The 144,179-nt window shown below is 41.8% G+C and overlaps 1 protein-coding gene across 1 annotated transcript; it reads right to left on the bottom strand.

The window, feature by feature from the left end:
- Nucleotides 1-35,280: 35,280 nt before the first annotated feature.
- Nucleotides 35,281-128,766, bottom strand: NTS (neurotensin). The gene is made up of 4 exons (XM_073650680.1): nt 128,534-128,766; nt 125,624-125,685; nt 40,383-40,607; nt 35,281-35,849 (listed from the first exon to the last, which is right to left on the bottom strand). Exons 1-4 carry the CDS (start codon nt 128,604-128,606, stop codon nt 35,700-35,702), a joined length of 510 nt encoding a protein of 169 aa, XP_073506781.1. The 5' UTR covers nt 128,607-128,766; the 3' UTR covers nt 35,281-35,699.
- Nucleotides 128,767-144,179: the final 15,413 nt, after the last annotated feature.

Here is a 144,179-nt window from a genome sequence, read left to right as displayed (position 1 = left end):
AAATACAGCCTCCAGGATAGGCAGACAAGAGAACACAGAACGGGACCTGGCACCTTCAGAGTGCAAGCACACACTGAATGAAACACTATGCTCAGGCAGGGATAGATGGGAGCAGCTGAGCTATATACCAGGTGACAGACAGCAATAGGCTGAGGACGCACAAGGGGTGTGACCCACAGCAGGTACAAAAAGCAGGAAGTGATCGGGCGCCGCCCTTAAGCAGCAGAAACAGACACAAACAGACAGCATGGAGGGAAGCCAGAGAGACATTCTGGACAGGAGATCAAGTGCGCGCTCTTGCACAGTGGGAGATGGACCACTATGCAAGGACGCTGCCAGGTATGTTACAGGAGGTCTAACTCTATTCCCATGCACCTCTGTCTTCACACCCAGACATGGGTATACACTTCTTGATTTTGTCTATTTGTTCTTGTCCTCATCCTTCTCCTCATCATCATCCTCCATCACCATATCACCACCATATCTACCATATCACCATATCTATGTCTCTTGCAAGGGACATTTGAGTTCCTCCAAATTATTGGCAGCCGTTGCATTCACTGCATAATCAAACAGTATGGGAGACATACTTCCTAATAATGGGAACATTCTTTTCAGGATGCCCTCCGACCTCTATGTCTCTTGCAAAGAGCATTGGAGTGCCTCCAAATTTTTGTCAGCCGTTGCATTCACTGCATAGGCAAATAGGATGGGAGACCCACTTTATAATGGGAGCATTTTTTTCACAAGGCCCTACAATCTCTATGTTTCTTTTAAAGGGCATTGGAGTGCCTCCAAATTTTTGGCAGCCATTTTAGTCACTGCATACGCAAGAACAGCATGGGACCCACTCCTTTTTAATGGGAACATGTCATTCTTGTTACTATGGCCCAGCTTTATGTGTCTTTAAATTGTTAGTGGGGTTTTTCCTAAATTTTGACAGCCGTTGAACTCACTGCATACTCTATAACTGTATTGCAGACCCTCTCCTTTCTAATGGGAACATGTCGTTAGTTAGTGGGGTTAGTGTTTTTTTTCCTAAATTTTGCCAGGCTTTGGACTCACTGCATACTCTATAACTGTATGGCAGACCCTCTCCTTTCTAATGGGAACATGTCTTACTCATTACTGTGGCCTTGCTCTATGTGTCTTTAAATTGTTAATGGGGTTTTTCCTAAATTTTGGCAGCCGTTGCACTCACTGCATACTCTATGATTGTATAGCAGATCTTCTCCTTTCTAATGAGAACATATCGTTACTGTGGCCCAGCGCTATGTGTCTGACCAACAGAATAAAGTTAATTATTTATTTTGAACCATGTGGATAGCATAAAATGTAAAGTATCAAAAATAGCGAAAGAGGGAGAGAAAAAGAGGGAGAGTCCCCATACATTTCAATGGGGTTTGGGTTCAAGTTCGGGTACCAGAACCGAACTTTGGGAACAAAGTTTGGTTGGGTACCAGAACCCGAAGTTCCATGGGTCCACTCATTCCTAAATAAAAGCATACACAGAACTCAATTTATTTCATGCTGTGCAATACATTGATCAAATAAAAACAAATGAATTGAAATACCAACAAACGGCCACTAGATGGAGCACAAAACTTGTTACTTGCAGAAAACACATTATATAGAACCAGAACAATCATACAACGAGCTATCAATATTGTTTGGTAAAATTTGTTACTGAAAATAATTAAAAGAGAAAGTTTATAGGCAAAACGCATAGATGGCTAGAAAAAAGACAACATGCAAAACAAGGTAACCGGTGATCCAGCACATGAGTAGATAAAATCAATGTTTATTCCAAAAGAGTTAAAATATCTTCAGCAGTGTATATTCCATGGCAAGATAACACGAAAAGTCTATAAGACATTGGAGTTAATATGTGTTTCTAATAATTGAACTCAATGGTTCTTAATCAAAACAGATGATGGCAGAACCCGAACGGCAAAGTTTGGGGTCCATACCGTATACCTAGTGTCTATGCATGGACCCCGAACATGGACATCTCCCAGAAGTCTGTGTTACTGTTTAGGTTAAGCAAATAAATAATTTAAAATAATGGCATAGGGCCCCCCCATTTTTGATAACCAGCCAAGCTAAAGCAAAGAGCTGGGGGCTGGTATTCTCCAGCTGGGAAGGCCCATGGATATTTGGCCCTCTCCAGGCTAAAAGTAGTAGCCCGCAGCCGCCCCAGAAAAGGCGCATCCATTAGATGCACCAATTGTGGCGCTTTGCCTGGCTCTTCCAGCATGCCTTGGTGCATTGTCAAGTGGGGTAATATTTGGGAGTTGATGTTGGTTTTTTAATGGCAGCTGACATCAAGCCCAGACGTTAGTAATGGTGAGGTGTCTATCAGAAACCCCCATTACTAACCCAGCAAGTAAAAAGTAATAAAGACACACACAAAAAAAGTCCTTTAATTGAACAAAACACTCCCCAACAATTACCCTCTTTTCCCAATTATTGACAGAAAATCAAAATCAAAGTAATCCTCACCTGTCCTCCGTTAATCCATAATGATGATGCCCAATGACGAACACCAACTCTGCTACATCTGGTTGCATTGCTGAGCAGTGACATCAGTAATGTTACTGCTCAGCCCGGTAGCCAGATCACACTGAGCTGAGCGTAAGAGCGTGGCTGCTTGTAACCGGCGGTAACCTTAATGACATCACACACAGCAGCGTTTTCAAGTGCGGCACGGTAACATTACTGATGTATATTATAAAGTTCGGCTGAACCCGACAGACCCGAACATCCATAGGTCTGCCCATCCCTAGTCATAACTAGTCATTATAGGGAAAGATTATGGTTTTATATGGTTTTAGTATATGGATGTGGTTGATTAACACCATAATTTCCAGATTGAGACAAATTCCATTAGACTTGATAAAAAAACTAAATATTGTGATATTGTGAAATCTCTAAAAAAATTAAAAAAAAGAATTGTGTAAAATAAATGTAAATAGCCTTAAATGCATGCATTGGATTATCCTGTGACTGTACTCAGATCCTGTACTATGAAACATTGTACACATATATTGAGACATCTGTCAGTCAAGGGAATCAGGTCCAAGAGAAAAGCCACCGGGAACTTGCCTCATGTAGTCATCCGAGATCCATAGTCTGAGACCGGCTTTTCAAAGTATGTTTTCTCTGAATTGCATGATGCCCATGGTTCAAGCAACATTAATCAGATGACAAGTTCCCTGTAATATATTTATAAATAAATGTATAAAATAAATACAACTTTGGCGCAAGAAGTTTAGGAATTTTTTTTTTTTTATAAATAATTCCTATATAGTGGAATATTCACAGACACTTTGGATTGTCTGCACATTTTTGCAAACATTTTTTAATAGGAAAAAAAATTGAGGTTTATGTGGGTGGAAAAGTTGTCTCAAAAAGCCATAACCAGAGTATTCAATTATCATCAATAATGACTATTTTTTAAAAAAAAAAAATAAGATGAATAGTAAAAGAAATGAGCACAGTTTATATATTGGGTTTAATATTTTTTTGTATTAATTCTCAGCAAACACCTGAGAAGGAAAAATGTGTGGATTTTTTATTTTATTTTATTTCAAAGCTAAAATAAGAAGTAGCTTTAGAACACAGAAGTGGTGAAAATCTCTCCAGTTAAGTTTTCCTCTCCATAGAAATACATTTCTAATGTATTGATGAATATGGTGGGGAAAAATTGAAGTTTTTTTTTTCATAAATTCTGTAAACTTTAAATCTAAGCTTTCGAGTCAATTATAAAATGCATTACTAATAAAAAACCACTAGATGGTAGCATTTCACCATTGCAAATATGTAAAGTTGTTAAAGTCATGCAGATGACAGACCGTTCATATATTTTACTAACCATGTACAGATACAGATGTAATTATCATTATGTGTTTTAGTACTTGAATTTATTGATGGTAAGAGTGTGCAAAAATACTACCAAATGCCAATGTAGAATATTGTATATACTTCTGGTAGTCCATTTATTTGCTGATTACATTTAGACAGATAGTAGTCCCTCACTGCAGCAAGAATGTACAGTACAGGAATTGTGTTGGCTTTGAAGTTGTGCCCATTTCATAAGCAAATGGTGTCAACTCTAACATGGACCTAACACCATGCTATATGAGCCAGGATCACAGCTAACTCAGATTCTGTTAACCTCTTAAATACAATGGATAGATGTGGCTATGGCTTATGTTTTATAGCGTGACAGCAGATACTTGCTGCATGATCCGCGGGCACCATGTATCAGACCTGGCTGATATCATACTAGTGTTTGATACATGCTTCGCATGGATCAGGCAACATGTATTAGCTGTCAGGGTCCCTTTAAGTTCCCACAAAAAGTATTTTATGCAGTTTTTCTACTGTGTATAGAAATCTCATGCCCATTGTATTTTTTTTTTTTAATTACGCAACTTGTCAATTTCTCATGCAGTAAATATACATTTTATTTAGAAATGTTTACCATAGACTTGAATGAGATGAGGAGAACCGACACGTAAAATGCGTAAATGTGTTTTTGGTGCATTTCCACACTAAAAATGCATGTGATCCACACATTCCAATACATTTTTTTTCAAAGCTAAATAACAGGAGGCTTCCAAAACAAAGCAACTTATTTAAACATGACAGGGAGAAAAACGAGTACAAGAAAAAACATACTCAAAAATCAAAGTAAAAAACAAAACACAAATCTTTAATCTAGCGAAAGGGGCAGAAATGGTGCAGAAAATCTGCAACATCAAAACACACTAAATGCTCATAATATAGCAAGCATGAGGTGATTAGGTAATCTGGGTTTCGGCTGCATCAAGCCTTCATCACGTATGTCCAACTTGATATGAGATGAAGTCTGGATGCAGCTTAAACACGTTGTGTTTTAATTAATTTTTTTACATTCTAAAGCCGATAGTGGTTGCCAATAATTTGACATCAAAATGATCTTTACTCAAAGATCTATAGGTCATCTCTCAAATTAAAAAAAGCAGCACTATGAAGATCTGTAAGTTAGCTACATTGCACAGTGAATATGAAAAACACAAATCCCAAAAACAATCACTGGATTCAGTGTTTTTTTATTTATTTATTTGTGGTTTATTTATGTATTTATTTATTTTTTATTCTCTTCAAAAAAAAAGTTATATAATACATTACATGTATCCAGAATTGTTTCATTAGAAATACAACTTATTCATGACATGAAACCTAACAGGAAAGATAAAATGTGTGGCTCTCAAATTGCAATTGTGAAAAAAACAGACCAAAAAAATAATCATTGCTTTCTAGTAAAGAGTAGAAGATCCCCCGTCTCCGCCAGCACAGGCTTGATTGGCACCACCACTCTGGCATGTTGCCCCCTCCTGACGTAGCCAATATACTTTCACATATCAAAGATTGACGAGAATGAAAGCCACTGGTGGCTACTCCATTTTACTCCAGTGATCGTAGCCATAATCCTTGCGATTTACATTGATGACCTCTGAAAATAAAGAAGGTTTTGCTGAAGTGAGCGGCTGCAGGGGTGGAAATAGACCCAAAGGAAAGCGCTAAATTGCCTTAAACTATATATGGTGACCACTTGTTTGACCAGTGGTAAGGCAGCATAGGGGATGCAGGGATGATGTATAAGGGACGGAAGAAAGTTTTCAGTTTACTAGCTGAAATCTTTGCATACAGCTTCAGATTTGCGCTCCATAATGAAATTAGCATATAGTTTCCACGCAACTTTTTGAATATTATAAATAACATGGACAGCTAAGTCGGATGGAAAGGGTCACCATTAAATGCTTCATTGAAGATATTAGTGGAGAAGGATAGACTGAAAAGTAACATAATACAATGATGGCAGGTCATTTGGGCTTGAGCACTTGCTTTTATTTAGAGGCTTGATAAAGAGCTTGTAGCATTTCTTGCGCTTTGCACTTCAGGGACAGATGGGAGGTTTAAGGAAAAAGGAGTTTGTTGAATCTTTTTTCCATTCAATTGTTTCAGAATAGTCAGTTGAATTTAGGTTGTATACATTGGATTAAAAGTCAGAATAAAATGGATTTTATGTCAAAATAAACCTAACCCTCAGGTGAACATATAAGAGAAATAAAAGTTTGTGCTTTCCTCTGTTTCACTCCATTTGTGAATTTACTAGACTTGTCTCCATGGGTGTAATATTTAAACTGAGAATAGAAAGTTTACATTTTATATATTTTTGACCTCTGATATAAGGTCTAGCAGCTGCTTAGCATATAAGCAAGGAAGAGCTTTTTCCTGAGGCTTTGGAGCTTCCATATTTTGCCTATCTTCTATTTTCAAAATAAGATTTCAACGGGATGGCTGAATTCTACAAGCAAGAACACGTTATGCTTCACATTCATGCTGAGCCTCCTTCATCCACAGTAAGCAAAAAATACTTCTAGCATCTCATTGACCTATGTCAAATTACTAGGAGGTTTGAGCAAAGACTCAGTGAGTCCACATGTTAGAGTCCAGAGCAAATGATTCTCGAAGTTCATTAATGAGAGATTCTGTTGTACACATCATTATCTGTGTAATCTCTTTCTCCATCCAGCCACTCCCTGACAGAGAGGAAGATAACTTATTGCTGAAATTTGAGATTCACAGACAATTGACTGTAGACGTTTCCATAAGTAACAATTTGGAACCTTATTGAAATTCTGCAGCAACAATCTAAATCAGGAATTTGATTGGTTTGGTGACTTTCTGTTTCTGCCCCAAAAAACTAATTTGCAACGTTGTCATACCGTATGCATCACTTATTCTTTCCACAGAGCTATTCTGTGAATGATAATGTTAATGATTATTTTACAATTGTACACTTCATTCCTTTTTTAATGAGACTGTAATAATAATAATAATTTTTATTTACATAGCGCCAACATATTCCGCAGCACTTTACAATTAAGCGGGGACATGTACAGACAATAAATTCAATACAAGGTAAGACGGTTTAACCCCTTTACAGCCCATGATGTATTAATACATGTTTGTGCCCTGGGACTTAAGAGCCTGACACGTATTAGTACTTCATGGGGATCGCACGCGCACACAGGCTGTGCAGGCGCGATCGCCGCCGGGTGTCAGCTGATTGTCACAGCTGACACCCGTTACTATGTGCAGGGAGCGGTCCCTCACCGCTCCCGGCACATTAACCCCCGCAATGCTGCGATCGAAGTCGATCGCAGCATTGCGGTGGCTAAGGGGAGGTGACCGCAATACTCACCTCCTCTTCCGGCCTCCAGCGCTGTCTGCCGCGGCTTCCCGGGTGTTGCCATGACGACCCGATGTCGTCATGACAACATCCGGGTCACCAGACAGCAGGAAGATTGTTTGCTCATGCGCAGTACATGAGCAAACAAGCGTCTCGCTGTGCAGCACTGACTGCCTGCATAGCACAGGGATGGTGCTCCATCCCTATGCTATGCAGGCGATCAGAATAAAAAAAGTGAAAGTCCCAGAGTGGGAAAAAGTAAAAAAGTGTAAAAACTCTCAGAAAGTGAAAAAATAAATAAAAAAAATTGTAAAAATCTAAAAAAAAAATAAAAAAAATAATCCACCAAAAATAAAAATATAATGTACCTATCAATAAATATTATGAAAAAAAAAACAAAAACGTTAAAAGTACACATATTTGGTGTCGCCGCGTCCGGAGCGACCTGACCTATAAAACTGTCCCACTAGTTAACCCCTTCAGTGAACACGGTAAAAAAAAAAAAAAAAAACCGAAGCAAAAAACAATGCTTTATTATCATTCTGCCAAACAAAAAATGGAATAACACGTGACCAAAAAGACAAATGTAAATAAAAATGGTACCGCTGAAAACGTCATCTTGTCCCGCAAAAAACAAGCCATGATACAGCTCCATCATCCGAAAAATCAAAAAGTTATAGCTCTCAGAATAAAGCGATGCAAAAAAAATATTTTTTCTATAAAATGTCTTTTATTGTGTAAAAGCGCCAAAACATAGAAAAACTATATAAATGTGGTACCGCTGTAAACTTACTGACCCGAAGAATAAATCTACCTTATCAATTTTACCACACGCGGAGTAGAATAAAAAAAAATTAAAAAAAACAATTCCTGAATTGTTGGTTTTTGTTTATTCTGCCTCCCAATAGCTGGAATAGAAAGCGATCAAAAAATGTCACATGCCTGAAAATGGCACCAATAAAAATGTCAACTTGTCCCGCAAAAAACAATCCATCACATGACTCTGTCAGCCAAAATATGGAAAAATTATAGCTCTCAAAATATGGCGATGCAAAAACTAGATTTTACAAAATATGTGTCTTTTAGTGTGTGACAGCTGTCAGTCATAAAATCCCGATATGATTCTGGTATCTCTGTAGTTGCATCGACCCGAAGAATAAAGTAATCTCATCACTTATACCGCACGAGGAACGGCGTAAAAAATAAACGCTAGGGCTGGGGTTGGGGTTAGGGTTGTGCTAATGTTATGGTTGGGCAAGGGTAGGGTTAGGGTTGTTTTTTTTTTTATTAAAAAAAAAATGACAATATGGCAACTAGTGTTGAACGCAAGTGCTCGCTACTTGAGTTTGCATCGGGTGCTCGGGTATGCATTGAGTATCGCGGGTGTTCGAGTCTCATATGCTTCGCGGCCAAAAAAACTTTGCGGGGATTGCCTGCCATGCTCGAGCGATCCCCGCATGTTTTTTTGGGGGGTGTCTAATAACCATGAAACATGCGGGCGGGGACTCGAGCATTTCACTTGAGCACCCGTCACACATGGTGCATACCTGAGTACCCGATGCAAACTCAAGTAGCGAGCACTTGCGCTCAAGACTAATGACAACTTATTCAATATGATGACCTAATGTCATCAAATTCTGTGTCGTACCTCTGGGTTCAAAATGTTCACTATACCCCTTGATAAAATCCTTGAGGGGTGTAGTTTCCAAAATGGGGTCACTTGTGGGGGGTTTCAACTATTTAGGCACATTAGGGGCTCTTCAAATGCGACATGGCGTCCGCTCTCGAATCCAGCCAATTTTGCGTTCAAAAAGTCACACAGTGCTCCTTCCCTTCTGAACTCTGCCGTGCGCCCAAACACTGTTTTCCCCACATATGGGGTATTGGCGTACTCAGGAGAAATTGCACAAAAGTTTTTGGGGTCCATTTCCTCCTCTTACCCTTGTGAAAATAAAAAAAATGGGGCTAAAACTTCATTGTTGTGGAAAAAGTTAGATTTTTTTATTTTCACGGCTCCATGTTATAAACTTCTGTAAAGGACTTGGGGGTTCAGGGTGCTCACCACACACCTAGATAAGTTTCCTGAGGGGTCTAGTTTCCAAAATGGTGTCACTTGTGGTTGGTTTCCACTGTTTAGGCACATCAGGGGCACATCCGCTAATTATTCAAGCAAGTTTTACATTCAAAAAGTCAAATGGCGCTCCTTCCCTTCCAAACCCTGCCGTGCGCCCAAACAGTGGTTTTCCCCCACATATGGGGTATCTGCTTACTCAGGAGAAATTTCACAACAAACTGCATGGTGCAATTTCTCCTGTTACCCTTATGAAAATGCAAAAGTGGGGGCTGAAAAACATTTTTGTGGGAAAAATGTGAAAATTTTATTTTTACGGCTCAATGTTATAAACTTCTGTGAAGCACCTGGGGGTTCAGTGTGCTCACCACACATCTAGCTAAGTTCCCTGAGGGGTCTAGTTTCCAAAATGGTGTCACTTGTGGGGGTTTCCACTATTTAGGCACATCAGGGGATCCCCAAATGCAACATGGCGTCCGCTAATTATTCAAGCAAATTTTACATTCAAAAAGTCAAATGGCGCTCCTTCCCTTCCGAACCCTGCCATGCGCCCAAACAGTGGTATTCCCCCACATATGGGGTATCTGCTTACTCAGGAGAAATTGCACAACAAATTTTTTGTTCCATTATTTCCTGTTACCCCTGCGAAAATAAAAAAAATTGGGTCTAAAGTAACATTTTTGTGAAAAAAGTTAAATGTTCATTTTTTTCTTCCACATTCCAAAAATTCCTGTGAAGCACCTGAAGGGTTAATAAAGTCCTTGAATGTGGTTTTGAGCAGCTTGAGGGGTGCAGTTTTTAGAATGGTGTCACTTTTGGGTATTTTCTGTCATAAAGACCCCTCAAAGTGACTTTAAATATGATGTGGTCCCTAAAAAATGGTTTTGTAAATTTTTTTGGAAAAATTAGAAATCGCTGGTCAATTTTTAACCCTTATAGTTCCCCAATAAAAAAAAGTTTTGGTTCCAAAATTTTGCTGATGTAAAGTAGACATGTGGGAAATGTTATTTATTAACTATTTTGTGTAACATATCTCTCTGATTTAAGGGCATAAAAATTCAAATTTTGAAAATTGCAAAATTTTCTAAATTTTCACCAAATTTCCATTTTTTTCACAAATAAACGCATGTGATATCGAAGAAATTTTACCACAATCATGAAGTACAATATGTCGCGAAAAAACAGTCTCAGAATCAGGGGGATCCGTTGAAGCATTCCAGAGTAATTACCTCATAAAGTGACAGTGGTCAGAATTGTAAAAATTGGCCTGGTCATTAACGTGCAAACCACCTTCGGGGGTAAAGGGGTTAAACGGTTACATTAGGAGTGAGGTCCCTGCTCGCAAGCTTACAATCTACAAGGAAATGGGGGGGCACAATAGGTGAAAAGTGCTTGTTATTTCATGTCTAGCAATTATAATAAATAGGAATATTCATATAAGGCTGCATGATCCGGTCATCAGACCGTATGTTTAAGTGCAATAATCAAGTATCGAGTGCAGTTATCATATGCATGGAGGGTGTGGAGACAGATGAATAGTAGGGAACAGATTCTGAAAAATATTTTGAAGGAGGGAATAGGGGAAAGTTAGTTTACTGAGTTGAAGTGGTAGGCTTGTTTAAAGAGATAGGTTTTTAAAGCACGCTTGAAGACGTGGGGGTTAGACATTAGTCGGATCGGGCACATGTAGGTTTGTGGGTGAGAGCGATGAGTTTATATTGGACTCTGTAGCGAATGGAGAACCAGAGTAATTACTGGCGCAAGATGGAGGCATCGGTGAAACGGCTGGACAGAAATACGACCCTGGCTGCCGCATTCAGGACGTATTGGAGAGGAGAAAGTTTGGTAAGAGAGAGACCGATCAGAAGAGAGTTGCAGTAGTCCAGACGAGAGTGAATAAGAGCGACAGTAAGAGTTTTAGCAGTTTCAAAAGTGAGAAAAGGTCGGATTCTAGAGATGTTTTTAAGATGCAGGAGACAAGAGCGGGTGAGTGATCAGACATAGGGAGTAAAGGAAAGTTTAGTGTCGAATATGACCCCAAGGCAGTGGGCATGCTGTTTGGTAGTTATGGTAGAACCCTCCAAGGTAATTTCAATGTTAGGTAGAGTTAGGTTAGTATAGGGGAGAAATACAAGAAGTCTAGCTTTGGAGAGATTTAGTTTAAGATAGAGGAAGAACATGATGTTAGAGACAGCAGACAGATAATCCTTGATATTTTGTATTAGGGGTGATGCCAGGAGAAGAAGTGTATAATTGGGTGTCGTCAGCATAGAGATGATACTGGAACCCAAATCTGCTGATTGTTTGTCCAATAGGGGCAGTGTATAGACAGAAAAGGAGTGGGCCTAGGACTGAGCCCTGTGGAACCCCCATAGTAAGGAGACGAGGAGAGGAAGAGGAGCCAGCAAAAGATACTGTGAAGGAGCAGTCTGAGAGGTAGGAGGAGAACCAGGAGAGAATGGTTTCCTTAAGGCCTATAGAGCAGAGCATAGTGAGGAGTAGTGATCCACAGTGTCAAATGCAGCAGAGAGATGCAGAAGAATCAGCAGGGAGCAACGACCTTTGGATTTAGCTGTTAGTAGATCATTAGAGACTTTAGTGAGGGCAGTTTCAGTGGAGTGTAAAGAGAGGAAACCAGATTGTAGAGGGTCGAGAAAGAGTTATCTGAGAGATAGCGGATTAGATGGGAGTGGACCAAGCATTCCAGGAGTTTAGAGATGAATAGAAGATTAGAGGAAGGTCTGTAGTTAGCAGTGCAGTTCTGGTCCAGGGATGGCTTTTTAAGTAAAGGAGTTATGATGGCATGTTTAAATGAGGAGGGAAAGATACCAGAAGAAAGAGAGAGGTTAAATATTTTAGTCAGTTGAGTGGTGACCACCGGTGAGAAAGACTGCATTCTGTGTCGTCATGACAACATCCGGGTCACCAGACAAAGGAAGATTGTTTGCTCATGCGCAGTACATGAGCAAACAATCGTCTTGCTGTGCAGCACTGACTTCCTGCATAGCACAGGGATGGTGCTCCATCCCTATGCTATGCAGGCGATCAGAATAAAAAAAGTGAAAGTCCCAGAGTGGGACAAAGTAAAAAAGTGTAAAAACTCTCAGAAAGTGAAAAAAAAAATAAAAAAAAATTGTAAAAGTATTAAAAAAAAAATAAAAAAAATAATCCACCAAAAATAAAAATATAATGTACCTATCAATAAATATTATGAAAAAAAAAACAATAAAAGTACACATATTTGGTATTGCCGCGTCCGGAACGACCCGACCTATAAATCTGTCCCACTAGTTAACCCCTTCAGTGAACACGGTAAAAAAAAAAATAAAAAACTAAGCAAAAAACAATGCTTTATCATCATTCCGCCAAACAAAAAATAGAATAACACGCGATCAAAAAGTCGAATATAAATAAAAATGATACCGCTGAAAACGTCATCTTGTCCTGCAAAAAACAAGCTGCCATACAGCTCCATCATCTGAAAAATCAAAAAGTTATATCTCTCAGAATAAAGCGATGCAAAAAAAATATTTTTTCTATATAATGGCTTTTATTGTGTAAAAGCGCCAAAACATAGAAAAACGATATAAATGTGGTACCGCTGTAAACGTACTGACCCGAAGAATAAAGCTACCTTATCAATTTTACCACACGCGGAGTAGAATAAAAAAAAATAAAAATAAAAAATTCCTGAATTGTTGGTTTTTGTTTATTGTCAGTTGAGTGGTGACCACCGGTGAGAAAGACTGCAGTAGATGTGAGGGAATGGAGTCACTGTTGCAGGTTGTAGGCCAAAAAGAAGCGAGGAGCGATTTTCTCCACTGACGCTCAGCACACCTTGAGCAACGCTGAAGAAAACGTGTATAATTAGTAAGTCATATGTCAAGCACTGATGACATAGTGACATGTTGAATCAATATTTCCCCAACTACCAGTTCATTCATATTTCCTGGATTTGTTAGGTTGTCCATTTTGGGTATTTTTTTACAGTGATTGCTATGTCACCATGAGTTACCCAATGTGTTATGCTTAATTTTTGGCATTTAGTCCTTTCTTGAAGTGTCTCATTTAGACGGAATGGAGATCACAGTCAGTCATCCATTACTTGAATTACTTATTTTTTGTGAACATAGACCAATAAACATTCTGTAGTGTGCATCATCAATTTCCTTATCTACTGTATATTTCAATACCTTGGGGACCCACAGTTTGTGGCTATAATGGAAACGCTGGCTACAACCATATGTTTTTAAGAATCACGATAGATAAGCTGAATATGGAGTGTCATTTGCAAGAGAATAAATTGACTTGTGTAGTATAGTGCAAATTGATTATCCTGAAATCATCCTCCAGTTTCTGCAATCATGGCTAGGCAAATGTGATTTCCTTCTCAGGATTATGTATATGTCTATTGGGCAGATCTCCTACAGGCTTCTAGAATTAGATATGATGTGGCCAAAGGAAAGCACATATGCTGGGTGCACTTGCAGTTGCTTGCAATATCTTTCTTCTCTCTTTCTCCTGGTATCCTTCCCTCCTCATTTAAACATGCCATCATAACCTACCTACTAAAAAACCATCCCTGGATCAGAACTGTTCTGCCAAGTAAAGACCTGTCTTTAATCCCCCTTCATCTGTAAAAATCCTGGAATGTTTGGCCCACTCTCGGCCATGCTGCCATCTCTCAAATAACTCTCTTCTTGACCTTTTACAATCCAGTTTTCGCTCTTTACACTCTACGGAAATAGCCCTCACTAAAGTCTCTATCGATCTGTTAACAGCTAAATCGAATGGTCACTGCTCTCTGTTCATCCTCCAGGATCTTTTTGAAGCATTTGACACTGTGGACCACCAGAGTCTCCTCATTATGCTTCCCTTTATAGGCCTCAAAGAAATTGCTCTTTCTTGTTTCTCCTCCTACCTCTCTAACCACTTCTTTACTGTATCATTTGCTGGTTCCTATTCCTCTTCTCTTTCCCTTACTGTTGAGGTTCCTCAAGGCTCAGGCCTCTTCTCCCTATATACTGCCACTATTGGACAAACTATCAGCAGATTTGTTTTCCAACAACATCTATATGTTGATGACACCCAATTGTGCACCTCTTCTCCTGAGTGTGCAAAAAATGGCAAGTGCTGCAATATAGCAAAGAAAGCTTAAGTCATTTTTGCTTTAGGATTCCAGGATTCCGCCAATATCAAACATGCACATTTCTTTTATTTAAATAGTAAAAAAAAATCTGATATTTGTTTTAAAAAAAAATTCTTGTGTCATAAATTTTAGAGAGACACTTTTATTGATACCATTTGAGGATAGATCCGATATTTTGATCACCATTTCTTGCATTTTACAACTATGGTGGCACACCCTAACAGTGGGTATAGGAGTACTTCAGCAGATGATCCTGCTGTAATTGAAACAAATCTCTAAACAAAGACCAACACTAATATTACCGGACCGGGGCGAACTGGGGGCAATATGTGCGGGGGTGAAATGTGCGGGGGCAAAACATCCTGGGGGCCAAATGCTGGGGACGAAATGTGCAGGGGCGAAATGTACCCGGGGGCGAATTGCTGGGGGCGAACTGCTGGGGGCGAACTGCTTGGGGCGAAACATCCAATTCCCACAGAGATTACAACAAAGACACATTTGACTTTTCAGATTTCCTGCACAGTCCCCATCTATTCCCAACCTAAACAAACTCCTAATCCTACTGATACCCCAATACTGAGCTGCTGCTGCCATATGTGTCTGTATTAATGCACCTGCTGTGTGGTACAAAAACAATGCTCCACTGGTCCTCTTACTGCCACATATAGTAATGCCACCATTGTGCCCCTAACATAGTAAAATATCTCCTTTGTGCCCTCACATTAGTGTCCACATTTTTAATAGTCCCCACAGTAGCCCCTACCCTGTATAATGGACCCCGCACTTTATAAGAGCTCCCACAGTAGTCCTCAAACAGTATAATGGCCATCACATTAGCTCCCACACTGTATAATTGCCCCCAAACGAGTCTCCACAGTTTATGATGGCCCCCACGGTAGTTCTCACTCTATATAAAGGCCCCCACGGTAGTCCACACAATGACTAATGGCACACAGTTTATGACAACCCTCTATCACGAGTGTGTCTTGTCCTGATGTGACCCCTATGGGATCTAAGTTCAGAAGGTCACAATCTTGGAGCACTTTTGACTATTACTTTGAATTGAAGTGGACTTACTGTCATTCGGGGCTGATGGGGTTAATGACTTTTTCCTTTCTGACTGTGTACTTGTAGCTTTAGAACTCAGCTGCAGCACCTTGTGACCTCTCCCTTCCACTATATAAATCAACTCCTGGCTTCATCCATTGCCGGTTATAGACATTCTATAAATGAGGAGTTCGCTCCTGTTGCAGCAGCTAAGTTTCCCATTGGAAAAGCTGAGGAGTGTTATTTGTTGTGTCTTTTAAAACCTGTTTGTCTTAGCTTTCTCGTGTTGTCATATTGTAGTAGTGTGACTAGTGTCTCACTGGCCTACACACTATCAGGGTGAGTTCAGGGCCAGTGAGGGCCTAGGTATGTGTTTGCGCACGGATGGAAAGGACCCATCTAGGACAATAGCGAGTGCAGGGATCTGACTAAGGCGTATGTTAGGAGGTGACCACTTCTCCCTCTCCCTACCGCCATGGCCTTCCTAGTACATCTTCCCTGGTGTTCCCTTCATGTTGCACCACAGACTGGGCATCTTCTAACCACCGGCGTGACATTAGAACCAGCCCACATTTTTCTTTCTGCATCTTAATATGGATCCCGTCATGGCCCTGGCAAAACAGATGCAGTCTGTCTCTAGAACTGACAGACCTGTGATCTAGGGTCAACAACAACAGCAGACCATGGGTCATGCAGTCAACCATACTGAACCTGAACCCAAAATGGCCCTCCCAGATAGGTATTCTGGGGGAAGGGATAAGTTTGTAGTTTTTCGCGACTCTTGCAAGCTCTATTTTAAGCTTCGTCCACACTCGTCTGGGAGTGAGGAACAACGGGTAGGGATTGTTATCTCCCTCCTTTAAGGAGACCCTCAATCCTGGGCCTTTACACTTTCATCCAACTCACAGTCGCACTGGTGGGTGGATGGATTTTTTGTGGCTCTAGACCTTGTTTATGATGATCTGATCTGGACCATGTTTCCCTTGCTGAGTCTAAGCTAACTAAGCTACGAAAGGGAGACCGGTCGGCTGAGAAGTTTTGCTCAGAATTCCATAGATGGACCACTGACAAAATCACCAAATGTAACGACCCGACCCAGAGAAGCTATTTTTGTCAGGGTCTGTCTGAAAGGTTAAAAGGCACACTAATGTTATATGAAACTCCTGAGTCGTTAAAGGCCTCTATAGCTCTTGCAATGCAAATTGAGAGATGCCTCATAGATTGACCTGTGATGACTTCGCCTCCAGTTGTACTTCCTAAGGCAGAAAATGTTCCTGTGTGTTTTGATGAACCAATGCAGTTAGGATAGGCCTCTCCTCAGTATGGTTCTCTTGCGGTTCGCTGCAAGATGGTGTGGTGTTTCTACTTTGGTTAAAAAGGCTCATTTTATTGGGGTCTGTCCTTTTTTAACAAACCACAGGAAACCGTTGGAAACTTCTATATATCTCCTCAGCATGTACATCTCAGTTTATATTACCTGCAGTAGTGGATTTAGGTACGAAAGCTGAGATCATATTTGTGACGCGCCCAGTGGGCCGTGGGGATACCCGGAGCTGGGCCTTGTAGATGCTGGGGGTTGTAGTCACCGTGGCGGTGACACGGTCCGTGACCCAGGGCGGTCAAACCAGGGTAGTCTATGTGTAGAGCCAACTACGCCACCTGTGGAATGCAGTTATTGGGAACCGCTGCTGCGGAGCAGTCCACTGAAGCTGATAGTGTGTGCAGCAAGGTGATGTGACTCCCCACAGGGAGAGTGGAGCTTCAGGGCAGCGTGTATGGATGATGGTGGTAGTAGTGCAAGGTATCAGTAATGACAACACGGAGTCTTTGCAGTGCAGTCCCAGGGTCTTTACTGGTGGCAATTATATAGGCCCCAACGGGAGTACCGGCTAGTGATGAGGGCCTGGTCCGTCTGGGAGCAATCCTAGAATCCTCCTGGCCAGGTGGAGTTGTAGGCCTGCTGTTCTGACTGTACTCTTTGGCTATTCCGCTTATAGTCGTGTTGTAGCCCACGTCTCTGAGTGTAACGTGCTATGCTCACCCGTATGGCTGGCGACTCGTACCTTGTGGATTCCTCGCTCCTCTGTGGCGGTATTGGTCCTTTTGTGTGGCTGAGCCTCCGGGCTTCTGTGGGCCAGGAGACCTGCAATCTCCTGCCCTGCCGTATCTGCTGCTGGGCCTGAAGGGTCCCACAGCCTCGGACTCCGGTGTCCGGTCTTCTGTATATACTGTCCCGGACGAGCTAACTCCAGCTCCAGTCCCTGGCTCTTTTCTCCTTTTTGTCCTACTTGACTCCTGACACTCGACTTAGACTAACCCCGCTTCCAGACCCAGTTATAAAGGGCAGGATCCTCCCCTTTCTGGTCTGGAGCAGGAGGTGTTGCATGTAATCTGTTCCTGGCCAGGAAACCCCTGTTTTGCTCCCAGACATGGTATTACTACCACTGTGGCAACCAGACCCTCTGGGGTGCCACATTTGCCCTTTTGGATAGTGAGGTGGAAGCCAATATAGAGGATGCTCGGTTTGCAGAGACCCATGGTCTCTCCTGTAGCATGCTGGTGAGGTACATCACTATAATTGAGATCGAGTCTGGACCTTTCAGTCAAGGAAGATTTACTCAAGTTGTTCATAATGTGAACCTTCGTATAGGGGCTCTCCACAAGGAGCTCCTTTGTTGCTATGTCTTGGAAGGTCTCCCTAATCCAATCTTACTGGGCCTTCCGTGGTTCATGATGCATAATCCTGTAGTTGACAGGCAGTCCAGAGAAATAGTTAGGTAGCGTGATTTCTTCAAGAATAATTGCCTGAGTATTATTATCTCTACCGTCTCCACTAAAACTATACCCTCTTTTCTGTCTGATTTTATGGATGTATTCTCGGAAAAGGGGTGCCAAGAACTGCCTCCCCATTGTGCATATGATTGCCCCGTTTATTTGCTCACTGAAGTGAAACTACCCAAGACCAGGTTATATAATTCTTCAGGCCCCAAAAGGCAAGCAATGAAAGATTACAGCTCTGATAGTATTTCTAAGGGACCCATTAGACCCTCCTCTTCTCCCATGGTGGTGGGGTTCTTCTTTGCTAAGAAGAAAGATGGGGGTCTGCATCCCTGTTTGGATTTTTGTGAGTTGAATTGAATTATCATCTGAGACCCTTATCCTCTCTCATTCATTCCTGACTTATTTAAACAGGTTTTTCGGGCTAAGTGGTTCTCCAAGTTGGATCTCAGGGGACCTATAATCTGATTAGAATCAGAGAGGGGGATGAGTGAAAAACTGTCTTTAAGACTCCTGTAGGGCATTATGAAAACATGAAAACCTTGTCATGCCTAATTCCCCTGCCATTTTTCAGCAGTTAGTCAATCACATTTTTCGTCATTTGGTGGGTTGATTTGTGATGGTTTATTTTGATGATATTTTGATCTACTCGCCCGATCTCAAGTCACATCAGATACACGTCAGGTAGGTGTTACAGCCAATAAACTCTATGCCAAACTGGAAAAATGTATATTTGCCGTACAGGAGGTTCAATTTTTGGGCTTCCTGGTGTCATCTGTGGATGGACCCAGATAAGGTCCACACAGCTCTGAAATGGGATCCTCTGGAAAATCTGAAAGCCTTGCAACATTTTCTGGGGTTTGGCAACTGCTATTGGAAGTTTATTCAGATGGTCTTTTTTTACCAGGTTTAATTTTATTATCACTCATCCTCCTGGAATTAAGACTATCAAAGTTGATACTTTGTCCAAGAGTTTTCCTTGGGGAGGTAGTTCGAATGATTCTGTCCCTATTTTGCAAGAAGGGGTGGTCGTCTCCATTGTGTGTTCTGAGCTTGAGAGTGAGGTATTGAAAGCTCAGGAGGACGCACCTGCTTCCTGTTCTCCAGTGAGATTATTTGTGCCTTTACATTTGCGACCCAAAATTTTAGGGACGCATCATAACTCGGTTCTTGCTGGTCACCCATTTAGTAAAGCAACCTTGGACCTCATGTCTCGTAGTTTTTGGTGGCCAAGGTTGCATCAGGATGTGGTTGATTTTGTGTATACCTGTAATGTTTGTGCGCATTCTAAGACCCTGTATACTCATCCATCTGGGTCTTTCCTGCCATTCAAAATACCTGATAGATCATGGACATATTTATCCAAAAATTTTATCACTGACCTTCCTTCATCTGCTGGAAAAGCAGTAATCTTAATAGTCGTGGATAGGTTTAGTAAGAAGGCACATTTCATGGCCTTACCTACTCTTCCTAACACTAAGACTTTGGCTCAAATGTTTGTCACTGAGATCGTAAAGGTTCACGGGATTCCCTCCGATGTACTTAACCAAGTACCCTACATTGTTTCCATGCACTGTTGCGATTTATTTATTTACTGCAGTGTATTTGCTCATTTTGATTTTCTTTTGGGTTTTGTCTGTCTAGGGCCAGTGTGAATATGCACTTACATGCTCCAGGCACACCAACTTACATCCCAGTTCATTGCTTTTGCTTTCTGTTTGTCTCTGCACCCTGTGCAGATAGGGGCATGGCCTCCCTTTTCTTTGAGCTGGACATTATGTTTAAAAAGCTCGACACTGTTGATTGTCCATTAGTCGGGGCCTCAGTTCTTCTCAACCCTTATTCACACAAATGTCATTAGACACATGGTAAGGTTTTAATACTAGAGGTTTGGACCATCCCAAATAAAGTCACCATGATGTGGGATGATGGCTTTTACTTTTTTATAAAAAATAGTTAACCAAGTACCCTATATTATTTTCATGGACTGTTGCTATTTATTTATTTACTGCAGGGTATTTGCTCATTTTTTTTCTCTTGGGTTTGTCTGTTTAGTGGCCAGAGTGAACTTGCACTTACATACTGCATGCACACCAACTTACATCCCAGTTTGTTGCTTTTGCTTTCTGTTTGTCTCTGCATCCTGTGCAGATAGGGGTGTGGTCTTCTTTTTCTCTGAGATGGACATTATGTTTAAAAAGCTCCACACTGCTGGGTGTCCATTAATTGAGGCCTCAGTCCTTCTCAGCCCTTATTCACACAAATGTCATTAGACACATTGTAAGGTTTTAATACTAGAGGATAGGACCATCCCAAATAGACTATGATGTGGTGGGATGGTTTTACGTTTTTTTGATAAAAAATATGTTAACCAAGTACCCCATATTATTTTCATGGACTGTTGCTATTTATTTGTTTATTTACATCATGGTGTGAAACAACTGAAAATATGTCTTATATTCTAGGTTCTTCAAAGTAGCCACCTTTTGCTTTGATGACTGCTTTGCACACTCTTTGCATTCACTTGATGAGCTTCAAAAGGTAGTCAACGGAATTGGTTTTCACTTCACAGGTGTGCCCTGTCAGGTTTAATAAGTGGGATTTCTTGCCTTATAAATGGGGTTGGGACCATCAGTTGTGTTGTGCAGAAGTCTGGTGGATACACAGCTGATAGTCCTACTGAATAGACTGTTAGAATTTGTATTATGGCAAGAAAAAAGCAGCTAAGTAAAGAAAAACGAGTGGCCATCATTACTTTAAGAAATGAACGTCAGTCAGTCCGAAAAATTGGGCAAACTTTGAAAGTGTCCCCAAGTGCAGTTGCAAAAACCATCAAGCACTACAAAGAAACTGGCTCACATGAGGAAAACCCCAGGATAGGAAGACCAAGAGTCACCTCTGCTTCTGAGGATAAGTTTATCCGAGTCACCAGCCTCAGAAATCACAGGTTAACAGCAGCTCAGATTAGAGACCAGGTCAATGCCACACAGAGTTCTAGCAGCAGACACATGTCTACAACAACTGTTAAGAGGAGACTTTGTGCAGCAGGCCTTCATGGTAAAATAGCTGCTAGGAAACCACTGCTAAGGACAGACAACAAGCCGAAGAGACTTGTTTGGGCTAAAGAACACAAGGAATGGACACTAGACCAGTGAAAATCTGTGCTTTGGTCTGATGAGTCCAAATTTGAGATCTTTGGTTCCAGCCACCATGTCTTTGTGCGACGCAGAAAAGGTGAATGGATGGACTCTACATGCCTGGCTCCCACCGTGAAGCATGGAGGAGGAGGTGTGATGGTGTGGGGGTGCTTTGCTGGTGACACTGTTTATTCAAAATTGAAGGCATACTGAAACAGCTTGGCTGCCACAGCATCTTGCAGTGGCATGCTATTCCATCCGCTTTGCGTTTAGTTGGACCATCATCTATATTTCAACAGGACAATGACCCCAAACACACCTCCAGGCTGTGTAAGGGCTATTTGACCAAGAAGGAGAGTGATGTGGTGCTACAACAGATGACCTGGCATCCACAGTCACCAGACCTGAACCCAATCGAGATGGTTTGGGGTGAGCTGGACCGCAGAGTGAAGGCAAAAGGGTCAACAAGTGCTAAGCATCTCTGGGAACTCCTTCAAGATTGTTGGAAGACCATTTCCGGTGACTACCTCTTGAAGCTCATCAAGAGAATGCCAAGAGTGTGCAAAGCAGTCATCAAAGCAAAAGGTGGCTACTTTGAAGAACCTAGAATATAAGACATATTTTCAGTTGTTTCACACTTTTTTGTTAAGTATATAATTCCACATGTGTTAATTCATAGTTTTGATGCCTTCAGTGTGAATGTACAATTTTTATAGTCTTGAAAATACAGAAAAATCTTTAAATGAGAAAGTGTGGAGGACCTGATGACTCTGAAGACCATTCCCAAACATTTTAAGGTCTTCCACAATTCCGACCCCAGTGGGTTCAAAATAAGGGGGATTGATCGAATCCACTGTGGAATTAGGGGAGGTGATATTAAAAAGTCTTTGGCTCAGCTTGAGCTCAAGTGGATTATTAATCTGGGGACTATGTCTCCAACTAGATTAAATGAGAAACTCAGTTTTTCACCTTTCCTGTAATCTTTACGTTTTTTTTAATTTTGTTTTTATTTAATTTTGCTTTGTGTGGTTTTAATAATTTTTTTCTTTTTCATGCCTCTGTATTCTAGTAAGAATGACGTGCCATTTCCACCATTTTGTGAAAATCTGGACTCACTGATATATTGAAAATGTATAATCCATTTTGTGGTGGACTTGCCACTATCTGGGACCCCTACTCATCTAAGCCCTTCTAAAGCATAACGAGAATGGAAGTATTGCTCTTACACTAATGGACACTTTTCTTATCTGTGATATACCTATTTGTATAAATGACAGATGCTATATTTCTTTACTATATGCTTTGATATGTATTGTTTTAGATCTGCATATATATATATATATATATATATGCTTGTCTACTATTGGTGTTATTTCTGATACATTTAATAAGCATGCTCCCTTTCTCTCTTTTTCTATGTCATGTACATTTTGTACTGTATAATGATTTATTTTGGGAGACATTACGTGGGGACAATTTTTCCGCGGTATGCCCATTTGTGGACCTCTATCAAGGGATTGAACACCCTCCCCTCCTTTTGTATGTATGGGTGTTCATACCTCTGACTACATGTTGGTGGTTCCTAGGATGGATAGGTACTATAAAATTCCTTGTCTGCGATCATAAATACATATGGGATTCTTAGTAAATGGCGCCGGTAGGCGCATGCGCACTGATACAGTTTGTCCATTGTCAGGCTAAGGCTTCCATCACTTCCGGTACGCATCCTTGACGTCGGATGGGGATTTCCCCTAGTGCGTTCAGGAAAGGAGAGCCGGACCTTGTACTTCTGGATTTCCTGTAACAGCGCTGACATGCGGTACATCGATTGGCGGACATTAGATGGGACCGTGTATAAAAACGGCGAGGCATGTTCTCTCTTACTACACACTCCCCTTGAGAAAGCACTGTGTGTGCGAAACGCGCGTTGGGGCGTTACTTGTGGCACGGGACTGTACGCAGCAATATTCCTGATTAGAGATGAGCATTGTTCGACTCGAACTGTTCGCCAATCTCAAATTCGAGCTGTTTTGGACGGTGTTCGAATCGTTCAGCAAACACGAACGATTTGAAAAAAATTCGGCTGTTCGAGGTTATGTTCGATAACTGTTCGTGCACCAAAATCATAACTGGATTTTTTCTCAGTAATGATGAAAATTAATGTTAATACGCAGTTTGAGTGTACAGCGGGGCGGGGGGAGGGGCAGGGGATGGATCTCTGCAGGAATAATGAAGATCTCCATTTTATTTTCTCTTTCCCGCATTTACAGTGGGGAGGTGCAATCTGTCAGCCTATCAGCAGCGCACACACGGAGCGAAGTGCTTTTTTTCACACAAGCAAGGGCATGTGTCATTGGCAGCGTATGTCACATGTCCTTGCCCTATATGACCCAGCCATTTTCCCCGTCGCCACCATTTTCTCACTGCTGCAGCTGCGTGTTAGACGGCACCGCTGTTGCTGTGTGCGCTATACCTTGTTAATTTCAAGCCAATTTTCGCACAAATCTACAGATAGCTTGGGAGTAGGGAATAGTTGTGATTGCAGTCCTTTTAAGGACTAGGTTACAGCATTTCCTATGACTTTTATCAGCCAGGTCTGTGCTCTTAAATAGATAGGTTGGGAGTAAAGACTAATTGTAATTGCAGTCCTTTTCAGGACTAAGTTACATCAGTTCATATCAGTTTTTGCCAGGCAGGTCTGTGCCAGTGCTGTGCAAGTTTTTTTTCACAGCATTTGGCTAAATCTAGCAAAGCTAATCCTTTTTGGCCTATTGCAGAGTGTGTTAGTCAGTGGAGTAGCCTATCTGTGTTGCAAGCTACACCACCTGTGTATAGAATACCAATTTTTTTACTGCACCTAGTGAAGTAAAACCTTTTGGGCATAGCATCATTCTATTAGTCCATCTATACTGACCTCCATCAGGTTGCAAATTGAATATAATTTTTTTCTGCATGTAGCTCTGAAAAAATATTTGGGCTTCTAGCAGTGTGTGGGACTTGTTCTATTAGTCCATCTATACTGACCTCCACCAGGTTGCAAATTGAATATAATTTTTTTCTGCATCTAGCTCTGAAAAAATATTTGGGCTTCTAGCAGTGTGTGGGACTTGTTCTATTAGTCCATCTATACTGACCTCCATCAGGTTGCAAATTAAAAATAATTTTTATCTGCATCTAGCTCTGAAAAAATATTTGGGCTTCTAGCAGTGTGTGGGACTTTCTCTATTAGTCCATCTATACTGACCTCCATAAGGTTGCAAATTAAAAATAATTTTTATCTGCATCTAGCTCTGAAAAAATGTTTGGGCTTCTAGCAGTGTGTGGGACTTGTTCTATTAGTCCATCTATACTGACCTCCATCAGGTTGCAAATTGAATATAATTTTTTTCTGCATCTAGCTCTGAAAAAATATTTGGGCTTCTAGCAGTGTGTGGGACTTGGTCTATTAGTCCATCTATACTGACCTCCATCAGGTTGCAAATTGAATATAATTTTTTTCTGCATCTAACCCAGCCAATAGTTTTGGCCTAATACCACAGTTTGGCCACTCAGCTCTGCTCGCTTCCCATCCATTGTTTTTTTGTGCAAACAACTCCAGAGTTGTGAATTAGTTAACCACCAAAATGAGTGGAAAAAGCCCTGCTGCTGGTGGAAAGGGGAATAGGCGTTTTGGGAAGGGGAAAAAAGGTTGTGTCCGTGGGGTAGGTGTTAAAGCAACAGTAACATCTGCAGAAGAAAGACCTTCTTCCAGCCAAGCTAAAATGTCTACTTCTTTTAGCAGACAATGTGATAAGATCCCTTTCTTACGGCCACGCCAATCACTACAAATTCCAGATGAGGCACAAAAACAGCAGGTGCTTCAACGGATATCAAGTGCTCCTTTAAGTGGTCTCTCCTCCACATCAACTTCAACATCACAAATACTCCAGTCCTCAGAGGTGTCACCCCAATCGCACTTGCTTCCTCACAGCTCCCAAATCTCCAGCTGCCCGTCTGAGTATGAGGTAGAACAGATGGTTGAGTCTGCAGAGCTGTTTACTCATACTATAGCCTGGGAATCAGAGGTCGGCTCCAGCGCTTCTGTGAATCCAGACGAGGAAATGATCTGCACTGATGCCCAGAATCTTTATGAATCGGATCCAGGACCAGACGCAGAAGGTTCTGACCATAATGTAGACCCTCATTCCCAAACTGTAACTCCTGTTGGTGGAGACAATGAGGAAGACGATGATGAGACTCAAATACCTGATTGGAGCGACAACTTTAGTTTTTTGTCAGAGCAGGAACAGGTTGGCTCTGAGGACGACTGGTGTGATAACACACAGGGTGATGATGATGAGGTTGGAGATCCCACTTACTGTCAACCCACAGTCAGCCAAGAGATGAGGTCAGCAGAGGAGGTGGAGGAGAATGCTAGTGACGACGAGGTCAGGTTGCGCCTTCCTGGACAGAGACGTAGTACTGGAAGCACGTCAACAACTGCATCCTTAAACACAACTCTGCCTCTCACCATAAGTCGTGGTGGCTCTTCAGGTCGCATGGGTGCTAAGCCTTGCATAGCCTGGGCATTTTTTCAGATCGATAAAGATGACCCAACTCGTGTTATCTGTAACATTTGTCAGCAAAACTAAGTAGAGGCCAAAAAGTACATAGTTTGAGTACTACATGCATGAACCGGCACATGGACATGAAGCATAAGTTGCAGTGGGAAGCTCACTGTGCTACAATGCGGCCTAGCCGGCCGGGCCAACCACCGTCTGCCACATCTTGTGCATCCGCGGCCTCTTCATCCTCTGTGACTGGTGGGACAGCAGACCTCTTTTGGGACGCAGACCTGCCACCTCTTTACCCCCAACAGCCAGCGTGATTGGCAGGTCATCATTTTCTTTGGAGGTGGTAACACCAGCTGGTGTTGAGCGCTGTCCGACATCGATAGCACCACCTTTGGATCAAGGCAACCTAACATGTCCGCCTGCATCTTCCTCACAGACCGGCAGTTTGCCGGGGACACCCTTATCAACCCCGTCTAAGCACATTAGCCAGCCCTCTGTCCCTCAGATGTGGACAAGTAAAAGACCATTTCCTCCTAGCCATGAGAAAGCTAAGAGGTTGAATTTCACCATCTGCAAGCTCTTGGCTACAGAAATGCTGCCTTTCCGCCTGGTGGACACAGAGGATTTTTGAGACCTTATGTCCGTCGCAGTGCCCAAGTTCCGGATGCCCAGTCGGCACAACTTCTCAAAGAAAGGTCTGCTTGCGCTCCACCAGCATGTCGCACACAACATCACCGCTTCTTTGAGAAACTCTGTATGTGACAGGGTGGATTTCATCACAGACACTTGTACGAGTAGGCATGGACAGGGGCGTTACATGTCGCTGACTGGGCACTGGGTAACTATGGTGACAGCAGGACAAGGGGCTGCTGTCCAAGTCTTGCCGTCCCCACGAGTTGTGCGTCAATCCTCTTTATCTCAAAGTTCCTCCACTGATTCTGCCTCCTCAACCTCCTCTCGGTCCTCCACCTGCACCCAAAGCCTGTCTGGTTATGCCACAAGCTTTCTAACTGCGCAGAAGGGATCCTGCACACCTCCTTACTATTCTGGCAGTAGGGCTCAACGTCATCAGGTGGTTTTTACTTTGAAATGTCTGGGAAATGTGAGTCACACAGCTGAGGAGTTGTGGTCAGCTCTGGAGAACCAATTTCATGAATGGTTGTCTCCACTGGACCTGAAACCAGGGAAGGCCGTGTGCGACAATGCTGCAAACCTGGGTGCGGCCCTTCGCCGGGGCAATGTCACACACATGCCTTGTATGGCTCACGTGTTGAACCTGGTTGTCCAGCAATTTTTAGCCCACTATCCTGGACTAGATGGCCTTCTGCAGAGGGCACGGTCGCTGTGTGCTCACTTCCGCCGTTCGCATCCCGCAGCTCAGCGACTTACATCTCTACAGAAGTCGTTGGGCTTGCCACTTCACCGGCTAAAATGCGATGTGCCTACCCGGTGGAATTCAACTCTGCACATGTTGCAGCGACTGTGGCAGCACCGACAAGCCCTGGTGCAATACTTTGTGATGTATAGCCTGGGCCAATGAGAACCAGAGGTGGGGCAAATCACGCTGGAGGAGTGGTCTCAGATCAGGGACCTATGCACCCTTCTGCACAGTTTTGAAATGGCGACGAAGATGTTTAGTGCTGACGATGCCATTATCAGCATGACTATTCCGGTGATTTACATGCTGGAGCACATGTTAAACAGAATTCGGAGTCAGGTGGTGGCACAAGAGGAGGTGGAGGAAGTAGAGGAGGAGGAGTTGTATGCGGAAGGGCTAACATATGCAAGGTCCAGACGGTCGGCAGCACGAAGGCGGCAGGCATGTGAGGGTGGGGGAGATGGTTTTACCAGGGCGCATGGTAGCAGCCAAACTAGTGAGGAATGTGCAGGAGCTCAGGAAGAATTGGAGGACGAACTGATGGAAGACTCATTAGATGAGGGAGACCTTGATCACATTTCTGTTGTGCGAGGTTGGGGGGAGAGGACAGAGGAAGGAAGCATGATTATTACCTCGCCACCAACACAACAGGGACTTGGTGCTCCTGGATGCGCAAGACACATGAGTGCCTTCTTGCTGCACTACCTGCAACATGACCCTCGAATTGTGAGAATTAGAAATAATCCTGACTACTGGGTTGCCACACTGTTAGATCCCCGGCACAAAAGTAAATTTGCAGAAATTATTCCTGCCATAGAAAGGGATGCACGCATGCAGGAGTATCAGCAGAGACTGTTGCAGAATCTTACATGTGCTTTTCCAGAAAACACCAGTGGTGCACGTAGTGAATCTCTCAGTTCCAACTTGCCAACCGTGGGACCGTCGAGTGTTCAGCACTCAAACCGTTACAGAAACACAGTATCTGCTGGTAACATCAATTTTGCGGAATCATTTCACCACTTTTTTAGCCCATCCTTTGCAAGGCCACAGGAGACAAGAAGTCTGACACATAGTCAACGCCTAGAGATGATGGTACAGGAGTATCTCCAAGTAAACATTGAAGCCATGACTGTGTCACTGGACCCTTGCTCTGTTTGGGCTTCCAATCTGGATAAATGGCCGGAGCCAGCCACTTACGCCTTGGAGATCTTGTCATGCCCCACAGCCAGCGTTCTGTATGAACGTGTGTTCAGTGCTGCTGGTGGTGTGCTGACAGATAAGCGCACGTGGCTCTCCACTGATAATGTAGACAGACTCACGTTCATAAAGATGAACAAATCATGGATCCAAAACGACTTTTCTACCCCTGTGTCATCCTGGGGAGAGTAAAAGCTTGATGATTGGTTAAAATCACCTCACCAACCGTTTTAAGATTTCAAATTACTAATCATGTTTATCTGTATCTTGGTTGGAAAATAATTTGGGCTTTGTAGCAGTGTGCAGTACTGATTCTATTAGACCATCTATACTAAGCTCCACCAGATTTAAAATTCCTAATCATGTTTATCTGTATCTTGGCTGGAAAATAATTTGGGCTTTGTAGCAGTGTGCAGTACTGATTCTATTAGGCCAGCTATACTAAGCTCCACTAGATTTAAAATTACTAATCATGTTTATCTGTATCTTGGCTGGAAAATAATTTGGGCTTTGTAGCAGTGTGCAGCACTGATTCTATTAGGCCATCTATACTAAGCTCCACCAGATTTAAAATTACTAATCATGTTTATCTGTATCTTGGCTGAAAAATAATTTGGGCTTTGTAGCAGTGTGCAGTACTGATTCTTTTAGGCCATCTATACTAAGCTCCACCAGATTTAAAATTAATAATAATTTTTAGCTGCATCTAGCCCGGAAAATAATTTTGGGGCTCCGAGATGCGCAAGACACATAAGTGCCTTCTTGCTGCACTACGTGCAACATGACCCTCAGATTGTCAGAATTCGAAGTAATCCTGACTACTGGGTTGCCACACTCTTAGATCCCCCACACTCCTCGATCAACCGATTAATTTTAATAAAGACCAATAAAATGGTCATTTTTGAAATTATAAGCATTAGCAGATTATTAGAAACTGAAATCAAACAGTTTTCAGCTCAAAACTTTATTCTAGGTGTTGTTACATTTGCACATAGGACACCTTGTTCGAAAGGAGCTTCTGAACTCTCTCGTCCATTGAATTTGTCAGGATTTGGATGGTTTCTGCTTCAATTGTTTTGCATGAGGACAGAATACCCTCCCAGAGCTGTTGCTTAGATGTGAACTGCCTCCCGCCATCATAGACGCTCCTTTTGATGATGCTCCAGAGGTTCTGAATGGGGTAGAGGTCAGGGGAGCATGGGGGTCACACCATAAGTTTGTCCCCTTTTATGCCCATATCAGCCAGAGATGCAGATGTGTTATGTGCAGCATGAGACGGTGCACTATCATGCATGAAAATGATCTTGCTGTGGAATACACGGTTCTTCTTCTTGAACCATGGCAGGAAGTGCTGTTTGAGAAACTCCACATACATTATGGAGTTCATCTTTACCCCTTCAGGGATCCTAAAGGGGCCGACAATCTCTCTCTCCATGATTCCAGCCCAAAACATTACTCCACCTCCTCCTTGTTGGTGCTGTAGCCGTGTTTGCGTGGGGTGTCCATCAACCAGCCATCCTCCACTCCATCCATCTGGACCATCGAGCGTTGCACGGCACTCATCCGTGAGCAAAACAGTTTTGAAATCAGTCTTCATGTATTGTTTGGCCCACTGGAGCCGTTTCTGTTTGTGTGCAGTGGATAGAGGAGGTCGACAGGATGGCGTACGCACAGCTGCAAGCCTCTGAAGAACCCTGCATCTTGTTGTTCGGGGGACGTTGGAGGCACCAGCAGCTTCAAAAACTTGTCTGCTGCTATGACAAGGCTTTTTTGCCGCTGATCTTTTAACCTGACGTAATTGCCTGTAGGAAAGAGTCCTCAATTTGCACTTATCAGCACGCACACGTGTGTACTGTGAATCAGCTACATACTTCTTGATTGCCAAGACACTTCATCCTGATCATCGCACAATGTTGATTGTAGTCATGCCTTGACCTAAACACTCCACAATTTGTTACTTCTCAGCAGCCGACACATCCTTTTTCTTTCTCATTTTGGCAGAAAATGTAGGCTGCATAATAATGTGGGACAGCCTTCTTAAGTAGTCTTGCCTTTCATTGGACACACCTGCCAAACTAATTAGCACAGGTGTCTGCAATTGCTTACAGTGATATAAAGAGCCCTGACACACATCACCATCAATGAGTTTAACTGACAAACAAACAAATTCTTCCCTTATCACTCCTAAACACTTTTTGCATAATAATTTGGAACAGAGTGTACATGTGCTTCTCCGCAAAACACCAGTGGTTCACGTAGTGAATCTTACAGTTCTAACTTGCCAACCGTGGTCTGTATGGAGTTGTTCAATAAAGGGCCCAAAATTAAGATAACATAGACGGGAGAGGTCTCTATGAATAGGAATTCCTAAGTATTTGATACCCTTTGAGGGCCAGGCAAAGGGAAAGTTGGACTGGATGAAATCCTGTATGGATTTGAGGAGGGAGACATCGAGGGCCTCAGACTTCGCTGCATTGATTTTAAAATTGGACCATGTAACAAAGTGATCTATTTCAGCCATAACAGCAGGGATGGATATATGTGATTTAGTGATATATACTAGGACATCATCAGCAAATAGAGATCACTTGTACTCGGTGCCTCCCACCTCAATCCACCTAATATTGGGGTTATGGCAAATTGATGAGAGCAGGTGCTCCGTCAATAGGATGTATAAGAGAGGGGACAGAGGACATCCCTGCCTTGTCCCATTGGTGATTATGAAAGGTGATGAAAATGTTCTGACGTGCCCCCTGGGCATTGGGACACCCGGAGCCGGACCCTTTTTGGTGGATGCTGGTGGTTGTAGTCTCTGTGGCGGCGACCCGGTTCCGTGGCTCAGGGCGGTCAAACCAGTGGCGGAACTATTTATGTGGTTTTGATGTTTAAACGTCCGACTACGCCACCCGTGGATTGCGGTCAGAGTGAACCGCCGCAGTAGGGCAGACCGCTGAGGCTGGTGTTGTGGGTGCAGCAGAGCGTAGCATAACTCCCCAAGGGAGGAGTATAGCCTCAGGGCAGTGTATGCGGACGATGGGGGTGATGGTGCAGGGCAGCAGCAGTAACGACACGGAGTCAGTGATGCAGTCCAGGGCCTTTACTCACAGTTCTTATTATCCAGACCACTTCTGCAGGTAACGGCTGCCCACGTCTTACTGTGCTCACCAGGTGAGGGGCTCAGACAACTCCCAGATAATTTTGGAGCGCTTCAGAGGACCCCATTTGTGTGTCCTTTGTCTGGCCTTTCTTACCAACCCTTCTGTCCGGCTGCTCGGGCCTCCTCTTGGTAAACTTGGTGCCAGCTTCCCTGACCCTATGTGGTGCCTTCCTAGCAGGTGTTGCGAGGGGCTGCGCCACATAAAATGTCAGAGCCTCCGGTTTCTAGCTGAGGGTCGTTTCCCGCCTCCACTAGTTTCGGGGACCGGTCTCCCCCTTTGGCTTGACCCCTCCACGCAGGTGAATTCGGGTGTGCGGTGGCGACTCGCCCGTCCGCACCCCTGGGATCTCTTCGTTCCTCATTCCTGGAGCCTTCTCCGCTCCTCTTCCTTCCTTCTCCCTTTTCCAGGCCTGGGCCTCTGCTACTAGGCCCGCCTCCGGAGTAGAGCTCATGCAGAGCCCCTGCTCCCTGTCACTTCTGCTCAGTATTCTCTGCACTGAACTAAGATGGTGCCCACCTTTTATACTCCCTTCTCAATGCACCCAGGAACTGCTTCCTCCCTGCTCCTGCACTACAGGGTTGCTCTTCCTCAGTGTTCCCTCCCCAAACTCCAGCCAGGGACAGGGACTGTCGTGCCCATCTCAGGGGCATATTGGTCGCCCTGCCCCACGGCAATGTGGTGTAATGCATGCAGGTGTCGGGTCCTGATCCACACTCCATCCTTACCTGAGAGTGAGATATCACACCTCTGGGTAAGGTGCAATACCTCTGTAGCAACTGAGCCCTCAGGGTGTTACAGTTCCATTTATCTTCAGCCTAGGTGACGTATTGCGATACAGGGCCGTGATTTTGGCTATAAAATGGTCCCCTAGACCCCTACCCCAAGCTTTTTAAGAGAATAATATATGGCGTGCCAGGAGACTCTATGGAATGCTTTCTCAGCATCCAACGAGAGTATCTAATTACAAATTTTTAACTGCATCTAGCCCAGGAAATACTTTGTGCCTAGTAGCAGTGTCTGCTAGTCAGCGGATTATCCCACCTGTTAAGCAAGCTACACCACCTGTAGTTTGGACACTTAATTTTTTTTAAAGGAAATGCTTCGGGACCACGGGATACTCAGTGAAGAGCATCAGGAGGCACCCCAAGGCATAGGGGCTGGGACTGGCAGTAGGATGCCTTGCGGTGGACAGCCAAGCTCGATCCTTATAAAAGCTTTTTAACTCTAGCAGCTTTAGTGGACGCTACTGGAACTGGAATTACGCGGCTGCTGGCATGAGACTTGCCCTCCAATAGATCCTTGTAAAAGTATTTAAAGTGTATTCATTCAAATTAGAGAGACAATTTAAATTATAAAGCTTAGAGCTGCCTCCACCACAGGGGGGCTCGCTCGACCCACCAGCGGACAGGCACCAGTATTGGGAGAGGGGGGCTGGCCATCAGGGTCCACCGCAGCTCTGGCACAAACCCGGCGACACGGAGGTGGCATGGGCAGGAACGAACTGGCCGTGTCGGCTTCTCACTTTTTGGATTTTAGAAGGTCATGACATGCGTTTTCTATGTGTTTCTATGTGTTTTTGTTTGCCTGCCATTGGTTTTAATGGTGTTCTAAGGTGTTCGACGAACAGTTCGACGAACAGTTCGGCGAACACACGGGTGTTCGACGAACCGAACCAAACTCGAACACTTCGGGGGTGGCTCAACACTATTCCTGATGGGTAAGTTAAATGGCCTGGGTTGGTGCTCCCATTAGGGCAAGCTTCATTTTGTTACTGTCTCCATATAGATCCTTTTGGTGAGCTATACTATTCATTAATATGGCATATGACCTATGACTTCATTTGTATGGCCACATTTTCTAGTATATCATTAGCTGGTATGGGAGATGTCACTACTCTTACTCTACCTAGTCTTTTTTCTATGAATACTTACCCATAGGAATTAGAATCCACTGGGAAATTATTACTGTCTATATGTGCTTGATTTTTTTGCTTCATCCTTTTCCTCTTAAAAATCTTTTTAAACTTTGTGATCATCTAACAATGATTTTTTAATTATTATTTTGTCAATAAAGAATGTTATTATATATTTGCAAGTGGTATTTGGAATTATTCCAAGTTTAGGTGTTATAAATGAGAAAGTGTGTCCAACTTTTGTTCTGTACTGTATCTATTTGTTTTAAGAGCATAAAAATTCAAACTTTAAAAATCTCTAGTTTTTAATTTTTTGGTCAAATGTTAGATATTATCATAAATGAACTCAAATCATATTGACCTAAATTTACAACTAACATAGAGTATAATATGTCATAAAAAACAATCTCCAAATCACTGAGATATGTAGACGCATTCAAGAGTTACTACTATATAAAGCCACGTCAGGTTGTAAAAATTTGACCTAGTCAGGAGGTGAAAATTGGCTTTTGAGAAAAAGGGTAATGTCCAGACGAGATCAAATTTATTCCCGTTCTAGGCCATTGTAGCAGGAGTATGGATGTGTACTACAAAGACATTTTGCTTCATATAGATCCAAATCACCTCTGAGTCCACTACGTATACTCTCTGGCACCTTCCACTATAAATATATGGCAAATGGCGTCAAGGAGTTATATATTAACTATTTTAACATAAGTATTTATAATCATTAATAGGTGAGTTCTAGCCTTACTGATTAGTATTTTTAACTCCATTTCTTGATTTGATTGATTACTTTTTATACTCAGTCTATAGGACACATATTTGCATTCTGTGATAATTAACAATGATCATATTACTTGCCAGCATTTCTTCTTTTGATGAGTTTTGATGTTGTAGAATATCTGCACCATTTATTTCATTGCGTTTTTGTGTGCGTTTTTTTTTATATGTGTTTTTATAGCGTTTTTGACGCAGCGGTTTTTGTCTTTTGTTGGTGTGTCATGCTTTTAATAAAGCTGCTTGATTTTTGATACTTCCCAGTATTTGAGTTTGACAAACCTTTATTGACTTATTTGGGTGTGGATTACATGCGTTTTTGATGCGTTTCCACCTCCAAAAAGTACTATAACCGCATGTACATTTTTTTTATCTGCGGATTTTCCGGATCTAATGCAAATCTATGGGGAAATTATGCACAGAAAACTCAGCGTACCCGCAAGAGATGCATGCTGCGGATTGGAAACATGCACCGCAGGTGAGTTTATGCTATGTTAAAAAGAAGCAGAGTGGACATGAGATTTTTATAAATCCTACCCACTTTGCTGGAACTGTAAGATGCTCTGATTTTGATACAGGAAAAAATACATAGCGTCAACAAACTCATTGTGGGAACTTAGCCTTAGGATTAGAAACAGTGCCACTTCTATACTTAGTTTTTTGGATAATGTTGCTTTCACTTAGACCAATAGAAGCTGTAATACCAACTATGAATTGTACACATGGCACTGTTTCAATGCTTTGTTTTCTAATCCCAGTATCCTTGCTTATAATTCAAACTGCTTTTTTGAATCTTAAGAATATTTTGTTTTTGGGAAAGAAAGCACAGAAATAAGAAATCAGTAAAAAATAAAAAGGTTTAATATATGTCTATACCTTTATTGTCAATCTAGATGAGAAATAATTATTAAAACCGTTTAACTTTTTAACTGTTCATTTACCAGTGATACATCTGATTATCACGTCTGATTACTCTTAAATGTCTTTTTCTAAGAATAAGTCTCAGCAGTCGAATTTAGTGACCACCATTTAATGCCAATATTGCTTCTGATTCAATGTATTAACACGATGCAGATAAATGGTATTTATTTTTAAAATGTAAAAGTGCAAATAATATTATATTTATAAAAATCACATTTAACAAACTACGTGAATAAAAACACTGTTTTACTTATATTAATGACAATCATTTTTCAATTTATTTATGGCACAAATATAACTTTAATTGTAAGTAAAATAACCATAAATCACATTTACTTATAAATTAAACAAATCTTTGTGAATGATAATAAATTATTAGTAATAAGAGCCCCTTTTCAGTATGTAGGGTCTTCTAGCTTTGCCTACAATGGCTTGTCTTTTCAAAATATAAGGGGTTTTCCTCTTTACAATGTCTTCATTTTCACTGTTTGAACTGCTAGGTTCAAGATAATCCCTTTGAATCAGCTGAAAAAAAAACACAATTGTAGAGATCTCATTAAATTGACAAATCATAAATGTAGTTTGTTTGATACATTAAATTGCAAGTGATGTGGATGTCACTAAGTATGATATAGCGTACAAAGAATCTTATAATTGGAGCCAGTACTATGTGTATATTGAGTGTAGATTTCTTATATCGTCAATATATTCTTGAAATGGAAAATGACAATTTTTAGAAAGTATCTTAGCTAGTTTTATATTTTACCAGGGGCATAGTCTAAAACCTTACTGGCATCTTGCTGATTCTTTTAGGGAAGAGTCAACAGGTTATTCCCATGTCAACTAGTATAGCTAAATAGATTCAAGCTCTGTGTTTATGAGCTTCAACAAGTTGATTAAATGTCTTTGCATTGTCTGTATATCCTTAAAAGGGTGGTCAGGGCATATAATATTGATGAACTATCCTTAGAGCCATCAATATCAGCTCAATGGCAGTCCCACACCCGACAACCCCATTGATAACCTGTTATTAGTTCCTGGGGCATCCAGACATAAATATGCAAGAGATGAACAGCAGTTCCTTCAATGTGTACAATCCAATGATGAGAACTGAGAATGAGCTCCTATTTTCTCTATACATTGAACTAAGCTGTGCTATCCATCTCTATTCAATGTTTACATCCAGCCACCAATAGAGCTAATAACGTCAGATCAGTGGGGTGACAGGTGTCAGACCACCATTGATCTGATATTGATGACCTATCCTTCAGGAAGGATTATTTTTTGGTTTCATTTCTATCCTTAGGATAGGTCATCAATATTTGATGCCCAGACAATCAAACCACTGAAACCAATTATTATGTGTAATGTATAAATATAAAGTTATTTTCTTGTTGAAACAATGGGTAAAGTTTATTTAAAGGGGTTTCCCCACAAACAAAAGTACATTTTATTCACTAGATCTTGCAATAAAAATAACATCCACAATTGGATGTTATTAAATAAACTGTTCCTGTGCTGAGATAATCTTATAAATGTGCCCCTGCTGTGTACTGTGTAATGTGTACTGTGTAATGGTTGTGTCTGACCGTGCAGAGACATGATCTGATCATACCACATCTCCTGTGCAGGGGAGGAAACAAAAGAGTATACAGACATTACAGCAGGGGATTGCAGCTGATTCTTTCTGTGAGGTAAAACATTACTTAAAAACAGGCAGTGAAATGTTTTACCTCACAAAAATAATCAGCTGTCATCCTCTGCTGTAATGTGTGTATATTCTTTTGCTTCCCCCTTGCGCAGGAGATGTGGTATGATCAGACCATGTCCCTGCACGGTCAGACACAGCCATTACACAGTATACAGCAGGGGCACATTTATAAGATTATCTCAGCACAGGAACATTTTTTTTAATCAATAAGATTATCTCAGCACAGGTACATTTTTTTTCAATTAAATCCAGTTGAGGATCTTATATTTTATTCCAAGATCTAGTTAATACCATGAACTTTTGTCCGTGGGAAAACCCCTTTAATGTGTGATTATTCAAACACATTTATCATCTAGCAGCAGTTGCATAATGCTAATTTGTAATATGCTTTATTTTGGCATCACCATTGAAACCAGTTTATTATTATGTTTTCTTGTTATATCATAGCCAAATAGTAGGATTTGCTGATGAATGACATTTAAAACATCAATGAGCTTAATGTAACTTAGTGGGGAATTAGACAATATAGATGAAGGGGAATGTGAGAAGAATATTACAATTAAAGCGGGCACTTTTAGTTCAATGATGCTGTATGTAAAATTATAAAGTTTGGAGTTCTTACTAATTTGATAAAATACTTGCATGAACTCAAGGTCTTGTTATATAAGGCCATATTTCAAAAATTACAAAACCAAGTGTTTAAAAAAAAAAAAAAACTATAAGGCAATTCTTACTTACAGACCACATCAATGTGTAGACTCATTTGTGCTCCACACAGTTAATTGGTAGTATTCACAAATCACTTTTTTTTTATATAAAACACCAGTTTAATTGGCGCATATCACACATATACAATTTGTATTGTCATTTTGGATGCAGGAAAATTAGCATTACTCAACAAAAGTGTTCAGGCTATACAACTTCTCTAGTGCACTTATAGTAATGACAGTAACAAAATCCAGCCAAATACTTATGTCAGACAATTGTGAAAATGATTTTTAGAGATGAGAGGGTTGCTTGCCCTACTACTTGAGTCTCAGAGACATACTCTTTGCTGACTATATATTTTAAAAATAAGCAACTTATTTTTGGAAATAAGAAAAGACTATCTGTAATATAGTACTGCACTATAGAATGCAATATCTGCTCCAGATAAAGCATTTGCTATAGCACTCTCGCATAATGGTCTGTAATTTGTGTTCTCTTGAAACAAAGCCACTTACTATGCTTCCACTGTTCTTCTTCATGCTTTCCCCTTTCTCATCTTTCATATCTGCTGTTGACTAAACCACTTTTCTGAGTCGCTGCCTGCTATTTTAAACTGAGTGCCCTCTACTCTCCTAATGCCCAAGAGGCATATTTGCCAAGAAGAACTCTGCTGAAATTCATTATTTATAAATAGAAAACAAATACTGATGGATACTCACTCAGTAGACTCTTCCATCTGTTCATAACAATGATCACACTAGCTATCCTAATTTCCTTTGACATTTAAATGCTAATATAATAAAAATAGGATACTTCTGTTTTTTAAATTAAGAAGACGAGAGAAACTTGTAAAACTTTGCAACTGTAGGTCATAAGAGAAAAGTAGATGAGCAGTTCTGTAGCATAATTATGGTTTTCTCCTAAAGGCAAGGATTATTTATGGAGAAGTAAGACCATGCAAACCCCAAAAGATGTAATGGTACGTCTAGAAAACAGCTATATAAGTGTTTATGCTGCATTTTGTGAATTAATGAAAGCACTCATGTCGACCTTTCCCTTAAAGTCTGTGGTTCATTTGGCATGGGATACATGATTCATTCATTAAATATGTTAGTAGTTACCTAAAGGTAAACAAGTAGCACTAAGTTTCAGGCAGCAATTTTTATTCCTTCATCCTTTTTAACCCCCCTTGGTTTTGGGTTTGTATCTTGCACCTGTAACCCAGGAGTTTGGAGTCTTCACTTTTATGCCAACTTTTTCTCATCCTCCTCAGATCTCCTTTTCTGCACTTACTCAGTCTCCATTTTTCTTGGCTTCCATGTACCATCCTCAACAAACAGTCAAAGATTGGTGGAACAGGCATTTTTTGCTATATCCAGGATGTTAAAGGTAAAACCAGGAAGTACAGATCAGAGTGACTGGTTAAGCACCAAATCTTCAGAGATCGATTAAGGTGAGTATAGTTTTTCTTATTTTCTTTAATTGGTCTGAACCTTTTTACCTAATTTCATTATTTAAAAAAAAATTAGATAATGGACTCAATAAACATAGAAATTAAAACATAATGCACACATATGTTGATGGTTGCCTAGAGTTAGCAAAAAGCTGCAAGCTGCAATCTCCATTCCTTAATTTTTTTTCATACCCCAACAGTTTTCTCCTTTAACTCCAGAATATTACTGGGGCATTCTAATTCCTGGACTTATTTCCTCATTTACAGTTTCTGAGAAATCTCCTCTCTATTGTACAGACACTGATGTTGAGGAGTGTGCGATTCCAGTCCTACTGCCCTCATTGATAACTTAGATACTCCCCCCTGTACTCTCTGATTTGCTTTGTATATCCTCTTCCATATCCCTGTTGCTATCTCTAATTCATTAGAGCATCCTTTACATGTCCGTGTTTGCAGTATGTGTGACATCCTTTTTTTCACATGTAGCCATTATAACCTATGGTGCTATGCACATGTTGATGTTTTTACACGGACCATGTGTCTGTGCAAAACATACAGAGACATGTCTGTTTTTCTGGCAGCACGGATGACAAAAGCTAATACTAGTCTATGGGTCCGTGAAACATACGTACAGCACACGGATGGCATCAGTGTGCTGTGTGTGTTGAGCATTGCAAAGTGTAGGAGAACCTTTGTAATTTAATTATTTTTATAAACCTAATGGCAAACATGGACATACGGTTGACATACGGATGAAACACTGATGACACACTAATGGAAAACACTGATGACACTGTTACTGTTTTTTCATGTATGTGTTTTATACAGACATGTGACGGAGGCCTAGGATTGAGAGAAGGGAATGAGAGAGCACAGAGAGTTGACAGAGCCTGAAACAGTGCGTTTCCAATCTATGTCAGATTCAACATAACAATCAGCTATGTGAAGGAAGTACACATGCTCTACAGCAGCAAAATAGTATTTTTATACGATAATTTTGAAAAATGTGTAATTTTTCATTTCAGAAGAAAATAAACAATTAAAAAAATCAGCACAAAGCCATTAATTTATTTTTTCTAAGTTTCTCTTAGCTTAAGTGATATTATCCTAAACTTTTCTTTTAGGTTCCTTAGCACAATAGCCAGAAATACACACATTATAATTAAACAATTTATTTGCATCATACCTCTGAATGCTGAAAAACCATGCTTTGGCAGATTTTCTGCAGTTGAATTGCTGTTAACATGGCTTCCAAGTTAAAACCATCCAATGATGTTGGATTTTGTTTTCTGATCATGAGCTCTTCTTCTCCATTCTCCCCTGCTTCCTCTGTTTGGGTGTTGAAATTGTTTACAAGTTTGCATACATTGAGAAGAGTCATTTTCCAGTATGGAAGCCGTGCTTTATTCACCTAAAGTTAAATATTTGCTAATTATTTTGAACACAGGTAAACAGATTTTTTCTTATACTCTTATACATGTCACATAATTTATACCAAGTTACTTTATTATGGTACGAGCAATAAAGCATTTTTTAAAGAATTTGCATGATAATACTGTGCGTAGATACAGTCATATGAAAAAGTTTGGGCACCCCTATTAATCTTAAGCTTAATGTTCTATAAAAACTGGTGTTTTTGCAACAGCTATTTCAGTTTGATATATGTAATAACTGTTGGATACAGTAATGTTTCTGCCTTGAAATGAGGTTCATTGTACTAACAGAAAATGTGCAATCTGCATTCAAACAAAATTTGACAGGTGCATAAGTATGGGCACCTCACCAGAAAAGTGACATTAATGGTTAGTAGATCCTCCTTTTGCAAAAATAACAGCCTCTAGTCGCTTCCTGTAGCTTTTAATGAGTTCCTGGATCCTGGATGAAGGTATTTTTGACCATTCCTCTTTACAAAACAATTCCAGTTCAGTTAAGTTTGATGGTCGCCGAGCATGGACAGCCCTCTTCAAATGATCCCACAGATGTTCAATGATATTCAGGTCTGGGGACTGGGATGGCCATTCCAGAACATTGTAGTTTTTCCTCTGCATGAATGCCTGAGTAGATTTGAAGCGGTGTTTTGGATCATTGTCTTGCTGAAAGATCCATCCACTTTGTAACTTCATATTTATCACTGATTCTTGAACACTATTGTCAAGAATCTGCTGATACTGAGTGGAATCCATGCGTCCCTCAACTTTAACAAGATTCCCAGTGCCAGCATTGACCACACAGCCCCAAAGCATGATGGAACCTCCACCAAATTTTACTGTGGGTAGCAAGTGTTTTTCTTGGAATGCTGTGTTTTTTTGCCACCATGCATAACGCCTTTTTGTATGACCAAATAACTCAATCTTGATTTCATCAGTCCACAGGACCTTCTTCCAAAAAGAAATTGGCTTCTCCAAATGTGCTTTTGCATACCTCAGCCAACTCTGTTTGTGGTGTGCTTGCAGAAACGGCTTCTTTCGCATCACTCTCCCATACAGCTTCTCCTTGTGCAAAGTGCCTTGTATAGTTGACCGATGCACAGTGACACCATCTGCAGCAAGTTGATGCTGCAGCTCTCTGGAGGTGGTCTGAGGATTGTCCTTGACTGATCTCACCATTCTTCTTCTCTGCCTTTCTGATGTTTTTCTTGGCCTGCCACTTCTGGCCTTAACAAGAACTGTCCCTGTGTTCTTCCATTTCCTTACTATGTTCCTCACAGTGGAAACTGACAGGTTAAATCTCTGAGACAGCTTTTTGTATGCTTCCCCTGAACAACTATGTTGAATAATCTTTGTTTTCAGATCATTTGACAGTTGTTTTGAGGAGCACATGATGCCACTCTTCAGAGGAGATTCAAACAGGAGAACAACTTGCAAGTGGCCACTTTAAGTAGCTTTTCTCATGATTGCATACACCTGGCTATAAAGTTCAAAGCTCCATGAGGTTACAAAACCAAAAAAAGTGCTTTAGTAAGTCAGTAAAAAGTAGGTAGGAGTATTTAAAACAAGAAAATGATAAGGGTGCCCATACTTATGCACCTTTCAAATTTTATTTGAATGCAGATTGCACATTTTCTGTTAGTACAATAAACCTCATTTCAAGGCAGAAACATTACTGTGTCCAACAGTTATTACATATATCAAACTGAAATAGCTGTTGCAAAAACACCAATTTTTATAAAACATTAAGCTTAAGATTAATAGGGGTGCCCAAACTTTTTCATATGACTGTATATATATATATATATATATATATATATATATATATATATATAAAAATATACAGTACAGACCAAACGTTTGGACACACCTTCTCATTTAAAGATTTTTCTGTATTTTCATGACTATGAAAATTGTACATTCACACTGAAGGCATCAAAACTATGAATTAACACATGTGGAATTATATATTTAACAAAAATGTGTGAAATAGCTGAAAATATGTCTTATATTCTAGGTTCTTCAAAGTAGCCACCCTTTGCTTTGATGACTGCTTTGCACACTCTTGGCATTCTCTTGATGAGCTTCAAGAGGTAGTCACCGGGAATGGTTTTCACTTCACAGGTGTGCCCTGTCAGGCTTAATAAGTGGGATTTCTTGCCTTATACTGGGGTTGGGAACATCAGGTGTGTTGGGCAGAAGTCTGATGGATACACAGCTGATAGTCCTACTGAATAGACTGTTAGAATTTGTATTATGGCAAGAAAAAAGCAGCTAAGTAAAGAAAAACAAGTGGCCATCATTACTTTAAGAAATGAAGGTCAGTCAGTACGAAAAATTGGGAAAACTTTGAAAGTGTCACCAAGTGCAGTTGAAAAAACCATCAAGCGCTACAAAGAAACTGGCTCACATGAGGACCGCCCCAGGAAAGGAAGACCAAGAGTCACCTCTACTTCTGAGGATAAGTTTATCCAAGTCACCAGCCTCAAAAATCGCAGGTTAACAGCAGCTCAGATTAGAGACCAGGTCAATGCCACACAGAGTTCTAGCAGTAGACACATCTCTTCAACAACTGTTAAGAGGAGACTTTGTGCAGCAGTCCTTCATGGTAAAATAGCTGCTAGGAAACCACTGCTAAGGACAGGCAACAAGCAGAAGAGACTTGTTTGGGCTAAAGAACACAAGGAATGGACATTAGACCAGTGGAAATCTGTGCTTTGGTCTGATGAGTCCAAATCTGAGATCTTTGTTTCCAACCACCGTGTCTTTGTGCGACGCAGAAAAGGTGAACGGATGGACTCTACATGCCTGGTTCCCACCATGAAGCATGGAGGAGGAGGTGTGATAGTGTGGTGGTGCTTAGCTGGTGACACTCTTAGGGATTTATTCAAAGTTGAAGACATACTGAACCAGCATGGCTACCATAGCATCTTGCAGCGGCATGCTATTCCATCCGATTTGCGTTTAGTTGGACCATCATTTATTTTTCAACAGGACAATGACCCCAAACACACCTCCAGGCTGTGTAAGGGCTATTTGATCAAGAAGGAGAGTGATGGGGTGCTACGCCAGATGACCTGGCCTCCACAGTCACCAGACCTGAACCCAATCGAGATGGTTTGGGGTGAGCTGGACCGCAGAGTGAAGGCAAAAGGGCCAACAAGTGCTAAGCATCTCTGGGAACTCCTTCAAATTTGTTGGAAGACCATTTCCGGTGACTACCTCTTGAAGCTCATCAAGTGAATGCCAAGAGTGTGCAAAGCAGTCATCAAAGCAAAAGGTGGCTACTTTGAAGAACCTAGAATATAAGACATATTTTCAGTTGTTTCACACTTTTTTGTTAACTATATAATTCCACATGTGTTAATTCATAGTTTTGATGCCTTCAGTGTGAATGTACAATTTTTATAGTCATGAAAATACAGAAAAATCTTTAAATGAGAAGGTGTGTCCAAACGTTTGGTCTGTACTGTATATGTATGTATATATGTATATTTATATATATATATATATATATATATATATATATATATATATATACACGCAAATATATACAGTAATGCGCAGAAGGTTTAGGCCGGTGTGGAAAAATACTGCAAATTAAGAATGCTTTAACAAAATAGATATACAATTTTTATCAATGAACAAAAGAGAAATGGTAATCAAATCAATATTCGTTGTGACCACCTTAAAGGCATCAACTCTAGGAACATCTGCACACAGTTTTAAAAGGAACTCTGCAAGGGAGATTGTTGCAAAGATATTGGAGAAATAAATGTATATATTCTGTGGATGTAGGCTTACACAAATCCTTCTGTGTCTTCATGTAGTCACAGATAGACTCGATGATGATGAGATTAGCACTTTGAGGGGGCTATATCATCACATTTCTAAGCATTGAGGGCACCATTAATCCCGACCAAATACCCAACTCCTCCACAATTCCTCCATGAAGACCACTTTTGGTAAGACTCCTCTGAACTATAGATGGTTATAGCTGGGTCCTGTCCTAGTGTTTGCTGCTAGTTGTGAGGTGATGGCGCTGCAGGACATTTTCCAGTTTAGGTGGCAAACATCTGTTATCTGCTGCACTAAGTTTCCTTGGCCAACCACTGCACCTACTGTCCTCAACTTTGCCCATTTCTTGATGTTTTCTATGCTGAGAAATACTGGCAGATACTTATCCTTCATGGAATTCCATCTGGGAGGTTTCTGATTGGCTCCAGTTTACTCTGAATCAGGACATGGACTCCAAACATATAGCTAATGAATGTCATTAAAAGCTATCTTCAGAGTGAAGAATACCAAGAAGCCTTGAAAGTGGTGATATGGCCCCCACAAATCATCATTAAGTCTGTGCTGGATTCTAGATATGTGATTAGTAAATATAAATATATATATTATAAAATATATATTATGTATACCAACAAATATGCAAGAAAAAAAACATATCTTTATGTATATACAGTACATATAAAAAAATAGAATGGAAGCTGCATTCCAATAATGGAAATCCGTGAAAAAGGCGGACACAGATACATGCCTCTCATTTGAAGCCTTTCTCAAGCATAACACACGATCTTTGGTGGTAATTTTTATTGTGTATAATTATTTTTCACATGTGTTCACTTGATTGTATTACTTAACCTAGGATTATATATCATTCATTATCTTATTGTTAGATTATACACTTTTTATGTATTTTTGTATTTTTATAACTGTATTCACATACAGTAGAGGCACTTTTTTTTCAAAATTCTCCAGAGATCTCAATCTGCACATACACAGCCTCCAGCGGCCATTTTACCAAAGTCCACCGCAGTAAAAAGGATGGGAAGTGCAGGGAATCTCGAAATTTACTAAAAGAGCCTGTGCAGCCTTGCACTGCCGTACACCCCCTCCTTTCAGCCCGAGGCCCGTGGCATCGCCCCACTCCGGCCGATGGTCTGTTTCCTGCAGCATCACCCCTGCATCCTGGGACCCCGCTCCACTTCAGCCACCCCCCACAGTAAGCTACCATAAAAGCAGACTATAAGATGCACTACAATTTTATTTTAAAAAAAATTTCCTATTTTCCTCCCCAAAATTTGGGGTGCGTCTTATTGTCTGGTGCGTGTTAGAATATGGTATGTCTAAATGGATTCGATGTATAAATCTTTATATACAAATCACTATGAACTGCATCACTTATATTTACTTCTAATCAATTAAGCTCTAATTGCACTGACACATAAATATGTGCACTAGGTATCATTTATTATGCTTGAGAAAGGCTTTATATGAAAAGCTGATATGTTGCATATATCTGTGAATAAAGTCCACTTTTTTCACATATTTCCATGGAGCGCTGCTTACAATCTATTTTTCCTACATTTGGAAGCTTTTTGGCTGGTTGCTTGCGCAAGTATTGCACCCACAGCATTAGGACTGTGCTTATATTTTTCCTTGTTATTGTATATACAGTACATATAGATATTCATGTTTGTTTGCATTGCACTACATTTTTCAAATCGCTATTCAACAAGAAACTTTATCCTGGATAACCAAGTGTTTAAAACCTCAAAAAAGTGTTGTGGTTAAAATGTTTGACATAGAGAATGTCAAGGAATGCCACATCTTTCAATTTATATGGGTGTATTAGCAGATTTTGTTTTTTCATTAGGATCTGTCAAGGTGACAGACATTAAAATAAGCTCATCTTTTAGATAATCTAATGAAAACAAGACAGAAGATAAAGGATCACGGCTGGAAAAAATGGCACCTTTCTTGCTCATTTAAGCACAATCAGCAAAATGGATAATTTACATTCAGGGGATGTAATTTCACTCTCTGTATTACTTTGCTTATGACAATTTAATAGTCACTGTTATTTAAACCCTTCACACCGTGGCCAATTTCAGATTTGCTTTTCCATTTTCCCCTCCCCTTCTTCCCAGAGCCGTAACTTTTTTATTTTTCTGTCCACATAGAGATATGATGGCTTGTTTTTTGGAGGACAAGTTGACACCATTCATTTTACCACATAGTGTACTGGAAAATGGGAAAAAAAATCCAAGTGTGGTGAAATTCTGAAAAAACGCAATTCTGGCATTATTTATTGGGAATGTTTTTACTGTGTACATTTTGTACATTTTGTAGTAAAAGTGATCCCGCAATATGATTCTCCTCATCAATACGATTACAACATGTCAAGTTTTTTTTATTATTTTAGTCGTGAAAAAAAATCTGAAATTTGCAAGAACATTTCTTTTAAGTTGTGTCACCATATTCTGAGACCTGTAACATTTTTATTTTTCAGCTGATGGAGCTATGTGGTAGCTTATTTTTTGCAGGGCAAGACGATATTTTTATTAATACCGATTTGAGATAGATGTAGCTTTTTGATCGCTTGCAGTGACCAAAAAAGACTTCATTTTTTTGTTTATGGTGTTTACCAATCAGGTTAATTGTTTTCATGTTTTGATAGATTGCACTTTTCTGAAAGCAGTGATACCACATATGTGCATATTTTTTTAATATCTTTATTAACATAAAACTTTTTTCTACTTTTTACTGTTGTTTTTAGCCCCTTTGGGGACTTGAAGATGCGATTGTCCAATCGCTTGTGCTATATACACAAGGCGGGGTTTCAAAGAAGCTCCATAATGACAGGCAAAGGGGTCATCAGCTGACCCATTGACAACCTGCGATCACGTAATGGGTGTGCCGAAGTGTGGAGAAAATGACGGACACACACGCACGTCGATGCAACTTAAATACCGCTGTTAGAGAGCACAGCTCCTTCCACGATTTTTGCAGTGGGTCCTGGCTGTAATGCACAGCCATCACCTGTCAGGTAAAAGGCGGGCTCGCTGCGTGAACCCACTTCATACACCCGCTTCCGGCATGCGCCATACATGTACGGTGGATGTTGTGAAGGGGTTAATGAGAGTCAGTTAGATTATATATCAGATCCCTTTCACAGCAACAGATAAACCTAGTGGGGCAAAAAGCAGCAACAGCAAAGCTGGGGTGGAGGGACGCCTGACTGCCACCGTGCATGCTGCTATTGTCTATCAACCCCACACAGATAGTTATATGACAAGAAACTTGATTTCTTGTCTTACTCTGTAAAAGTTATTTGATATCAGTATTTTGTATATCAGTTAGCTGCTTCTATGCACAGCCACTTTACATACCGTACTTCTAATCACTGTAATTAGATGGTACCAATTAGTATATGTAGATTTGAAATATCTATCCATTTACTTTTATTCCGGCACCACTTTGCCTTACTAGCTGCTATAGCTGATAGTTTTTTCCCCGTAGGTCTTTATTACCATGGCTACCTAGGGTGTGGTGTATGAGATACCCATAGCTATATTATGCACTATATATTAGGAATCTCTGGTTATCCAGTGTAATCATAAATAATCTTTTGGTCAGGCTAGTCCCTCACATGAGAGGCACCTATTTTTAATGTATATTTATGTTTTATTTTTTTATCAATAAAATTTATATTTTATAAGTATCTCTGCTGTCACACGGCTCTTTCTACTTTCCTTCATTAGGATATATGGAAGGCTTTTTTGATTTTCAATTGTTTATTGTGGGTGACACTTTACCTTTGCTGGACCAAAACTGTTGCTTTACTTAAGCCCTAAATATAGATACTTATTGGGAAGAAAAATAGAGTACAGTGTCATCTGTGGTGCCAGACACTGTGTTCCTTCATGCTAACCTGCACCCTTGCTCAGGCTCAGTCACACTTGTTTAGTACATACCTTGCCATGCTCCCATTAACCATATTTATGGATTATGCACTTTGCTAGAGGGGTTGTATACCCACCTGGTTATCCTAATGTTAACCATTGCCATTCTATTATATGGCCTGGCTGATTCTGGAAGGAAAAAATAGGACCCATTCACGGTTGTACAATGGCTGTAGGTTAAATCTTCAAAATCATGCAGCCATTCGACGTGTGGTCGAGATTTTGTGCACAGTATAAGCTGGTGTTGAAATTGAAGCTGTCCCCATTACCTAGTGTTCTAGACAAATATGGCCTACTTGCCAGCAGTGGCATACAAACCAAAAGTTCCTGAGTAAGTGTAATAATAATAATATTTGCAAATATGTCCAATTAGAAATGTTCTTCTGATAAGCTATGTCACTTACCCAATGTGCAGGGCATTGCAGTAGCTTTGGTAACCATGGTTATCACCACTAACAACTAACCAACGATTACTATATAAGTGGCCGTAACCATGGATATCTAAGCTACTGCAATGCCCTGTGTCAAAGATGACATCGGAGAAATTACGTAGAATCCCCCTGCTGCCACCAATTTGTCAAAGTTCGCTGTCCGGGGGGTCGCCACTGAACCACCCACGCTATTATCTTTGGAGTGAACAACTCTCTGCTGCCGCCTATCATCCGGACAATTACATGATTGTCCGACGAATAATTGCGGAGGCAACAGGCTGTTTCCACTAACAGGCCACTTATTGGGAAACTAACAGCGAGCGTATGGTATATACACCTCCAATTCCAATGCATAGAATATGTGTATATACCCCCATATGGTCACTGCTAACTCCAAGAGAACCCAAGAAAGATTATTAGCTGCCACAACCAGCCGTTTTTTTATATTCAGGCTCATTGGACTCCTGATAGGTAGCGTATGGCTTCGAGGCGTGATTTACAGAACAAAAGGAACAATTTTATATTTAATCCAAAATGATAGGCAGTGTTTATAAAAAATATACAAAAAAATTTACATAATGGACAAAACAATACAGCATATACAGCTACATAAAATAAAAGGGATAAAACTAAAGAAACTTACTACACAGATCACAAAGATTATTCAGCTAGCGAATGAAAGCAATCCAACTGAAAAAGTCTGGTTAACTGGATCAAGCCTACACTGACATGTATCTTCCTCAGCATTGAACAAAGATCATAATTTGTCTTAACCTTTTATCAGCACCCGAGTTACACCTACACACACACCCTTGATGACCTCACGTGGGCCGGGTTGTGAGTTGTTCTCAACCCTTCAGGATTTTATGAAATTCACAACTTATCCGATATCTTCTCTCCGAATGATTACAGAAGTTCGAGATTTTTTATTGGGATTTTACCATTACCCAGAGACCAAATATGACGTGGCTGCTGTCAGCAATTAGCCCATTATCGATTTCTGGACCATAGGCAGCGGTTACAGTTAGGAAAAAATATGCATATTTTTCCACTATTCGCCCTGAAGCTGAAAATTTATGTCATCAGTATTGGATTTATATAAACTCCAATATTCATAATTTTTTTTCAGTGCCTCGATGTTTGCCAAAGATGTGTTGATGAAAGGAATGTGCATCCTGGATGAACAATAGCTATCTCTAACAGGTGTTAGATATTTGATTCATTCCTTCCAAAACTTAATAGGCCTTTCCTGCCTATTCTATACATCTCAGTCTTTCACACAAAAGACACCCTCATTGACACTTGGACTTTAAAAGGACTTCCCGCATTTTAATTTCCTTCTTCTTTATGTTCATTGTTCTAGCCTAGGAGATTGTGTGGCACCCTGCTATTACAGGTACCACAGAACCCAAAAGGGTGCATGGACGGACTTCTCCACCAGAGGCCCTCATTACATAACAGACACCTCCTCCCTTCCACCTCATACCACCAGAGGGAGCCCTGTTAGGGATATATATACTGGAGGGTGGAGTTAAGTAGTCAGTGTGTGCTGACACAGAGATCAGTAAAAAAGCAGCTTGTGAGCTGCTGTGCTGAGGGTCATCTGCTGAGAGGCAGAAGAGCATCTTAGGCTCACCCCAGGACACAAGCCAGACACCGGGTCCGCGCCTACAGGGTCCTCTCAGCCCAGTAGGCACAACCGGTATACCAGGAGGATTCTAAACCCCTGGTCAACCTGAAGCTACAATCATTTAAAGAACTAGGAACCATGAGGGCCCCAGCATCCAGGGATAGTGATAGCCAGAAGAAAGTTCTTACCACCAAGCATGCAGGTGAGGAGAGGGAAAGAGTACAGAAGCTAGGCCTAGTTCCAGGCTGGCCAGAAGCTTCAGAGAGAGAGGAAGAAACAGATCAGGAGGCCTTATACCCGCTCACTGGGGAGAGTCCAGAAGTGCACCCATCCTATCAAGTACCCTGGACTGTACCTGCCGTCTACACCAGTAAAGGTACTGAAGCGAACCGCACTGGGTGCGTGTCTGTTATTCTCCTCTGGCCCGGCTGGGCCACCTCTCACCTGCATCCCTTTCATCAACCCGGCCCCAGGGGCCCGCTCTGCCTGTGGGGAGCAGAAACATCCCAGCTGCCATCCCATCACCCCCGGAGGTCAGCAGCAGCGCTGGTACCCATTACCAGGAGCCACAGGTGGTATCACGAGTCAAAACTGTTAACAAAACCCCTTTTAAAGAGTGACCCCAGGGTACGGGCCCGGGAGCTGACTGCTGTGACATCCCAAGAAGGTAATGGCTCGGGTAACGAGTCTCCCCCATATCCCCCTGGGATTGTCAATCGCAAGCTCTTGTTCCCTTACTGGAAAAGAAAGAGGGGAGGGGGTGAATGTCCATTCATTACAGAGGCTTCAGAGACATTCATAATTTCTATGACACCCTGCACATGAGGTAAGCGACATAGCGAATCAGAAGAACTATACTACATTTCTAATTGGAAGTATTTGCTAATATTATTATTACACCTACTACATACAGTATAAGGGTAAGATCTTGGAAATGGGAATACCTTTTTAATGGTTATTCAGATATCAGTTTTTCTTCAAAAAGTTTAATTCCTGTTTTTCATGGATAGAACTCATACTTATTATAGGCTGTGGAGCAGATCACACATCCATGTGCGTTTGCAAGAAAATACAACTGCATTCTGAAATGCTATCATATGCAAACACTGAATATATGAATTTGGAGCTGCATTACTGCTGTAGAAAATATGGTAAAAAACGAAGGTATTTAGCGCACAAATTGGCTGATTCATGAAAGTCTATCAGCCGCGGCAAGGCGTATTGCTTGGATGGGACTCTAACCTTATATGCATCTCCCTGGCTGAAAGCCTACATATTTAAGCGCAGGCAGGTTCCATCTCTAATTAAAAATGCCTTAAGCTGATGGGAGGAGTACTCAGTCCGAAGGAGTATACTATATAAATCAATAAACTGACAATAGCACCACCAAACAGAATTAGGCAAGTGTGAACAGGTGCAAGTCGTCACAATTCTTTAACAGTTTTTTCTGCTTTGTGCCCCTTCATTTAAATGTTAAGCCTCAGGTATTAAATATGAATTTCTTTCTTTCAATCAACTGAACGTATACCATAGAACTTTTCCGAGAGTTTGCATTTTCTCCTTTATGACAGAAATTCTGGGGTATACGCCCAGTTGGTTAAAGGGAAAATACGCATCTTTATTGCAAGGGGACATAACTTTGGAATGGAAGGGCACAGAATAAAGTGATAAGCTGTTCCAGAATCAGCAAAACAGTGATAGTTGGAATATGTAATCAGTTTAAAGTAAAAAAATCAATTGAAAGGTCATCTTTCATTAAATTACTTACTAGGTATAAATATTTACTATAGTTTGACACTTGAAATGATGTGACAAATCTACAATCTCTCCAATCAATGTTTTTCTAGTAAATCAGTTTTTAATGTTTCTAAGAAACATGTTTCCAAGAAACATTTAATGGTTAAATATGAGTGGTAATTGAGATAGGCTGACATATGGTATATGTGATAACCTGAGATTTATAACACTTTATTCTATGATTTATTACCACTAATGAATTACAGAACGAGAGAATGGTGCCCATGTTGACCCTGAACATTGACACCGCTTTCAAAGGTCAATTGCATTAAAGTGCACAGTAGTAGTCTTTCAGCTCCCCCTGCGTAATCCACCATTATAGAGAGGCACAGGAGATGCAGAACTACAACTTCAACCCCCATCTTATCTACCTCCTTCTCCCCACCAGTGCAAGTACCGCATAGGAATCTTCCCTGCTCTGCACATGCCATATACCAACAAAATACTTATTTAGTGGTCACAAAGTAAGATAAATTACAGTCAGGCTTATATCAAAATCTCCATCAGTTTACACCTGAATACTATACAATATTACTTTTATAATTACACCACTGCCATCTGTTGTTCTATCTCCTGCTCCTTTCTCAAAAAATCTGTTGCTCAAGCTATGGAACCCTTACTGTAAGAACTCTCCAGCCTGAGATAGGATCTAAAACAAGTTGGACACAGAGTTGAATCCCTAGAGACTTTTCAGATGTACCTTTTGGACTTCTCAAACAAGAGAACAAGTGATCTATCACCAACATCAGCTTAACACTACCATTCTGGCTATGGAAAATCCAGAAAACAGAAGCAGACGTAAGAACATCAGACTTAAAGGAATTCCTGAATTCTTTGCTCAGGAATCCCTAGAAAAATTCACAAAAAATGTTGCCTCCATCTTAGGGCATGAAAAAGTTGAAAGAATAGTAATTGAGAGAGTTCATAGAGCCCTAAAATTTAAACCGAAGCCCTCTGACCCAACACGTTATCTGATATGTAGTCTACTAAATTTTGTTTAGCTTTCTTTGCTGGGGCAAGAGAATCATCATCTCTCTCCTATGAAGCTCATCAAGAGAATGCCAAGAGTGTGCAAAGCAGTCATCAAAGAAAAATGTGGCTACTTTGAAGAACCTAGAATATAAGACATATTTTCAGTTGTTTCACACGTTTTTGTTAAGTATATAATTCCACGTGTGTTAATTCATAGTTTTGATGCCTTCAGTGTGAATGTTCAATTTTCATAGTCATGAAAATACAGAAGAATCTTTAAATGAGAAGGTGTGTCCAAACTTTTGGTCTGTACTGTAGGTTCATCAAGTTCAAATATCCTCCACCAATTGTACATTTTTTCACTAATTTAACTATAACCAACAATGTTATATGTATTGAGTAAATCATCCACCTCCTTTTTAAAAGCTGTTATAGTGTCTGTCATTACTACCTCTTATGGTAGAGCATTCCATAGTCTGACTGCTCTAACTGTAAAAAACTGTAAAGAGTACAGGTCTTAAGTTGAATTTAATGAAATACACACCCCTCCACCTTTTTTGTCTTTTCTGTCCTTTCTAAATGTAGTGTAACTCTCTACGTTTGTCATGGCTTTCATACAGCCAGGTTTCTGTAATGCCCACCATATTGTAATATGTGGAAGGCATAATAGTCTCCAGTTCATTAATTTTGTTTTCTTCTTGCATTTGTCAGCAGACATTTAATACTATTAGTAGATTTATTACTCCTACTCAGCTCCCTACTTTCCTTGCATATCCCAACCCACTATAGAACCTCATTAACCCTTACTGTCTCACTTTTTCCGTCTGATCTATGTATCACCTTATTAGCACAACTATCCTCTGCCCCCCCAGATCCTTTTTTATGTATTAATAAAACATTAGATACTCTAACCCTTTTCAGTTAGGGACTCCTCATCATGGGTGGAGATCTTAATATCCCTTTGAATCCATTTTTAGATACTACTACAGGCCAGACTGCCCTTTCCCAGAAAGCTATAAATATCCACTTAACAGACCATTGGAGACTTCACGACCCAACAGTGAAGGATTTTACCTTATCCCATCCTCATAACTAGTGTTGAGCCACCCCCGTAGTATTCGAGTTTGGTTCGGTTCGTCGAACACCCGTGTGTTCGCCGAACTGTTCGTCGAACACCTTCGAACACCGTTAAAACCAATGGCAGGCAAACAAAAACACATAGAAACACATAGAAAACACCTTCAAAGGTGTCCAAAAGCTGACAAACTGCTCAGAAGACATAACTAACACATGGAAAAGTGACAAATACATATAGTCATGCAAAAAGAAAAGAGGTGGAGGAGTAAATGGAGGGGGAGACACAGATATAGGCATGTCATGCCCTTCTAAAATCCAAAAAGTGAGAAGCCGACACGGCCAGTCCATTGCTGCCCGTGCCACCTCCGTGTCATCGGGTTTGTGCCAGAGCCGCGGTGGACCCTGACAGCCAGCCCCCTCTCCCAATACTGGTGCCTGTCCGCTGGTGGGTCGAGCAAGCCCCCCTGTGGTGGAGGCAGCTCTAAGCTTTTTAATTTAAATTGTCTCTCTAATTTGAATGAATGCACCTTAAATCCTTTTACAAGGATCTATTGGAGGGCAAGTCTCATGCCAGCAGCCGCGTAATTCCAGCTCCAGTAGCATCCACTAAAGCTGCTGCAGTTAAAAAGCTTTTATAAGGATCGAGCACGGCTGTCCACCGCAAGGCATCCTACCGCCAGTAACCAGCCCCTATGCCTTGGGGTGCCTCCTGATGCTCTTCACTGAGTATTCCGTGGTCCTGAAGCATTTCCTTTGAAAAAATTAAGTGTCCAAACTACAGGTGATGTAGCTTGCTTAACAGCCGGGATAATCCGCTGACTAGCAGACACTGCTACTAGGCACAAAGTATTTCCTGAGCTAGATGCAGTTAAAAATTTGTAATTAGATACTCTCGTTGGATGCTGAGAAAGCATTCCATAGAGTCTCCTGGCACGCTATATATTATTCTCTTAAAAAGCATGGGGTAGGGGTCTAGGGGACCCTTTTATAGCCAAAATCATGGCCCTGTATCGTAATACGTCACCTAGGCTGAAGATAAATGGAATTGTAGCACCCTGAGGGCTCGGTTGCTACAGAGGTATTGCACCTCACCCAGAGGAGTGATATCTCAATCTCAGGTAAGGATGGAGTGTGGATCAGGACCCGACACCTGCATGCATTACACCACATTGCCGTTGGGCAGGGCGACCAATATGCCCCTGAGATGGGCACGACAGTCCCTGTCCCTGGCTGGAGTGGGGGGAGGGAACACTGAGGAAGGGGAACCCTGTAGTGCAGGAGCAGGAAGGAAGCAGTTCCTGGGTGCATTGAGAAGGAATATAAAAGGTGGGCACCATCTTAGTTCAGTGCAGAGAAGTCTGAGCAGAAGTGACAGGGAGCAGGGGCTCTGCATGAGCTCTGCTCCGGAGGCGGGCCTAGTAACAGAGGCCCAGGCCTGGAAGAGGGAGAAGGAAGTAAGAGGAGCGGAGAAGGCTCCAGGAACGAGGAACGAAGGGATTCCAGGGGTGCGGACGGGCGAGTCGCCACCGCACACCCGAATCCACCTGCGTGGAGGGGTCAGGCTAAAGGGGGAGACCGGTCCCGGAAACTAGTGGAGGCGGGAAACGACCCTCAGCTAGAAACCGGAGGCTGTGACATTTTACATGGCGCAGCCCCTCGCTACACCCGCTAGGAAGGCACCACATAGGGTCAGGGAAACTGGCGCCAAGTTTACCAAGAGGAGGCCCGAGGCAGCCGGACAGAAGGGTTGGTAAGAAAGGCCAGACAAAGGACACACAAAGGGGGTCCTGTGAAGCGCTCCAAAGTTATCAGGGAGTTGTCTGAGCCCCTCAACTGGTGAGCACAGTACGACGTGGGCAGCCATTACCTGCCGAAGTGGTCTGGATAATAAGAACTGTGAGTAAAGGCCCTGGACTGCATCACAGACTCCGTGTCGTTACTGCTGCTGCCCTGCACCATCACCCCCATCCTCCGCATACACTGCCCTGAGGCTATACTCCTCCCGTGGGGAATTATGCTATGCTCTGCTGCACCCACAACACCAGCCTCAGCGGTCTGCCCTGCAGCGGCGGTTCACTCTGACCGCAATCCACGGGTGGCGTTGTCGGACATTTAAACATCAAAACCACATAAATAGTTCCGCCACTGGTTTGACCGCCCTGAGCCACGGAACCGGGTCGCCGCCACGGAGACTGCAACCACCAGCATCCACTAAAAAGGGTCCGGCTCCGGGTGTCCCAAGGCCCAGGGGGCGCATCAGAACATTTTCATCACCTTTCATAATCACCAATGGGACAAGGCAGGGATGTCCTCTGTCCCCTCACTTATACATCCTAGTGATGGAGCACCTGCTCTCATCAATTCGCCATAACCCCAATATTAGGTGGATTGAGGTGGGAGGCACCGAGTACAAGTGCTCTCTATTTGCTGATGATGTCCTAGTATATATCACTCAATCACATATATCCATCCCTGCTGTTATGGCTGAAATAGATCACTTTGTTACATGGTCAAATTTTAAAATCAATGCAGCGAAGTCTGAGGCCCTCGATGTCTCCCTCCCCAAATCCATACAGGATTCCATCCAGTCCAACTTTCCCTTTGCCTGGCCCTCACAGGGTATCAAATACTTAGGAATTCCTATTCATAGAGACCTCTCCCGTCTATGTTATCTTAATTTTGGGCCCTTTATTGAACAACTCCATACAGACCACGGTTGGCAAGTTAGAACTGTAAGATTCACTACGTGAACCACTGGTGTTTTGTGGAAAAGCACATGTACACTGTGTTCCAAATTATTATGCAAAAAGTGTTTAGGAGTGATAAGGGAAGAATTTGTTTGTTTGTCAGTTAAACTCATTGATGGTGATGTGTGTCAGGGCTCTTTATATCACTGTAAGCAATTGCAGACACCTGTGCTAATTAGTTTGGCAAGTGTGTCCAATGAAAGGCAAGACTACTTAAGAAGGCTGTCCCACATTATTAAGCAGCCTACATTTTCTGCCAAAATGGGAAAGAAAAAGGATGTGTCGGCTGCTGAGAAGCAACAAATTGTGGAGTGTTTAGGTCAAGGCATGACTACAATCAACATTGTGCGATGATCAGGATGAAGTGTCTTGGCATTCAAGAAGTATGTAGCTGATTCACAGTACACACGTGTGCGTGCTGATAAGGGCAAATTGAGGACTCTTTCCTACAGGCAATTACGTCAGGTTAAAAGAGCAGCGGCAAAAAAGCCTTGTTATAGCAGCAGACAAGTTTTTGAAGCTGCTGGTGCCTCCAACGTCCCCCGAACAACAAGATGCAGGGTCCTTCTGAGGTTTGCAGCTGTGCGTATGCCATCCTGTCGCCCTCCTCTATCCACTGCACACAAGCAGAAACGGCTCCAGTGGGCCAAACATTACATGAAGAATGATTTCAAAACTGTTTTGTTCACGGATGAGTGCCGTGCAACGCTCGATGGTCCAGATGGATGGAGTGGAGGATGGCTGGTTGATGGACACCCTACGCAAACACGGCTACAGCGCCAACAAGGAGGAGGTGGAGCAATGTTTTGGGCTGGAATCATGGGGAGAGAGATTGTCGGCCCCTTTAGGATCCCTGAAGGGGTAAAGATGAGCTCCATAATGTATGTGGAGTTTCTCAAACATCTCTTCCTGCCATGGTTCAAGAAGAAGAACCATGTATTCCACAGCAAGATCATTTTCATGCATGACAATGCACCGTCTCATGCTGCACATAACACATCTGCATCTCTGGCTGATATGGGCATAAAAGGGGACAAACTTATGGTGTGACCCCCATGCTCCCCTTTCCTCTACCCCATTCACAACCTCTGGAGCATCAACAAAAGGAGTGTCTATGATGGCGGGAGGCAGTTCACATCTAAGCAACAGCTCTGGGAGGGTATTCTGTCCTCCTGCAAAACAATTGAAGCAGAAACCATCCAAAACCTGACAAATTCAATGGACGAGAGAGTTCAGAAGCTCCTTTCGAACAAGGGGTCCTATGTGCAAAAGTAACATCACCTAGAGTAAACTTTTGAGTTGAAAACTGTTTGATTTCAGTTTCTAATAATCTGCTAATGCTTATAATTTCAAAAATGACCATTTTTTTGGTCTTTATTAAAATGAAAAGGTTGATCGAAGAGTGTGGGGGATCTAAGATTGTGGCAACCCAGTAGTCAGGATTACTTCGAATTCTGACAATATGAGGGTCATGTTGCAGGTAGTGCAGCAAGAAGGCACTTATGTGTCTTGCGCATCTCGGAGCCCCAAAATTATTTTCCGGGCTAGATGCAGCTAAAAATTATTATTAATTTTAAATCTGGTGGAGCTTAGTATAGATGGCCTAATAGAATCAGTACTGCACACTTCTACAAAGCCCAAATTATTTTCCAGCCAAGATACAGATAAACATGATTAGTAATTTTAAATCTGGTGGAGCTTAGTATAGATGGCCTAATAGAATCAGTACTGCACATTGCTACAAAGCCCAAATTATTTTCCAGCCAAGATACAGATAAACATGATTAGTAATTTGAAAGCTTAAAACGGTTGGTGAGGTGGTTTTAACCAATCATCAAGCTTTTACTCTCCCCAGGATGACACAGGGGCAGAAAAGTTGGAACTGTGAGATTCACTACGTGCACCACTGGTGTTTTCTGGAAAAGCACATGTAAGATTCTGCAACAGTCTCTGCTGATACTCCTGCATGCGTGCATCCCTTTCTATGGCAGGAATAATTTCTGCAAATTTACTTTTGTACCGGGGATCAAACAGTGTGGCAACCCAGTAGTCAGGATTATTTCTAATTCTCACAATTCGAGGGTCATGTTGCAGGTAGTGCAGCAAGAAGGCACTTATGTGTCTTGCGCATCCAGCAGCACCAAGTCCCTGTTGTGTTGGTGGCGAGGTAACAATCATGCTTCCTTCCCCTGTCCTCTGCCCCCAACCTCGCACAACAGAAATGTGATCAAGGTCTCCCTCATCTGATGAGTCTTCCATCAGTTCGTCCTCCACTTCTTCCTGGGCTCCTGCACCTTCCTCACTAGTTTGGCTGCTACCATGCGCCCTGGTAAAACCATCTCCCCCACCCTCACATGCCTGCCGCCTTGGTGCTGCCGACCGTCTGGACCTTGCAGATGTTAGCCCTTCCGCATACAACTCCTCCTCCTCTACTTCCTCCACCTCCTCTTGTGCCACCACCTGACTCCGAATTCTGTTTAACATGTGCTCCAGCATGTAAATCACCGGAATAGTCATGCTGATAATGGCATCGACAGCACTAAACATCTTCGTCGCCATTTCAAAACTGTGCAGAAGGGTGCATAGGTCCCTGATCTGAGATCACTCCTCCAGCGTGATTTGCCCCACCTCTGGATCTCGTTGGCCCAGGCTATATGTCACAATGTATTGCACCAGGGCTTGTCGGTGCTGCCACAGTCGCTGCAACATGTGCAAAGTTGAATTCCACCAGGTAGGCACATCGCATTTTAGCCGGTGAAGTGGCAGGCCCAACGACTTCTGTAGAGATGTAAGTCGCTGAGCTGCGGGATGCGAACGGCGGAAGTGAGCACACAGCGACCGTGCCCTCTGCAGAAGGCCATCTAGTCCAGGATAGTGGGCTAAAAATTGCTGGACAACTAGGTTCAACACCTGAGCCATACAAGGCACGTGTGTGACATTGCCCCGGCGAAGGGCCCCACCGAGGTTTGCAGCATTGTCGCACACGGCCTTCCCTGGTTTCAGGTCCAGTGGAGACAACCATTTATGAAATTGGTTCTCCAGAGCTGACCACAACTCCTCAGCTGTGTGACTCACATTTCCCAGACATTTCAAAGTAAAAACCGCCTGATGACATTGAGCCCTGCTGCCAGCATAGTAAGGAGGTGTGCAGGATCCCTTCTGCGCAGTTAGAAAGCTTGTGGCATGACCAGACAGGCTTTGGGTGCAGGTGGAGGACCGAGAGGAGGTTGAGGAGGCAGAAGCAGTGGAGGAACTTTGAGATAAAGAGGATTGACGCACAACTCGTGGGGACGGCAAGACTTGGACAGCAGCCCCTTGTCCTGCTGTCACCATAGTTACCCAGTGCCCAGTCAGCGACATGTAACGCCCCTGTCCATGCCTACTCGTCCAAGTGTCGGTGGTGAAATGCACCCTGTCACACACAGAGTTTCTCAAAGAAGCGGTGATGTTGTGTGCGACATGCTGGTGGAGCGCAGGCACACCTTTCTTTGAGAAGTAGTGCCGACTGGGCATCTGGTACTGGGGCACTGCGACGGACATAAGGTCTCGAAAATCCTCTGTGTCCACCAGGCGGAAAGGCAGCATTTCTGTAGCCAAGAGCTTGCAGATGGTGAAATTCAACCTCTTAGCTTTCTCATGGCTAGGAGGAAATGATCTTTTACCTGTCCACCTCTGAGGGACCGAGGGCTGGCTGTTGTGCTTAGACGGGGTTGATAAGGGTGTGGTGAGAGGCAGAGTTGTGTTTGAGGATGCAGTTGTTGACGTGCTTCCAGTACTACGTCTCTGTCCAGGAAGGCGCAACCTGACCACGTCATCACTAGCATTCTCCTCCACCTCCTCTGCTGACCTCATCTCTTGGCTGACTGTGGGTTGACAGTAAGTGGGATCTCCAACCTCATCATCATCACCCTGTGTGTTATCACACCCGTCGCCCTCAGAGCCAACCTGTTCCTGCCCTGACAAAAAACTAAAGTTGTCGCTCCAATCAGGTATTTGAGTCTCATCATCGTCTTCCTCATTGTCTCCACCAACAGGAGTTACAGTTTGGGAATGAGGGTCTACATTATGGTCAGAACCTCCTGCGTCTGGTCCTGGATCCGACTCATAAAGATTCTGGGCATCAGTGCAGATCATTTCCTCGTCTGGATTCACAGAAGCGCTGGAGCCGACCTCTGATTCCCAGGCTATAGTATGAGTAAACAGCTCTGCAGACTCAACCATCTGTTCTACCTCATACTCAGACGGGCAGCTGGAGATTTGGGAGCTGTGAGGAAGCAAGTGCGATTGGGGAGACACCTCTGTGGACTGGAGTATTTGTGATGTTGAAGTTGATGTGGAGGAGAGCCCACTTAAAGGAGCACTTAATATCCATTGAAGCACCTGCTATTTTTGTGCCTCATCTGGAATTTGTAGCGATTGGCGTGGCCGTAAGAAAGGGATCTTATCACATTGTCTTCTAAAAGAAGTAGACATTTTAGTTTGGCTGGAAGATGGTCTTTCTTCTGCAGATGTTACTGTTGCTTTAACACCTACCCCACGGACACAACCTTTTTTCCCCTTCCCAACACGCCTATTCCCCTTTCCACCAGCAGCAGGCCTTTTTCCACTCATTTTGGTGGTTAACTAATTCACAACTCTGGAGTTGTTTGCACAAAAAAACAATGGATGGGAACGGAGCAGAGCAGAGTGGCCAAACTGTGGTATTAGGCCAAAACTATTGGCTGGCTTAGACGCAGAAAAAAATTATATTCAATTTGCAACCTGATGGAGGTCAGTATAGATGGACTAATAGACCAAGTCCCACACACTGCTAGAAGCCCAAATATTTTTTCAGAGCTTGATGCAGAAAAAAATTATATTCAATTTGCAACCTGATGGAGGTCAGTATAGATGGACTAATAGACCAAGTCCCACACACTGCTAGAAGCCCAAATATTTTTTCAGAGCTAGATGCAGAAAAAAAATATATTCAATTTGCAACCTGATGGAGGTCAGTATAGATGGACTATTAGAACAAGTCCCACAAACTGCTAGAAGCCCAAATATTTTTTCAGAGCTAGATGCAGAAAAAAATTATATTCAATTTGCAACCTGATGGAGGTCAGTATAGATGGACTAATAGAACATGTCCCACACACTGCTAGAAGCCCAAATATTTTTTCAGAGCTAGATGCAGAAAAAAATTATATTCAATTTGCAACCTGATGGAGGTCAGTATAGATGGACTAATAGACCAAGTCCCACACACTGCTAGAAGCCCAAATATTTTTTCAGAGCTAGATGCAGATAAAAATTATTTTTAATTTGCAACCTGATGGAGGTCAGTATAGATGAACTAATAGAACAAGTCCCACACACTGCTAGAAGCCCAAATATTTTTTCAGAGCTAGATGCAGATAAAAATTATTTTTAATTTGCAACCTGATGGAGGTCAGTATAGATGGACTAATAGACCAAGTCCCATACACTGCTAGAAGCCCAAATATTTTTTCAGAGCTAGATGCAGAAAAAAATTATATTCAATTTGCAACCTGATGGAGGTCAGTATAGATGGACTAATAGAACAAGTCCCACACACTGCTAGAAGCCCAAATATTTTTTCAGAGCTACATGCATAAAAAAATTATATTCAATTTGCAACCTGATGGAGGTCAGTATAGATGGGCTAATAGAATGATGCTATGCCCAAAAGGATTTACTTCACTAGGTGCAGTAAAAAAATTGGGATTCTATGCACAGGTGGTGTAGCTTGCAACACAGATAGGCTACTCCACTGACTAACACACTCTGCAATAGGCCAAAAAGGATTAGCTTTGCTAGATTTAGCCAAATGCTGCGAAAAAAACTTGCACAGCACTGGCACAGACCTGCCTGGCAAAAACTGATAGGAACTGATCTAACTTAGTCTTGAAAAGGACTGCAATTACAATTAGTCTTTACTCCCACAATCTATCTATTTAAGAGCACAGACCTGCCTGATAAAAGTCGTAGGAAATGCTGTAACCTAGTCCTTAAAAGGACTGCAATCACAACTATTCCCTACTCCCAAGCTATCTGTAGATTTGTGCGAAAATTGGCTTGAAATTATCAAGGTATAGTGCACACAGCAACAGCGGTGCCGTCTAACACGCAGCTGCAGCAGTGAGAACATGGTGGCGACGGGGAAAATGGCTGGGTCTTATAGGGCAAGGACATGTGACATACACTGCCAATGACACATGCCCTTGCTTGTGTGAAAAAAAGCACTTCGCTCCGTGCGTGCGCTGCTGATAGGCTGACAGATTGCACCTCCCCACTGTAAATGCGGAAAAGAGAAAAAAAAATGGAGATCTTCATTATTCCTGCAGAGATCCATCCCCTGCCCCTCCCTCCGCCCCGCTGTATACTCAAACTGCGTATTAACATTAATTTTCATCATTACTGAGAAAAAATCCAGTTTTGATATTGGTGCACGAACAGTTATCGAACATAACTTCGAACAGCCGAATTTTTTTCAAATCGTTCGTGTTCGCCGAACGGCTCGAACACCGCCCAAAACAGCTCGAATTTGAGATTGGCGAACAGTTCGAGTCGAACAACGCTCATCTCTACTCATAACTCCTATCACAGGCTAGAATACCTATTCATTCAAAACAACCTCACACTTATCAGATCCATTTCTATAGGCTCAATAACACTTTTAGACCATGTTTCGATCTTCCTAGAGCTAATCATCGCCACGCTACCAAGTCCAAGCTTACAGAAAATATGCAAAACAAGAATAACACATACTGGTATATAGAAGATGAATATAAATAATTTTGTAATATATTAAATAAATGTATATTCTATATCTGAATGTGTCTACGGACAATAGTGGAAACCACTCGGATTAAACTAGACGAAACGAAGAGAAAGATATTGAGATGAGGTCTAAAAAATATTTGTATTTACAGTGGGAAAAATAAGTACACTAACAATTTTGCAATTTTTCCCATCTACAAAAAATGGAGAGGTCTGTAATTTTAATCGTAGGTACAGTTAAACTGTGAGAGACAGAATCTAAAATAAAAACCAGAAAATCACATTGTATGATTTTTAAACAATTAAATTGCATTTTATTGCATTAAATAAGTATTTGATCACCTACCAACCAACAAGAATTCTGGCTCTCACAGACCTGTTTTTCTTTAAGAAGCCCTCCTACTCTGCATTCATTAGCTGTAATAATTGCACCTGTTTGAACTTGTAATCTGTATAAAAGATACCTGTCCACACACTCAATCAATCACACTCCAAACTCTCTACCTGCCACGGGTGTGTCAGAAGTGACAGGCAGGCGCCTTGCAGTGGGTTGCAGGAGATCTCTACATTTGGCATTGCAGACAGTTTCTTAGATAAGAGGCTGTCTTTATGACCGAGCGGCTACCTCTCTCTTGCTAATTAGCTCTCTGGCCTGGGTATATATACCTGGTGTGTCTGAGAGGGAGTCGCTGGCTATATCCATTTCTATTTGTGAAGCTTAGCAGGAACAGTACTCCGTCCTCTCTGGAGTTTGGGGCCGTGTGCTTATTTAGAGTTCATCTCAAGCTAAGCCATTTCCCCTGTTTTGTCCACCCTTGTTGTCTATAGAGTTTAGTGGAGGTTGACTAGTGCTCATCTCCTTCCATGGCTAGCCATATGCCAGGGAGAGTAGGGCGAGGCATGCGTGCGGCGATTGCTAAGGAGGCAATATAGGGATGATAGTTGAGACAGGGTGACGCTAGACCAGACTAGGAGGTCTCCACTTTACCCCTTTCCCTAGTGTCTGGGCTCCCTTTCCTTTTTCCCTCTGTGTTGCACTAAGTCTTCCCCACACCTGGTGTGACACTACCATGGCGAATATTAAAGAGCTTTCATCAGGGACAAAATTGTAGACCTGCACAAGGCTCGGTTGGGCTGCAGGACAATAGGCAACAAATGTTGGCACAGTTGTTAGAAAATGGAAGAAACACAAGATGACTGACAATCTTCCTCGGTCTGGGTCTCCACGCAAGATCTCGCATTATGGGGTAAGTATGATTCTGAGAAAGGTCAGGAATAGTGTTGAGCCACCCCCGTAGTGTTCGAGTTCGGTTCGGTTCGTCGAACACCCGTGTGTTCGCCGAACTGTTCGTCGAACTGTTCGTCGAACACCTTCGAACACCGTTAAAACCAATGGCAGGCAAACAAAAACACATAGAAACACATAGAAAACACCTTCAAAGGTGTCCAAAAGCTGACAAACTGCTCAGAAGACATAACTAACACATGGAAAAGTGACAAGTACATATAGTCATGCAAAAATAAAAGAGGTGGAGGAGTAAAAGGAGGGGGAGACACAGATATAGGCATGTCATGCCCTTCTAAAATCCAAAAAGTGAGAAGCCGACACGGCCAGTCCGCTCCTGCCCGTGCCACCTCCGTGTCGCCGGGTTTGTGCCAGAGCCGCGGTGAACCCTGATGGCCAGCCCCCCTCTCCCAATACTGGTGCCTGTCCGCTGGTGGGTCGAGCGAGCCCCCCTGTGGTGGAGGCAGCTCTAAGCTTTTTAATTTAAATTGTCTCTCTAATTTGAATGAATACACTTTAAATCCATTTACAAGGATCTATTGGAGGGCAAGTCTCATGCCAGCAGCCGCGTAATTCCAGCTCCAGTAGCGTCCACTAAAGCTGCTGCAGTTAAAAAGCTTTTATAAGGATCGAGCTCGGCTGTCCACCGCAAGGCATCCTACTGCCAGTCCCAGCCCCTATGCCTTGGGGTGCCTCCTGATGCTCTTCACTGAGTATCCCGTGGTCCCGAAGCATTTCCTTTGAAAAAATGAAGTGTCCAAACTACAGGTGGTGTAGCTTGCTTAACAGCCGGGATAATCCGCTGACTAGCAGACCCTGTCCCTGGCTGGAGTGGGGGGAGGGAACACTGAGGAAGGGGAACCCTGTAGTGCAGGAGCAGGGAGGAAGCAGTTCCTGGGTGCATTGAGAAGGGAGTATAAAAGGTGGGCACCATCTTAGTTCAGTGCAGAGAAGTCTGAGCAGAAGTGGCAGGGAGCAGGGGCTCTGCATGAGCTCTGCTCCGGAGGCGGGCCTAGTAACAGAGGTTCAGGCCTGGAAGAGGGAGAAGGAAGGAAGAGGAGCGGAGAAGGCTCCAGGAACGAGGAACGAAGGGATCTCAGGGGTGCGGACGGGCAAGTCGCCACCGCACGCCAGAATCCACCTGCGTGGAGGGGTCAGGCCAAAGGGGGAGACCGGTCCCCGAAACTAGTGGAGGCAGGAAACGACCCTCAGCTAGAAACAGGAGGCTGTGACATTTTATGTGGCGCAGCCCCTCGCTACACCCGCTAGGAAGGCACCACATAGGGTCAGGGAAACTGGCGCCAAATTTACCAAGAGGAGGCCCGTGGCAGCCGGACAGAGGGGTTGGTAAGAAAGGCCAGACAAAGGACACACAAAGGGGGTCCTGTGAAGCGCTCCAAAGTTATCTGGGAGTTGTCTGAGCCCCTCACCTGGTGAGCACAGTACGACGTGAGCAGCCGTTACCTGCAGACGTGGTCTGGATAATAAGAACTGTGAGTAAAGGCCCTGGACTGCATCACTGACTCCGTGTCATTACTGCTGCTGCCCTGCACCATCACCCCCATCCTCCGCATACACTGCCCTGAGGCTATACTCCTCCCGTGGGGAGTTATGCTAAGCTCTGCTGCACCCACAACACCAGCCTCAGCGGTCTGCCCTGGAGCGGCGGTTCACTCTGACCGCAATCCACGGGTGGCGTAGTCGGACATTTAAACATCAAAACCACATAAATAGTTCCGCCACTGGTTTGACCGCCCTGAGCCACGGAACCGGGTTGCCGCCACGGAGACTACAGCCACCAGCATCCACCAAAAAGGGTCCGGCTCCGGGTGTCCCAAGGCCCAGGGGGCGCGTCAGAACATTTTCATCACCTTTCACAATCACCAATGGGACAAGGCAGGGATGTTCTCTGTCCCCTCTCTTATACATCCTAGTGACGGAGCACCTGCTCTCATCAATTCGCCATAACCCCAATATTAGCTGGATTGAGGTGGGAGGCACCGAGTACAAGTGATCTCTATTTGCTGATGTTGTCCTAGTATTTATCACTCAATCACATATATCCATCCATGCTGTTATGGCTGAAATAGATCACTTTGTTACATGGTCAAATTTTAAAATCAATGCAGCGAAGTCTGAGGCCCTCGATGTCTCCCTCCCCAAATCCATATAGGATTCCATCCAGTCCAACTTTCCCTTTGCCTGGCCCTCACAGGGTATCAAATACTTAGGAATTCCTATTCATAGAGACCTCTCCCATCTATGTTATCTTAATTTTGGGCCCTTTATTGAACAACTCCATACAGACCACGGTTGGCAAGTTAGAACTGTAAGATTCACTACGTGAACCACTGGTGTTTTGTGGAAAAGCACATGTACACTGTGTTCCAAATTATTATGCAAAAAGTGTTTAGGAGTGATAAGGGAAGAATTTGTCAGTTAAACTCATTGATGGTGATGTGTGTCAGGGCTCTTTATATCACTGTAAGCAATTGCAGACACCAGTGCTAATTAGTTTGGCAGGTGTGTCCAATGAAAGGCAAGACTACTTAAGAAGGCTCTCTCACATTATTCAGCAGCCTACATTTTCTGCTAAAATGGGAAAGAAAAAGGATGTGTCGGCTGCTGAGAAGCAACAAATTGTGGAGTGTTTAGGTCAAGGCATGACTACAATCAACATTGTGCGATGATCAGGATGAAGTGTCTTGGCAATCAAGAAGTATGTAGCTGATTCACAGTACACACGTGTGCGTGCTGATAAGGGCAAATTGAGGACTCTTTCCTACAGGCAATTACGTCAGGTTGAAAGAGCAGCGGCAAAAAAGCCTTGTCATAGCAGCAGACAAGTTTTTGAAGCTGCTTGTGCCTCCAACGTCCCCCGAACAACAAGATGCAGGGTCCTTCAGAGGTTTGCAGCTGTGCATACGCCATCCTGTCGACCTCCTCTATCCACTTCACACAAGCAGAAACGGCTCCAGTGGGCCAAACATTACATGAAGACTGATTTCAAAACTGTTTTGTTCACGGATGAGTGCCGTGCAGCGTTCGATGGTCCAGATGGATGGAGTGGAGGATGGCTGGTTGATGGACACCCCACGCAAACACGGCTACAGCGCCAACAAGGAGGAGGTGGAGTAATGTTTTGGGCTGGAATCATGGGGAGAGAGATTGTCGGCCCCTTTAGGATCCCTGAAGGCGCTAAAGATGAACTCCATAATGTATGTGGATTTTCTCAAACAGCACTTCCTGCCATGGTTCAAGAAGAAGAACCGTGTATTTCACAGCAAGATCATTTTTCTGCATGATAATGCACCATCTCATGCTGCACATAAAACATCTGCATCTCTGGCTGATATGGGCATAAAAGGGGACAAACTTATGGTGTGACCCCCATGCTCCCCTGACCTCTACCCCATTCAGAACCTTTGGAGCATCATTAAAAGGAGTGTCTATGATGGCGGGAGGCAGTTCACATCTAAGCAACAGCTCTGGGAGGGTATTCTGTCCTCATGCAAAACAATTGAAGCAGAAACCATCCAAAACCTGACAAATTCAATGGACGAGAGAGTTCAGAAGCTCCTTTCGAACAAGGGGTCCTATGTGAAAATGTAACATCACCTAGAATAAAGTTTTGAGTTGAAAACTGTTTGATTTCAGTTTCTAACAACCTGCTAATGCTTATAATTTCAAAAATGACCATTTTTTTGGTCTTTATTAAAATGAAAAGGTTGATCGAAAAGTTTGGGGGATCTAAGAGTGTGGCAACCCAGTAGTCATGATTACTTCGAATTCTGACAATATGAGGGTCATGCTGCAGGTAGTGCAGCAAGAAGGCACTTATGTGTCTTGCGCATCTCGGAGCCCCAAAATTATTTTCCGGGCTAGATGCAGCTAAAAATTATTTTTAATTTTAAATCTGGTGGAGCTTATTATAGATGGCCTAATAGGATCAGTGCTGCACACTGCTACAAAGCCCAAATTATTTTCCAGTCAAGATACAGATAAACATGATTAGTAATTTGAAAGCTTAAAACGGTTGGTAGGGTGATTTTAAACAATCATCAAGCTTTTACTCTCCCCAGGATGACACAGGGGTAGAAAAGTCGTTTCGGATCCATGATTTGTTCATCTTTATGAACGTGAGTCTGTCTACATTATCAGTGGAGAGCCGCGTGCGCTTATCTGTCAGCACACCACCAGCAGCGCTGAACACACGTTCAGACAAAACGCTGGCTGCGGGGCATGACAAGATCTCCAAGGCGTAAGTGGCTAGCTCCGGCCATTTATCCAGATTGGAAGCCCAAAAAGAGCAAGGGTCCAGTGACACATTCGTGGCTTCAATGTTTACTTGGAGATACTCCTGTACCATCGTCTCTAGGCGTTGACTATGTGTCAGACTTCTTGTCTCCTGTGGCCTTGCAAAGGATGGGATAAAAAAGTGGTGAAATGATTCCGCAAAATTGATGTTACCACCAGATACTGTGGTTCTGTTACGGTTTGAGTGCTGAACACTTGACGGTCCCACGGTTGGCAAGTTGGAACTGTGAGATTCACTACGTGCACCACTGGTATTTTGTGGAAAAGCACATGTAAGATTCTGCAACAGTCTCTGCTGATACTCCTGCATGCGTGCATCCCTTTCTATGGCAGGAATAATTTCTGCAAATTTACTTTTGTACCGGGGATCTAACAGTGTGGCAACCCAGTAGTCAGGATTATTTCTAATTCTCACAATTCGAGGGTCATGTTGCAGGTAGTGCAGCAAGAAGGCACTCATGTGTGTTGCGCATCCAGGAGCACCAAGTCCCTGTTGTGTTGGTGGCGAGGTAACAATCATGCTTCCTTCCTCTGTCCTCTCCCCCCAACCTCGCACAACAGAAATGTGATCAAGGTCTCCCTCATCTGATGAGTCTTCCATCAGTTCGTCCTCCACTTCTTCCTGGGCTCCTGCACCTTCCTCACTAGTTTGGCTGCTACCATGCGCCCTGGTAAAACCATCTCCCCCACCCTCACATGCCTGCCGCCTTGGTGCTGCCGACCGTCTGGACCTTGCAGATGTTAGCCCTTCCGCATACAACTCCTCCTCCTCTAGTTCCTCCACCTCCTCTTGTGCCACCACCTGACTCCGAATTCTGTTTAACATGTGCTCCAGCATGTAAATCACCGGAATAGTCATGTTGATAATGGCATCGTCAGCACTAAACATCTTCGTCGCCATTTCAAAACTGTGCAGAAGGGTGCATAGGTCCCTGATCTGAGACCACTCCTCCAGCGTGATTTGCCCCACCTCTGAATCTCGTTGGCCCAGGCTATACGTCAGAACGTATTGCACCAGGGCTTGTCGGTGCTGCCACAGTCGCTGCAACATGTGCAGAGTTGAATTCCACCGGGTAGGCACATCGCATTTTAGCCGGTGAAGTGGCAGGCCCAACGACTTCTGTAGAGATGTAAGTCGCTGAGCTGCGGGATGCGAACGGCGGAAGTGAGCACACAGCGACCGTGCCCTCTGCAGAAGGCCATCTAGTCTGGGATAGTGGGCTAAAAATTGCTGGACAACCAGGTTCAACACGTGAGCCATACAAGGCACGTGTGTGACATTGCCCCGGCGAAGGGCCGCACCCAGGTTTGCAGCATTGTCGCACACGGCCTTCCCTGGTTTCAGGTCCAGTGGAGACAACCATTCATGAAATTGGTTCTCCAGAGCTGACCACAACTCCTCAGCTGTGTGACTCACATTTCCCAGACATTTCAATGTAAAAACCGCCTGATGACGTTGAGCCCTACTGCCAGCATAGTAAGGAGGTGTGCAGGATCCCTTCTGCGCAGTTAGAAAGCTTGTGGCATGACCAGACAGGCTTTGGGTGCAGGTGGAAGACCGAGAGGAGGTTGAGGAGGCAGAAGCAGTGGAGGAACTTTGACATAAAGAGGATTGACGCACAACTCGTGGCGACGGCAAGACTTGGACAGCAGCCCCTTGTCCTGCTGTCACCATAGTTACCCAGTGCCCAGTCAGCGACATGTAACGCCCCTGTCCATGCCTACTCGTCCAAGTGTCTGTGGTGAAATGCACCCTGTCACACACAGAGTTTCTCAAAGAAGCGGTGATGTTGTGTGCGACATGCTGGTGGAGCGCAGGCACACCTTTCTTTGAGAAGTAGTGCCGACTGGGCATCTGGTACTGGGGCACTGCGACGGACATAAGGTCTCGAAAATCCTCTGTGTCCACCAGGCGGAAAGGCAGCATTTCTGTAGCCAAGAGCTTGCAGATGGTGAAATTCAACCTCTTAGCTTTCTCATGGCTAGGAGGAAATGGTCTTTTACTTGTCCACATCTGAGGGACCGAGGGCTGGCTATTGTGCTTAGACAGGGTTGATAAGGGTGTCCCCGGCAAACTGCCGGTCTGTGAGGAAGATGCAGGCGGACATGTTAGGTTGCCTTGATCCAAAGGTGGTGCTATCGATGTCGGACAGCGCTCAGCACCAGCTGCTGTTACCACCTCCAAAGAAAATGATGACCTGCCAATCACGCTGGCTGTTGCGGGTAAAGAGGTGGCAGGTCTGCGCCCCAAAACAGGTGTGACTGCTGTCCCCCCATTCACAGAGGATGAAGAGGCCGCGGATGCACAAGATATGGCAGACGGTGGTTGGCCCGGCCGGCTAGGCCGCATTGTAGCACATTGAGCTTCCCACTGCAACTTATGCTTCATGTCCATGTGCCGGTTCATGCATGAAGTACTCAAACTATGTATTTTTTGGCCTCTACTTAGCTTTTGCTGACAAATGTTACAGATAACACGAGTTGGGTCATCTTTATCGATCTGAAAAAATGCCCAGGCTATGCAAGGCTTAGCACCCATGCGACCTGAAGAGCCAAAATGACTTGTGGTGAGAGGCAGAGTTGTGTTTGAGGATGCAGTTGTTGACGTGCTTCCAGTACTATGTCTCTGTCCAGGAAGGCGCAACCTGACCTCGTCGTCACTAGCATCTTCCTCCACCTCCTCTGCTGACCTCATCTCTTGGCTGACTGTGGGTTGACAGTAAGTGGGATCTCCAACCTCATCATCATCGCCCTGTGTGTTATCACACCCGTCGTCCTCAGAGCCAACCTGTTCCTGCCCTGACAAAAAACTAAAGTTGTCGCTCCAATCAGGTATTTGAGTCTTATCATCGTCTTCCTCATTGTCTCCACCAACAGGAGTTACAGTTTGGGAATGAGGGTCTACATTATGGTCAGAACCTTCTGCGTCTGGTCCTGGATCCGACTCATAAAGATTCTGGGCATCAGTGCAGATCATTTCCTCGTCTGGATTCACAGAAGCGCTGGAGTCGACCTCTGATTCCCAGGCTATAGTATGAGTAAACAGCTCTGCAGACTCAACCATCTGTTCTACCTCATACTCAGACGGGCAGCTGGAGATTTGGGAGCTGTGAGGAAGCAAGTGCGATTTGGGTGACACCTTTGAGGACTGGAGTATTTGTGATGTTGAAGTTGATGTGGAGGAGAGCCCACTTAAAGGACCACTTGATATCCGTTGAAGCACCTGCTGTTTTTGTGCCTCATCTGGAATTTGTAGCGATTGGCGTGGCCGTAAGAAAGGGATCTTATCACATTGTCCGCTAAAAGAAGTAGACATTTTAGTTTGGCTGGAAGATGGTCTTTCTTCTGCAGATGTTACTGTTGCTTTAACACCTACCCCACGGACACAACCTTTTTTCCCCTTCCCAACACGCCTATTCCCCTTTCCACCAGCAGCAGGCCTTTTTCCACTCATTTTGGTGGTTAACTAATTCACAACTCTGGAGTTGTTTGCACAAAAAAACAATGGATGGTAACCGAGCAGAGCTGAGTGGCCAAACTGTGGTATTAGGCCAAAACTATTGGCTGGGTTAGATGCAGAAAAAAACATATTCAGTTTGCAACCTGATGGAGGTCAGTATAGATGGACTAATAGAGAAAGTCCGACACACTGCTACAAGGCCAAATATTTTTTCAGAGGTAGATGCAGAAAAAAATTATATTCAGTTTGCAACCTGATGGAGGTCTGTATAGATGGATTAATAGAACAAGACCCACACACAGCTAGAAGCCCAATATTTTTGAAGAGGTAGATGCAGAAAAAAATATATTCAGTTTGCAACCTGATGGAGGTCAGTATAGATGGACTAATACAACAAGTCCCACACACAGCTAGAAGCCCAATATTTTTTCAGAGGTAGATGCAGAAAAAAATATATTCAGTTTGCAACCTGATGGAGGTCAGTATAGATGGACTAATACAACAAGTCCCACACACAGCTAGAAGCCCAAATATTTTTTCAGAGGTACTGTAGATGCAGATAAAAATTATTTTTAATTTGCAACCTGATGGAGGTCAGTATAGATGGACTAATACAACAAGTCCCACACACAGCTAGAAGCCCAAATATTTTTTCAGAGGTACTGTAGATGCAGATAAAAATTATTTTTAATTTGCAACCTGATGGAGGTCAGTATAGATGGACTAATAGAGAAAGTCCGACACACTGCTACAAGGCCAAATATTTTTTCAGAGGTAGATGCAGAAAAAAATTATATTCAGTTTGCAACCTGATGGAGGTCTGTATAGATGGATTAATAGAACAAGACCCACACACAGCTAGAAGCCCAATATTTTTTCAGAGGTAGATGCAGAAAAAAATATATTCAGTTTGCAACCTGATGGAGGTCAGTATAGATGGACTAATACAACAAGTCCCGCACACAGCTAGAAGCCCAATATTTTTCAGAGGTAGATGCAGAAAAAAATATATTCAGTTTGCAACCTGATGGAGGTCAGTATAGATGGACTAATACAACAAGTCCCACACACAGCTAGAAGCCCAAATATTTTTTCAGAGGTACTGTAGATGCAGATAAAAATTATTTTTAATTTGCAACCTGATGGAGGTCAGTATAGATGGACTAATACAACAAGTCCCACACACAGCTAGAAGCCCAAATATTTTTTCAGAGGTACTGTAGATGCAGATAAAAATTATTTTTAATTTGCAACCTGATGGAGGTCAGTATAGATGGACTAATAAAACAAGTCCCACACACAGCTAGAAGCCCAAATATTTTTTCAGAGTTACAGTAGATGCAGATACAAATTATTTTTAATTTGCAAACCTGATGGAGGTCAGTATAGATGGACTAATAGAGAAAGTCCGACACACTGCTAGAAGGCCAAATATTTTTTCGGAGCTAGATGCAGAAAAAAATTATATTCAGTTTGCAACCTGATGGAGGTCAGTATAGATGGATTAATAGAACAAGACCCACACACAGCTAGAAGCCCAATATTTTTGAAGAGGTAGATGCAGAAAAAAATATATTCAGTTTGCAACCTGATGGAGGTCAGTATAGATGGACTAATACAACAAGTCCCACACACAGCTAGAAGCCCAATATTTTTTCAGAGGTAGATGCAGAAAAAAATATATTCAGTTTGCAACCTGATGGAGGTCAGTATAGATGGACTAATACAACAAGTCCCACACACAGCTAGAAGCCCAAATATTTTTTCAGAGGTACTGTAGATGCAGATAAAAATTATTTTTAATTTGCAACCTGATGGAGGTCAGTATAGATGGACTAATACAACAAGTCCCACACACAGCTAGAAGCCCAAATATTTTTTCAGAGGTACTGTAGATGCAGATAAAAATTATTTTTAATTTGCAACCTGATGGAGGTCAGTATAGATGGACTAATAGAGAAAGTCCGACACACTGCTACAAGGCCAAATATTTTTTCAGAGGTAGATGCAGAAAAAAATTATATTCAGTTTGCAACCTGATGGAGGTCTGTATAGATGGATTAATAGAACAAGACCCACACACAGCTAGAAGCCCAATATTTTTTCAGAGGTAGATGCAGAAAAAAATATATTCAGTTTGCAACCTGATGGAGGTCAGTATAGATGGACTAATACAACAAGTCCCGCACACAGCTAGAAGCCCAATATTTTTTCAGAGGTAGATGCAGAAAAAAATATATTCAGTTTGCAACCTGATGGAGGTCAGTATAGATGGACTAATACAACAAGTCCCACACACAGCTAGAAGCCCAAATATTTTTTCAGAGGTACTGTAGATGCAGATAAAAATTATTTTTAATTTGCAACCTGATGGAGGTCAGTATAGATGGACTAATACAACAAGTCCCACACACAGCTAGAAGCCCAAATATTTTTTCAGAGGTACTGTAGATGCAGATAAAAATTATTTTTAATTTGCAACCTGATGGAGGTCAGTATAGATGGACTAATAAAACAAGTCCCACACACAGCTAGAAGCCCAAATATTTTTTCAGAGTTACAGTAGATGCAGATACAAATTATTTTTAATTTGCAACCTGATGGAGGTCAGTATAGATGGACTAATAGAGAAAGTCCGACACACTGCTAGAAGGCCAAATATTTTTTCAGAGCTAGATGCAGAAAAAAATTATATTCAGTTTGCAACCTGATGGAGGTCAGTATAGATGGATTAATAGAACAAGACCCACACACAGCTAGAAGCCCAAATATTTTTTCAGAGGTAGATGCAGAAAAAAATATATTCAGTTTGCAACCTGATGGAGGTCAGTATAGATGGACTAATACAACAAGTCCCACACACAGCTAGAAGCCCAAATATTTTTTCAGAGGTACTGTAGATGCAGATAAAAATTAGTTTTAATTTGCAACCTGATGGAGGTCAGTATAGATGGACTAATAGAATGATGCTATGCCCAAAAGATTTTACTTCACTAGGTGCAGTAAAAAAATTGGTATTCTATACACAGGTGGTATATCTTGCAGCACAGATAGGCTACTCCACTGACTAACACACTCTGCAATAGGCCAAAAAGGATTAGCTTTGCTAGATTCAGCCAAATGCTGTGAAAAAAACTTGCATAGCACTGGCACAGACCTGCCTGCAAAAACTGATAGGAACTGATGTAACCTAGTCCTGAAAAGGACTCCAATTACAATTAGTCTTTACTCCCACAACCTATCTATTTAAGAGCACAGACCTCCCTGATAAAAGTCGTTAGAAATGCTGTAACCTAGTCCTTAAAAGGACTGCAATCACAACTATTCCCTACTCCCAAGCTATCTGTATATTTGTGCGAAAATTGGCTTGAAATTAACAAGGTATAGCGCACACAGCAACAGCGGTGCCGTCTAACACGCAGCTGCAGCAGTGAGAACATGGTGGCGACGGGGAAAATGGCTTGGTCTTATAGGGCAAGGACATGTGACATACACTGCCAATGACACATGCCCTTGCTTGTGTGAAAAAAAGCACTTCGCTCCGTGTGTGCGCTGCTGATAGGCTGACAGATTGCACCTCCCCACTGCAAATGCGGGAAAGAGAAAAAAAAATGGAGATCTTCATTGTTCCTGCAGAGATCCATCCCCTGCCCCTCCCCCCACCCCGCTGCACACTCAAACTGCGTATTAACATTAATTTTCATCATTACTGAGAAAAAATCCAGTTATGATTTTGGTGCACGAACAGTTATCGAACATAACCTCGAACAGCCGAATTTTTATCAAATTGTTCGTGTTCGCCGAACGGCTCGAACACCGCCCAAAACAGCTCGAATTTGAGATTGGCGAACAGTTCGAGTAGAACAACGCTCATCTCTAGTCAGGAATCAGCCCTGAACTACACGGGTTGTCAGACGTATCACATATAATAGCATTCCAAAATCAGCCATTTCTGCCTTCCATTTCATTGCAGTGTGTGGGTCAAGCTATTCACACTAGGTCTCTGTGAAGAATAGTATTAGTAAACTACAGGCCTGCTATTTAAAACCGTGGTCCTCTGTCAGACGTATCACATATAACAGCGTTCCAAAATCAGCCATTTCTGCCTTCCATTTCGTTGCAGTGTGTCAGTCAAGCTATTCACACTAGGTCTCTGTGAAGAAAAGTATTAGTAAACTACAGGCCTGCTATTTAAAACCATGTTTTTTTTGTCAGACGTATCACATATAACAGCATTCCAAAATCAGCCATTTCTGCCTTCCAATCGTTGCAGTGTGTTGGTCAAGCTATTCACACTAGGTCTCTGTGAAGAATAGTATTAGTAAACTACAGGCTTGCTATTTAACACCGTGGTTCCCTGTCAGACGTATTACATATAACAGTATTCCAAAATCAGTCATTTCTGGCATCCATTTCCATTTTGTTGCAGTGTGTCGGTCAAGCTATTCACACGAGGTCACTGTGAAGAATAGTATTAGTAAACTACAGGCCTGCAATTTAAAACCATAGTTCTCCATCACACGTATCACATATAACTGCGGTTCAAATCCAGCCATTTGTAGTGAATGTGGAAAATATTGTCCTCTATTTATAGATTGTAGCAGTGTGTCAGTGTACACCATTTTACAGCTCCATTTGCTTGTTCGCAGAATATAGCCAGATTTTTTTAGTTTTATTCATATTACTATATTGTGGAAGCAGAGTAACTTTTTTCAATGATCAGACACACGTGATCCATATGACTGCCGTAATAATATAGAAATTTTGTGCAGTGTGCTAAATATTCCCCTCCATTTAAAGTCAGCTACCTGTGTTTTGTTGGACCAATTGACACTTGGTCGCTGACAAATACCATACTATTAGATGTCTGCCTGAAACCGTGGCTATTAGATGTTATCCCATATTGATTGCCGTAATAATCCAGCAATTATTGTGAGCAAGTCAAATTACATTCCATTTAAAGTATTGCAGTTGTGGGCTCAAACCTATTCACAGTTGGCGGCTGACAAATAGCAAATCTGTGAAAAATGTTGTCAGAGTATTATGCCACTTTTATGGACTGACAAAAAAAACATACAAAAAAACAAGCTAAAATGGAAAAAAATTTTAAGAATGACTTGCATATAAGGCCAAAGAAATAAAAAAAAATAAAGTTTTGTACTGTGGAAGACATTTATGCGACCAGAATGAACACTCATGTGTAGCTGGAGATGATACCACCTAGCGGCAGTACCTGTTCCTATTGTAAATGCATCAGACAGCGTTATCGATAGGAAATAGAATAGATTTTACATTTTTTTTAGGCAGCACCAGCAGCACGCAGTATAAGGCAATAATACCTGGCTGGATCGATGTAATACGCTATCCATACTGCAATACCTCACTCGTAAAAGAATTTCAGATAAAACAGTTAATATTCTTGAATCTGAAATCTATTTGAACTGTCCTTCCCATTAATAAGGAATGTGTCTTTACAGTTATTGCATATACAGCAATTTCAAGGGCTACCAAAAATTAATAAGAACTCCAATACACATTTGAAGAGACATAAAAGAAAATAAAAAAATTAAATAAAAACACAGTAGGATCTTTTTAGTATAAAAACCAGACTCGGCAATGTAACCTCAATGTAATCACATTGTTCAGCTCCTGCATCTCCTCCACCTCCTGGTGGCCTCCATCTCCGAAATGGCCACATCAGTCATAAGCTGGAAGCACTGCAGCACTGCCTTGGCCAAGCGGCAACATGATGTGCTGAAGATAATATGCTTAATGCTTAGGTGACAAACCGCCCATCGCTGCAGAGTTGTTGAAAGCTGTAACATAGCAGCCTGATTTGTGGCTCTTGCCGCTGAACATACAGCCAGGCATGGTCGTGTATGACAATGGACGGAACCTGGTGGCGGAGAAATGACAGCCAGAGTAGATACGGTTTCCATCTATGCCAGTTCTTTTACCGAGCTAAAGAATATGGCTGTGGTGAAATACAACTCTCACCGAGAAGCAGTGTCAGACTGAAGAACATTGGGCCCACCAGAGGATTTGATTCTGAGGGCCCACCTTTCTCCACCGCTGAAGAGCCCCATAGCAGCTGCAAAGTTTGTGCTTTTCTTGGTTCTCTTGTGGGCCTGTCCAACCCTGCCGAGAATCATCCCTGGCTTAGAAAAGTGTGTGGGAATGTTCCCGGACATTCTATAGCTGTTTTTTTACTGTGGACTGGCTTAATACCATCCCCGGCCTTATTCACTTGTCCACGTGTTTGTGGTTAGGCGGTCCTTCCCAGTAAGTGCACTGCGGAGGGCAGAGGTTATGTTCTGGAACCCGCGCTTGTGGAAGACGGAAGACGATACTGGGAGAAATAGTGGAGGTATGGACACCCGGCCGCCGCTGCTATGAGGTTGTGGAAAGCTTCTGCCTCCACAAGCCTAAAAGGCAACATTTCAAGTGCAAGTAGCCCAGAAATGTGGCAGTTTAGTATTGTGGCTTGTGGGTGGGTGGCTGGCTGCATACTTGCTCTTCTATTCCAAGTAACAGAAAACTAAGGAGATGGATAGCCTCATCATCATCACAACCTGAAAGTTTTGCACTATGAACTCTCCTGATAGTGAAGCCAGGGCCCACCGAAGGATTCTACGATTATATGGTGGGCCCGTCCAGCCCTGCTGAGAAGCAGCCCTGGCTAGGAAAAGTCTGTGGGAAGGTTCCCGGACAATCTATGGCTGTTTTTTTTCACTGTGGACTGGCTCCATACTGTCACTGGCTACATTCACTTGTCCACGTGTTTATGGCTAGGCCATCCTTCCCAGTAAGTGCACTAGGGAGGGCACAGGTAATGTTTTGGAAACCGCGCTTGTGGAAGGCGGAGACGATATCGGGAGAAATAGTGGCGGCTGGGGACCGAGTATGGACACCCGGCCGTCTCCATGAGGTTGTAGAAAGCTTCCGCCTCCACGAGCCTAAAAGGCAACATTTCAAGTGCAAGCAGTCCAGAAATGTGGCAGTTTAGTATTGTTACCTGTGGGTGGGTGGTTGGCTGCATACTTGCGCTTGCATTCCAAGGACTGTGGTATTGAGCACGACCAGCTCTATCCCCACCAATCCCTTGTAGACTGTGAGCCCTCGTGGGCAGGGTCATCTCCTCTCCTCTCCTGTACCAGTCACTGTCACATTTTTGTTCAAGATTGTTGCAATTGTTTTTGTGTTGTGCACCCTTTTTTCACATGTAAAGCGCCATAAAAAAATGGCAATAAAGTAATAATAATAATGTGGTCCAGACTCACATCTACTGACACTGGAGCATGTGGAACACAGGGTGGTGGTGGTGGCAAACTGAATGGAAGCTTTATCTGCTATCCAACCAACAACCTTTTCACACTGCTCTGGCTTCAATAGTGGTGTTCCGCGGCTCCCTAGAAATTGAGACAGGAAGGTAGTTCGAAATGATGTGGGTGTTTATTGTGCTCCCTCAGCAGGCACAGTTTTATCTTGCCCACTGCCTCTGCGTGCACTATCACCATCACCATAACGTACACTTCCCTGTTCCTTGACACACACCTTGCCCATTTTAAATGGAGTTTAAGATTTGTCATGTAGCCAAAAATGTCTGTATTATTACCGCAGTAATATAAGATCACGTCAGATGAGATGACCACAGTTTTAGGCAGTGCCCTGGGAGTCAGAAATGATTCCAGGGGTCTTCTCCATGCTGTTCCCATGTCTTTTCAATACTGTATGAATATGTCTGATCATGTCTCACACACCACATGGCCAGATAAGGTTGTAAAATGTTAAAATGACATTTCCCGGTGAATGCTTTTTCACCGTTGAAAGCAATGCAAAAGTGCAAAAACACATCAAAATTGCTACGTGTGACGACAGCCCACGGTGTTGAGGAGCATTTTTGTTTTTGTATATGTATTTTGCCTTATATACAAGTCATTACCCTGGAAAGGATGTTCCTTAACATATTTCCCAGGAAAATCCATTTTGGTTTTGTTTTTGTATGTTTTATTGTGAGTCGGTAAAAGTGGTATAATACCTCTGACAACATTGTTGATAGCAATGACCTGGGAGTCAGAGATGCTTCCAGGGGTCTTTCCCATGCTATTCCTATGTCATTTGAGCACTGCTCCCATCAATTTGGGCAATTATTAGGCCCTCTGCAGACCACTGGGGGTGCCGGAAAAATGCTCGAGTTTCCCATAGACTTACATTGGGCTCGTTGCTCGGACCGAGCACTCGAGCATTTCAATTTGTTCGACCCGAGCAACAAATACCCGAGAATTTTAGTGCTCGCTCATCACTACTTATCACCCATAATGGTATGTCTTCCATAATAATTCTACCTATATACCTGAATGTATGATCGGTACCCACATACAAATAATGTTCAACATGCGGCTTAGATTGACTTTTTATATATCCCTTTAACAGGTGCAAGAATCACTGTTTAATGATATACTTTACCCGTATAGATAACCTGCAACATGAGAGCTAATGAGTCATTATGGATTCTTTGGTATAGTTCAAATATAGGCTTGCATAATAATTTTTTCATCCAGTTTCCTGGATGAAACTTACCTCCTCGCTACTGAAAAATTCTCTAAAAGATTATTGAATAAGCAAATCCTAACTGATAAAAAAGTACTAGTTAACAAAACAGAAGAAATTACAAGCTCCTTTAAACACTTTTACAAAAACTTCTATGACCTAAAGACACCAAACACAATGAAAGTCCCATCAGAAGCTTCCAATAAAATAAACAACTTTCTAAATTCCTTATCCCTGTCTACACTCATATCGAGCGATTGTTATTTGCTGACCTCTCTAATCAACCCACAGAAATTATTGCATACACTGAAAACTATCCCTAATCGAACAAACCCTGGCATCCCTATCATCTACTATGAAAAAAACTCATTAAAACACTACTTCCCACTAAGTGAATTTATTCAACTCCTTTCTCTCTGGCCACCCCCAACAAAACAATCGCTGGAGGCCTTTATCTCAATTATCCCTAAAGAAGGCAAAGATCCATGACTATGCAGTAGTACCACCCAATTTCTCCGCTAAATGCAGACACAAAGCTGTGCACTAAAATTTTAGCTATAAAAATAAGTGCTGTCCTGTCAAAACTAATACACCCAGACCAAGCTGGCTTTGTGAAAGGCAATGAAGGGAAGGATAACTCCGCTACGGTCAATCTCATATGCCTTTAAAACAAAAGCCCCCCCTTACCCTCCTCTTAACTCATGCAGAGAAAGAGATTGATAGCATTAGTTGACGTGCTTCATGGTAAGCACCTAGGAGAGATTTGCCTTTCCAGCTGCATTCATGAATGCAATCCTTACACTTTACTCTCAATCTTCAGTGAAAATAAGATCAATGGCTCCTTTCTTCAAAGCGTCAATATCCATAATGAAACCAGGAAGAGGTGTCCTCTCTCTCCCTCTCTCTTTATCTTATTTATCGAGACGTATACAAAAAAATTAGACAAGACCAGACCATTCAGGGACTAATAGTAGAACATTTGGAACAAAAAACTGTAGCTTTTGCAGATGACCTTCTACTTCTACTTGCAAACCCCAAGCAATCCTTCCCTAAACTCACAGAACTCTTTAAAATTTGAGGGAAATATCTAACTTTAAAATTATTCTAGATAAATCAAAAGCCCTCAACGTTTCGGTCCCAAAAAGCGATATTGCAACACTCCAGAAAAATACCCCATTTAAATTGCCATTAAAACATATCAAATACTTAGGAGTTCAAATTACTAACGACCCAATCGACCTATATCAAAGCAACTTTTCACCCCTCATCAACTCAATAAAACTCTCCTAAAATCCTATCACCTGCTGTAGTTGTCTTGGATGGGTAGAATAAACGCAATAAAGTCCTACATACTTTCGGAAATATTATATATCATAAACATGCTGCTTATTAGTATTCCTATATCCTTTTTCTCAGCAATCAAACAACTTATTTATCTCTATTCTTGGAAATATAAAAACAAGCAAGATTACCATACAAGCTTCTTACCCATCCCAAAACATTAAGAGGTCTGGAACTGCCAGACATCCATTCCTACTACAAATCAATCAATCTTGGTACGTGGTTGAAATTAGTTTATTTTGTAAACCAAGACAATAAATGTAACCTTGAACTACTTCTAGTTGGCAGACAATCACATCAATACTTTTGGACTAATAACTCACTCTAAATAGACACTAAATTAGATGCCATCACTACCACGACACTAAAAATTACAAGGGATCTAGTTAAAGCCCTGGTCCTGGCTTGACTTAATCTCCATGTTCCCCTTCCACTAACCCAAGATGATCTCTAAAATATACACCCATCTAACCTCCCCCACATTACCTTATAAACCATTATATCTGACTTCCTAGGAAAAGAAACAGAATATTAAGTTAACCGATAGTGAAATCGAGAATATTCTTTCCTATCGCATTGTTTTTCCAGATGTACGCTCTTACAAGAAAATTCTTACAAAACACTATCTCGTTGGTACTGGACCCCTGAATTTTTACACCCCCTGAGTCTTGTTGACTTCAACTTCTGATAGAGTGGAGATGCGGTTCACACATAGGGAACTTATTGCATATATTTTGACATTGTCCTAGGTTACAACAAATCTGGGCAGATATCAACTGGACTTTAAGAAACCTTAGACTTTGAACAGTGGATATAACTCTAGCTGAAGTACTATTGTCCTGCCCCTACACAAATTTTAAAGCAAAAAAACATGATCTTCTACCTCTAATGGTTGGGGCTGCAAAACATTTAATCCCAATTCATTGAAAGCAATTTACCCCTCAGACCCTCTCAGAATGGCTGGAAAAACTACGTCTGATCTACTGTTTAGAAAAATTATCCAGCTGGGAAATACATACACACAACCATTGTTTCTGAAAACTTGGGCACCATGGCTCTGAAAATTTGGCACAGACAAGTAAAACAATATAACCTTCAATCCATAACTGTCCTTCCCCCATCTTCTAACTCCGACCACTGTAGTTCTCTTATTTGCATTTGTTTACCCATATCTTTGGAATTTTTCTGATCTCAGTCTTAACTTCACTCCTTTACTTAGTATTTGATGGACCCTCCTTATTTACTCTGTTCTTTGACTTTTATTACTATTCTACTTCATGTTTTTACACTACATTTATATTTGACATTTTTTGGTCACAGCAACTCCCCTCAAAAAATACAATACAACTGTCATTTGCACCCTAAAATGGTGCGAATAAAAATTACAGCTCAGCACAAAAAAGAAAAAATCCTCACATTGACATAACAATAAAAAAGTTATCGGTCTTAGAAATTGGAGACACAAGCCATTTATTTTTTTATTTTAACGCTTACATTTTTTTAAAGAGAACCTGACAGGTGATAAATGCTGTTCGATCCAGAGGTAGCAAGTATTAGACACTAGCTGTATGATCTCAGCCAGGTATCATTAACTCTGAAACACTGCAATGTTTCAGAGAAAAACATACTTTAAAGGCTGCCAGGGACCGAGCCGCACTATAGACTCATTGGACTGGCGGGTCCCCAGAGCATTCCTCCCATCTTCTGCCCTGGATTGACAGGTCTCTGCCTACATGCGCATATATAAAAATGAAATTCAAAGAAAAAAACACAAATAGATCTGCAAAATAAAAATAAATGTTGATAAAAACAAGCCCTCATATTGTTATGTTGACAGAAAAATAAAAAAGCTTTGACTCCTAAAAGAAGAAAAAGAAAAAAATGAAAGCACAAAAATGAAAATGTGTTGAGTCATTAAGAGGTTAATTGCACAGAAACCTAAAAGTATATAACATACTCTTTTAGAATAGCAAGAATAGCGTTGGAAACACTAAAATCTTCTTCAGAGTTTAAGAATTCCTATGTAGTTTTCATGGAAGCTACTTTTCTCTATGCGGGAGGTGTCTGTTGGATTTGAAGCTGCTGAACACTACACTCAGGCAGTGAGTTACCTGCCCCCTCTAGCTTTGTCTCTCTCGCCATAGGTAAAGTTGGAAATCCTTTTCAGGCTCCTCTTTTATACTGTAGGTCAGGGGTGGAGAATCATTTTTCTACCAAGGGCCACTTGAAGATTTATACCATTTTTCGGGGGCCGTACAAATCGCATGCTATCGCCGCCCACAAAGTACGTCCTGACGCTGGTACTGATGTCAGGATGTAATCTTTCATTGCATGCGCCTCAGTGTTCAGCAGTGAATACATTACATGCATGTGCTCACAGAGCAAGAAGAAATTAATGGTCCAGCGGCCAACAAAGTACAGCTGCCGGCCCAAGCACTGCGGTTCCTGGGAATCTGCCTGGGGGTTGGATAAAAAGTCATCGAGGGCCGTAAATGGCCCGCAGGTTTGAGGTTTCTCACCCCTGCTATAGATAAACTGTTACTGCCAACTACGGCTTTACACAAAATCCCAGAGTTTTAAACCGGCTGACAGGCTGGATTAGGACATGGTGATTTACCATTGCAAGGTTTCTCCTTACATTGTAAAAGAGATTTCTGGCTCACTCTATGCTTCATGCATCTAAAGAGCAGTGATGTCAATGAAAAAACGGAGCACAATGCAGCTGGATTCCAGAGAAGGTGGCAATAGGTGAGTACATTAACACATACAAACTATACTACATGCACATATACGCAGATTTAGTAAAATAATATCTTTGTGGGAGTGCTTCTTTAAGGAAATGCTTATTTTGGGCTTTTTTTTAATTCATTCTTTCATTGTCACGTTTTAAGAACCATATTGTTTGTATTTTTTTGTCAACTTAGCTGTATGGAGGGCTTGATTTTTCAGGATGAGTTGTATTTGCTAGCGGCAGTATTTTGAGGTAGATATGACTTATTACCTAAGTTTTATTAATTCTTTTTGAGAAAAAATGTAAAATTAAAACAGCCATTCTGTTTCACAAATAAAATGTTAACTTTATGTTGTTGATCAGTATGATTATGGAATTACCAAATTTATATAGTTTTATTTATGTTTTAAAACTTTTGTACAATAAGTACACTAAAAGAAACGTAGTCTCACCATACTCTGAGAGCCATACGTTTTGCAATTTGCCTCAATGGAGCTGTACAAGGATTTTTTTCTTTGCGTGACAAGATGCAGATTTTAGTTAAGCCATTTTCAGATACATACGACTTTTTAATTCCTTTTCTTACCCTATTTTTGTAATATCTTTTTTTTTCTTAAACACTGTTCATTATTAAGTTCAGTTTAAAAATGATAAAATCACATTTTGGTAGGGTATGCCACATACTGAGACTCATATCAATTTATATACCGTAATCTTTTTACATTTTACACCTTTTGCACTGGAAAATCACTTTTTAATGAAAATACAATATATATAGTTTTTTGCATTATGTTTTGAAATTGTTACAGAAAATGAAGTATTTTTAAAAGAAAATTATTTCAATTACACGTTTTGTTATACATATGATTATTTCCTTTGTGTGTATTGGAACAACACATGAATTACCTTGTTCCAGAAGTTCTGAGGCTTGTCTCTGTGCTGTTTGGCATATTATAGGCGAGATACTTTGTGGCTTTTGCGCAGTAATGGTTTTCTTCTGGTGACTCGACCATGCAGCCCATTTTTCTTCAAGTGCCTCCTTATTGTGCATCTTGAAACAGCCACACCGCTAGTTTTCAGAGAGTCTTGAATTTCAGATGATGTTATTTGTGGGTTTTTCTTTGCTTCCCGAACAATTTTCCTGGCAGTTGTGGCTTAAATTTTTGTTGGTCTACCTGACCGTGGTTTGATTTTTACAGAGTCCCTGATTTTCCATTTGTTATTCACAGTTTGAATGCTGCTGACTGGCATTATCAATTTCTTGGATATTTTTTTTTTATTCCTTTCTTGTGTTATATAGTTAAACTACCATTTCCCTTAGATCCACTGACAAATTCTTTTGCTTTCTCCATGACTCACAATCCAGAAACATCAGTGGCTGGATGAAATTGTGTCAAATTCTGTGCATCTTATCAGGTCAAAATCACCAGGCTATGTGAACTTTTGATCAGGGTCATTTGGATGTTTTTGGTTGTCATTAAGATTTAAAAAGAAAAAACACAGTAGTTTGACAATAAATGGCTTCACCCAACCAATAATCATGAGTGGAGAAAAAGTTTTTTTGTTATCATTCATATTCTCTGAAACAAGGCGTGGAAAGGAAAAATATATATTTCTGTACCCATAAAAATATATATAATTATTATTTTATTGATTCATTTTTTATAGAAAAGATACCTTCATTATTTGTTATACTCTACATACTGTTTATAGCCCATATTGTTGGGAGGCTGAAAACTTTGCCTTTGTTGTCTTTTATAAAGAAAGTTTTTCTTTTATAAATTCATACTATGTTAAAAAAAGAACTAGACTTTGCATTGAATAAATTAAACTATTTTAAAGACGTCCATTTTACAAGAAGATTGTTCTTTGAGTTACATGAAACATTAATTCTAAGCAGTTTACAGACAGGTTGTAAGAAAAAAATATCTTCTGGCTGTAAAGGTAAGATAAGTGAACAAAGAACAATGGTGGAGTGGAGAGATTGATGGTTACTGTGTCTGCTCGTACAGTGACATCTCAATGGCTGCATGAATATAGCGATAGGTGGTAAAAGCTATTTGCCTTGTAAAAACTTAATCTTTTGATAAATGTCTCCTTTTATTTAATTGTAACAGGAATTCTCTATAGCATACTAGTCTTTATTCCTGCTATAAGAAACCATTTTACGGCAGTTTAGTTATGAGCCAAAAGAATGCAAGCATTTATGTCAATAATTGCTTAGCTTTGGAAATGTAACGTGTAAATGGTAGTCCTCTGATATGTTGTCATTGTTTGGATTTTGGCCATTTCTACACATCTGCTTGGAGTGCACTTACAATGACCAACTGGGACATGAGGGACCCTTTATAATCAGAAAACTTTTGGCATGGGAAGAGGATAGTGAGACCAAGGCTCCAAGAATATATCAAGTTTGACCCATATTTACTGGTTTTAAGAAGCATTGATAGTCTTAGAAGACTATCTCAAAGTGTATTTAATTGCTCTATAGCCTAAACTGCATATAGATATGTCCACACCTAATTTTCACAGCCATTCAGGAATGAATCTATCTAATTTATTGCTCATGGAACCAATGGCAGTAGTGAACAATGACAAACATGATTTTTTTCTTCTATTCTCTATAACTTTTATTTTCTATTTCTATCTTTCCTATTTCCTAAGCTTACAAGATTTTTGCTGGAGATAGCATAAGGAAATGCAAATCAAGGCTGTCACTGCCTTATATTTTTTTTGTAAATACAAATTAGTTTCCATATTAAAGACATTTTTGGAGCCCCTTATCTCTTTAGAGTTGTATAGCATACTAATGTATTATCTTTTTGGATATATCCGTTGTTCTATATCTGACCAGACTTTTTATTGATATGTTCGTTACCCCATGTCTGTCCAGACTTTTATAGATATGGCCTTTTTATCCTATACCTGACCAGATTTTTTTATGGATACAGTGGGTACAGAAAGTATTCAGACCCCTTTAAATTTTTCACTCTTTATTTCATTGCAGCCATTTGGTAAATTCTAAAAAGTTCTTTTTTTTCTCATTAATGTACACTCTGCACCCCATCTTGACTGAAAAAAAAAAATAGAAATGTAGAAATTTTTGCAAATTTAATAAAAAAAAAAATAAATATTCAGACCCTTTGCTCAGTATTGAGTAGAAGCACCCTTTTGAGCTAGTACAGCCATGAGTCTTCTTGGGAATGATGCAACAAGCTTTTCACACCTGGATTTTGGGATCCTCTGCCATTCTTCCTTGCAGATCTTCTCCAGTTCAGTCAGATTATTGAACGTTGGTTGACAGCCATGTTCAGGTCTCTCCAGAGATGCTTAATTGGGTTTAGTTCACAGAGTTGTTCTGAAGCCACTCCTTTATTTTAGCTGTGTGCTTAGGGTCATTGTCTTGTTGGAAGGTGAACCTTCGGCCAAGTCTGAGATCCAGTGCACTCTGGAAGAGGTTTTCATCCAGGATATTTCTGTACTTGGCCGCATTCATGTTTCCTTTAATTGCAACCAGTCGTCCTGTCCCTGCAGCTGAAAAACACCCCCATAGCAGGATGCTGCCACCACCATGTTTCACTGTTGGGATTGTATTGGGCAGGTGATGAGCAGTGCCAGGTTTTCTCCACACATACCGCTTAGAATTATCACCAAAAAGTTCTATCTTCGTCTCATCAGACCAGAGAATCTTATTTCACATAGTCTGGGAGTCCTTCATGTGTTTTTGAGCAAACTCTATGCGGGCTTTCATATGTCTTGCACTGTAGAAAGGCTTCTGTCTGGCCACTCTGCCATAAAGGCCAGACTGGTGGGGGGCTGCAGTGATAGTTGACTTTATGGAACTTTATTCCATCTCCCTACTGCATCTCTGGAGCTCAGCCACAGTGATCTTGGGGTTCTTCTTTACCTCTCTCACCAAGGCTCTTCTCCCACGATTGCTCAGTTTGGCTGGACGGCCAGGTCTAGGAAGACTTCTGGTGGTCCCAAACGTCTTCCATTTAAGGATTATGGAGGCCATTGTGCTCTTAGGAACCTTGAGTAATGCAGAAATTCTTTTGTAACTTTGGCCAGATCTGTGCCTTGCCACAATTCTGTCTCTGAGCTCCTTGGTCGTTCCTTTGAGCTCATGATTCTCATTTGGTCTGACATGCAGTGTGAGCTGTGAGGTCTTATATAGACAGGTGTGTGCCTTTCCAAATCAAGTCCTATCAGTTTAATTAAACACAGCTGGACTTCAATGAAGGAGTAGAACCATCTCAAGGAGGATCACAAGGAAATGGACAGTATGTGACTTAAATATGACTGTCTGAGCAAAGGGTCTGAATACTTATGCTCATGTGATATTTCAGTTTTTCTTTTTCAATAAATTTGCAAAAATTTCTACATTTTTGTTTTATTCAGTCAAGATCGGGTGCAGAGTGTACTTTAATGAGAAAAAAAATTAAATTTTTAGAATTTACCAAATGGCTGCAATGAAACAAAGAGTGAAAAATTTTAAGTGGTCTGAATACTTTCCGTAACCACTGTATGTCCGTTACCCTAAGCCTGACCAGACTTTTTATGGATATATCCATTACTCTATGTCTGACCAGTTAATGGGATATAGGATGACTTGCTAAACGATGGGTATCTGACCACTGATTCCACCAGGAGTTCCCAGCAGTCCAGAGAATGAGGCTATGGAATCCCGAGAATGGAGCTCTGCAGCCCAGTCCTAAATGGAATGGGTTCTGCTCCACTCTTTGAGAATGGAACTTCTAGAATTAGCCATGGACAGCATTCAGCTTTCTCCAGCAACCCCATAAACGATGAATGAAATGGAAGAGGAGCATGTGCACCTCCACTTTATTCAAAGCTGCAAATCTCCATTCTTAGGGGTTCCAGAGACTTGATCCTGGGATTGTTTTAGGCCCCAGTGATTAGACCATCAGCAATCAGAAAGGTTTTAACTATGTGTAAGATGGCCACCGGACAGGTCCTTGAGCGGAGATATGTATCATCGAGATTGGTAGCTTTGGGGATGTAAGCCCGGGAAAGCAGGCTCCAGCACGTATCGTGCTGAGAGAGTTAATAGGGCATTTTATGAAAAGTGGTTTATGAAGTTTGTAATAAACTAGCCTGGACATTTTTGATGAAACCATTTCCTGTGCCTACCTCAACTGCAGCTGAGTGAGTAGAAACCCTAAAATTGGTGCAAGAAGCACGGGCACATGTGTGACTGCCGCAGAAATACCCAATGTCCTCGGTAAAAGCGACTGCAGGAGCAAAAGGTGACAACATGGAGGAGTTGATAAAGCAACTGGTAAATTCTTATCTGAAGCAGCAACATCAGTGGCAACAGCAGCAGCAGATGAAGCAGCAGCACAGGCAGCAGATGGAACTCCTAGCTGAGGCAATCTGTGGCAGGGAAACCGCCCCACAACCAAGTCAAGGTGATGACGGTAAGGAGAGCATTACAAAAAATGACCCTCGGTGTTGATATCAAGGTTTTTGAAAGGGTAGCTGAATGGGAGAAATTGTCTCCAAAGCAGTGGGTGGAGGTCCTGGCGCCACATCTAATGGGGGATCCGCAGAAGGCCTATTATGACCTTGCCTTGCAGGACGCCTGGTTGCCCGGAGAATAGAAATTGGCTTTCTTACTACCTTTCTGGCCCTCATCTACAAAGCGTACCTCTGTCTTGGCATCACCGACTTGGCCCTGTCTTGGATCTCTTCATACCTAACCGACCGGACATTCAGTGTCTCCCACTCATACACCACCTCCTCATCTCACCCTCTATGTGTCCCCAAATATTCAGTTTTAAGACACCTGCTCTTCTCCATCTGCACCTTCGGCCTGGGACAGCTCATAGAGTCTCACAGCTTTCAGTATCACCTCTATGCTGATAACACACAGATCTACCTCTCTTGACCTGATCACCTACTTACTAACTAGAATCCCACAATGTTTGTCTGCTATTTCATCTTTCTTCTCTGCTAGATTTGTAAAATTTAACATTGATAAAACCGAATTCATCATCTTTCCACCATCTCATTCACCCACCTAACTACCCTATCCATCAAAGTCAATGGCTGCTCACTCTGAACTGTTCTTCAAACATCAGATCCAAGCTCTTTCCACTTGCTTCCGACTCCAACTGCAAAATATCTCCGGTATCCGCATATTCCTCAATCATGAATCTACCAAAATACCAGTGCATGCCCTCATTATCTCCCGCCTCAACTACTGCAAACTACTGCTCTGTAGCCTCCCTTCTACCACTCTCGCACCCCTCCAATATATCCTAAACTGTGCTGGCCGACTAATCTACTTGTCACCCTGCTATTCCCCAGCTTCTCCCCTCTGTAAATCCCTGCGCTGGCTCCCCGTTGGCAAGAGACTCCAGTTAAAAAGCCTAACTTTGGCATACCAAGCCTTCCAAAACCTGTCTCCTCCATACATTTGTGATCTAGTCTGCCTGTACTTACCTGCACGCAACCTCCCATCCTTCCAAGATCTCCTTCTCTACTTCCCTCTTATATTTTCTGGCCACAATCACATACAAGTTTTGTCCTGTGCCTCTCCCCTACTGTGGAACTCTGTACCCCAACACATCAGACTGTCGCCTACCGTAGAAACCTTGAAAAGGAAGCTGAAGAAGATCCACTTCTGACAAGCTTACAAACTGCAGCAACCCTCGCTCCACCATAACGCTGCACAACCAGCTGTACCCTGACCTACTGTATCCTCACCCATCTCTTGTAGATTGGTTGTGCGACCTCATGGGCATAGTCCTCTCTCCTCTTGTACCAGTCGATTACCCCTTTACACTCAATTGCCTGGGATGCGCAACGGACATGGTGTACCCAAACGGACGTGGGCCATATTATACCAAATTATTTATGCAAGTCATTGCCTGTAATGTACCCAAATATTGGGTCATTGTCTGTGTAGTGGTTATTCCGCTTTTGCAGACAGACTTCCTGCACCTGCACCACCAATGAGCGATATGATCTCAGAGCAACTATATCCGGTTGCTGAGAGTGAGGAAATAGAAAGTGCTATGCACTTGGGAGAAGCTGAAGATGGGATTTAAAAAGAGGTAATCTCCCCCCCCCCCTCAGACTCCTTTTTCTTTCCTCTGAACTGGCAGCAGTCTGTACAGTTAATGTGACATGTAGAAGTAGTGCTGTTGCAGAGTGTGACATGCAGAAGTACTGATGTTGCTTTAAAAACTTTTAGCAACTATTAGAAGTAAAACAAGCACAGGAGAAAGGAAGTGTTGTGCTCCAGAAACATCCAGCAACTAGAGGGGTTAACACAGTCACAAAAGAAGGGGAGTGTTTTAGCAGAGCCCCAGGGGGATTGTGGAGAAGTTGTTGACTGTCTGGCTGGAGCGGAAGAGAAAGGTGGTGTGTGTGTTCTGCATCTGACAGATGCAAGTGAAAAAGATTCAAGTCAGGAGTGAAGCTAAGCACAGGTCAGGTAGAGTTCCTGAACTAGCAGTGCAGAGTATTGTCAAGCAGAAAGATAAGGACTGGAAGAAATGGTGTCACAGGAATCATCTCCCTCAGCAAACCCTCCCCCCTCCTCCATCTCACTGTGCTGTAAAGAATTCTGTGTTTATTAATGTGCCTTTGCATTAGAACTGTGCTGTCCTCTACTACTGGGAAGACTGTGAACTGCTGTGCTGCTAAGGAAACTGTACTGTTTGTCACTGGAGCCTGTTACTCATAAGATTTAACTTGCACTGGCTGTGCGGCTTCTTATTAAATTCTACTGCTCTACCAATTATGAGGACTCTTGTCAAGTGAGTCTGGTCCGCAAGTGAAACAACCTACGTGTCTGTGCCTGAGGGTCAATACCCCAGTGTGCCTGAGAGAAGCTGCAGCACATGGTCTATGGTCGCCCTGAGTAACGGTTTCCCCAGGATTCCAAAGAATTAATGTAACCTGTCTCATCCCTATCTGAACCTAGCGGCGTGCGTGTAACATTAACCATGTGTGTGCCACTGCAGCACTTGGATTTTACTACTTAAATGTAGCTGTGAACGTTTCGATAGTTTCAAGCTTTTGCCCCATTCAGTGCTAGACGGTGATCTGCCACTGATATATTATGAAGTTTACTCCACTGATGAAGCTTCGATATTGAAGCAGAAATGTGTTAGGAGGGCAATTCTTTTTTAGGGGCTATTTGCATTAGAGCAGGTCACACTTGGGTACTGCTTTTATGAGAGCAGGAAACCTTACAGGGCATGACAGGGCACGTAGGGAACATTAATCTGAATTCCAGGAATTGTATGAATTACCTGGTACCCTGTATTCGTCTGGCGTATCAAGCCCTAGGTGACATAGTTTTTTATAATGAGCACTGGCACCATGAGCACTTTAATATATGAAGTAGTTTTTATTATATGTAATTAAAAGTTAAGTTGTATTACTATATTCTGGCTGTTTATACATATAAATTATTAAGGAGTATAAAGGTGTTGAGTTTGGACATTCCATTAGCTATATAGTATATATATATATATATATATATATATATATATATATATATATATATGTTTGGCTTACCCTTTTTTAATAATCATCTATTAAAAATGTATCCATTATGTGTTCTAGTATTGCTAATAGCCGCTTCTAGTTCTGTTTGGGCCGGTGATTCTATCTGCTGTTTAGCATTGCATACGAGGTGTGGAGATTTGCCGGAACAAAGTCTTGTATTCAAGGCAATGCTTCCATTGCAGACATAGTTGACCGCCGGTAATTGCGTATGTGCTGAGTCTGTTCTGACCAGTGCTAACACTTCCGGGACGCACCTCTGCTCCTGCAGCACTCAACTCGACCGCTCCAGCTGATGGGAATTGATCTGTAATCAAAAGTAAGACGTACATATACAGCTCTGGCAAAAATTAAGAGAACACTGCAAAATTTTCAGTTTCTCTGATTTTTCTCTTTATAAGTATATTTTTGAGTAAAATGTACATTCTTGTTTTAGTCTATAAACTACTGACAGCATGTCTCCATAATTCAAAGCTAAAAATTTTGTATTTTTTTGCAGCAAATGATAAAGCGTCAAAATACTAAAAAAGAAACAGTGGTTTCAGACCTCAAATTACTCATGTTTTAACTTTGAAATCAATATTTGGCAATATTTGGTGGACTAACCATGATTTTTAATCACAGCTTTCATGCGTCTTGGCATGCTTTCCACCAGTCTTTCAATGCTTTCCAATAGAAAACTATTCAGTAGTCTCTTAATTTTTGCCAGAGCTGTATATACAAGCGTCAGGGAAAGTGGTGCATAGGTCCCTGACGAAGACACTTGTGTGGCGACATGCATAGGGCAGTTACTGTCCATCCACACCATCCCCGGGATCTTTCTCGTGTTCCATTAGGTCTTTATTCCCAGGGCATGCTGCTACCAGCTACTGTTTCCTTGGCTGAGACTGAATATGAAAAGTGCTGTTCAGGTTCATTGAATTGATTTTTACCTGGCAGGTGTTTGTATAACTTTTGGTATTTATCATTGGGTGTTTATTTTTATACTGTCCTGTGCAGGTTTCACCCTGATAAATATTTGTTATTTGTGTTTCTCTTTTTTCCTCCTTCACCTGACTGTATTATATCAAATCTTTTTTTGTGCTGCCCTGAGCTTACAGCATGTATCTCTCCTGACTACAGGTAATGAATATAGAACATGCTTAATATTGATCACCAGAAATAGTCATTTTTGCTTCAATTTTGATGTGTTTTTTCCACTGATTTAATTATGGACTTTTTTGTGGGGATGGTTTGATGTCGGCTGGGCACTCACTCACTGGGTTTTTGCTTGTGTTTTAATTATATTTTCTTTGCTGTTCCGTGACGCATATTCAATGAAATTTGTATTTATTAACATTTATTTAATATTGTATATGGTGATCACTGCGCATTAGCATGCTTCTTTCCTCTGGCTGCTCAGTATTATATTCTGGCTTGCTGCATCTTGATTCCTACTGTTTGATGGTGCCCTCCATTTTTGTTCTCGTAGTTTGAATTTGTAGAAGTAGTCCAAGCTTGGTCCAAGTCCAAGCTTTTTTCCATTTTCCAGGAGTGTTGGCACATCAATTGTCTTACTATTTATAGAGGTGGATCTCTCAGCTAGGGAGACAACCTGGAGTAATCCTGCATTAGGGGCTTTTGAGGTGGGTCCTCACCAGGGAACAGATGCCTTGACTTGAGACTCAGATTTCCAGGTTGTGACCAGAGAAATAACTAACTTACACAAATCTTTAACTAAGTTGTGATGGAATGTTAGGAGTTTGGAAGAATATAAGAGATTAAGTCTGGAGCCCCGTGGGCTGCGGGTTCAGATCTTCCCGGCCTGGGAAGAAGAGTAATCCTTCCAAAAGATTTGGGAGACGGGACTCTTAAAATGCTCAACTATCCTAATGGATATGTTGATTGAGCATGAACAGATTCTGTTGAATAAATTAAAAGAGGACATTAGAGGACGTGAAGAGAATATGCACCAGGCATTTATGGAGTATATTGATATAATTACCTGGATGGCAACTGGCAGCTCGGCACCGCTGTACACGTCACCCCTTGACAAAGGTTTCTACTGAAATGCGCATCACATGTTTTTATACTAGTATTATTGTCCTCAGCCTAATGTTCCTTCACTGTGGACTGCTTGTATATATATGAAATCTATATTTATGTGTTAAATAAAAAATATTTTGTACAATTTCTAAATGGACTCTAGTGGCCGTCACTTTTTTCTGCAGTGCAGAGACTCCCCAGTATTACGTACATGATGGTCCGTCCGAGTTTTAGGTCATTTTGGCAGTAGTATGGATTCAGTTGGAACATATATAGTTGTATTTTGTTCACTGCTTTGTTTTTTTAGCCATTCATCTGTTTAGTTGACAGTTAACCTTTTGTGTCACCAACCATCTCTCATTGATAGTTGCCACTAGATGAGAAACAAACTTTCCAGGACCTTTTGAATTTCTTGCGGGAAAATGAAGATCCTCGACCCTGAAATAAGTTCACAGGGAGGCTTCCGTCCCAAACTACACCTGCTTTTTCCATGTTTCCATCAGTACAAATCTTCTTCAATAGCACTTGTAGAGATATCTAGAATTTAAAACTGGACTGCAACAAGCACGATAACCTCAACCATGAAGAAAGAGATGCCTTAACTCGACTTAGAACGAACCAAGAATTTATCATCCGGGAGGCCGATTATTTGGCTGCAAGATGATGTTACCTTCTTAATCTTTATATCAAAGAAGCTAATGGACAGCTATCGAATTCTTTGTGTTACCATGTATTACCATCTGATTACACCTCTTTTTTTAAGGACAGATTGGACACATTGATTTATACAGCGGGACAAAATAATATTTTGAATAAGAAAATGGATTTTCTCAACACTCCCTATCCGATAGTGCAGACATTGTACATATTACCCAAGGTGCACAAATCTGTTGTGGAGCCACCAGGTATGCAAATTGTTTCGGGGAATAATGGACTGTATGAACGCCCCTGCATGTACTTAGACCATTTCCTTCAACCATTGGCCCTCTCTCTAAAATCTTATGTGAGGGACTCCTCCCACCTCATACAACATCTTAATGGTCTCACCATCACTGAGAATACCATCCTTGTGACCCTGGACGTAGAGTCCATTTATACGAGCATTTCACATAAACTTGGCGACTTACTTTTTGAACCATCACTCCACGGGAGATCGTGGATATGACTCGTTTATCCTGGACTTACTGCACTTCGTCCTGGACAAAAATTATTTTGTCTTCAACAGGAGCTTTTATAGACAGGTAGCAGGGACCGCAATGGGCACACGTTGTGCGCCTTCTTATGCAAATTTGTTCCTTGGGTGGTGAGAGGAGTAGAGATGAGCGTTGTTCTACTCGAACTGTTTGCCAATCTCAAATTCGAGCTGTTTTGGGCGGTGTTCGAGCCGTTCGGAGAACACGAACGATTTGAGAAAAATTTGGCTGTTTGAGGTTATGTTCGATAACTGTTCGTGCACCAAAATCATAACTGGATTTTTTCTCAGTAATGATGAAAATTAATGTTAATACGCAGTTTGAGTGTACAGCGGGGTGGGGGGAGGGGCAGGGGATGGATCTCTGCAGGAATAATGAAGATCTCCATTTTTTTTTTCTTTCCCGCATTTGCAGTGGGGAGGTGCAGTCTGTCAGCCTATCAGCAGCGCACACACGGAGCGAACTGCTGTTTTTCACACAAGCAAGGGCATGTGTCATTGGCAGTGTATGTCACATGTCCTTGCCCTATAAGACCAAGCCATTTTCCCCGTCGCCACCATTTTCTCACTGCTGCAGCTGCGTGTTAGACGGCAACGCTGTTGCTGTGTGAGCTATACCTTGTTAATTTCAAGCCAATTTTCGCACAAATCTACAGATAGCTTGGGAGTAGGGAATAGTTGTGATTGCAGTCCTTTTAAGGACTAGGTTACAGCATTTCCTACGACTTTTATCAGGCAGGTCTGTGCTCTTAAATAGATAGACTGTGGGAGTAAAGACTAATTGTAATTGCAGTCCTTTTCAGGACTAGGTTACATCAGTTCCTATCAGTTTTTGCCAGGCAGGTCTGTGCCAGTGCTGTGCAAGTTTTTTTCACAGCATTTGGCTGAATCTAGCAAAGCTAATCCTTTTTGGCCTATTGCAGAGTGTGTTAGTCAGTGGAGTAGCCTATCTGTTTTGCAAGATATACCACCTGTGTATAGAATACCAATTTTTTTACTGCATCTAGTGAAGTAAAATCTTTTGGGCATAGCATGATTCTATTAGTCCATCTATACTGACCTCCATCAGGTTGCAAATTGAATATAATTTTTTTCTGCATCTAGCTCTGAAAAAATATTTGGGCTTCTAGCAGTGTGTGGGACTAGTTCTATTAGTCCATCTATACTGACCTCCATCAGGTTGCAAACTGAATATAATTTTTTTCTGCATCTAGCTCTGAAAAAATATTTGGCCTTCTAGCAGTGTGTGGGACTTTCTCTATTAGTCCATCTATACTGACCTCCATCAGGTTGCAAATTAAAAATAATTTTTATCTGCATCTAGCTCTGAAAAATATTTGGCCTTCTAGCAGTGTGTGGGACTTTCTCTATTAGTCCATCTATACTGACCTCCATCAGGTTGCAAACTGAATATATTTTTTTTCTGCATCTACTTCTGAAAAAATATTGGGCTTCTAGCTGTGTGTGGGACTTGTTCTATTAATCCATCTATACAGACCTCCATCAGGTTGCAAACTGAATATATTTTTTTTCTGCATCTACCTCTGAAAAAATATTGGGCTTCTAGCTGTGTGTGGGACTTGTTCTATTAATCCATCTATACAGACCTCCATCAGGTTGCAAACTGAATATAATTTTTTTCTGCATCTAGCTCTGAAAAAATATTTGGCCTTCTAGCAGTGTGTGGGACTTTCTCTATTAGTCCATCTATACTGACCTCCATCAGGTTGCAAATTAAAAATAATTTTTATCTGCATCTAGCTCTGAAAAAATATTTGGCCTTCTAGCAGTGTGTGGGACTTTCTCTATTAGTCCATCTATACAGACCTCCATCAGGTTGCAAATTAAAAATAATTTTTATCTGCATCTACCTCTGAAAAAATATTTGGGCTTCTAGCTGTGTGTGGGACTTGATCTATTAGTCCATCTATACAGACCTCCATCAGGTTGCAAACTGAATATAATTTTTTTCTGCATCTAGCTCTGAAAAAATATTTGGCCTTCTAGTAGTGTGTGGGACTTTCTCTATTAGTCCATCTACATTGACCTCCATCAGGTTGCAAATTAAAAATAATTTTTATCTGCATCTAGCTCTGAAAAAATATTTGGCCTTCTAGCAGTGTGTGGGACTTTCTCTATTAGTCCATCTATACTGACCTCCATCAGGTTGCAAACTGAATATATTTTTTTTCTGCATCTACCTCTGAAAAAATATTGGGCTTCTAGCTGTGTGTGGGACTTGTTCTATTAATCCATCTATAAAGACCTCCATCAGGTTGCAAACTGAATATATTTTTTTTCTGCATCTACCTCTGAAAAAATATTGGGCTTCTAGCTGTGTGTGGGACTTGTTCTATTAATTTATCTATACAGACCTCCATCAGGTTGCAAACTGAATATAATTTTTTTCTGCATCTAGCTCTGAAAAAATATTTGGCCTTCTAGCAGTGTGTGGGACTTGTTCTATTAGTCCACCTATACTGACCTCCATCAGGTTGCAAATTCAAAATAATTTTTTGTCTGCATCTAGCTCTGAAAAAATATTTGGCCTTCTAGCAGTGTGTGGGACTTTCTCTATTAGTCCATCTATACTGACCTCCATCAGGTTGCAAATCGAATATAATTTTTTTCTGCATCTAACCCAGCCAATAGTTTTGGCCTAATACCACAGTTTGGCCACTCAGCTCTGCTCGGTTCCCATCCATTGTTTTTTTGAGCAAACAACTCGAGTTGTGAATTAGTTAACCACCAAAATGAGTGGAAAAAGGCCTGCTGCTGGTGGAAAGGGGAATAGGCGTGTTGGGAAGGGGAAAAAAGGTTGTGTCCGTGGGGTAGGTATTAAAGCAACAGTAACATCTGCAGAAGAAAGACCATCTTCCAGCCAAACTAAAATGTCTACTTCTTTTAGCGGACAATGTGATAAGATCCCTTTCTTACGGCCACGCCAATCGCTACAAATTCCAGATGAGGCACAAAAACAGCAGGTGCTTCAACGGATATCAAGTGCTCCTTTAAGTGGGCTCTCCTCCACATCAACTTCAACATCACAAATACTCCAGTCCTCAAAGGTGTCACCCCAATCGCACTTGCTTCCTCACAGCTCCCAAATCTCCAGCTGCCCGTCTGAGTATGAGGTAGAACAGATGGTTGAGTCTGCAGAGCTGTTTACTCATACTATAGCCTGGGAATCAGAGGTCGACTCCAGCGCTTCTGTGAATCCAGACGAGGAAATGATCTGCACTGATGCCCAGAATCTTTATGAGTCGGATCCAGGACCAGACGCAGAAGGTACTGACCATAATGTAGACCCTCATTCCCAAACTGTAACTCCTGTTGGTGGAGACAATGAGGAAGACAATGATGAGACTCAAATACCTGATTGGAGCGACAACTTTAGTTTTTTGGCAGGGCAGGAACAGGTTGGCTCTGAGGACGACGGGTGTGATAACGCACAGGGTGATGATGATGAGGTTGGAGATCCCACTTACTGTCAACCCACAGTCAGCCAAGAGATGAGGTCAGCAGAGGAGGTGGAGGAAGATGCTAGTGACGACGATGTCAGGTTGCGCCTTCCTGGACAGAGACGTAGTACTGGAAGCACGTCAACAACTGCATCCTCAAACACAACTCTGCCTCTCACCACAAGTCGTGGTGGCTCTTCAGGTCACATGGGTGCTAAGCCTTGCATAGCCTGGGCATTTTTTCAGATCGATAAAGATGACCCAACTCGTGTTATCTGTAACATTTGTCAGCAAAAGCTAAGTAGAGGCAAAAAAATACATAGTTTGAGTGCTTCATGCATGAACCGGCACATGGACATGAAGCATAAGTTGCAGTGGGAAGCTCAGTGTGCTACAATGCGGCCTAGCCGGCCGGGCCAACCACCGTCTGCCATATCTTGTGCATCCGCGGCCTCTTCATCCTCTGTGACTGGGGGGACAGCAGTCACACCTGTTTTGGGGCGCAGACCTGCCACCTCTTTACCCGCAACAGCCAGCGTGATTGGCAGGTCATCATTTTCTTTGGAGGTGGTAACACCAGCTGGTGTTGAGCGCTGTCCGACATCGATAGCACCACCTTTGGATCAAGGCAACCTAACATGTCCGCCTGCATCTTCCTCACAGACCGGCAGTTTGCCGGGGACACCCTTATCAACCCTGTCTAAGCACAATAGCCATCCCTCGGTCCCTCAGATGTGGACAAGTAAAAGACCATTTCCTCCTAGCCATGAGAAAGCTAAGAGGTTGAATTTCACCATCTGCAAGCTCTTGGCTACAGAAATGCTGCCTTTCCGCCTGGTGTACACAGAGGATTTTCGAGACCTTATGACCGTCGCAGTGCCCCAGTACCAGATGCCCAGTCGGCACTACTTCTCAAAGAAAGGTGTGCCTGCGCTCCACCAGCATGTCGCACATAACATCACGGCTTCTTTGAGAAACTCTGTGTGTGACAGGGTGCATTTCACCACAGACACTTGGACGAGTAGGCATGGACAGGGGCGTTACATGTCGCTGACTGGGCACTGGGTAACTATGGTGACAGCAGGACAAGGGGCTGCTGTCCAAGTCTTGCCGTCCCCACGAGTTGTTCGTCAATCCTCTTTATGTCAAAGTTCCTCCACTGCTTCTGCCTCCTCAACCTCCTCTCGGTCTTCCACCTGCACCCAAAGCCTGTCTGGTCATGACACAAGCTTTCTAACTGCGCAGAAGGGATCCTGCACACCTCCTTACTATGCTGGCAGTAGGGCTCAACGTCATCAGGCGGTTTTTACTTTGAAATGTCTGGGAAATGTGAGTCACACAGCTGAGGAGTTGTGGTCAGCTCTGGAGAACCAATTTCATGAATGGTTGTCTCCACTGGACCTGAAACCAGGAAAGGCCGTGTGCGACAATGCTGCAAACGTGGGTGCGGCCCTACGCCGGGGCAATGTCACACACGTGCCTTGTATGGCTCACGTGTTGAACCTGGTTGTCCAGCAATTTTTAGCCCACTATCCCAGACTAGATGGCCTTCTGCAGAGAGAACGGTCGCTGTGTGCTCACTTCCGCCGTTCGCATCCCGCAGCTCAGCGACTTACATCTCTACAGAAGTCGTTGGGCCTGCCACTTCACCGGCTAAAATGCGATGTGCCTACCCGGTGGAATTCAACTCTGCACATGTTGCAGCGACTGTGGCAGCACCGACAAGCCCTGGTGCAATACGTTCTGACGTATAGCCTGGGCCAACGAGATCCAGAGGTGGGGAAAATCACGCTGGAGGAGTGGTCTCAGATCAGGGACCTATGCACCCTTCTGCACAGTTTTGAAATGGCGACGAAGATGTTTAGTGCTGACGATGCCATTATCAGCATGACTATTCCGGTGATTTACATGCTGGAGCACATGTTAAACAGAATTCAGAGTCAAGTGGTGGGATGCACGCATGCAGGAGTATCAGCAGAGACTGTTGCAGAATCTTACATGTGCTTTTCCACAAAACACCAGTGGTGCACGTAGTGAATCTCACAGTTCAAACTTGCCAACCGTGGGACCGTCAAGTGTTCAGCACTCAAACCGTAACAGAACCACAGTATCTGCTGGTAACATCAATTTTGCGGAATCATTTCACCACTTTTTTAGCCCATCCTTTGCAAGGCCACAGGAGACAAGAAGTCTGACACATAGTCAACGCCTAGAGACGATGGTACAGGAGTATCTCCAAGTAAACATTGAAGCCATGACTGTGTCACTGGACCCTTGCTCTTTTTGGGCTTCCAATCTGGATAAATGGCCGGAGCTAGCCACTTACGCCTTGGAGATCTTGTCATGCCCCGCAGCCAGCGTTCTGTCTGAACGTGTGCTGACAGATAAGCGCACGCGGCTCTCCACTGATAAAGTAGACAGACTCACGTTCATAAAGATGAACAAATCATGGATCCGAAACGACTTTTCTACCCCTGTGTCATCCTGGGGAGAGTAAAAGCTTGATGATTGGTTAAAATCACCCTACCAACCGTTTTAAGCTTTCAAATTACTAATCATGTTTATCTGTATCTTGGCTGGAAAATAATTTGGGCTTTGTAGCAGTGTGCAGCACTGATTCTATTAGGCCATCTAAAATAAGCTCCACCAGATTTAAAATTACTAATCATGTTTATCTGTATCTTGGCTGGAAAATAATTTGGGCTTTGTAGCAGTGTGCAGCACTGATCCTATTAGGCCATCTATACTAAGCTCCACCAGATTTAAAATTAATAATAATTTTTAGCTGCATCTAGCCCGGAAAATAATTTTGGGGCTCCGAGATGCGCAAGACACATAAGTGCCTTCTTGCTGCACTACCTGCAACATGACCCTCAGATTGTCAGAATTCGAAGTAATCATGACTACTGGGTTGCCACACTCTTAGATCCCCCAAACTTTGCGATCAACCTTTTCATTTTAATAAAGACCAAAAATATTGTCATTTTTGAAATTATAAGCATTAGCAGGTTATTAGAAACTGAAATCAAACAGTTTTCAACTCAAAACTTTATTCTAGGTGATGTTACATTTTCACATAGGACCCCTTGTTCGAAAGGAGCTTCTGAACTCTCTCGTCCATTGAATTTGTCAGGTTTTGGATGGTTTCTGCTTCAATTGTTTTGCATGAGGACAGAATACCCTCCCAGAGCTGTTGCTTAGATGTGAACTGGCTCCCGCCATCATAGACACTCCTTTTGATGATGCTCCAGAGGTTCTGAATGGGGTAGAGGTCAGGGGAGCATGGGGGTCACACCATAAGTTTGTCCCCTTTTATGCCCATATCAGCCAGAGATGCAGATGTTTTATGTGCAGCATGAGATGGTGCATTATCATGCAAAAAAATGATCTTGCTGTGAAATACACGGTTCTTCTTCTTGAACCATGGCAGGAAGTGCTGTTTGAGAAAATCCACATATATTATGGAGTTCATCTTTAGCGCCTTCAGGGATCCTAAAGGGGCCGACAATCTCTCTCCTCATGATTCCAGCCCAAAACATTACTCCACCTCCTCCTTGTTGGCGCTGTAGCCGTGTTTGCGTGGGGTGTCCATCAACCAGCCATCCTCCACTCCATCCATCTGGACCATCGAGCCCTGCACGGCACTCATCCGTGAACAAAACAGTTTTGAAATCAGTCTTCATGTAATGTTTAGCCCACTGGAGCCGTTTCTGCTTGTGTGAAGTGGATAGAGGAGGTCGACAGTATGGCGTATCCACAGCTGCAAACCTCTGAAGGACCCTGCATCTTGTTGTTCGGGGGACGTTGGAGGCACCAGCAGCTTCAAAAACTTGTCTGCTGCTATGACAAGGCTTTTTTGCCGCTGCTCTTTTAACCTGACGTAATTGCCTGTAGGAAAGAGTCCTCAATTTGCCCTTATCAGCACGCACACGTGTGTACTGTGAATCAGCTACATACTTCTTGATTGCCAAGACACTTCATCCTGATCATCGCACAATTTTGATTGTAGTCATGCCTTGACCTATACACTCCACAATTTGTTGCTTCTCAGCAGCCGACACATCCTTTTTCTTTCCCATTTTGGCAGAAAATGTAGGCTGCTTAATAATGTGAGACAGCCTTCTTAAGTAGTCTTGCCTTTCATTGGACATACCTGCCAAACTAATTAGCACAGGTGTCTGCAATTGCTTACAGTGATATAAAGAGCCCTGACACACATCACCATCAATGAGTTTAACTGACAAACAAACAAATTCTTCCCTTATCACTCCTAAACACTTTTTGCATTATAATTTGGAACACAGTGTACATGTGCTTTTCCACAAAACACCAGTGGTTCACGTAGTGAATCTTACAGTTCTAACTTGCCAACCGTGGTCTGGATGGAGTTGTTCAATAAAGGGCCCAAAATTAAGATAACATAGATGGGAGAGGTCTCTATGAATAGGAATTCCTAAGTATTTGATACCCTGTGAGGGCCAGGCAAAGGGAAAGTTGGACTGGATGGAATCCTATATGGATTTGGGGAGGGAGACATCGAGGGCCTCAGACTTCGCTGCATTGATTTTAAAATTTGACCATGTAACAAAGTGATCTATTTCAGCCATAACAGCATGGTTGGATATATGTGATTGAGTGATATATACTAGGACATCATCAGCAAATAGAGAGCACTTGTACTCGGTGCCTCCCACCTCAATCCACCTAATATTGGGGTTATGGCGAATTGATGAGAGCAGGTGCTCCATCACTAGGATGTATAAGAGAGGGTACAGAGGACATCCCTGCCTTGTCCCATTGGTGATTGTGAAAGGTGATGAAAATGTTCTGATGCACCCCCTGGGCCTTGGGACACCCGGAGCCGGACCCTTTTTGGTGGATGCTGGTGGTTGTAGTCTTCGTGGCGGCGACCCGGTTCCGTGGCTCAGGGTGGTCAAACCAGTGGCGGAACTATTTATGTGGTTTTGATGTTTAAATGTCCGACTACGCCACCCGTGGATTGCGGTCAGAGTGAACCGCCGCTGCAGGGCAGACCGCTGAGGCTGGTGTTGTGGGTGCAGCAGAGTGTAGCATAACTCCCCACAGGAGGAGTATAGCCTCAGGGCAGTGTATGCGGAGGATGGGGGTGATGGTGCAGGGCAGCAGCAGTAACGACACGGAGTCAGTGATGCAGTCCAGGGCCTTTACTCACAGTTCTTATTATCCAGACCACGTCTGCAGGTAACGGCTGCCCACGTCGTACTGTGCTCACCAGGTGAGGGGCTCAGACAACTCCCAGATAACTTTGGAGCGCTTCACAGGACCCCCTTTGTGTGTCCTTTGTCTGGCCTTTCTTACCAACCCTTCTGTCCGGCTGCCTCGGGCCTCCTCTTGGTAAACTTGGCACCAGTTTCCCTGACCCTATGTGGTGCCTTCCTAGCGGGTGTAGCGAGGGGCTGCGCCACATAAAATGTCACAGCCTCCGGTTTCTAGCTGAGGGTCGTTTCCTGCCTCCACTAGTTTCGGGGACCGGTCTCTCCCTTTGGCCTGACCCCTCCACGCAGGTGGATTCGGTCGTGCGGTGGCGACTCACCCGTCCGCACCCCTTCATTCCTCGTTCCTGGAGCCTTCTCCGCTCCTCTTCCTTCCTTCTCCCTCTTCCAGGCCTGGGCCTCTGTTACTAGGCCCGCCTCCGGAGCAGAGCTCATGCAGAGCCCCTGCTCCCTGCCACTTCTGCTCAGACTTCTCTGCACTGAACTAAGATGGTGCCCACCTTTTATACTCCCTTCTCAATGCACCCAGGAACTGCTTCCTCCCTGCTCCTGCACTACAGGGTTCCCCTTCCTCAGTGTTCCCTCCCCCCACTCCAGCCAGGGACAGGGACTGTCGTGCCCATCTCAGAGGCATATTGGTCGCCCTGCCCCACGGCAATGTGGTGTAATGCATGCAGGTGTTGGGTCCTGATCCACACTCCATCCTTACCTGAGAGTGAGATATCACACCTCTGGGTGAGGTGCAATACCTCTGTAGCAACCGAGCCCTCAGGGTGCTACAGTTCCATTTATCTTCAGCCTAGGTGACGTATTGTGATACAGGGCCGTGATTTTGGCTATAAAAGGGTCCCCTAGACCCCTACCCCAAGCTTTTTAAGAGAATCATATATGGTGTGCCTGGAGACTCTATGGAATGCTTTCTCAGCATCCAACGAGAGTATCTAATTACAATTTTTTAACTGCATCTAGCCCAGGAAATACTTTGTGCCTAGTAGCAGTGTCTGCTAGTCAGCGGATTATCCCGGCTGTTAAGCAAGCTACACCACCTGTAGTTTGGACACTTAATTTTTTCAAAGGAAATGCTTCGGGACCACGGGATACTCAGTGAAGAGCATCAGGAGGCACCCCAAGGCATAGGGGCTGGGACTGGCAGTAGGATGCCTTGCGGTGGACAGCCGAGCTCGATCCTTATAAAAGCTTTTTAACTGCAGCAGCTTTAGTGGACGCTACTGGAGCTGGAATTACGCAGCTGCTGGCATGAGACTTGCCCTCCAATAGATCCTTGTAAATGGATTTAAAGTGTATTCATTCAAATTAGAGAGACAATTTAAATTAAAAAGCTTAGAGCTGCCTCCACCACAGGGGGGCTCGCTCGACCCACCAGCGGACAGGCACCAGTATTGGGAGAGGGGGGCTGGCCGTCAGGGTTCACCGCGGCTCTGGCACAAACCCGGCGACACGGAGGTGGCACGGGCAGGAGCGGACTGAACGTGTCGGCTTCTCACTTTTTGGATTTTAGAAGGGCATGACATGCCTATATCTGTGTCTCCCCCTCCTTTTACTCCTCCACCTCTTTTCTTTTCGCATGACTATATGTACTTGTCACTTTTCCATGTGTTAGTTGTGTCTTCTGAGCAGTTTGTCAGCTTTTGGACAACTTTGAAGGTGTTTTCTATGTGTTTCTATGTGTTTTTGTTTGCCTGCCATTGGTTTTAATGGTGTTCGAAGGTGTTTGACGAACAGTTCGACGAACAGTTCGGCGAACACACGGGTGTTCGACGAACCGAACCGAACTCGAACACTACGGGGGTGGCTCAACACTAGAGAGGAGACCTAGGTGTACATACATGAAACTTTTCAACACAAAGTCTTTACATGGCTAAGGTTCATTGACAACTTCCTCTTGTTACGGATGGTCACACAGGAAGAATGTGAAGCCTTTATTGGTGAGTTGAATAACAATGCACTTAATATTAAATTAACTTCCAACTTTTCCCATATAGAAATTGATTATTTGGATCTGAAATTACTGAAGGTGGGTACTTGCTGCATTATACGAGTTCCACCTGACACATTTGAGAAATAGCATCTCGAAAGGACAATTTCTCTGGCTGCACTTCGGGTGAGGAATTTCAATGACAATCCAGGAACTTAACCCATTGCTTCATTATAGAGGGGATATCCACAACGAGTGATCTCAGATGGCTTTCAAAGAGCAAGGTGTAGAAATTGTAAGAAGTTCTTACAAGCATTGGCATGTAAGTCCACCAGGTCATTAAGCTTGATCACAGCTTTTAACAATCAGTGGCAAGATGTCCGGGGAATTCTTTCAAAAATTTGGGAGATACTTTTAAGTGAGCCCAAATTGTCTATACATATCTCTTCGACCCCAAGTATGGTGGTCAGCAGAGCGAGAAATCTGAAGGACAATCTTTGCCAGAGCCATTACACATGCCTTTCTGTCAAACTTGAGGGTGGCAGAAGAGTTTTTGGTACTTACCCCTGTGGGGGGAGTAACATCTGCCAAAATGTTGTGGCATGAGATGGGATTCCTGTCTTTCTCCATCAGATTTGACCTAAACCTTATTTCAATTGTAGGACCCGTAATCTAGTTTATGCCATGAAATGTGGGTATCCGAAAATTTATGTTGGTCAAACGACGCAGGAGTTAAGAAAGGGGATTCAACAACACCTCTCAAATATCTCTACGGCTAGGAGAGATCGGGAAAAAGATAAGACATTGACATTGGTAGTCACACATCTTTTGGATGTCCATAACAGCTGATTAACTGGATTGCTGTTAATGGGATTGGAGTGCATACAACCTAATATTAGTGGAGGTAATATCACCAATGCTCTCCTCAGATATGAATCAATGTGATTGATGGGCCTCTTAGCAATTTAAGAACTTTTTGGATTTCTAGTAGACAAAAATTGCTTGATAGAATACCCAAGTGCCTGAGACACACATCGGCTACAGTCTACCCAAATATGGGCGTAGACCATATTAGCCCAACTTCTTTATGCAGGGCATTGACTGTAATGCACCCAAATATTCGGTCATAGTCTGTGTAGTGGTTATTACTCTTTTGCAAACTATGATTTGGAGCTTGTTTCAGTTGTGACACATAGGGATTTTTGACTCCCTGTTTTGTGTATATGTTTTATCATTGGTACTTAAGACTAAGTGCAACACAAAGGGTAGAGGGGAAGGAAGCCCAAACACTAGGGAATGGGGGAGTGGAGATGTTATCTGCATGACAGCATGACAAATCAGGGATGTTCGTGGGTGGAACTGATTTTTTGGCACGAACAAGCAGGAAGCCCGAACACAAAGAAGAATTTGAAATGCCGATCAAATTCGCTCAACACTTGTCACCACCACCAGGAAGCATCAGCTTTGACGTTTTTGACCCATGGACGGAAAGTGACAACAAAATTGAACCTAGTAGAAAACAGGGTCTATCTAGCTTGCCTTGGGTTGAGACGTTTAGCTGATTGAAGATATAACAGATTCTTATGGTCTGTGATAACAGTAATAGGATGGACAGCCCCCTTCAACCAATGTCCCATTCTTCGAACTCCAATTTAATCGGCAAAAGCTCCCTATTACCCACATCTTAATTTCTCTCAACTGAAGATAATTTCTTAGAAAAGAAAGTGCATGGACGCCATTAACCAGGGGACGGACGCTGAGACAACACAGCCCCAACCCCCACCTCTGACGCATCAACCTCCACAATAAAGGATTGGGAAACATCAGGTTGACTGAGTATAGGTGCAGTGGCAAAACAGCTCTTTAGGGAGGAAAAAACCTGCAGGGCGGCATCCGACCATTTGGAAAAATCAGACCCCTTCCTTGTCATCTCAGTGAGGGGTTTCACAATAACTGAAGTCTAAGGGGTAACATTTCTCTTTGTTGATAGTGACATATCGGCTCTGGCACGTCAAGGTAAGGAGACTTATTCACCGTGCAATGCTCCTCTAGGAAATGTAATATGCAAATTGCCTCTTCAGAGACAAAGAGGATTTGAACTCTATAGCGCCACCTATTGGAAGCAGCAATCCTACAAGTCACAATCAACTCTTTAATGAGTCGTGCAATATGATCCAAGGTCATACTGCATGACTCGTTAAAGGGTTGATTGTGACTTGTAAGATTGCTACTTCCAATAGGTGGCACTATAGAGTTCAAGTCCTCTTTTTCTCTGAAGAGGCAATTTACAATTACTGAATAATTTTGGATACATTTCCAGTAAAAATTAGTAAAGCCCAGAAAACGCTGTAGTCTTTAGGTTCTCGGGAAGGTTCCAATCAAGAACAGCATGGATCTTTTCTGGATCCATCCGAAAACTCGAAGATGACAACAGATACCCCAAAAACTGTACCTCCTGGATGGCGAAAACACATTTTTCTAGTTTGGCATATAGTTTGCTATCCCTTAATATCTGAAGCACCTGTTTAACATGCCCCCGATGAGTCTCAAAATCAGGTAAGTAAGTGAAAATATCATCCAGATAGACCACCACAAACCTGTCCACCAAATTATGGAAAATATCATTAATGAAATGCTGGAACACCACAGGTGCATTGGTCAAACCAAAAGGCATGACCAGACTTTTGAAATGACCCTCAGGGGTATTGAACGCCCTTTTCCATTCATCCTGTTCTCTGATTCTAACCAGGTTTTAGGCCCCCCTTAAATCCAACTAGGAGATCACCTTAGCTCCCACAACCTTGCTGAACGGTTCTGGAAGCAGAGGAAGAGGGTATGGCTCTCGGATGGTAATTGTATTTAATTCCCGGAAATCTAAATAGGGATGTAGACCACCATCTTTTTTCTTCACGAAAAAGAACCCTACCGCCACAGGCGAAGATGAGGGTCTGATATGTTCCTTCTCCAGACTTTCCACAATGAAATCCTTCATGGCTTGCTTCTCAGGGCCAGAAATATTATACAGTCTGGACTTTGGTAGTTTAGCTCCGGGGGTCTGGTTTATAGGACAACCATATGCACGATGAGGAGGCAAATCCTGACACTCCCTCTCAGAAAAAATGTCATCAAAACCATAGAAAAATACAGGTAAGTTTTCTTTAGAAACTGTAGAAAGGGAAAAATTTAAACAGTTCTCACTGTAGTAATCTCCCCACTCAATGATCTCCCTGGCTTGCCAATCCACCAACGGATTATGTTTCACCAACCAGGGTAGACCCAATACAATAGGGGTGGGAAGACCGTCCAGGACACAGTAAGGAATTATCTCACAATGAATTGACCCCACCCTCAGTCTCACATTATGTACAATCTGAGTCAGAACTTTCTGTGCAAGTGGCACTGAGTCAATGGCGAAGATTGGAATAGGCTTAGCTAAAGTACAGTAAGCAAGACCATGACTTCTCACAAACTCAGCATCAACCATGCTGACTCCAGCTCCACTGTCAAGAAACAGAAACTTTCTCGGTTTTGCTCTCTAGCACCACCTCTGTTGTCAGGACAAACTGAGAACTGCAGGGTGACGATAAATGCACCCCTTGCTTATCCAACTCCAAACTACCAAGGGTTAAACAAGTTTCCTTTTGCTTAGGTATTAATGGACAGGCCCCAATAAAATGTTCCTATTTTCCACAAAAAAAAACACATTAATTTTTGCGAATCTCCGGGGAAATGTACGATGCAGAGGCACCCCCTAGCTGCATGGGTTCCTCCACCTCCCCCAGTACTGGTTCACTGCCAGACCGCTGCCCCGGCAAAGGGGCATTACCCTGAAAAGAAGGCTCTGGAGAAGATGGTCTTACCTACCTATCCTGAAGGTGTCTATCAACACGTATAGCCAATGACACTGCAGTCTCCAAGGACTCAGGGGTTTCATACACTGCCAAAGCATCTTTCAACTTTTCAGTAAGGCCCTGACAAAATTGACTTCTGAGAGCCGGGTCAATCCATTTTGTATCAGTTGCTCATCTGCGGAATTCAGAGCAATACGTCTCCACTTACCGATTCCCCTGCTGGAGGTGACGGAGACTGGACTCAGCCAAGGCGATTCAGTCAGGGTATCATAGATGAGGGCTAGAGCCCCAATAAAATGCTCCACTGACTGGAGACAAACCGAATCCTGCGGCAAAGAGAAAGCCCAGGATTGAGGATCTCCTTGCAGCCGTGAGATCTCAATTTCTACTCGTTGTTCCTCATCTCCAGAGGAGTAAGGACGAAGTTTAAAAAACAGTTTACAAGCTTCCTTGAACACAAAATACTTGTCCCTACCTCTTGAAAACCTGTCCGGGAGGGCAACCTTGAGTTTAAGGTGGACCGGCCTACGTGCCAAGACCCCAACATTAGGAACCTGAAGCAGCTGTTGCTGCTGCTGAACTTCATAGCGGAGGACAGTCACCTCCAGAGACAGACAGCCCAGCTGCTCTACCATCTCTGCAACCGGGTCCATAACCAAGGGAGAAAGAAAAAAAAACACACACAAATAAAACCATGTGTCAGTTTTTTTTTTTTCTAAATATGCACCGCAGGTGATAATGTCACGCATGGTGTGGGAATACTAAGTGCAATATGAAGGGAAGAGAGAAAAGGGGCCCAAACACTAGGGAAAGGGGGAGTGGAGATCCTTAGGCAGATCTAATAACACCATGCCTACCGTACCGTCCCTATATTAGTTCCACACCAATCGCCGAGCAGGAAATCTAAGCCCAGTATATCCCTAGAGCTTGGCCCTAGATAGGGAGGGGGACAGGTGAGCACTGGTCAGGCCGCACTACAAACTAAAGACAAAAAGGTAGACAAACAAAGAGGATAACTTAGCTTGAGAAGACACCAGGGGAGAAATGCCAACAGTCCTCCAAGGCACCAGAGAAGAAGCTAGCCGACTGCTAGTACTCCAAGCAAGAGCCAAGGTAAATAGAAATATCACCGGCGAGTCCCTGAAGCAGACTGAGAGTTTTTAAACACCCAGACTAAGGTGAGTCAATCAGAGCAGAAGGGAGGTAGCCGCTGGGTCCTAAAAGCTGACGTATTAAGAAGGCGTCTGCAATGCCGGACACAGTGACCATCTACAAACAGATCCAGAGCGACTTTCTGTTACATCTGACACACCCGTGACAGTCAGGTAGTTGATGGTGGCCACCAATGTACATAAATATCTTAATGTTGGGTCCGAATTTTTCTATTTCATGATTTAATATTTATTTTTGAACAATTGTACTAATATGATAAAGACCTGTTTGTAGTTATGTGTACTCAGGCATCTGTGAGTAATCTCAAAACATAAAACATATATGTGTCTGACTTATGATGTCAGATATAGATACCTGGCATATGTCTTTTTGAACAATAATATATTAATAATTTATTTATGCATATGTCTGGTATCTACCTATTGGTCTCACGACCTAATATTTACCTGCATTTGACTTAATTATAAGCATATTCGCTAGGTTTTGTGTTCTTTAGGATCCGTCACACATTTATGTGTTTGACTAATGATGCTGGATATATATATATACAGTATATATTTTTGGCTTATCCTTTTTTTAAAGTCATATTTTCAAAATTTATCCATTATGTGTTCTAGTATTGCTAATACGTGCTACCAGTCCTGTTTGGGCCGGTGATTCTATCTGCTGTTTAGCATTGCATATGAGGTGTGGAGACTTGCCGGAACAAAGTCTTGTATCCATGGCAATGGAAGCGTCGCTTCCATTGTAGCTATAGCTGACCGCCGGTACTTTCGCATGCTCTGAGTCTGTTCTGACCAGCGCTAACACTTCCGGGACGAAGGTCACACCTCTGCTCCTGCTGCACTCAACTCCGGACCGGTCCAGCTGATGGGAATTGATCTGTAATCAATAGTAAGATGAATATACAAGCATCAGGGAAAGTGGTGCATAGACCCCTGACGAAGCCACTTGTGTGGCGAAACGCGTAGGGTGGTTACTGCCCATCCACACCATCCCCGGGATCTTTCTGGTGTTTCATTAGGTCTTTATTCCCAGGGCATGCTGCTACCAGCTACTGTTTCCTTGGCTGAGACTGAATATGAAAAGTGCTGTTCAGGTTCATTGAATTGATTTTTACCTGGCAGGTGTTTGTATAACTTTTGGTATTTATCATTGGGTGTTTATTTTTATACTGCCCTGTGCAGGTTTCACCCTGATAAATATTTGCTATTTGTGTTTCTCTTTTTTACTCCTTCACCTGACTGTATTATATCAAATCTTTTTTTGTGCTGCCCTGAGCTTACAGCATGTATCTCTCCTGACTACAGGTATTGAATATAGAACATGCTTAATATTGATCACCAGAAATAGTCATTTTTGCTTCAATTTTGATGTTTTTTCTTCACTGATTTATTTATGGACTTTTTTGTGGGGATGGTTTGATGTCAGATGGGCACTCACCCAGTGTGGGGACTTCTGGGTTTTTACTTGTGTTTTAATTATATTTTCTGTGTTGTCCCGTGACGCATATTCAATAATATTTGAATTTATTTAAATGTATTTAATATTGTATATGGTGATCACAGCGCATTAGCATGCTTCTTTCCTCTTGCTGCTCAGTATTATATTCGTTCCCTTTACACATGTAAAGCACAATGGAATAAATGTCGCTATAATAATAAATAATAATAATAAAAATTATAATAATTATACTACTTATACTCTTGGCCAATTGATGGCACTTTCCTGGTGTCTGCCCCTAATTTGATGTGTTTTGGCAGCTTTTGGGCCCAGTTGAAAGTGTTGTATATGCATTTGTTTTTGCCCCCCATTGAATCCAATGGCATTCGGTAATGTTCGCCGAATATCCGACTAATATACCGGCGAATATTGCAAACATTAGCTGATCTCTAGTATCTAAGTTGGAAGTTGTCATCCTGCGAAAAAATTACTCCATAGTGGAGAAGGAATGTTTGACCATCAAGCGGGCTAAGGACACTCTAAAATACTACCTCGTAGGCAGGAAATTCAGGCCATGCCCCACTGAGATGGATGAGGTAGAAGGGGAACAATGCCCGAGGGACCAGGTGGTTCCTAGCACTTCAGGATTTTAGCTTCCATGTAGAGCATATACCCAGGAAACTGCATAGCAATGGTGATGCACTGTCGACAATCCACTGTTTGATGACGAAATGTACCAAACCTCCCAGCTTTGGCAAAGGGGGGTATGTAAGATGGCCACTGGAAAGGTCTTTGAGGGGAGATATGTATCATCAAGGTTAGTAGCTTCAATGATGTAAGCCTGGGACTTCAGGCTCCAATACATATAGTGCTGAGAGGTGTTTAATAGGACGTATCAGAGTCAAGTTTTACGAGTAGTCAAAAAGATGGGTGGGATTGACTACTCACATATCCCAACCCCGGGGACATAGTATGGCAGATAAAATGGAGACCAGTTTTCTCATTCAGTGTCTGGGTCTGGAGATGTGTAGATCTCCTGTGTCTTGATCTTTGCTAAGGACTTAAGAACTGAACACTAATCCAAGCAGGCAAACCCGCAATACTGTAAGGACTATTTACTTTGTGTTTTCACCCTGTGCTGGAAAAGACTGTATTTTTGTTTGCTTTTGCTGAGCGGTTTATGAAATTTGTAATAAACCAGCCTGTACATTTTTGATGAAACCGCTTTCTGTGCCTACATCAACCACAGATGAGTGAGTAGAAACCCTATATATGCTGTGGATAGAGCTTAATTTATGGTTTTGAGAAAAAACATTTACATTATTTTAACTATATCTCTCATTTTACTGTCTATATATCATTCTTAACCTTGAGTGACCTGGGTGATGTGTCTATTATGACAAAACTGATGAAAGGAACATGTCTGCATTGACCAAAGTGACCACATTGATGTTTCTATGATAAATTTGAGTCAGAGATACTTTCAAAAATAGATTTCTGCTTCATTTGATTTGATGATTAATAGAATAGGGGTTCCTAGCAGCACAAGATATAAAATCTTGGAGGAAGCAACCACAAGTGCCAAATTACTGAATTTTCTCCTCAATTGAAAATATAGGTGGGTCTACATTTATAATTCTTGATAACATTTTTTATTATTTTGGCTGTAGACATGACATAGGAAATATTTGTTCTGAATATTTCTAAGCTTGAAAATAATTAGTACTATAACACTGCTTATTCACCTAATTAATAAAAGTTGTAGGTTCGATTATGTAAATGACACTCGGCTCAATTGAGCCAAGTGTCAGTTTACTGTGATCCAATTCTCTCGCATGAAAGAATCGTATCACAAATGTGGAGAAGACCGAGAACAAGATTTCTCCATTGTCTCCATTATCTGTGTCTGCGTAAGTCAGATTGCCTTTGGATCTCATCTGAGTGCAATCCGATGTTTTACATACACCCATACAGTTGAATGGATGCGCATGATCCGCTTTGCAGAGCCACTCGCAGCATGCTGCGTTTTTTTTGTCACGCTGGTCAGCACTACCCCATAGAAACTTTGGATAACACTCGTCTGATGAATGTGAGCGAACCATTAGTTTGTAGGTAGGATGCTACTTATTAGTAGTAGCACTTTCTGACAATGAGGCAGACACAAATCTATTGCTATTAAAGAATTTCACAATTTTGAATGCCATTAGGAAAATTTTAGTGAAAGTCAAACAGGGCTGGCATCATCCTGAATGAAAGTAGAGGAAAAATATCTTAGCAGCAGGCAAACCATTTCATTCTCCACTTTAACTCACATTAGCAAAGTCATCATATCTTGTGTAGCGTTTGTTGTTCAGCATAGTTAATTGTGAGGTATTACATAGCAACTGTTATTTGTAACGCATTGCAGAACAACCAATAAAATCTTAAGCATATTTCAAGGATTCTTTCTAAAACACCTCTAATGATATGGGTATATATAATATCAAAGGTTAAAGTGGCACCCCTTCTGGTGTTGGTTAATATTACTCATATTGGATGGGAGGCTTGAAGCTAGTTTGATTCAATTTCCATCCCATGATCTTTGAGTTGGCGTACTGCACCAGTTTTGCTAACATTATAGGACCAGTTGACTAAGGGATGCAGCCTGTCTGCATGGACCCTCTCAATTCAGTGGCTCCAAGGAGGACACATAGGTTGCCTTCTCTGGTATTTTGTAAAACTGATCAAAAAATGTCTTTTAGGTCACATGAGCATCAAATTAAACTGTGCTCTACTGATGTGGGGGGTTGCGGAAGTCATTCTTTATGAATCTGGAGCGTCGTGTGCATCGGTGCGCTATGACAGAAATCTTTTTCCAGTCATATGGAATGCCACAGCTCATGATGAATTAGATGAGCTGTGGCATCACGCCCCTGCAGCGCCTGTGTCCCACCCCAGCTCCGCCCATTTTGGGGGAACTGGGAGAAACCGCCTTGAAGACGCCAAAAGTTCCAAAATTTTGCTGCAATTCCAAGTATTCTGGCTTGAAAGCTTTGATGAACCAGGCCAATAATGTTTATATTAAGTAGGATAATGCAAAAAAGACATGCACATTTTGTACTCAGAGAGTAAAAATTTCTTATTAATTGACTGAATACCTCCATAAAAAGATAAGTGGTTTCATTTGAACACAATCAAGATAAATGCCTTTCCATTGACATGAAAATAGCAGTTTTTGAAGAAATTCTGTGATTCACATTGATGAATTCATAACCATCAGTGCTAATATGTTATCTATTACAAGTATGTTTGGCATTCTCATATAATGACTTAATATCCACTCTCTTGCAGAAATAAAATAAAAACAATAATCATAAGTATAATCATGTACCATTATCTTACCCGATCAGAGTAAGAGGAGACAGAATTGACAACAAAGAATGGAGAGGTTTGTAATTTTTATCATAGGTACACTTCAACTGTGAGAGACAGAGTCTAAAAATAAAAACCAGAAAATAACATTGTATCATTTTTAAATAATTAAATTGAATTTTATTGCATGAAACAAGTATTTTATCACCTACAAACCAGCAAGAATTCTGTCTCACAGTTTTTCTTTAAGAAGCATTCCTACTCTGCACTCACTACCTGTATTAATTGCACCTGTTTGAACTCGTTATTTGTATAAAAGACAACTGTCCACACACTCAATCAATCACACTCCAACATCTCCACCATGGTCAAGATTAAAGAGCTGTCTAAGGAAACCAGGGATAATTGTAGACCTGCACAAGGTTGGGTTTGGCTACAGGACAATAGGCAAGCAGCTTGGTGAGAAGGCAACAACTGTTATTATCTGAAAATGGAAGAAACACAAGATGACTGTTAATTTTCCTCGGTCTGGGGCTCCATGCATGATTTTGCCTCGTGGGGTAAGGATGATTCTGAGAAAGGTCATGAATCAGCCCAGAACTAAATGGAAGGACCTGGCCAATGACTTGAAGAGAGCTGGGACCACAGTCTCAAACATTACCATCAGTAACAAACTATGCCGTCATCGATTAAAATCCTGCAGGGCACGCAAGGTCCCCCTGCTCACAGCAGCATATGCCCAGGCCCATTAGAAGTTCACCAATAACCATACGGATGATCCAGAGGAGGAATGGGAGAAGATCATGAGGTCAGATGGATGATCCAGAGGAGGAATGGGAGAAGATCATGTGGTCAGATGAGACCAAAACTTCTTCACCGTGTTTGGAGGAAGAAGACGGATGAGTACAACCCCAAGAACACCATCCTGACCATGAAGCATTGTGGAGTAAACATTTTGGACGTGCTTTTCTAAAAAGGGAACAGGATGACTGCACCATATTGAAGGGAGGATGGATGGGGTCATGTATCGCAAGATTTTGGCCAACAACCTCCTTCCTTCAGTAAGAGCATTGAAGATTGGTCATGGCTGGGTCTTCCAATATGACAATGACCCAAACACACAACCAGGGAAACTAAGGATTGGCTCCGTAAGAAGCATTTCAAGATCCTGGAATGGCCTAGCCAGTCTCCTGACCTGAACCCAATAAAAAATCTTTGGAGGGAGCTGAAACTCAATGTTTCCCAGCGACAGCCCCGAAACCTGAAAGATCTGGAGAAGATCTGTATGGAGGAGTGGGCCAAAATCCCTGCTGCAGTGTGTGCAAACTTGGTCAAGAATTATTGGAAACATCAGACTTCTGTAATTGCAAACAATGGTTTCTGTATCAAATATTAAGTTTTGTTTTTCTATTGTATCAAATACTTATTTCATCTAATAAAATGCAAATTAATTATTTAAAAATATTACAATGTGATTTTCTGGATTTTGTTAAAAAAATTCTGTCTCTCTCAGTTGAAGTGTACCTACAATAAAAATTACAGACCTCTTCATTCTTTGTAGGTGGGAAAATTTGCAAATTCATCAGTGTATCAAATACTTATTTTCCCCACTGTATTTTTGTTTAATACTTTACCTTTCCTTCACAAAACACAGCAAATTAATTATTGGGAGGCTAAGATTTTTTTAGTATGCGATAGTTGCTAAATGTTTTGCAGCTGGATTGCTCAAAATACTTTTTAGCACTGTGTTGATCAGGGGATAGAAGTGCTGAACTCTTGCACAGAGCCGGTTATATACACTTCCTTTGGGTGCTTCTGCCTCCTGAGCAGTGCACATCTGGCATATTTTTAAGCAATCAAGAGGTCTCAGGAACCAGACCCTCATCAATCTGCAGGATGTTTCAGTGTCTATCACATATAAAAAAAAAAGTTTAGGTACAATTTAAATGAAGTCTTCAGCATATAAGCAGCACCTTTTAGGAGACTTTGCCCTAAGAAAAGTTGTTCCTTTACTATTACAAGCCATTGGTTCATTTTCAAGAAATTGTTCTTCATTTTAAAATGATAAAGTGTGATTTATGGACCCTAGGTGGTATGTGGTTTCCATCTCTCTTATATTTATCTCCACCCTCTTTTCATTGATTGACAGTGCCGGATTCAGAGGAGTTGACGCTATCTCCAGTGAAATTGCATGAATGGGCTGATCATAATATTATTAGTGTATGCACTAAATGGGAAGCAGACAGATCCCAGGAGAATGCTCTATGCATGCGCCTGTGCTCTGACTGTGCATGGAGACAGTGCTTCTTCCTGCGAAGCTAGCGTTGTCAACTAATAAGGAAGGAACCTTTTTCACGTAAATTAATTTTGAAGAAACTGCACTATAAAGATCGTATTATGCCATCGGCGATGAGCTCTGCTGAGAGGGAGGCGCTACAATCACTGGAGGACCTCCTCGGTGAACAGGCGACTGAAGCCAGAGGTAGGTTCCCCCCACAAATATTTCCTAAATCCACACGCTTCCCCCCCCTCTTAATCAGTCCAGCTGTTGAGATATTTACTAGACTGGTCTCTGAGGACTTTGGGAAAATCTCCAAGGCACGGGGACAGGATAATCTTACACGTCCTCAGAGAGCAGTTCTTACTAAACTCCAGTCATACCCTGATTTGGTATTTAAATGTGCTGACAAAGGTGGGAACGTGGTGGTTTGGCCGTGTGTCCTCTGTGAGAAAAAGGCACTACGGCAACTACGTGATAAAAATACTTACATGAAATTGAGCCATAACCCGCTCTCCTCCTTCTCAGCAGAGCTTCAATCCATTCTGGCTAGGGACTTTGAGGCCAATGTTATAGACAAAAAGGTCCTTGAGGGTCTTACCGTATGGTTTCCTAGAGTCTTCACTTTTTATCTGCTGCCCAAGGTCCACAAAGATGCCGTCAATCCACCGGGACGCCCGATCGTGTCCGGTATTGAGAGCCTCTGCGAATCTATCTGCAAATTTGTTGATTTTTATCTAAAACCTCTCGTAGAGACTCTCCCCTCATACTTAAAGGACACGACGGGTGTGGTTACTCGTTTTGACGGCGTCTCTGTGGACTCTGATACTCTATTGGTTACAGCGGACGTGGAGACCCTATACACGTGCATTGATCACTCTGACGGTTTGGAGGCAGTCCGTCTCTTCCTCGGGGCCTCCAACCTGGGTGGCCCTCTTTGCGATTTTATTTTAGAGCTGCTGCGGTTTATCTTGACCCACAATTTTTTCATCTTTAAGGACCAATTCTATCTCCAGCTACGGGGTACAGCTATGGGCGCGGCCTGCACACCCTCGTACGCCAATCTCTTCCTGGGGGCCTGGGAGAGATCACTTTTTGGCAACGAGGGGCCATGGGCCGCCACCCATATCTTATGCTGGTATAGATATATTGATGATATCCTTCTTCTGTGGAGGGGTACACCGCTGCAGCTCAAAAGGTTTATGAGTGAGATCAATAACAATGATCTGAATATCCACTTAACATATCAAGCGGATGCAGCTAAACTTGACTTCCTTGACGTTAGCCTGGAGGTGGATCCTGACTTCTCCATTAGGACTGACATATTTAGGAAGCCGACTGCTGTAAATTCACTCATTCATGCCTCTTCCGCACACAATCCCGCAACTATTGGGGCCGTCCCGGTTGGACAGTACCTGAGGGTGAGGAGGATCTGCTCCTCTTCTGAGGCATTTTAAGATCAGGCCAGATCCCTTAAATCTCGATTCCTCGAATGTAGCTACAGCAAGCGTTCGATTAAAAGAGGATATAATAGAGCCAAGGCAACACCCCGCTCCCTACTTTTATACGGTCAGAAAATTACTAGATCCGTTGATAATCTGACCCGTTTTATCTCTACATACAATACAAAGTGGAACGAGATGCGTACTATCCTTAAGAGACACTGGCCAATCTTATTGACAGAACCCGCTTTGGTGGACACCCTTGGAGATTTTCCGTCCATGACTTCTAGGAGGGCAAAAAATCTTAATGACTTGATAGTCAAGAGCCATTATGTCCCTCCTAATAAAACTTTTCTTTCAACATTCCAACCCATTCTGGGGTGTTTTCCATGCGGCCACTGCTGGGCATGCAGCAATGTCCTACGTACCCGGATTTTTGACTCTGCGGCAGGGGATAAACAATATATCATCCGACACCGTATCTCCTGCAGTTCCACTAATGTTATTTACTACGCTACGTGTGGATGTCCACTCATTTATGTTGGTCTTACATCTAGGGAACTCAGAGTCAGAGTTCAGGAACACGTTAGGGACATTGCTGCGGCCAAGTCCGTGACGGACCCCTCTGAGTTAAAAACTCTTCCCCGTCATTTTCGCCTCTTTCATAATTGTGACTCATCATCACTACTTCTCCGGGGCATAGACGTCGTCCACCTTGGGGCAAGAGGGGGTAATGTGAAGCATCTATTGGCCCAGACTGAAACAAAGTGGATAGTCACACTGGATACTTTGTCCCCAAAGGGTTTGAACGAGACTATTAGATATGCCCCATTTCTATGAACTACTATGCGTGTGCCTCCTCCTGGTGACATTCTCTTTATGGTCTGCACTGTGTATTTGTTGAGCTCTACTTTAGCAGTTTTTACTTCATAAATTTTATTTTTATTTTTCCCTTGGTGTGGTCCTTTATGTTTCCTAATTTATGTTTTTATAGTTTGTCCACTATTTTTTGTTTAGGTCTTCTTTATTCCCCCAAGATATGCAGCTGTGCACCAGCCTCACCCCTGCAACCACTATCTCTGACTCTCTGTATGCATCATAACCATGTATGGATATTGTTATATGTACTTATTTGACCCATTGATACTTCTGTATCCCATTTATGAAGAGTTATTGGTGCCTTAGCATTTCATTATCACCCTGTGTTAATTTGCTGATTTATGTGGAGATGTGTCCCATTCATATCTATGTATCCTATTCATAGAGTGGTATTCATGTTCTGTCTCTTTAAATGCACCCTATGTTATTTTGCCATTCACATTCTGTGCGCGTGCGTGCGGCGCGACCTTGCCCCGTTCAGCTGCGCCCGGCGTCTTCCCTTCTGTGACTACGCAGCCCTTCGCTGCGTACTCCCGGAAGTGACCGCCGTGTTACAGCTGCGGGACCTGCTCGCTCCACTGCGCATGCGCCGCATTACGGATGTTACTGGCTGTTTGACGGTCCCGTGGTGCACCACCTGACCTCCCACCTGATGTATTTTAAGATCCTGTTGCCACACTAACATACCTTCCCTTGAGAAAGCCGATCAGTTTACATGCGAAACGCGCGTTGGGAAGCGGCTTATCCCTTCTATTTGCTGATATACTGGCCTAGGGTAAGCATTGTTACCTGCCATCCTCCTCTACTGTGGTTTAGTCTATACGCCCCAATGGGGGGTTCTTTTCTCTGCTGTCTATTGGACTTTTATGGCTGAAGTACTTACCAGTGACTGACTAAATTTGATTACTGCCATAATCCACAGTCTATTTGCAGGGCTCTACTCAGTGGAGTCTTATTGCCACAGTAAGGGGTCTAGGGGATTCATGGGTGCAAGCTATATTTATTGATGTATGAGTATTATTTTGGCATGTATCCCCCAGTAATCCCCATCCCCCCCTAGTACTGCCAGTACCCACTGCTATTGATCCTAGCCCTCTTGCACATGTCTTTTTATTACGTGTCTTGTTTTGTCTCATATTCTGTGTTAATAAAATTTATACATTTTTTATCTTTAAACAAAAGCTCCATTCTCTCTTTTTGTGGTATACATGTCTTTGGAGTCTAGTACTTGGTACTGCACACTACCTGTGGTTTGTATTGTGTGCTATAGGGCAATATGCCTTTGGGATTTCTTGTTGCATTAATAAAGAAGGGGGTGGAATTCGCTGGAAAACATATATGTGAGAAGGTGCATCAAATTGCTCGGCCATGCACGAGGTACACCAACCACTTCATTAGTATATTTGAAAAAATAGCAGTTTCTCGAAAACAAGCCAATGGATACCAAAGGTATGGTTTTTTTGAGGGCATGGCACTGTGCTTAGCTTCAATGTGACAACCGACTTCTTTTCAATGTTGAAAAATATCCGACAGGTTTAAATACTTTTTAGGCTTTATATATGGGATAAGATCCCCCATACTGTAACTTATAGGTATATAGGTAGGCAGTAAATTTACTAGGCTGGTCAATATTGCATGCTGAGGGTATTTATACAGATAATATTCTTTACAATAACACAATGTTTGACTGAATATTATGGCTTGGGTTATACATCACAAATGCCCAAAGATTTCAAAGAAACTTTTTTAAAAAATTGATAGGAAGACCCCTTTAGCTTTCAAAAAAAATTTCTGCTGAAAATTCTGCAGCTGTCTATTTTATGAATTTCTGCAGCAAACATTATATGCAATACTGTATTACACACATCACAGCTGCTGAAGAATCTCTTTTTAAAGAAAAAGGGAAAATGACACGTCAGTTAATCAATGGATAACTTAACGGGAATCTGTTAGCAAGTTTTTGCTATGTAATCTGAGGACAGCATCATGTAGCAGCTGAGACACAGATTTCAGAAATGTGTCACTTATTAGGCTGTGTGCTGTTGTTTCCATACAATGAAGGTTTTATAAGTAGGAGATAATGATTGCTGGGACCACAGCATATGTGAACATTGGTCAAAACACGCCCCCTCCTCTCATAAGCAGCTTACTGTCAATAGACTATGTACAAAGAAAGCTGTGATATGGGTGGGGTTTGCTTTCTGAGCTGTGCTACATGCTACATCTAAAAGCTCTAATTCTGTCACATTGCTGCTCCCAGTAAACTAAGTGATACATAATTGGAATCAGGGTCTCTGCCCCTACATTATGCTGCTCTCAGATGAAATAGCAAATATCTGGTGACAGATTCCCTTTAAGAAAAAGTAATTTAAGTAAAAGTGACTGCTTCTGCTGCAAGGGATGAGTTGTGCACCATTTGGTATAATAGAATGTGATATTTCTACCAATATTATTGACTGACATGTCAATGGAAAGTTTTTTTTGACTTGTATCTCATTCTTCTAATTAGTTATTATCAATTCAGCTCCATTCATTACACAATGCAGTCTTGCATTTCAAGCAGCAGGTGGCAGGGCTCTAGTGTGCATAACAAATTAGAAGTCGAGGTTGTAGAATTAACATTTAGAATCAATGTCATATACAGTATGTATAATGGAAAAATTAAAGAGCACGTAGGGCTTATGAATAAACTCAAAGCACGAGAGGGATTTAATATGTGGTATCTATTTATATGAGCAAAAAGTCATTCCATTATTAAAAGTAAACAATCTAAAATAATTCTGTATGTTAAAAAATGTAACAGATTACCAAAGATGAAGATATAGCAGAGCTGATTTTGCCTTTTGGCAGAAATCATCTAATATTGATCACAAAGCATTTAACAACCCATCCGTGTTATCCTACGAGAACGTGAAGAGTTATCACAATGGATAAATGAAGCAGCTTATAAAAAAAGAAGTTACTTTATATGTTCAGCTCTGCTACATCTAAGTATGGATGGATTTATTACTCGCTAAAGTGAAAAAAAATATTCCCAGCATGTTCTTAATGCGCTCTATGGTCTGGTAATAGGGATGGTTGCCACATAGTGGTGAAGTAGTTGCTAGAAGTGCATTTTCCTAGATTAAAGGAATGCTTCTTCTCATGGCTAATAGAGAAAAGTGATAGCTTCTTATAGACCAAGGTTTTATTTCCAAGGTTTTATTCCCCTAGAGTCGGATTTGATACAAGCAATATGCCTACAGATCAGAAAATGGTGTCATTCATTTCAACAGGACTTCTATAATAAGGCAATACACACCTTTGATGAGTACATATTGCTGAGTACATCTGCTTCCAATGCTTTCATCTCCTCTTCAGAATCTATGGGAAAAGAAAGAAAGAAATATAAAATGGAGCTTAAGTTACTGGAGTGGTGTTATTTTTGCCTATTGTGGGATCTTTCACCCAAATGCACACATCACATCTAGACTCTCTAGCAAAGAGTTGATGCCCTGACATTTGTGAAGTTCTTTGCTTACTATTAATTCTGCATCTTAAAAAATCAAACAAAATATTCATAGATTATAATTTGTGGATCTGTAAGTCATGTACAAAATTCAATGCAATTACGGTACATTTCACATTTCTGTATAAACAGGAACAAAAAAAGCCAAAGTATTCTATCTTCATGAATATGTGGGCTATGTAATCAATCTGTGTATGCTTGATCCAAAAATACTAAAACATACTATACTAAAGAATATATGAGGATTCAATATGAATGTCTAAGTATGGTGAGATACAATTCACACAAACTTCTGTTATCACTGTAGGGTAACGTCCGTGAAATATTTCTCAACCGATCCCGAAAATGAAATATTTTATAGATTCCATATGATAATGTGCTAGAGCAAGAGCAGAGCTTAATATCACAATAATGTGAATAAATGAGCTGCTAATATACTCATGTTTATCTGATTGTCGTGTCCATCATAAGAAGTCTTGTCTATACCCTTATATCTGAAATGTTAATCAAATATATGCAACATATTGGATATCAAGCAAAACTGCTACCGAGATATTGTTGCTAATGTTAAGAGCTTTCAAACTCATTGATAGCGCTGTGGTACGATCTATATGTATGTCAATTTATGAGAAATCCATATGTTCAGGTGTCTGGGTGGTTCTGTGCGTGCATATGTGTGTATACTTGTATATGTTTATATTGTAGCCACCTCTCATAAATGAAAAACTATTATTTCTGTAAGTTGTCCACATTTATGTCAATTATCCGTAGAACACCATATTCTAGGAACAGCACTATAATATCATTATCCATCTATTCACATGGAAGAGCCCAATTGCTCCTCCATACCTTCAATAAGTTAGGACTATTTGCTCACTCATTTTGGAAAGAGCATTAAATTGGAAAGGTTAGAACATTTACAGCTTTGTTAGCAGATAAGCTTCTATTCAACCCAATGCTCCTAGAAACCAAGTTCACACTGCACGACTTAATATAGATCTATCAAACAATGTGCCTGACGGGTTTCTGAAATAGGCACGAAGCTTTCTATGCAGACTGAGCTGGCAATATTAACCATCTTTCTGCCAAATGAGTAATATTCTTGCTGGCAACGATCATGTAAAAAGTGTGTTAAGCGTTTGGCAGGCGGATTCTCAAAAACTGCACAGGGAAACACAAGTGCTGCGGTTTAATCACGTCAACATCTTAATATCTATGCAGATAATATTGTTTTAGTTATTTAGATATATATATACATATACATAAATATGTATATATATATATATATATATATATATATATATATATAAAACTTATTCAACTTGTTTGTGGACATTAAACTCTAAACATCTGCCTCCTTGTTATTCTCATGTGGGCTATATGGATTATTGTACTGTAAAGCATTGTGTACTTGGAAGATAAATTGACTTACAGTATGTAGATAAGATGGTTTTTAGTGATTTATCTCAATATATATCTCTATATAGATCTATCTATCTATCTATCTATCTATCTATCTATCCCATTCTATCTATCTATCTATCTATCTATCTATCTATCTATCTATCTATCTATCTATATCTTATTCCACTTATTCGAGGACCTTTAACTCTAAACATCTGCCCCTTTGTTATTCTCATGTGGGCTATATGGATTATTGTACTGTAAATCGTTATGTGTACTTGGATGATAAATTGACTTTGTACTATTTATTTTAGCAGCCACTTGAGAATCATGGGATATTACTATTAAATGAGCAGCTCTATGACTGCAGAACAGCTATGATGAGAAAGTAATGAGCATTCTTAATCTACTCTATTGTTGTGCTTTATGGGTATCTCATTACTTAACAAAATTGCAATCCCATTAGAAAATAGCCTGCATGACCTTGACCAAAGACATTATGCATACTTTTTGGTAGACGAATAAATAAACACTTTTGATAATGACACTTCAAGGTCAGAAGTGCAAAGATTGAGCGATAATCGAAGTCCCTGACAAATGATCGATTCTGACCTCCAGAAATGTAAGTTAGAATATTTACTGGACCTCTTTTATAAGTCGCTAGTTTCTACAATCATTACAATAGTTTGCTAAGGGCAGTGATATATCCAAATATTTTTTTTTTACTTACAGCAATATCATTTTTACTATGCCAAAACTGTTGTGTTCAAAGCAAAATGCCTTTGTTTTTTCAGTAATTTAAAGACAAATGTCCTGATTGAACTCGTCACAAGTTGTGAAGCAGTTTCAAATCAGCTTTTTCTATTTCAGACCGTAGGAGAATATATGCCAGAAACTTTGTCTCTGCCAATGATCTCTCTTGGCAGCAATGTTTGGAAAAGTGATATTCATACGTGATCAAAAAATACAAGAAATATATCGAAACACCTAGAACATTAGAATAGTATTACAGAGAAAACAAAATATAAGAGTCAGGCTGATCAGTAAAGAAACAAAACAGTATAAAGACAGTCCCAACTCCACTGTACAGTTAGCAGTCATCGACAACATCAAGATCATTTTGTGTTCAATGTGCAAGTCCTTTTTCGTAATGTACAGAAAGAAAATCTAGACAAAATGTAAAGAAAAAAAAATCATCTTGTTTGGTGGTTTCATGGAAACAGGCATAAAGACATCACAACAAATGAGCTATTTCATAGCAACATAGTCAAAAGCAGGAGAAGCAAAGCAGTACATTACCTGTGCACATCCCACAGCAGCTGAAAGCCAGGAGCATCAGACACACCATCTGAATTCTTAGTCCCGTCATCATTGATTTAGTTTAGGAACTTAAGTCCATTCAATGACAGAAATGTAAGTGATACTATTATATCTTTTCTCTCTTCTGTGCTGACTAGACAGCTCTGTGTCTCTGTACCATAATGGGAATGCTGGACCCTCCCCAACTATATAAGCAGTGAGATGATGTCACAAGTCCACAGGAGAACATTTTGAAGACATCCCCAACCCTCCTCCTCTTTCAGCTCTTGCTGCTTCATTTATCATTCTCTAATTGCAGATATCATGACGCACATTGATAATAGTAGAGTTTTCTCATTGTGGACGTAACTTGATGACGTTCTGGGATTTCTTATTTAGGGCACAAGTTATGTTCTCTTACGTTTTATATATGAGGCACGATTTATGACACAATGATTTTGCAATGACTTTATTCTAATCCTTCGTCACCTTATCAAAAACAAAAGACCTCATCATATGTGAGCTATATAAAGATTTATTTTTTGCTGATGATAGTTCAGTCATGTCCATAATGAAATTAAGTTGGTGGCAATCATTGAGGCTGTCTCACAATCTGCTGAAAGACAATCTTCAGATAACACCTGCTCCCAGCCTTGATTGACAGAAGACAACCCAGTATGTATGACAGGCAATGAAAATTCAACTATTATGACTATCCAATAAGCAATACTTTACTTACTGTAAGCCAACAGATTTTTACTCTAAGACCATGGTCACACGTTCAGTATTTCTTCAGTATTTTACCTTAGTATTCGAAGCCAAAATCAGGAGAGGAACAGTATAATAGAAACACGTCACCACTTCTGCATTTTTCACCTGTACTGGTTTTGGCTTACACATACTGATGTGAAATACTGAGCGTGTGAAAGAGACCTAAGGGGTATTCCCATTTTAAACAAAATCTTATTATATCCATAAGATATGCCATCATTGTCAGATAGGTGCTGCCTTCTTTCTTGGCTGTTTCTGTAACTCCTATAGAAATAAATGGATAGAGCACATGCATGGTGCTGAGGTATTACAATAAATAGATGTAATCAATAGAGAAGTTCAACTCCATTAATAAGAGCATCAAAGAGCACCTCTAACTTTGGTACACTTTACAATGGAGTGGGATCCATGTACAATCAGCTCATAATTAAAGGGGATATCTGGTCAAAAGTGATGAGTCTTCAGTCACTTTATGTGACTGCAGACTTATGAATCCCCCCTGCGCATGCACTGTACGCTGTGGGGATTCACCGGTTTCAGACAAGGAAATGGAGGGTATGTATGTGTTATATGGAGTTAGGCGGCGCTGAATGGCCTGGGGTAGGTATAACGTATACATAGCCTCCGGTCCCGGGTCTCATACCGGCAAATCCCCGCAGCGCACAGTGCGTGCGCTGGGAAGATTCATAAGTCTGCTGTCACACAGAGTGTCTGCAGACTTATCACTTTTGACCAGACAACCCCTTTAAAGTGAAGCTATCTTCAGTAAATGACCTATTGTTTAAATCAGGTTTTTGTGTTAAATGTTTCTTTTAATGCCAATGTTTTTTTTCCATATTGCGATCTTTATTTAAAAAAATAATAATTTAACAGTCTTACTATTTCCACACTGGCTACTGGGGTTTTTTTTAGACTTACAATTACTGTCTCTTTAGTAAGAGTTTTCAGCAAAAAATTCCATATTATTAGAGGCAAGATTACAATGACAGGTAACAAGCTCTATGCACATCTCATAACAAGAGGATTCATCAAACACAATAGAATATGTCACAGCTGACCCTTCTCCCCTTCCTTCACAATCACCTTTGCATACTCTCATTAGAAACTTTAATACAAAAGATAGGGTTGGGACCAGATGATTGTGGCTATTGTGACAAAGTAACTGGCAGAGTGTCGGAGGGGAGATATGTTTCACTGAGGCTATTAGCTTCAGTGATGCGAAACTGGAAGTCATCTCCTGCATGATATGTGCTGAGAGGGTTAATCAGGCATATTTAAATGGGCCAGTTTTATGTGAATGGCCATAGTGCAGGACGGGAGTCCATTCACCATATCTCCACCCAAGAGTGTGGTCTGGGGCTTAAATGCTCAGCTAGCTGAGGCAATAAATGTTCAGTAGGTCTGGATAGAGGAACTCCAGACATGTTTGTGTGATGCTAGCCTGAACCACGTGGAGTTGCTGAACGCTGAGCACGCGGATCCCTGCTATCACAAAAACTGTGTTTCTATGTTACCATTTTTATTTTATTTTCCCATTTGTCCCAGTGGGCTGTGTTTTCTTTCATGGAATCAGTGTTGGTTTATGATGCATTTTAATAAACCAACCAGAACTTTTTTAAAGAAACAGCGCACCTGTGTCTACCTCCATGTGTAGCTAAGTGACCGGTTTACCACACTATGTACATTTGTTGTTTCCTGAAACAATAGGAAGTTAGAGTCTATAAAAGCCCCAGTGCCCAGTGTTAAAAGGATTCAATTTTTTTTCATTTTTAATACAGATTGGGATATGTAAAAAAAATGTTGACAACACAAAAACATGAGTTAAACAATGGGTCATTTTCTGATAATAACCTCCTTTTTAGGGAAATGCTACACGTTTAATGGATAATAATATACTTGATATGTAATATCTGTGATACTACAAGTCCTGATACCCACAGTGATGATTCAAATTAATTGGTGGAGATGATCAGCTTATTTTAAAGCTTAAGCAATGCGCTGTATCATCTTGGAGTTATCTTGGGTGTCAGCACCTGAACAACTACCAATCAATTTAGTCTTTAATATGTGTGCTAGAGCTGTAGCTTCACACTACCTTCTGCACCGCTAGCTTTCATAGAAAAGGCAGGAGACTAGAAGACACGACAGAAAAGTCTACCTCCAACTTCAATTGACTAAGAAACATTATTATTTTTAATGTTTAAGACTATCATTTATTTTTTTCAATCTGGAGGTTTAGAAGACAACAGCTAGCACTACACTTGGTAAAGATAAATAAATATCATATAAGGGAGACGTTGCCCTTCTGGCAGTGTTCACACTTGTCTTGTCTCAAGTATGCTACAGACCAGATTGTGAAAAAGGCAACACCCTAAGACGTCCTTCACATGTACTTGTCTCTGGTACTTGTATTGTCTATTTTCATACGTACCAGAGACACATTCCACACGCACACCCTTTATAATCTATGGTGCTGCTTACATTTCCGTGTCTTCACACGGACCATGTGTCCGTGTGAGCTACACGGAGACATATCTGTTTTTTACTGGCAGCACAGATAGCACGGACCCATAAAAGTCTATGGGTCCATGTAAAGCACGTACCGCACCTGGATGACATCCATGTGACATCTGTGATATATACCGGAATAGAATGCAGAATAGAAATTACAGAATTTTATGAGCTAAAGATGTGCAAAGATATAGATAGATAGATAGATAGATAGATAGATAGATAGATAGATAGATAGATAGATAGACAATAGATTGATAAATAGATATCTGGGAGATATATAATTAGTGCCTTGTATATGTAGCTTATTGTACATGTATTAACCTAATATAAAAAATGACGTGGGGTTCCCCCTATTTTTGATAACCAGCAAAGGTAAAGCAAAGAGCTGAGATCTGATATTATCAGGCTGAGAAGATCCCTGGTTATTGGGCCCTTCCCAGCATAAAAATACTGGCCTGCAGCCACCCTAGAAGTTGAGCAGCACAGGAGATGTTGCAATTCTGGTGCTTCACCTTGGCTCTTCCTGATTACCCTGATGCGGTGGCTATTAGGGTAATGGGACATGAGGTTGATATCAGCTGTGAAGTGTCCAAAAACATAGCTGACATCAATCCCCGGTGTTAGTAATGGAGAGACACCCCATTACTAAGCCAGGAAAAAAAGAAAAACGCATACACAAAAATATTTTATTTAAATAAATACTCCCCGAAACTTTCCCTGATTCACCACTTTACTAAAAAAAATCCCACACAGGTCCAATGTAGTCCAGCGAATTCAACATAGTCCAGCGAATGGAAAGCTGAAAAGAACATACACACAGAAAACGGAGAAATAAAACATGAAGAACTTTATCTTCTGCCTAATTTCTATTCTGTATTTTAAGTGAAACATTGAACATATTGGTATTGTCAAGAGCTTAAAGAATAAAGGACATCTGCTCCATCTGCATATTTAAGCTTTTTTTTGCATGCTATCAATGCATCACATAGAACTGTATAGTCCACATATTAATTTTGTCTTTCACAAGATCTATTTGTTTATTGGATGTGTTACAGAGGCACCGTCAGAGGCCTGTGTGTGATTAAATATATGATGCTGTGCAATATGTTGTCTGGTGCTACTTATTAATACTGTAGATTCTGTGGGCTATAAAATAGTTTTAAGGTTGTAAACAATGCTATACTGAAGTTAATCACTTGAGGGCAACCAGAAGATCAATAATTCATCAAATGGGCATACAGTACCCAAATTCACAACTTAGGGTATGTTCACACTGAGTTTTTACCAACTATCAAAAATTACGAGTTTTCTAGCGCAAGCTGCTTCAGGAAACTCTCCTTTTGTAGGGAGTTTTTAAAGAAGATTTCAGTTTCTGTAGTGTTTCCTGAAAGTGTTTTGAAGAGTTTTTAAATAGTTTTTGCTATATTTTTTTTGCAGCTTTTTGATTGGACAATGTCTTAGTTTGGAGCATTTTCTATCAGGAGCCACTTCAGAGAAGTGACATCCTCTTTGTTTTCTCCAACCAGGCATTTTTGAAAGCCTGAAGCATTTGAAAGACCCTACAAAAGTCTGCACATATGAACAGCAAGTGTTTTTTCCATTAAAATTAATAGGAAGATTCTTTTGAGTGTTTTATAAGTGCAATTTCTGGCACTTTTAGGACCGAAGCCTCTCAAAAAATGCCATACGAAGATGCAGTGTCAACATACCCTTTACGGTACATGACATATTGCACAACAACTGAAGGAAGCAAAATAAAATACAGAATTTAGATCCACACCGATCACTCAAAAAACGTCTTGGAAGCGCACAGCTCAGGCAAAAATGCAATGTGTGAACAACTTCTTAGAAGTGTGCAGCTCAGGAAACAGCAATGCTCAGCTCCTGTCTGAGAGCGCACACACAATGTGGACTATGGATTCAGTAGAGAGCCTATTCCTTTCTATTGAATCCTCACTCTGCTGCTCACTTTGCTTTCCTGCAAAACTTTAAGGGTACGTTCACACGTTGTATTTTGGTCTGCGTCTTTTCCACATTAAGCACCACATTTTACTATTCTAGCAAAGTGAACAAGATTATAAATAACTGAGGAATATGTTTATATGAAGACCACACTGCTTTGTAATAATGAACCTTCATGGTTAGCGAGGATGAAGGAAGGGGGCTTCATGCTGAGGAGGAGTCTAAGGCCTAGAAACATTCTTCTGAAAGGCTAAAGCACTCAGATATAAATGTTTCAATATATAATATTTCTTCAGAGAAAGTGAACATGAGACAGAAAATTAATCTCAATGCGTTAGTGTATCTTAAAGCATAAATATATATTATCCCAATGTATTAAAGGGGTTGTACAATGATTCATAGCTATAACAATTCATAGAACACGATAGTGTATATGCCCCAAATGAGGTCTATCATAATCAATATTAGTCAATGATATAGATATCCAAAAGCACTATCATAAAAGGACTAATTGAATCCCATCGTTTATTTTAAATAAGAAAACAAAAGCATACAACGAAAGAGGGACTACCAAAGGTTTTCTTTAGAAATTCATATAAAGTTTATTATTAAAAGGAATAGAAGGCACAAAATAGGGGAAAAGTGAACCCGAGAACAGTGGTAGCATTAAAAAGCCTCTCACAAAGCACGGTCACTGCCCCAACGGACCCCACATATTCGAATTTGTACAATCATATTACTCAGGCTTAGAGAACACCAAACTGTTGTTGTCATAGCAACAGTGGTTAACAATCAGAATCAATAAATATATATATATATATGGCAATCTAGTAAATCACCTCTATAGTACATAAAGAGTAGACAGGAGGGAATTGCTCATCAGCTCCCTTCAATGTACAATCCCTATATTGAATAGTGGTTGCCAATACATACCAGGGATTAAACCAAATCACGGAGTTCTATCCAGGAGGCCTGAGACCGAGGGACCCATCGGGAGAGCGCACACGTGAAGTGAAGTGCCCCGATGTGCGTTTCGAACTCCCTTCTTCAGGGGGCATGAAAATAAGTGGAGCGGTAAGTTTATATAGGCGCCAGCCGGCGCTCTATGACGGAAGTAGCGTTGCCATCGCCATGGAGACCAGGCAATGCCACTCGGCATTCCCGCAGGGCCGGAGGTGACGCATGCATCGCCACAGAGACCAAGACGCCAGCCAGCCTCCACGTCACATGACCTCAGGCAAGCAGCGCATTGCCGAACATCATTAAAGATACAGAGAGCTGGTGGGCATCCAGGGCACCGTGACGCACATGCGTTCCTGGCTACAGTATTCCCTTGTATGCTATGCATATAAACTTCAAAAACGAATATAAGAGGTAAGCGTGAAACACCCATAGTGAAAGCAAGAACAGAGAAGAAAAGAGGAGGGGGAGGGGGAAAGGGGGGCGAGAGAGGGGGGGGAGAGAAGAAAGAATGAAAAAGGAAAATGCGAGGCGGACATCAAGAACTATGTTAATAAGGGAAACGATGTCTCAGGGATCCTGACATAGAACACATGATAATGTTCCAAAAATAATCCAAGGAAGGGGAGAGAAAACCATCCAAAGGGACGTCACTAGATTATTAATTAATCACTACACAACATATTTGACTCATACTCATTTTGGATCCCATATCATAATTCCCCCAGCATAACATATCATAAAAACAGTCACCCATATACACGGGTATAAAAGTAAATAACACGGATGTCCATATCCAGTTCTTCTTCTTCAAAATTCACAATGATAAAGGGTCTTTGATCATCCTAGAAGAAATCCTCACATATCCATAAAAGAGTGTCCACAGTAGCGAGGAGGAAGAAAAACCCCCAAAAATAGTTTTAGGGTTGAAGGTGGACAAAAGTCCATTGAGTTCAATCTGTGGCCTAACATGTTGATCCAGAGGAAGGTAAAAAAACATAAGGCAGATGCTGATCCCCCATATTAGAGGAATAATTAATTCCGGCTCCACATACAGAATGGCAATCAGACTAGTTCCTTGGATGGTGTGCACGCTGTCAGGATTCACCGGTACTACCGGTGCGAGCAGGCAGTCATATGACCTCATACTTATACTTTGCTGCATACTTCCACTCGCAATCCTGGGAATCAGAAGTCTATAGAGAGACTGTAGACTTATATCGCAGAAAAATGATGACCCTTTAAGTGGATAAAAGGTCATGATAAGAAACATAGAAAAAAAAATATTGGCTATATACATGACATTTACAATTTAATACCATATTGGAATAAATAAACAGAGACCATCCATATAAAGATAGACACAGGTGCCATTCTCTTGGAGCTGGTCACATCAAGACGTGGTTAAATTGGCAGGTATATGGCATAAATGTTCATAATAAGTGAAAAACTAGAGAGAGGTAGTCTTGGCAATTAGCTTTATATTAAAACATCTAAAATAGCTGGTATTTTATGTAAAGCACATCTGGAAAAAGCAAACCAGATTAGCAGATTACCTGAAGAAGCTTCTAATATAGTGAGGTAGCATTTGGTGATGCTGCCTGACATGCACTAGGTGGCGTCAGCACCTCATAGACGCTGCCATCAGACTAGTATAAATGGCATCTTTTCCAGTGATGTTGGGAATATGGCAGTGGTACCAAATGGTCCCTGAGATAAGGGACAGAACAGGGAACCTAAGAATCTGATACTCGAATCTAATCTGATAGATTGTCAACAGCAGATAAAAGTAGTGTTGTAAAAAATATCAGGGGGCACAGAAGGAAGAGCTTAGACTGCAGGATGGCACGTAAAATGAATAATAAAGATAATGTTGGATCAAAATGTGTAATCTTGTAATTCCCCATGAGATGGAGGGTGGTCATAAAGATGCATGAAGAGAACCTAAAAGTAGAGTGGATTTTGCCAAGTGTATAATTGCTGGCAATGTGAAAATAAGTAATACCGTATTCTGGAAACATTTCTGCTGGCTGCTAGCCAAAGCACCATGTAAGATAAAAGTAAAATCTATAGTCCATAGATAAACTGTTAACAAAACATATAATTTTATACTAAGCTTGCCTTAGTTAACCCTTTCAGATGGCAGAGATGAGGAGTCTGAAAAAGATACAACTACGCAAACAAAAATACAGAAGGTTCCACAAAGAATAAGAAAAAATGTATAAAAAGACACTCACTAATAAGACCGCAATATACAGTCCATGATGGAATCAGCGTATTTAGAAGACAGATTCAACAAAGTATTAAGGATAGAAAATTTTGAATTTTAAGCTTCATCCCCTCAGTTTTTATTATCTGTAAATTATGGATCAAGTATGCCTGGTATTCCTCCTGTTTCTGAATCTGATTGCCATCTCTCCGGGGGATGGGGATATGTGCAAAAAATGGAAATTGCAGCTGTGAAAAAGAGTCTTTGGCTTGAAAGAAGTGTGATGGTAATGGTAGCAGGCTTTCCTGGCATCAGAGAATAAGAATGGCACAGGACAGAGTTTTAAAGGAAAGTTGCTTAAGAGTTGTTATTTCATGACGAATTAATATTTCATGAATAATACAAGCATTTACTGAAATAGACCAGTCAGGAAAGCAGAGAGGTAAAGTATGTCAAATCACTTTTTTACATTGCCCAAATATTTGATGTTAATGCCAAGCTGTGATATGCTTAAATCAAATCATTAAAACTATTAAAAGAAGAAAGAAACAAATTCATATACTGAGCACACCTATTAAATTTGTTTAGAATCATGTTTATTAAAGGGATATTCCCAACAATAAAAGTTATTACCTCAAGTGGAATTGAATTCTACTCGAATTTTACAAAAATCAGTTTACTCCAAAATGCAGATTTTTTTGTAATTCGATCCAGTGCTATGTTGCTGAACTATAGAAATTTGGTAAAAGGTTAAAAAACAACAGTAAAGAAACTAAAACTCACTTCACTGCTCACCTCTCCAGCCACCTCCACTACTCTCTCCTATACGCTCCTTTATAACTCTTCTTAGAGTCACGGCTCGCTGAAACCCTGGGCGTCTTCCCATTAGGCTGGGACTTGCGACAGCAACTAGGACCGGGATGTCCCTACACATGGTGATGTGACCTTAAGACGCAAACTCTAGGCCAGGTCTTCTGTCGCAACTAGGCCAGGGACATATCTGCACATGCGTGTTGTAAGGAAATGCAAATGTTATAATGTTATGATTAGGGATGAGCTCACTCATGGAGGTTCGGGATCTAGTACCACACCCAAACTTTAATCAAAAGTTCGGTTCAGGAAACAGAATTGTACCCGAACTTGAACCAGAATCTGAACAGCATTGAATAAAATGGTGACCCAAAGTTTGGAGCTGGAAAGTTCTGTCTCTCTATCCTCCCGGACTTCCCTCAGAAATTCAAATATTGCAATGGACTTCCCGGACAAGTCCGTGATCAGCGTTTAGCACCAAACACTAACTATCCCATACGAACCCCAAACCTTTAAGTTAGGGTTGGCTCATCTCTGGTCTTGATGCATGCCGTGACACGCACAAAACATTTGGATGAGACTAAGCCCAGAAAGTCTCTACACAACCAGTCTCATGTGAAGATATCCATGCAGCAGCAATACTAAGAGGTGCTGAGGACCATTCAAGGGACAGTAAGCATTGGATGTGAGTGTCAGGTCAGTATTTGTTGTTGTTTTTTCTACCACTTATAATTATTATACCCTTTTGTCTTTATTATGCCTTTAAGGGACATTCAATTCATGAAGAATAAATTAGCTTTAAATAAAATTTCACAGTAAAATCTGCATGATTTGGCAAATCCAAATCTTATCAGATCCGCTTATCTCTACTGATATGTTTTGCCCTACCAGAAGGGGGCAGTAGCTGCACATGTGCAAAAATCACTTCATTCCAATAGGGCAGAGGTCCCCAACCGCCGGTCCACGGACCAGGACCGGGCCGTTGGGGTTTTTCAGCCGGTCCGCGGGGAGAGGGGGCCCCTCCAGCCTCCAGCAGGGCCGCCATCAGGGCATGACTGCCCTGACTCCAGTATGGGGCCCGGCCGTTAGGAGCCCCCTCGGAGCCCCCCTCTTGTGCGTCTCTCTCCTCATGGGGCCCCCGGCCGCATGCTAAGCACCGGGTCCGGGACATCTTAGCGCTGCGCTGCTGCGGCAGCACCTTCATGATTCCCCTGACTTCCGGTCATGTGACGGCGCCGTCACATGGCCGGAAGTCAGGAGAACCTGGTGTCAGCGATTTGGACGAGCGCCAGGATTCTGCAGGGATCGCATGGGGGTAAGTATAACAAGTTTTATTTTTTTTTAAATACAATTAACTAGGAGTGGGGGGAATGGGAGATGCACATGGGGGGAGGGGAGAGATGAGAGATGCACATGGGGGAGGGGAGAGATGAGAGATCCACATGGGGGGAGGGGAGAGATGAGAGATGCACATGGGGGAGGGGAGAGATGAGAGATCCACATGGGGGGGAGGGGAGAGATGAGAGATGCACATGGGGGAGGGGAGAGATGAGAGATCCACATGGGGGGAGGGGAGAGATGAGAGATGCACATGGGGGGAGGGGAGAGATGAGAGATGCACATGGGGGGAGGGGAGAGATGAGAGATGCACATGGGAGGGAGGGGAGAGATGAGAGATGCACGGGGGGGTGAGAGATGTACGGGGGGGTGAGAGATGCACGGGGGGGATGAGAGATGCATGGGGGGTGGATGAGAGATGCACGGGGGGGTGAGAGATGCACGGGGGGGATGAGAGATGCACGGGGGGTGGATGAGAGATGCACGGGGGGGTGAGAGATGCACGGGGGGATGAGAGATGCATGGAGGGGATGAGAGATGCACGGGGGGTGGATGAGAGATGCACGGAGGGGGATGAGAGATGCACGGGGGTGAGCTGCACATGGGGGGGTGAGAGATGCACATGGGGGGTTATGTTTACATAACTTTGTTGCCTTATGAAGGGCGGGGGGGGCCCCCAAAAATTTCTTGCACAGGGGCCCACTACAGTCTGTGTCCGCCCCTGGGATGAAGTAAATGCAGCTGAACAGCAGCTGTCAGGACAGCTGCCCTGTCCTGCTGCAGGGCGTGATGGGGCCTCAGTGATGCGGCTCCTGGCACAGCACATTATGTGGGGCTCCTGGCATAGCTCCTGGCGGGGACCTGGTCTACACTATATGATAAGTATGCACTAAACTCCAAATCCCTCCATTACCCCGCCCCCATATGACCAAAGCCCCGCCCACCCCACCCCCTCCTTGCTGGGCCATGGAAAAATGATCTTGCTTCAAGCCGGTCCCTGGTGCAAAAAAGGTTGGGGACCACTGCAATAGGGCATTTCAGAGATTCAGAGTTCTGTTGTAGGATTGATGGGGGTGCTGACAATAGTATACTGGCAACACCTGCCTCTAACAGCAACAATTGGAACAAGCTCCGATTGATATTATTTGATCACTTAAATGCTGTTATTAATCTTCATATGAGGCTTCATAGAAGACCGTGATTTTCACTATAAACTGCAATCTTAAAGTATTGCAGTATATAGTACAATAGATCAGACACACTGACCATTTAATTCAAGTAAAAAATTACGTTTTTAAAAATATTAAAAGATTAAAAAAACATAAACATTCAAATCACCCTACTTTTGTCCAGTTAGAAAGAAAATAAGACAAAGGTCAGATGTATGAAAATATAAAATTATTTACCCCTAAGGTAAATGTTGTAAAGAAAATAAATTGCCATTTTTCAGTAAGTCACACAATCGTCAATAAACATTGAACGCACCTCAAATCGATTAAAAATGTCAGCTCATTATTATAAGTCTTCATCCAGTTCTATTGACAGAAAACTAAACAGTTATCCTCCTCTGAAAAAAATGGGAATACAAACCCAATTTTTTTTTTACAAATTTCATAATTTTTTAACCCCTCTATCCATGGGCCATTTTATGTTTTTTTCCCCTTCTTCCAAGAGCCATAACTTTTTTTATTTTTCCATCAATATTGCCATATAAGGGTTTGTTTTTTTGCGGGACAAGTTGTACTGGATAGTGTACTGGAAAACGGGAAAAAATTCCAAGTGTGGTAAAATTGCTAAAACAGCGCAATTCCACAATTGTTGTTTTATTTTTTTAATTTAACATATTCACTATATGGTAAAACTGACCTGGCAATATGATACCCAGGTCAATAAAAGTACGCAGATACCAAACGTATAAAAAAAATTGGGATATTTGTATGAAAACATTTTTTTGTTTTTTGTCTTCATTTTCCAAGACCCATAGCTTTTTCATTTTTCAGGATATGGGGCTGGGTGAGGGCTTATTTTTTGCACCCTGAGTTGACATTTTTACTTATACCATTTTGGGGTAGATATGATGTTTTGATTGCCTTTTTATGCAATTTATTGCAATGTTGCTGCGGCCAAAAAATAATAATTCTGGCATTTCGATTTCTTTCTTGTTACGCTGTTTACTGATCGGATTAATTTATTTTATATTTTGATAGATCACACATTTATAAACGCAAAAATACCAAATATGTGTGTTCTTTTTTTCAATCATTTTATTATCAATGGTGCAAAAAGGGAGATGACTTGATCATATGATTTTTTTAAAAACTTTTTTTCCCTAACTTTTTACTGTATTTAAAAAAACTTGAAGCAGAAATAGTTTTGTCGCTTGTACTTTACATAGCAGTGCTTCAGGACTTCTATGTATAGCAGAAATCACACTGATGAAAAAATGGCACTAATGACCTAATATATATATATATATATATATATATATATGTATATATATATATATATATATATGTATATATATATAAATTGATATACAGTACAGACCAAAAGTTTGGACACACCTTCTCATTTAAAGATTTTTCTGTATTTTCATGACTATGAAAATTGTACATTCACACTGAAGGCATCAAAACTATGAATTAACACATGTGGAATTATATACTAAACAAAAAAGTATGAAACAACTGAAAATATGTCTTATATTCTAGGTTCTTCAAAGTAGCTACCTTTTGCTTTGATGACTGCTTTGCACACCCTTGGCATTCTCTTGATGAGCTTCAAGAGGTAGTCACCGGTAATGGTCTTCCAACAATCTTGAAGGAGTTCCCAGAGATGCTTAGCACTTGTTGCCCCTTTTGCCTTCACTCTGCGGTCCAGCTCTCCCCAAACCATCTCGATTGGGTTCAGGTCTGGTGACTCTGGAGGCCAGGTCATCTGGCGTAGCACCCCATCACTCTCCTTCTTGGTCAAATAGCCCTTACACAGCCTGGAGGTGTGTTTGGGGTCATTGTCCTGTTGAAAAATAAATGATGGTCCAACTAAACGCAAACCGGATGGAATAGCATGCCGCTGCAAGATGCTGTGGCAGCCATGCTAGTTCAGTATGCCTTTAATTTTGAACAAATCCCCAACAGTGTCACCAGCAAAGCACCCCCACACCATCACACCTCCTCCTCCATGCTTCACGGTGAGAACCAGGCATGTAAAGTCCATCCGTTCACCTTTTCTGCGTCGCACAAAGAAACGGTGGTTGGAACCAAAGATCTCAAATTTGGACTCATCAGACCAAAACACAGATTTCCACTGGTCTAATGTCCATTCCTTGTGTTCTTTAGCCAAAACAAGTCTCTTCTGCTTGTTGCCTGTCCTTACCAGTGGTTTCCTAGCAGCTATTTTACCATGAAGGCCTGCTGCACAAAGTCTCCTCTTAACAGTTGTTGAAGAGATGTGTCTGCTGCTAGAACTCTGTGCGGCATTGACCTGGTCTCTAATCTGAGCTGCTGTTAACCTGTGAATTCTGAGGCTGGTGACTCGGATAAACTTATCCTCAGAAGCAGAGGTGACTCTTGGTCTTCCTTTCCTGGGTCGGTCCTCATGTGAGCCAGTTTCTTTGTAGTGCTTGATGGTTTTTGCAACTGCACTTGGGGACACTTTCAAAATTTTCCCAATTTTTCGGACTGACTGACCTTCATTTCTTAAAGTAATGATGGCCATTCATTTTTCTTTACTTAGCTCCTTTTTTCTTGCCATAATACAAATTCTAACAGTCTATTCAGTAGGACTATTAGCTGTGTATCCACCAGACTTCTGCACAACACAACTGATGGTCCCAACCCCATTTATAAGGCAAGAAATCCCACTTATTTAAACCTGACAGGGCAAACCTGTGAAGTGAAAACCATTTCCGGTGACTACCTCTTGAAGCTCATCAAGAGAATGCCAAGAGTGTGCAAAGTAGTCATCAAAGCAAAAGGTGGCTACTTTAAAGAACCTAGAATATAAGACATATTTTCAGTTGTTTCATACTTTTTTTTTAAGTATATAATTCCACATGTGTTAATTCATAGTTTTGATGCCTTCAGTGTGAATGTATACTTTTCATAGCCATGAAAATACAGAAAAATCTTTAAATGAGAAGGTGTGCCCAAACTTTTGGTCTGTACTGAATATGTATACATATGTATATATAATGAATATATATTTATAAACCTAGAAGTGCAGTATCATACTGACCTCTAGAATTATGTTTCCAGGTCATTTTTACTTTTTGTATGGTAAGAGATGCACATGTATAACATCTGTAGGCGGCATAACTGAATCTACTGGAATTAACAGCATTATTTATGTTTCTGATGCTGTTAGTTTACAAGACCTATGGTCAGTCAAGAATTGCAGCTGTAATATGTGAGAAAATAGGTCCACTAGTAAACCCTAATAGTCAAGCAGCAACCTCATCTGCAGGTAAAGTAGTCAATACCCACTCATTTGGGACATGATAAGATCCAAACTAACCACTACATCAAATTCTGACATGCATTTTGACTATAGCTTTCTCAGCGGGTTTTGAAGAGGTGAAGAATTCATAACATTGAAGGGGTTGCTCGATCTTAGGCTACAAGCCCGCAGTTACTCGATGTGACTGCAGACTTGTGAATCTGTGCTCTGTGAGGATTCTCTGATGCTGGGAGTGTAAATTAGCTCATGGAAATTATGATTCTCTAATATTGGCACAGGTTGTAATGTCAACTTCTGTTTTAACATCTCCTTTTATTTATGTCCTACATATATTGTTCTGTATAATGTGTCTTTAATAAAGTTTATTGAATTTTATTTTGGCTGTTTTACTCCTGGTGTCTTTTGTATGTTGTATCATTTTTCAGGAGGGGCTTTTACAATTGGGTCTAAATACAGGTTATTGTATGGCAAATGTAGATTCGAAGCACTGATGAAATGCCTATTGACCCCAGGGTCTAGAAGATAAGATCACCATCACCTTCCATATAATTCACTGCTAGGTGTTGCGTGAACTTTTCTCCCTTAGGAACGTACAGTATATTGTGAAATTAGCTTTTAGAAATT

The sequence above is a fragment of the Phyllobates terribilis genome, unplaced genomic scaffold, assembly GCF_046119375.1.
Source record: "Phyllobates terribilis strain yellow unplaced genomic scaffold, ASM4611937v1 Scaffold_11__3_contigs__length_659146591, whole genome shotgun sequence".
NCBI lineage: Eukaryota > Metazoa > Chordata > Amphibia > Anura > Dendrobatidae > Phyllobates > Phyllobates terribilis.
The sequence above is the reverse complement of the archived record's forward strand: the minus strand, read 5'-3'. Positions and strand labels throughout refer to the sequence as shown.

Coding starts and splice junctions, on each gene's coding strand:
- NTS (XM_073650680.1), bottom strand. CDS start 128,606: ATGATGACGGGACTAAGAATTCAGATGGTGTGTCTGATGCTCCTGGCT. Junction 125,686..128,533: donor CTGCTGTGGGATGTGCACAG/GTAATGTACTGC, acceptor CTTTTCCCATAG/ATTCTGAAGAGGAGATGAAA. Junction 35,850..40,382: donor TGGTTTTTCAGCATTCAGAG/GTATGATGCAAA, acceptor TTTTTTTTTCAG/CTGATTCAAAGGGATTATCT.